This window comes from Lemur catta, chromosome 4 (assembly GCF_020740605.2).
Source record: "Lemur catta isolate mLemCat1 chromosome 4, mLemCat1.pri, whole genome shotgun sequence".
Classification (NCBI taxonomy): domain Eukaryota; kingdom Metazoa; phylum Chordata; class Mammalia; order Primates; family Lemuridae; genus Lemur; species Lemur catta.
In genome coordinates this window covers 52,834,323-52,978,501 of record NC_059131.1, presented here as the reverse complement: position 1 = coordinate 52,978,501, position 144,179 = coordinate 52,834,323, and the positions used below count along the sequence as shown (strand labels likewise).

Sequence of the window (144,179 nt, the reverse complement as noted above, 5' to 3'; positions counted from 1 at the left end):
AAAGTAGGGTCGCAAAAACATGTTTGTACATCCATGTTCACAGTAGCCTTATTCCCAATAGCTAAAACACAGAAGTAGACCAAATATCCATCAATGGGTGAATGAATAAACAAGATGTGGTGTGAACACACACACACACACACACACACACACACACACACACAATCTAGTGGGCTTCAAAAAGTCAATGGAAAATGGAATTAAAAGATAAAAATTTATAATATAAATTTTATTTTTCAACATGAGCACCATTAAGTTCAAGACACTTTTGGAAGTGGTGACACCAGCCCTTTAGTTCATCTCTAAGAACTGAGGGTCCTGGGAATTATTTAACCATGTCAATACAGTCTTTTTAACATAATTAACTGGAGAAAATAATAGGTGATAGTTGCACAACATTGTGAATACACTAATGCCACTGAATTGTACATTTAAAATGGTTAAAATGATAAATTTCAAGTTATGTATCTTTTATATACAGTCATGCATCACTTAATGACAGGGCTACATTCTGAGAAATGCATTATTAAGCAATTTTTTGTGCAAATATCATAGAGTGTACTTACGCAAACCTAGATGGTATCGACTACTACACACCTAGGCTGTATGGTATAGTCCATTGCTCCCAGGCTACAAACCTGTACAGCATGTTACAGGTAATTGTAACACAATGGTGAGTATTTGCATATCTAAATATAGAAAAGGTACAGTAAAAATATATAGTATTGTAATATTATAGGACCATCATCGTATATGTGGCCCATCTTTGATCAAAACGTCATTATGCAGCATATAACTGTATATCTCTCCTATGGAATAGCTCAGATCCCCTTAGCAAGGTATCCACCAAGGCTTATCTGATATTGGACAATCTCCAATTGTCCATATTGGAAAGGATGCTGCCTGGGATTTAGACTTTTAGTACATTTTGCCATTATTAGGCTATGTGACTTTAGGCAAATCATATAACCTCTCTGGGGCTCTTTTTCTTCATTTACAAAACAAATGAGTTTGGCACTGGGAAACCACTGCCAGGTTCCAACACTTCATGTAGTATCTTCCTCTGGCCCATTTTCCTCCATGGTCACTTTCTCCTGTCATTTGCCCCAAACTCCTGTCATTTGAAAAAATGTCACAGCACTTTCACATCTCTGAGTCTCATGTCCCCTCAGAGATGGAACAGGGCAGTGGCAAAGAGCGTGGGAGATGGAGTCCGCTGCCTCCTTTCTACCCAGTTCTGCACAAATGAGCTGTATGAGCTTGGGCAGCATGGTAACCAAAACCTAGCTTTCCTGATTTGTGAATTGGGGACAATAATAGCTTCTACTTCATAATACTGGTGTGAGGATTAAATAAAACAAAGCAAATAAAGTGCTTAGCACAATGCCTGGCACTTAGCAGTTACCTGAGAAATGCCAGCTATTACCATCACTCTGAGATTCTTTCCCTATCTTGCTCCATGAGATTCTAATCAACCTTTGAAAGCTTGCTCATATACCATTTCTTCCAGGAAGCATTCCTTAATCCCCCCAGTGATTTTCATGTCTTCTCTACCTGTTGGTACCTCTCTTTAAATGCACTTTTGTGCACCAATTTGCTTTCAGTCTTGCAATGTTCCCTGAGAAGGGGTTATGTCTTATTCATTTTATTATCTGGAGTATTAGTTGAACCTACTGAATCCTGGATCCTACTTCAAACTAAGGGAAGGGGCCTAGAAATCCATATGTTTCACTAGCACACCAGGTGATTCTTATTATCAAATGACTTTGGGAATCTAGGGGCCTAGAACAGAGATTGGCACAAGATAGACAAATGTTGAATTGTCATTCCCTGTAGCCTATGTCTTCTTAGTTATATTTATCTCTACTCAAAACTCAAAAACAAAACATAGAATGGATTAATTATCTAATGCTGCATAAGAAATTGCCCCAAATCAGTCCAGGCATGGTGGCTTACTCCTATAATCCTAGCACTCTGGGAGGCCGAGGCAGGAGGATCGCTTGAGGTCAGGAGTTGGAGACCAGCCTGAGTGGTCTTTTCTACTAAAAATAGAAAAACCTAGCCAGACATGGTGGCACATGCCTATAGTCCCAGCTACTCGGGAGGCTGAGGAAGGAGGATTGCTTGAGGCCAGGAGTCTGAGGTTGCTTTGAGCTAGGCTGACCTCACAGCACTCTAACCCAGGTGACAGAGCAAGACTCTGTCTCAAAAAAAAAAAAAGGAAAAGAAAACCCAAGAGATTACCCCAAAACATAGCATCTTAAAACAAACAAATTATCTCACAGATTCTGAGGGGCAAGAATCTGGGAGTGGCTGAGTTGATTGATTCCAGCCTCATCTGGAATCTGTCATGAGATTGGAGTCAAGCTGTCAGCCAGGGCTGCAGTCTCATCTGAGTGCTCAACTGAGGGAGGATGCACCTCAAAGCTCACCTGTGAGGTTGTGGGCAGGCCTGTTTTTCACTGGGGACTTTAGTTCCTCATCACGTGGGAATGGCTATAAGCTTCCTGAGTGCCTTCCCAACAAGGCAGCTAACCTCCCCTCCTTCTGCTATATGCTATTCATCACAAAATAGACCCTGGTACAATGTGGAAGGGGAACCACAACAGTGTGTGAGTACCACCAAGAGGCAGGGATCACTGGGGACTAACGGGGAGGCCATCTTCTGGCTACCACACAGAACTTAGAATTTTCCTTTTCCCCTTCAAAGCCCTGGCAGGATATGGTAGTTGAGACTAACAGTGAGGTTAGCACAGTGAAGACGTTTTTGACATTTAGAGTAGGGAGGTGGTGGTAACTTCTTGAGGGTATAATTGGGGCAATTTGTGGGCCTAGGCCCTTCTTTTGGAAATTAAATAATGGAAATAGCTGCCATCTGGTAGGCTCTATGCACTGCAGGTCCTGCTGGGGACTCCTCTGAAGAGTCTGGGTGCCTGTATGCCATTTGCTGCTCCCCCTCCCACCTCTCCAGCCGAGAAGCAGGCATCCATCTGAGGCCCTGTGAGAAGCCCATCCAAGGGGAATTTTAATAGTCTATCTCTGTAACAGAGTTAAACCAGGGCTAACTTGGCTTAACGCAAAATCTGGAACTCAAAAAGTTAAAAAAAAAAAAAAAAGAAAAGAAAGAAAGGAAAAGAATTAAAAACAAAATCTAGAGCTCCATTGATTTTTTTTCTCCCAAATTTGTTGCCCTAAGGAGTCTAAGAGCCCAGAAATTTTGCCTCCCACACAAGGGTCAGAGGTACCCTGCCTCATCCTGCCCACAAAGAGATTGATGCTGTCAGAGAATTTGCCATCCCAGGGAGTCTTGGCCATCAGGGTTGAAAGAACCTGCTTGGGAAATACTTCCTTTGGAGATGTCCGGTACTCTAAATAATATCCGCTACTTTAGATTTTTTTTCTTTCCTATTCCACTTATAGGAATCATCCCAAAGTCCCTTTGAATTCTCATTTCTTCATCATTTTATCCTATAATTATGTCCCTTGGGTTCAGACATAGAAGTTTTTTTAATACCTTAAGGTTTTTTTATTTTCAGCTATGCATCTCCTATGAAACTCTAATGCCACATAGAAACCCAGCTCAAGGAGGGCCTTAGAGGTCGTTCAGTGAGCACTCACATTGAGAAAGGAGCTCACAGGGGAAAGCTACCAGCCCAATGTACCAGCCAATTTCAGAGCTCGTATAAGAATCCAAGTCTCCTGACTTACAGCCCAGCCCTCTGTCTGATTCTCTGGCAGGCCACACTCACAGTGCACATCTACCTGTCCTCAATTTGTCCTTCTTTCCATGATCCTTGGCTCCAAGGTCCAGCCACAATTTCTCCTGTCTGACAAGTTTACTAAATCAGCGTATTTTCTGCTTTCATCAGATTTGTTTTCTCAGCACACACTTTCATCTAGTGCCATGAAAAAAAAATCAAGGATTCCTGGAAGATGTCAGAGCTGGCTGAGAACCACCCTTCCTCCTTTTCCAAACACCTCTCCAGCACTTGAGCCAGCAATGCCTGACTGACCTCCCAGAGCCCCCTCAGCAGAGCAGCTGGACTATTCTCCCCCACTGTTCTCCATGTCCCCAAATCCCACTGGAGGAGATGTGAAGGATGATTCAGATAGGTACAGGGCCATGCCCCCATTCCCGACAGGAGCCCAAACACCTGAGAAATGTTAACTCTTTCATTAATTTCATAGGCTAATTCTGCCCCAAGTAAATTCTTAATGGGATTATTTTGAAGGGTGGCAGAACTATTCGTATGTTTACCTGGAAGAATAAACAGGGAATAGCATACAAGAATTTTTTGAAAAAGAAGCAGAGAGAGGAAATTTTCCCTTTTAATGTCAAAAGATAATGAATGTTGAAGAAGACAATGAGAAGATAGTTTGAGGATGAGATGTACCCACTGTTGAGATCTGGATGTGCCTGGGTGTGAAGTCTGATAACTCAGTGGAAATGCAATTCTGGAATATTTCGCATGGGGACAGTGGAAAGGACAGGTGAAAGGCAGAGCCCATACCTAGTACCTGCCTCAGATTCTGGTCTTTCTGACTTAAGCCCCATGGCGACAGGGCTACAGGCGGTGGGACTCTGGGAGAGAAGAAAACACAGCACTTCTCTCCATGTTAGAGAAACCTGGCCTGGTTTCCATGCAGTTAGGGCCACATGAAATGCCACAGTGCCCTGGGACCTTGCAGTCACAGCTTCTGAAGGTGGGAGGAGGATGTTTTCCACAGACTTGGTGCAATCTTAGGGAAAGTAGTGCAGGCAGGCAGGTCCCCAAAAGTCTTTATAGGAGGATGTGTTAAGGGGTTGGACAAGAGGGGAAGAATGTCAAAGGATTATTCAAAAACCTGAAAATAAGCCCCTCAGACTCCCTCCCAGAGAGAAGAGGCTAGGAATTTCTGCACTGTGTAGATGGAAGCAGGAGTCAGTTATTTCTTTTTGTGGCCCATGGTATGCACAGGCTGGGAAATCCTGGTGAAACTGGAGTTACATGAGAATTCATCACAAATGTAGCACCTACATCACAGAGCATAACACTTAATGATAGCAATTTGGTGATTCGTATCCATTGTGTTATTAATAATATTTCCTACTATTACTATCATTCTTTGATCCAGATAGTCCACGTTTAGTTTCTTCTAAGGAAAAAAATTAAAGAAATATTCATATATAACAAAAAAGTTAGGAAAACCCCAAATAATTCAAAATTGGGTTATGTATTATATTAGTTTCCTAGGGCTGCCGTAACAACTGGGTGGCCTTAAAAGAACAAAAATTTATTTTCTCATAGTTCTGGAAGCTAAAGTCTAAAATCAAGGTATCCACACATGAATGCTCCCTCTGCAATTCCAGATAGAATCCTTCCTTGTCTCTTCCTACCTTCTGCTGGTGGCCATCAGCGAGTGGCGTTCTTTGGTTTGCAGCCATAATATTCCGGTCTCTGCCTCTGTTGCCACATGGTGCTCTCCCTGTGTGTCTGTTGTCCTATGGCCTTTTCCTCTTATAAAGACACTGGTCATGTTGGATTAGGACCCCCTCTAAAGATCTCATCTTAACCTGAATATATCTGCAAACACCCAATTGCCAAATTCACAGGTACTGGGGATTAGGATTTCAATATACCTTTTGATGGAAGGCAATTTAACCTAAACTAAGTATATTATGACACATATATGTATGCTGGAACACTCTATAGCTATCAAAAATGGTGCTGTGAAATGAATCTATGTTGTTAGACCTGAGGATAGAAAAATAGTGGTTACTCTTGGGGGAGGAAGACAACTGGAAAGAGCCATTTACAGGACCTTTGGGGTGCTAGTAATATTCTGTTTCTTGGTGGCTTGTGACATGGATATGTTCAGTTGGTAAAAATCCATCTGGCTGTTTACTTATAAAATGTGCACTTTTCCGAAAGTACAGCATATTTCAAGGGAAAGTTGAATAGGGCATGGTGCTGTAGAAGCATATTGACTGACTTGGAAAGAGAGTTAAGATATATAACTGGATGGAAAACATCAGGCTGCAAACTCATCTTGTAATATGATTTGGAGGATATGGATATATATGTACATCCGTAGAAGGAAATGTCTGGAGAGACAAAGCAAACTACTAACATTCAATTCAGAGTGGAAAGAACACGCAAGTGTTTTCCCCTTCCTTTCAATTATCTGCATTTTCTGATTGTAAAAATGAGCCTATACTATTCTTGTAGTGCTTTCAAGTTCATAAATGAGAAAAGGGTGAAGTAATCAATAACAATGAATAGAAGACTCAACTATTAGGGAAACTCATTTATTTAGATTTTTATCTCACAATATATTCCAAAATACTACATGGAAGGATTAAAGAATTAAATGCAAAAAGTTAAAAACTGAAAGAAAACATTGATAAAAATTTATCTGATTTCATAGTGGTGGAGGCTTTACTATGCTAACAAAAAAAGCAATAGATGATATTCCAAAGAAAAAGATTGATAGATATTTTTGCATTAAAATTTGAACATTTGGAAGTCAGAAAAAAAATCATTAACAAAACTAAAAGATAAATTTTAAACCAGGAAAAATGTTTATGATGAATATAGCAAACAAAAGGTCAAGATCCTTAATATGAAGTACTTTTACATTTTAAAAAGGAAAAAAAACTAGTATCTCAAAAGATAATGGGAAAAATACACAAATAGCCAATTAACAAAAAAGAAATACAAATAACAATAAAAATGCATTTTAAAATGCTCATCCTCACCAGTAATCAAAGAAATTCCATCTAAAAACAGTACCATTGTCTATCAAATTAGCAAGGAACATAAACTGTAAAACTGGAAATTGGATTAGTAACTTAATTTAAGAATTCAAATAAACACTGTAGCTTTGTAAGCATCTGGAGCTTTCTCAGATTCTTCAGCCTTTACTGCATTCTGCCAGAATTGCATTGTAATAAATATAGGTTGATTCAGTTGATTTCACAGAACCATCTTCCCCTCTCCTGATTTTAGGTCTGCCTGATATTTGTTTGAGCTGCTGCCAGGAGAACAGCCAGAGGCAGCAGGCCAAGAAGATGACATCATGCTAAGTAAAGTCAAGTGTCAGAGTTCTGTGCTGACCAACTGCACTTGTAAAGAGAAATGCACAGGGGAAGGTTGAACTCAAATTACACCTAGGAAATTTTAGTTTAAAATGTGTAATTAATCTTTTGCATGGCTTATTCAATAAGTTAGAATGTTCAGATGCTTTTCAAGTTGTGTGTGTGTGTGTGTGTGTGTGTCCTGGGGGGATGGGGCAGGAAGTGACATATATGGCAAAGCCAAAAGCTAGGTTATAGCAGTACAGTTGACCTAATGAAACCACTTGTGATGTTAATTAACTAGTAATTAAGTGCACTGGGAAAATTAGAGGACTTGGAGTATTGAGACAAAAAGACTAAGACTTTCTATAAAGTAGGTGAAGTAGAATGGAAGCCACCACTTAGTAAGAAAGGGTTGAAAAGAGTTTAATTTGCTAAGACAGTATTCCACTTTGTATGGAAGTACCTTGTCTTTGACTCCTCGGCCTTTTCACCAGTTTTTTCCCTGTTGATGACATCATCATCCAAGCTCAGGTGTGTCCAGAGCTCCTGCTCACCTGAGCCCTCTCCCTCTCTCTGTCCTTCTCTCTCTCTCTCTCTCTTTCCACATCAAATACTATCTTCAGGAACAAGGATATGTATACATATGTACATACATGTATAATGTTTAGGCATAGCACATGAAGTATGTATTTTCAGTGTCTTTAAGTTTTGTCTGTAGTTGAAAAAGTAATGTGTATTGTAAAAAAAAAAAACTCAAACCATACAAAGTATAGAAAACAAAAATTCTCAGATTTACTATTATCCCTAATTCTATTATTAATAGTTTGGTATAGATATTTTCCTAAATACAGAATGTCTTAAAACAATCTTATACAGAATTCATTAATGGGATATTGGCATATTGTTAAAATATATTTTAACCAATCCAGAGGATATGCTGTAAGTCACAAATGTTCAATATACCCACCTCAGTGCTAGAATATTTGTTGAACATTCCAACGGTGTATGTGGTTGTTAGAATACTCTGTGTATATGTATCAAAGAAATCAGGAAGAAGATGAAACAATCCATGCTTTGGGAAGAGTCCAAGATCATATTATTTTCCCTGGTAATATTGTCTGTGGACATCCACAAGGACAAGACAGTGGTCATGTAGGAAATGTGTGGCCTTGGGTCTGCAGGAGGAAAGCTCTTGGGCTATGTGGGAGAGGCTGTATGGAAGAAACAGTGGTGGAAGTGAACTGCCCTGGCCTTAGAGAGGAGAGATGGTTCATGGCCAGACCTTCCTCCTCTTTCCTGACTGAGAAGAGCCTTGGCAGTGTGTTGGAGCCCCAGGCTCTAGGCAGTAGCCTCAGTTTCACATCTAGCCAGAAAAGCAGCCAGAACTGGTCCTTTGCACAAGATACAGAGAAAAAATGCATTCGGGTATTAGAGAGAACAGAGAAGAGAGGCTTCTGGTGAGCGTCTCTGGGTTTCATGGTTTAAGCAGTGACAGCCACAGAGCCCAGCTACACATCCTGGAGGAACCAGGGCATGTAGCAGAGGTGAAGTCCTCCAGCCTCAAGGGGTTGCATCTGAGTTCTGACTTCCTTAGCTACACAAAAGCAAACAGAACAGGGCCTGGCATACAGAAATGTATTGGGGAATCCTGTTGTATTTATTTTTTCTGGGAGGATATTGTAAAAACAAGAAACAAATTCTCATAAAAGGTTTACTTATACACTCAGTAGCATTTACTGTGAATAGTAAAAGCGATGTGACCTTATTTTGTATTCCAGTCTAATGAAGTGAACAAATCAGGGAGATTTTATATATATATTAATATACATGATAAGAAATTGTGGTATATCCAAACAATGGAACACAATTCAGCAACTGAAAAGGAAGAAGTACGTCAATTATATATGTAATGGCATAGAAAGTATGTCACATTGATAAGCAAGGAGAGCAAACTGCAGAACAGAAGGTATGTTTTTGTTTAATAAAAATATGTACCATATATATATATATACACACACACACATATAAAATCTCAGCCCCCACATGCCCTGTGCCAAGCTGATAGCCTTTCCACTCAGTGGAAGGGGCATCTTTTTCTGGTTTGCACAAAGGCACACTAAGCTCTAGCAGTGGTCCATTGGATCAGTCCTTCACCTTTAAAGTCCTTGCTTTATCAATTCAGAATGCAGTTGATGGTTATTTACATGCAATTTTACACTCCACCATTCTACGTTCAGTTGGGTGACGAGGATCCAGAATGGGGCTGGAAGCCTGGAGAACTGGGTGCACGTTTCTACCTTGCTGTGATCTGTGTGATGGTGTGCAGCTTGCTCACCTTCTCTGGAAGTCAGGGTTGGCATAATCTCTAAGGTCCCTTGCAGCTCTAAAGTTACATGATTCCTTGTGACATCAGGTTAGAGATGTCTTCTATACTGCCAAATTTATTCCAGATCAGTGAGGTGACTTCTCTGGGCTTTCACCACTGAATGAGTGGCCTAGGAGAAGCCAGATAGCCCACCTTTGGCACTGCTGACCACACTCTCACTGGAACTGGTCACCTTTTCTCCCTCATCCTTTAGACTTTGGTGCATGTCCCTGAAGATGTACTTTGGTTGCTACAGAATCCCATTCTGCTTCACCTCCTGAAACTTCTGGTGGTAGTGCTCAAGCCTCTTTTGTACTTGAAAGATGGTTTAGGCAGATTCCTGGTTCTTCCTGTCAAAGACTTGTTTGATATGGCTGGCTTGCTACTTGCTTGCACTGTTGGCAAGCTTCAAGTACCTGTCAAGGCCGTCATCTGGGCTGTTTGTACAATTTCTGTCTGTTCTGTAATCTTCAGGATCTTCTGCTGCAGGGCAGCAGCAGCCTCTGTGCACTGAGTGCCTGGTGTTCCACCCACAGAGTTCGTGTGGATGCTGCCATCAGTGTTAGAGGCTGCTGCACTAGAGCTCTGGACAAGAATGCCTACTTCCAACCATTCCCTCCACTCTGCAGTTCCCCCCTCTCCTGTTGACATGTAGCAATGGCACAAGCTATTTCTACTGCAGCTGTGCTGGTAGGAGCATTAGTCATAGAGGAAGACCTAGGCTGGCTTGACTGACAACTGCAGTCTCCTGGCCAGATTACTCATTGACTTGGGGACTTTCCTTTGGGGACTCTGGCTTGCCCTGCCTGCTATAACAACTTGCCCTCTCTTCCTCTTGGGTGGTATCTGGATTTGCAATGGGGATTGACTCAGAGCTTGGGGTAGGTGGGAACACCCTTAATCTCAGTACATGTGGCCTAGATTTCCACATCCATTTCAAGCCCTGGATCTGCCTGAATTTGCTACAGATCGTGTGGAGATACTGATGACCTCCCAGGCTACAGCTAGAAGAGTTGCTTCAAGCCTTGGCAGTTCTCCAGATCATTGTGGATCATTCTAAATGGTGTGTTTTCTGATTCTGTCTGCTTTCTGGCTTCTGCATCTGCAAAATAGAAAATGTGGCATTTTCTACTTTGAAAACTTATCAATTTCTAGACAATATTTTCCTCTTATCTCTCTTCTCCTCATTAATGACAGGTTGCAACCAAACCATCCTTCCCTGACACAAGACACTGTACCAATTGTCTATCCCCTCCACCCTCCCCCATCACACCCTTTGGTTCTTTATTACACAGTGTATCTTTGATGCTGTCACCATAAAACCTTTCACTTTAACTCAATGGAACAATAGGTGCTCTTCTACTAATGTCTTAGCTCTGTGATTGTGTGACTGGATTATACTTGAAGTCAGTAACAGGAAACAACAAGCCACACACACTAATTGTAAAATTCTTTGGGTCTGTTTTTGATTCTGTGCTACTGATGTGGTAAAGCAGCAGAAAATGAACTGAAAATAGATTTGGCTCTGGCTCTGGCTCTGCCACTAACTATCTGTGTAACCTTGAAAATGCTACTTTACCTTTCTGGATCTCCATTTTCTCACTCATTCAAAAAAAAAAAAATGCCATTTGAGAACCATCCATGTGCCAGGTGCTGTTAATCATAGGTAAAGAAGACATGGTCCAGCCCCTGTTGGTAGGGAAGACAAACAGAAAGAAAAGTAAGAAAGGAAAGAAAAGGAAGGAAGGAGGGAAGGAGGGAAGGAAAGAGGGAAGGAGGGAAGGAAAGAGGGAAGGAGGGAAGGAAGGAAGACAAGGAAGGGAAAGGAGGAAGAAATAAGGGGAGAAAAAGGAAAAAAGATAGAAAAGGAAAAGAAGAAAAGAAGGCTAGAAGAAGCAAGTAAATATATAATTATAAATTTTAATATAAAATAAGTGTTTTTCAAGTGTTTTTTAGCCATAGAGACATTTGTTCAAGGCAAATCTAATGTGCCCCCACTGATCTGCAAAGCACTGTGTGGCCCATGCTGTGGATCTCCACCGCTCTCTCCCAGGCCCCTTGCTCATCCACTCCTGCTACTGTGGTCTTATCATTCCTCCTGAATCATGCTCAACTCAGAGTCTTGGCGCTTGCTGCTACCTCTGCTTGGAACATTTCCGCCTATATCCTCAAATGGCCTGACCTTCACTTCATTTATATCTGATTAAATGTCATCTCAGAGGGGACATCTCTGGTAACCCTGTCTAAAATAATTTTCTTTCTCCAAGTGTCCTCCTACCTTGTTCTGCTTCATTTTTGTTTTTTCTTAGCATTTACTTCCACTTGAAATGATATGCTTTGTCATTTGTTTATTCTCTGTCTCATGAATATAAATTCCATGACAAAGACTCCATTAATTTCTATGTTTATAGCTCCTATTACCGGGCCTGACACATAGTAGGAGCTCAATTAATATTTGTTAAATGAACATTGGGGGAGGGGTCATTAATGGGGAACTGGTTTTATTGAAGCATTGGTGTAGGAAGCTAAGTCCTATGTCATCCCTTCCCCTCCCATGCAGCCCTTGAGGACGCTTCCAGGTCTAACACTGTAGGGGTCCACAAATTATTTCATCAGAAAAGAGGTCTTAAATGTTAAACTTAATTCTTTATTCATTTTCTAAATTCCAAAAACATGAACTTTGTTCTAAGAGCTATGCTAACTGCTTGGATTGAAGGACACAAGTAACATTATCCATTCAGTCTTGGAGTTTATGGTCTAGCTATAAAAATAGATTAATCACAATTAATGTGATTACAGAGGAGCTGGGGCACACAGAAGATAGAGTAACTGCCTGCAGGACATCTTCAATTCCTCTGCCATAAAAGGGATATTTACTTCTAAGCTCCAAAATTTATTATAAGAATAAAATGAGAAAATGGATATGCAATTGCCTGAAATACTGAAGAACATCTTCAAATGTCCAGTGTGGGTATGGTTATTCAAGAGTAAATAAGATATCAGCAAAAATGGCAGAGTAGGGAACTCTGAAGTTTTGCCCCTTCCTGAAAGCAATAAAAAAAAAAAAACTGTCAGAAACTACCAGAACTTTTTGTAACTCTGGAAATTAACCAAAAACACAGCAACATAAGGAGCACTTATTCAAGAAAAATTACATAAAAACAATGAGGTTTGTGATGTTTCAATTTACCCTACTGCAAGCCCTGCCCCTCAGATCAGCAGCAACCTTGAAAATAATAGCCCATATTCCCAGTACCAGCGGGAGCAAAATGGGCCTCATTCACACACACATACACACACACACACACACACACACACACAAATTGTGTTATTTAATCTATTTGTTGGCTCCCTGGAAGATTGCTTGAAAGGCTTACCTGTTTCTTACTTAACTCAACATTAAATTTTCCTCTAAGCACTGTTTTTACTGCATCCAATAAATTTTTATAGATTGTATTTTTTTCTTGTTCAGTTTCTTTTTTTCTTTCAGTACTTTGAATATGTCTTCCCACTTCCTTTTGGCCTCCATAGTTTCTGGTGAGAAATCAGCTGTTAATCTTATGAGTAGCCCTTGTACATAGGTCACTTCTCTATTGCTGCTAAAGCATCTACCCATGGAAGCATTTGTCAAAAAACATTTATAGGCAAATGTTTGCTATTGCCAACTGAGGCAATGGATAAAAATTGGGAAAACAATAGACTAAATACAAAACTTGAAAAGATAGACTGAGGAATGAGGAGATTTGAAACCCCCCAAAATATTCCTGGGACTCTAGAAATACACATGCTTGCTCAGAGCTGTGCACATTCTCAGGAAAGATCTGAAAAGGCTCTACACTCCTAATACTTACTGGCCATGAGACTCTGCACAAGAAGAAAGTGAAGCCCAAGGTAATGTTGTAAGTGGTTGCGCTAAGTGTTGAAGGCATGCCTCAAAACACACATAGAGTCCCATGGCAAGGAAAGGAAGAATTTTTGATTTCAGGTATTTAAGGAAATCTTTGTCTAATCTAAGCTAATAGAACAGAAACTTCAGTTGCCATATATGACAAAGAAAACAGACTTTACAGAATTAGTTCAGAAAAGTCACACACACATAAAAAAAAACCCACAAAAAACAAAGACCAAAATTGCGGCAAGCAGCAAAAACAAATCCTCAGGAGAGAAGATAATCTTATTTCCAGAGTTGCCACATTATATCCAAAATATACACTTTTCAACAAAAAAATTACAAGGCATGCAAAGAAATAAGAAATTGTGTTCCATACACAGGGGAAATAAAACAATCAATAGAAACTATCCATGAGGATTTCCAGACATTGTACTTACTAGACTAAGATTTTTTAATCAGCTATTTAAAATATGTTCAAAGAGCTAAAAGAAATCAGAAGAACAATATCTCATTAAATAGAGAATATTCTGGAACTTAAATTAAAAATTCACTACAGTGCTTCAACAGCACATTCAAGAGAAACCAAACAAATTAGTGAGCTTGAAAAATGTTCAGTTGAGATTATTCAGTCTGAGGAAGAAAAGTAAAAATAAATAAAGAAAAATAAACAGAGCCTAAGAGATCTATGAGACACTATCAAGCACCAACATATACATAACCTAAGTTCTAGAGGAGAGAAGTGAGAGGAAAGAATAGAAAAAAAATTGAATAAATGATGGTCATAAACTTTTAAAATTTGATTCTAAAAACTAAAATAAAATAAACATTTACATCTAAGAAGCTCAGTGAACTCCAAGTAGGATGAACTCAAAGAGATTTACATGCAGACACATTATAATCAAACTGTTGAAAGGCAAAGATAGAGAGAAAAATCTTGAAAGCAACAACAGAGAAGTGACCTATGTACAAGAGCTGCTCATAAGATTAACAGCTGATTTCTCACCAGAAACTATGGAGGCCAAAAGGCAGTAGGAAGACATATTCAAAGTGCTGAAAGAAAACACAAGAAACTGAACAACAGCAAAAAAATACAAGATATAAAAATTTATTAGATGTCGTGAAAACAGTGCTTAGAAATTTATAGTGGAAAAAACCTATATTAAAAAGTAATAAAGATCTCAAATCAATATCTTAACCTTTCAGCTTAAGACACTAGGAAAGAAGTGCAAACTAAACTCAAAGCAAGAAAAAAATAAAGATTATAATGGTGGTAAACAAAGTAAAGAATAGAAAAATAATACAGGGAATCAATGAAATAAAAATTTGTTTATTTGAAAATAGCAACAACATTGACAAACCTTTAGCAAGACTGATGAAGAAAAAAAGAGAGAAGACTTAAATTACTAAAATCAGGAATGAAAGAGGGTACATTACCACTGACCTTACAGAAAGAAAAAGGATTATAAGGGGATTTATGAAAAAATGTGTCTAACAAATTGAATAACTTACATGAAATGAATAAATTCCTAGAAACACACAAATTACTACAACTGACCCTAGAAGAAAAAGAACATTTGAATAGATATACAAGTATAGAGATTGATTTAGTAATCAATAAAACTTCCATCAAAGAAAAACCCAGAGCCAGATGGCTTTACTGATGAATTCTGCCAAAAGTTTAAAAAAGAATGAACACCAATCCTTCTCAAACCCTTTCAAAAATATGCAAGAAGAGTAAAAACTTCCTAACTCATTCTATGAGGCCAATATTACACTGTTACAAAAGCAAGATAAAGATATCACAAGAAAACCATAGACGAATATTCCTTATGAATATAATAGCAAAACTCTTCAACAAAGTACTAGCAAACTGAATCCAGCAGCACCTAAAAAGGATTTTACACCACAATCCAGTGGGATTTATACCTAGAATGGTGGCTTAATATATGAAAATCAATCAATAAAATGTATACCACATTAACAGAATAAAAGGCAAAAACCACATGATCATCTCAATTGATGCAGAAAGAATTGACAAAATCCAACATTATTTCATGATAAAAACACTCAACAAACTTGGAATGGAGAGGACTTCCTCAACCTTTTAAAGGACCTTTATGAAATACTCAAAGCTAGATCATATTTAATGGTGAAAGACTAAAAGTTTTCATGCTAAGATCAGGAACAAGACAAAGATATCTTCCACTCAACATAGCACTAGAGATTCTCACCACTTCTATTCAACATAGCAGTAGAGATTCTAGCCAGAATAATTAGGAAATTTAAAAAACATTAAATGCATCCAGACTAGAAAGGAAGAAGTACAGCTATCTTAATTTTCAGATGACATGATCTTATGAAAACTCTATGAAATCACACAGAAAAACCTGTTGGTGAGCTCAGCAAAGTTGCAGTATACACAATCAATATACAAAAATCAGTTGAATTTCTATATACTAGCAAGGAAGGATTCTAAAATTAAATTAAGAAACAATGCCATTTACAATAGCATCAAAAAGAATAAAATACTTGGGAGTAAATTTAACCAAGGCAGTGTAAGATGTACACCAAAAACTATAAAAAATTGTTGAAAAAAATTAAAGAAGACCTAAGTAAGGGGAAAGATATCCCACATTTATGACTGGAAGACTTAATATTGTTAAGATGACAAAACTCCCCAAAACAATTTATAGATTCGATGCAATCCTTATCAAATTCCAGCTGCCTTATTTCAGAAATGAATTACTGGATCCTAAAGTGCAAGGGACTCTGCATATCTTGAAAAGGAGAATAAAGTTAGAAGACACACACTTGCTGCTTTCCACACTTACTATAAAGCCACCATAATCAAGACTGTGTGAAACTGGCATAAGGATAGCAAAGAGATCAATGGAATGGAATTGTAAGCTCAAAACTAAACCTACACCTGTGGTCAATTGATTTTTGTTAAGGATTCCAAGACTATTCAATGAGGAAGAATAGTCTTTTCAATAAATGATGCTAGGATAATTAGACATCCACATACAAAAGGATTAAGTTGGACTCTTCATATCATGTATAAAAATTAACTTAAAATGGGTCAAAGATCTAAATGTAAAAGCTAAAACTTTAAAAATCCTAGAAGGAAACATAGGTGTAAATCTTCGTGAGTTTGTATTAGGCAGTGTTTTCTTAGATATAACATCAAAAGCACAAGAAATCCAAGAAAAAATAGATATATTGGACTTTATCAAAATAAAAGCTTTGTGCATCAAAGGACGCTGTCAAGAAAATGAAAAGACAACTCGCAGAATGGGAGAAAACATTTGCAAATGATATATCTAATAAAGGTCTAGTATCCAAAATATATAAAGAATTCTTCAACAACAAAATGACAAATAATCCAATTTAAAAATGCACAATTGATTTGAATAGACATTTCTCTCAAGATATACAAATGGCCAATAAGCACATTTAAAAATGCTTTACACCATTAGTCACCAATGAGATACCACTTCAACACACACTAGGATAGCTTTAATAATAAGAATAACAATAATAAAACAGACAATGACAACTGTTGGTGAGGATATGCAGAAATCAAAATCTTCATAATGCATTGCTGTTGAGAATGTAAAATGGTGCAGCCACTATGGAAAACAGTTTGGCAGTTCCTCAACAAGTTAAACATAGAGTTATATGATCCAGGAATACCTATATATACATATATAATATATTTATTATACATTTATATACCCCCAAGAGAATTAAAAATATATGTACACTCATAAATTTGTACATGAATGTTCATAACATTATTCATAATAGCCAAAAACATCAAAATGTCCATCAACTAATGATAAATGGATAAAACAAAATGTGGTATATTCATACAATGGAATATTATTTGGCAGTGAAAACAAACAAAATGCTGCTACATGCTACAGAATGGACAAACCTTGAAAACACTGTAAGTGAAAGAAGCCAGACACAAAAGACCACTATTGTATGATTCCTTTTTCATTAAATATCCAGAATAGGTAAATCCATAGAGATAAAAAAGCAGAACGGTGGTTGCCAGGGGCTGGGAGAAAGGAAGAATGGGGAGTGCTTGCTGGAGGTTTAGATGAGGGTGTGAGGATCGTGCCCTGTCTTAATCACTAAGACAGCTACAAAAAAAATTACCTTAGACTGGATGGCTTAAATGACAGACATTTATTTCTCACAGTTCTGGAGGTTGGCAAGTCCAAGGTAGAAGTGCCAGCAGACTTGGTGTCTGGTGAGCGAGGCCCTCTTCCTGGCTCGCAGATGGCTTTCTCCTTGTGGTGTCCTTATGTAGTGGAAAAAGAGATCATCTCTCATGTCTCTTCTTATAAGGGCACTAATCCCATTCATGAGGACTCCACCCTCAATACCTAATTACCTCCCAAAGGCCCCAACTCCAAATACCACCACACTGAGAATTAGGGCTTCCATATATGAATTTTGGGGGGGAATGAAACATTCAGTTTATAGCAGGCCCTCACGATGGTATTGGTGTCCCTATGAGAGGAGGAAGAAACTGGAGTTTGTTCTCTCTTCACCATGTGAGGACACAGCACTGATGGGGTTCAGGACAGCCTACCCTAAAATATGACTGCAGGAGACGAGAAAATGCACCTTTGGCATAAGGATTATTTTGAACTGGTTATTTTGAGAAATTGCAGACACAGAAGAAGTTCTGAAAAGTTATCCTTTGGTAAGAGAAATTTACATCTATAAAGGAAATCTCTGTTTGTAAGGGTATCTCCTTTTCTGCATCAGGAAGAGGATGACTAATCACTAGAGACTCTTTATGAATGGAGAAGGCATGAACTTTTTAACTCTGAGTAGCAAACCTCACCCTTGTTATGGTACTTTTTTGGGTCATCTCCTATTAACCAGGCCTTTCCCCACACCTTTCTTTATTTCAGAGAATGGTGGTATTTAAGTCTGAAGTCTAAGACAACTCTTTGAGATCTACTCTAGAGATTTACTCATCACTCTGGGTCAACTCCGAGTATACAGGAGGTATATATAAATTATTAAACTTCTGTTGGGAGTCCCAGCTAAGAACTCATGAAGGGTAGAGGAGAAAATTATTTTTTCTCCCCTACAGCAAGAAGGCAGCCATCTGCAAGCCAGGAAGAGGGCCTTCAGCAAGAATTCAACAACACCAGCACCCTGATCTTAGATTCCACAACTTCCAGAACTGTGAGAAATAAATGTCATATAAGCCACCCAGTCTATGGTATTTTGTTATAGCAGCCTGAGATGACTAAGACACTGTTTAATGGGTATAGGGTTTTCTTTTGGGATGATGAAAATATTTTGAAACTTGATATAATTGGTGGGTACACAACATTGTGAATGTACTAAATGCCACTGAATTGTTTATTTTAAAGTGATTATTTTTTTCTTACGTGGATTATATCTCAATTTTAAAATTGCAAATAAACCAGATTAAACAGAAGTCTTTACAGTTTTACAGAATCTCACATAATTTGAAAAATTGGTTTGTTCAAAATTAAAACTAGCTGGGCATGGTGGCACATGCCTGTAGTCCCAGCTACTAGAGAGGCTGAGGCAGCAGGATTGCTTGAGCCCAGGAGTTTGAGGTTGCTGTGAGCTAGGCTGATGCCACAGCACTCTAGCCCGGGCAAAAGAGTGAGACTCTGTTTCAAAAGAAAGAAAGAAACATTAAAAAATTAAATTAAATTAAATTAAAACTGAGCCTATGCCACGAGGAAACAGAAGTCTAGGGATACCTTTTATTAAACTCTGCTAGTCCAGACTATTGATTATGTTGCTGCTGTTTTAGCAACTAATTATTCCCAAACACCGTACCTACCATCTTCATGGGTCTTTATCGTCCTGCTTCTTCTGTGAAAAAGAAGGGTTTCTGTCTTCAGTAAATACAGTTGTCCCTCTGTGTCCATAGGAGGTTGGTTCCAGGATTCCCACAGATACCAAAATCTACAGATGCTCAAGTCCCTTATATAAATTGGTATAGCATTAATATTTGCATATAATCTATGCATATCCTCCTGCATACTTTAAATAATCTCTAAATTACTTATAATACCTAATAGAATGTAAATGCTACACAAATAGTTGTATTGTTTAAGGAATAATGACAAGAAAAAAAGTTTGTACATGTTTAGTACGGACGCAACTAAACTTTTTCTCTGACTATTTTCAATCTGAGGTTGGTCAAATCCCCATATGCCGGAACTCATGAATATGGAGGGCTGAATTTATTTGCATTCCCAGGAACTATAATAGTAATTGCTTCAAGGAAGATAGGAATGGTGCTAGGGCCCTTTGACTGTGGGCCAAATTCCATTCAACTCAATTCAAGTATATTCAAGTATCTCTTCTCAGCTAAAGAAGAAATTAGCAACATGTTAAGCCAGTTGTTATTTCCTCCGTTGTAGTCTTAATTCTAGGAAAATGAACATTTAGGTTCTATCACACATGCCAAATGCTGTCCAGGGCCTGGGGTAAGGGTTTTGGTTACAGGGCATGGCCGGACTGACCAGCATTTTCACGAGGCACCAAGGCCTGCTCAGTGGAACCTTTGTGGAAAGGGATGACACCCAGTTCAAAGTTCAGCAGCTTGAATAATAAGCAGAAAAAGCTTTTTAATGGATTAAAAAAAAAACCTGAAGTCTTAATCATCTAGTGTCACACCCTCAGCCCCATAGACTTTTCAGATCTTAAAAAGAGTCAACATTAAATGGGACTCATCGTGCCAGGAGCATGCATGGTCAAAATTTACCTACGCAAAGTGGCTTTTCCTGAGGTGTACAAGTTGTTTATGGATATGGAGGAAATGACTGACTACCAGCAGGGAGAATCCAGGTTCTTCTGCAGAGTTCTCTTCCTTCAGGATCCAGTTGCTCTCTGGGTCCAGATGCCATTCCCTGCCAAGGACAGGAGCAAATGTTCATTTAACACCTGCCATGTGCCAGCACCATACATATGTCATTCATTTAATCCTTACAACAACTTCATGAGTGTGAACCAAAATAAAATCTTAAGCCACTCAGCTGACTGAATGGACACCTTCTTGGCCAAGGGGACCCCAAAAAACCCTAAAAGCTGAGCTGCTGGCTATGAGAAGGGATGTGAGACATGCCTCATCATGCCCCCTCCCTTTTTGGAGATGTTATTTGTAACAGTGCGATGCTAAATCATTAACAAACCTAAGGCTATACAAGACAAAGCTTAAACCACACCTGTAGGCCATCAATTTATTTAACAGATCACTTGAGTTTTGGTAAATGTCTGGTGGTTTGTCTCTGATTAACATACATCCTTATCTTAGGTTAAAACACTCCAAGCCTTTAGACAAAGCTTCATTTCTTTAACCAATGACAAATCAAAGAATATTTAACCCCACCTGTAACATGTAAGCTCCCTGCCTTTGAGATGTCCTGCCTTTTCCGGCCAAACCAATGTATGCCCTATGCATGTTGACTTAGGATCTTACGTGTAATTCCCGTCTCCATGAATGTATGGAACCAAACTGTAACCCAGCTACAGGGGGCACATTTTCTCAGGACCTCTTGAGGCCACGTGCTCCACGCCTGCCACACACACACACACACACACACACACACACACACACACACACATTCAGCTCAGAATAAACCTCTTTAAATTGTTTTACAGAGTTTGAGTCTTTGTCCATTAACATAAGGTGGGTCCTATCTCTAGCTCCATTTTACACTTAAAAAGGAGAGAGAAAGGGAGAGTAATGTTCCGTAGTCGCATGGGTAGTAAATGGCAGAGCCAGAATCCCAATTCATGTTTCTAGAACTGGAAACTTATGCCCTTCCGTTTTGGTGAGCTAAATGAAGCAGGGATTTGAAGACTAGGATGAGAAACGGGACTGGACATGGCCTCCCAACCCACAGGTTTGTTCTGGGGACCTGTTGGGATCAGGACATCATTCCAAAATATGACTGTAGGAGACCAAATATGCTACCCCAAAATATACTTCTTTGGCATATTTCAAGCCAGTTATTCTGAGAAAGTGCAGACACAGGAGTAACTCTGAAAAGCTGCCCTTTCATAGAAGAAATTTACATCTATAAAGGAAATCTACATTAGTAAAAGTATGTGTATCAGGAAGAGCACTGCTCAGAGACAACTTTTATTACCTGAGTGCAGGAAATGCCATTCCCAAATATGCCACTTTGGTCTGCTGATTACTTCAAACTGAGGGCACTTGGGGAACAGCAAATGCAAGGAGGGACTGTCTCTAAGCTCCCCTTATCTGCCTGAAGATGCGTCCTCCAGGGGGAGCTCAGCTGTCATGAATCCCCACCTCGGGAACCTCATGGACCAGAGAAGATTGGTTCACATCACAGCAGAAGAGAATGGGAGCCGACACCAGAGAGACTCTGTCACAGGCTGTCACCTATTCTTCTGAGGGCCAATTCATCTTTCCCAAAACTCATTTATTCTCCTCTAAGTTGTCCACATCCTCTCTACCCTTTGAAGAGGGTATATGAGCTTCTAGATCTCATGGATTAGGGGTATTCATTTTTCTTTCATATGATACCCCTGTGCACTTAATAAATTTGCATAACTTTCCGCCTGTTAATCTGTGGTATATCCATTTAATTCATAGCTCAGCCAAAGAACCTAGAAGGGTGAGAGAAACCATCTTTCACTTCCCTACAGGACTAAGAGGCTTCCTGAGGGTTTATTTTGTTACCTCTATAAGCATGACTTTTAATAAGAGTTGTACATCAGAATAACCTGAGGAACACTTTCATTATACACATGCCTGGAATTCACCACCTAGAAGGTCTGGTTAGATAAAGAATAAAATGTGTTAAGCTTTTCTTTAATTTCTATAAAAGACATTAAATAAAAGTAGCAAGGATTAATTAAGCTCAAAAGAAATGTACTGAATAAAAAAGATAGACATTAATGAATTTAGGGCTAAGTTATTAACTCTTAAAGATATTACAGAATTTCAGTAGGATGGTATTTTGATTTTTTGCTTGTAATCCCTTCAATCAGGAATCGTCTGAGTCTCCATCAACAGCTATATTCAGAGATGTTCTTTTTCCTGCCTAAATTCAATTCAGTCACTCTTTTATATGCCTGCCCTTTGAAAGGCTGCATTTTTTTAAAAGTCACATCAAAAAGAAAAGGTTAAATTCAACAAAAAATTTAACAAACACTTATTGACTATTTGATATATGCAAAGCCCATGCTAGGCAATGCAGGTTTTGAAAGAATAAAAGGGGAGACAGAGGTGAGGAGGGCATTTTAGGAAAAGGAAATAGCTTATCCAACACTACACAAAAGCAAAGTGATTGTTCAGAAGACTTCTGCTAAATTTTGATTATTATAAATGTGATCAATTATTTAATCAATGTATAAATGTATCTTGTAAAAAAAAACCACACAAGCTTCATTCAAGCTTAGTGTCTATGACTAGATTGTATATTTGTTAACAATTCTTTGTTTACACTTGTCTGTAAGAAGAGTATACTTTCCTAACTCCGCTATCTCACCCTTTCTCAGCTGACTTTGGGCTTGGTCATATGACTCATTTTGGCCAATGGAAAGTGAGTGAACATACTCTCTGTGACCACTCGCATGGTTTGGCCTCACCTTCTGAGCTCCTGCCTTCCACTTGAGAACATGTCTCAGAAGTAAAGCTCCTTCAGTCTTGGTCGCAAAATGAGGAGACACAGAGAGCAGACCTGGATCTTTCCCATATGCTGGAACCAAATCCAGTACAGCCCAGCAGCATTAAACAGAGTCACAGCCACAGATCCATGACTGAAAAATGAATGTTTGGCTTATGATACTGAGTTTGGGTGTTGTTAGTAATGCACCACTATTGCAGTAAAAGCTAACAAAGGTAGCCTGTAATAGTTTACAAAGATTAGAATAATAAAATCCTGCAGTATCTAGAAACCTAGAGAGTCTAGCTTAAGTGCTTGTATTTGTTTGCTAGGGCTATTGTAAATAAGTACCACAAACTGAGTGGCTTAAACAACAGAAATTTGTTATTTATTTATGTATTTGTTTGTTTGTTTGTTTGGAGATAGGGTCTCCCTCTGTTACCCAGGCTGGAATGCAGTGGCAAGGTCATAGCTCACTGTAGCCTCAAACTCCTGGGCTCAAGCCATCCTTCTGCCTCAGCCTCCCAAGTAGGTAGGAAGCCAGGACCACAGGCATGCACCACAATGTCAGGCTAATTTTTTTTTTTTTAATTTTTTTGTAGAGATGGGGTCTTTTTGTGTTTCCCAGGCTGTTCTAAAACTCCTGGCCTCAAGCAATTCCCTCCACCTCAGCCTCCCAAAGTTCTGGGATTGCAGGCATGAGCCACTGAGCCCAACCATCAACAGAAATTTATTATCTCACAGTTCCGGAGGGTAGACATCCAAGATCAAGGTACCATTAGAATCCATTATATGCTGAAATAAAAAAAAAAAAAAGAAATGATTCCTTCTGACCGCTGTGAGGAAGAACCTATTCCATACCACTCCCTTAGCTTTTGGTAGTTTGCTGACAATTCTTTGGTGTTCTTTGGTTTGTAGGATCTCTGCCTTCATCTTCAATGGTATTCTGCCTGTGTATGTCTGCCTCCAAATTTACCTTTTTTTATAAGGACACCAGTCATATCGGATTAGGGGCCCATCCTACTCCAGGATGACCTCATCTTAACAGATTACATCTGCAACAACTCTATTTCTAAATAAGGTCACATTCTGAGGTACTAGAGGTCAAGACTTCGGCACATGAATTTGGGGGTGGAGGAGGGGGATACAATTCAACTTGTAACAGTGCTTTTTACACTTTTGCCCTTCAAACCTGGGGAAGAGTACAGACAAACTTCACTATGGCTTACCTTCCGCACCTGGGGCCACGCACCCATATTGTTATGTTTCTCACTTTGGAGGGATTGGGTTGTTCATGGCATGGTATGAGTTTGAGACTTAGTTCCATAAAGCTTATAAGTCCTGCACCCAGAATGAGAATTCAGGTATCCTGCTATTTTATTCTGCCACTTTATGGGTCAGTGATTCAGGGAGGCAGATGAGCACGCAGAATAAGGTAATGAACCAGTTAGTGTTAGGGAAATAAAAAACTATTTAACAATCATACACATTCTAATCAGCCATAAACCTCATCCACCATTACCAAGGCAATGTTTCAAAGACATAAAGTCTCTGAAGGAAATGAGCAGAGCAGTGGTAGAAGATAAATTTAGTTATCAAAAAAGGATATAAATACGGTTGCAGAGGAGGTTTTTTTAATGTAGAAGTAAATTTTATAAACTTGATGAAATGTAATTTTGTGGAAATTACAAAAATTGTGTCGAGGTAGAAGTCACAATAATCACAGAGAAATGAAAAAGTAATTCAAGGTCTCCAATAAAAGATACCAAACCTAGATTTATGCAAAAATTCTATTGTACTATCGAGGAACAGATGATGAAAATCTTCCCAAATAGTCACCCGTCAACTATGAACAAAAATTAAAAACTCTTAGTGAATATTAACAAAATTGGATATAGCAGGAGAATCATGACCAGGATATATTACAGGAGTATAAACATGATTTGACATTAGGAATCTATTAATGTAGCTCATCACATTAGTAGCCAAATGGGGAAGCAGCATAAGTACTAGATGCTAAAAAATTTGATACATTCAAAATCATTTTTTTTTGTTTTTAAAATTCTTTAAAAGCTATAGACAGAGGTAAACCTACTTAACTAGAACCCATTGTAATGAAGAAAGCAGACATAGCAATAAAACTGCATGTCATGTATTCTAAATTTTAACATCTCAGCAAAGAATTACTTAATATTTCATTCTCCTGGACCAACTTTATGATACTTTTGTAGGTTTTTAATGTTTTATTCCCCTGGAAAAGATGTTGTGGTATCTTTCAAAATACTTTCCTGGATAAATATCATGTGTGTTATCAAGGCCTTTTTTAAATGAGTCTTTTGAAGTTCTTTAAGTTACTACACAAGTGCCACTTTCACCTTCCTTTTTTGAGTGTCATGGGTCTCATGACATCATGAGGCCCCCTACCTTACTTGCTAACCATGAGATAATTTTTGAAGGGCCACTTAGGTTGAGCTATTTTTATCTTAAAGTGACCCTATGATTTTGATGTGTAAAGGACTGAATTATTATTTTTTCCCTTCATTCTTTCCTCTGTATAATACATTAAATAAAGAACAAAAGTTTTATTTGTAAAATTCTAACTCTTTGGTCTTTTATTCTATAATAATAGTAAGCCCCATGCTTTATGGTGAAACTTTAGAAGAAATCCCATTAAAATCAGAAACAAGATAAGGATATTGGCTGTTACTTCTATTATTCAACACTGTCCTGGGAGTCCTCAAAAATTTAATGCAACAAGAAGGAGAAATGAAGTGCAAATATTGGAAAGGAATAAACAAAACTGCCATTGTTTGCAGATGATATCATTGTCTAACCAGAAAATCTCTCAGAATATATTGAAATGCATATTAAAACTATTAAGACAGTTTATTAAATTGGCCCAATAAAAGATCAGCACAGGAAAATTAAGTTATTTTCTTATTCATAGAAATAGCAGAAAGCTAATTAGAAAATGTATTCCATTAACAAAGGAAAAATAATGATAAAGTACTTAAAAATAAAACTAATAAGAAATGTGCAAGACAAATTAAGAAAACCATAATGTTAATGGCATAAAAGAAGAACCGAATAGATGAAGGAGCTCATATGTTTCTGGATGAAATTGAATCTTGTAATTATGTTAAAATTCCCCAAATTAAATTATAAATTTAATGCATTCCCATTAAAAATCTGAATAGAATTTCTTATTGAATCTGACAACCTGATTCTAGTGTTCACTTGCAAAAAGCCATGACAAGTTTGAAGAAGAATAAGAAGGGTTGGGAAAGGCATGATCGCTGCCTCTAAGTCTTCATGCCCTTGTGTAATCTCCTCCCTTTGAGCATGGTCTGGCCCTAGTGTCTCATTTCTAATGAATACACATGTCAAAAAGTGGTTTGTCCCTTCTGAGATGAGGTAACAAAAAGACATGCTCTCTCACTCTCCTGCTCTCTCATTTGATCTAGATCCAGAAAACTGTCATGCTGTGGGCTGCCCTATGGAAAGGCCCATGTGGTGAGGATCTGAAGCCTGCCACCAGCCATGGCAGTGATCCTGCCCAAGTTGAGCCTTAGATGATCTCAGCCCCATATGATATCTTGATTGCAGTCTTGTGAGAGCTCTTAAGCCAGAGGCCCTCTGCTAAGCTATGCCCAGGTTCCTGACCCATAGAAACTGAGAGACAATAAATGTGTATTGTATTAAGCTGTTAACTTTGGTTAACTTTTATGCAGCAGTCAATAATTAATGCACCCAAATAGATTCAATTCCTTTAAACACCTACCACCCTCTCGAACCTCATTCAGCCTTCATTGCTGCCCAAGAAATTAAAACAAAGAAGACATATGAGTCACAGGGCTTTGCATATTCAAGATCCCATGAGAGTTACGCTCCCCAGGGGTCCTACTTTTACTCCCAGGTGGCCATGTTGAGGAATTTTATATGCAAAAGCAAGTGAGTTCACTGAATAAATGGCCTGAAGCATGTCTTAGCCTCACAGGCAATGATTAGCTTCCTGTGCCCAACAGCTACTTGGGGTTAGGCTTGTAGGCTTGTAGGCCAATCAGCCTTGTAGGCTCAGCAACCTGATTTTGTGGCCAAACAAAGCCTGATCCATTTCTTAGGGTTAGACTCATATTAGTCAAGCACGTGACTTGGAGAATAAAACCAACATCTGCATTTACAAACTTAAAAAGAGAAGTCCAGCTCTCATGGAGTCTTGAATACATAGATTGCTAAGACTCATCTGTTCTCTCTGTGTAAGTTTTTTAGGCAGCAATGGAAGTTGAATAAAGTTGATGGGTTGGTTGAAGGAATGAATGTTTACAATTATGTATTAATTATTGATTGCTGCATAAAAATTATCCAAGCTTACTAGCTTAAAACAATAACTTTAAAACTCTGAAGTGCTTCAGAACCTAAAATGCTTACCGCAGGACCTGGCAGCTCTCAACAAACAGCAACTCTCATCATCATCCATCATCTGTGTTCTCACCAGTGCTTAGGTACAAAAGGAAGAAGCATGGAGTCTTGGACAGCATGTGAGCCTTGGAATCAGACAAATCTAGGCCCAGATTCCTATCATGCCATTTATTAGCTGTATTTTCAACTTCCTCTGCAGGCAGGGGAGGCATTGGAAATCACCTAGAGAAATTCAAGTATCACAAACTAATAAGAAAAGTATACTTTCAGGGATCACTTGCACAGGTCATTACTAGAGAAGTTTTTGTGCACTGTGCAGAGCACCAGGAACTGCAAGGAGGAGGCACAGCATCTCTCCTGAGCTCGAAGCTGGCTCTTGGTGTCACTTCGCTGCAACTGCGATTTGCCATTGATGCTCTTTCTTCTCTTCCTCGGGAAGAGTAAGAGGGAGAAGATGCAGACTGAGTGAGAAAAAAACAAAAAAGAAACTTAACATTATCTACCTTTAACAAGGTTGGGTGGCAAAAACACTTTAGAACCAGAGATTGCAAACGCAAATACCTGCCTGGAAGGCAACGTAAATAGGTGAAGCTGTAAGAGGCACATAAAACTAGACTTGAGGGATATCTAACATCCTTCATGTCTTCCTGTAAGAGTAGCAGTTGGTGTTGGTGTTTATGCCAGCTACTTGGTAAACCATCCAGTTGTGCCATGGCCCATGCTGTGGCATGTAAGATGCTCTAAGCAACTTAGGGAAGTCAGTGATAATTGTCCACTATGGGGGCCACCGTGACGTCACTGACCACATGCAAACAAGAAGATACACATCTGCTGGAAAAGTATCAGAGCTACTAACAAGAATGAGAAGTTATTTTAAGAATACTGTGCCCAATTTGCCGTGTCCAGCTATAGAAGGTGCATTTACTTATTAATCCATGATGTATGACTTTTCATTTAGATCAAATGACAATGCTTCTAAGTTAATTAAACTCTGCTTTAATTCAATGTTTTTTGGTGTATGCAAACAAATGGAAGCAATAGTTATTAAGGTATTGGCATCATTCATAAAAGAAACATTTTATATAAACATTTTATATTGGTGTCCTCAAGGGATCCCAACTGAAAGTCAGTTGAGCTTATTCCAATAAAGGAATAAAGGTTTGATTTTTTTTTTCAACATTCAGAATTATAGTAAAGCTTCTGGAAATTTATCCTAGTGAAGGAAAATATTTGACATTATTGTCAATGCTATTATAAGTTCAAGTTCAACATTGAAAATAAAATTACGTGCGTGTGTGTGTGTGTGTGTGTGTGTTTGTTGATAATCTGAATTTTAATGAATCTCAGTATTATGGTAATAACAATGTTCTTATTAAATTATTATAAGAAACTTATGGAGCAGAAATATACAAAATTAGTTTTATTGCACATAAATTCATAATTATACTCAAAAGTACAGTATTCTAAGAACCAAATAGAAGCAGCAGTTGTCAACATTTATAAGTATTGTATGTATACACACAGAATTACATAAGTACAAAATTTTTAAATTGAGTGTATTATTAAATTAAAAAAAAAAACCTTTAGGTTGGTAGCAGCTGCTTTTCCTCTTTGTTTTCTGTTATCAGATTTTAGAAATGTTTGTGCCTTTGAAGAACTACTTTGTAAATCAATGTGTCCAGTTTTCCCAGCACCATTTATTGAAAAATCTATCCTTTCCCCTTTGAATTGTCTTGACACCATTGTTGAAAATTATTTTACCATATACATAAGAACTTACTTCTGAGCTCTCTAGTCTATTTCATTGTTCTGTATGTCTATCTTTATGTCAGTACCACACTTTTGATTATAGTAGCTTTGTAATAAGTTTTGAAATCAGGAAGAGTGACACCTCCAACTTAGTTCTTTTTCAAGATTGTTTTGGCTATTTGAAATCTTTGAGATTCTATATGAATTTTAGGATAGATTTTTCTACTTCTGCAAAAAAAAAAAAAAACACTGTTGGGGGATTGTATTAAATCTGTAGATCCCTTTGGCTAGTATTGACATCTTAATGATATTAAGTCTTCCAATTTATGAACACAGAGCATCTTCCCATTTATTTTTCTCCTCTTTACTTTTCTCAGCAATGTTTATAGTTTTCAGTGTGTAAGTTGTTTGCTTCCTTGTTCAAGTTTATTCCTAAGTATTTGATTCTTTTTGATGCTATTATAAATGGAATTGTTTTCTTAATTTCATTTCTGTATACTAACAATAAACAATTTGAAAATGAAATTAAGAAAACAGTACCCCAAAATGGGTATTTTACTCTTGTTGGATGGATATTCTGTATATGTCTGTTAGTTACAATTGGTGTACAGTGTTGTTCATGTTCTCTATTTGTTTATTGATCTTTTATCAGATTATTCTATTCATTACTGAATGTAGGGTATTGAATCTCCTACTGCTATTGTCGATCTGTCTACTTCTCTCTTTAATTCCTTCAATGTTTGTTTCATATATTTAGGAGCTCTGATGTTTGGTGCATATATATTTATAATTGTTATATCTTCTTGGTGAATTAATATTTTATCATTATATGATATCCTTTTATGTCTCCTATAATTGCCTTTGATTTTGTCTGGTATTAGTATAGTCATTCTTGTACTCTTTTGGTTACCATTTGGATGGAATATCTTTTTCCATCTGTTTACTTTCAACCTGTACGTGTCCTCAAATCTAAAATGAGTGTCTTATAGACAGCATATAATTGGATCCTGCTTTTTTTTTTTTCTATTCAGCCAATCTATATATTTTGATTGGGGAGTTTAACCCACTTACATTTGATGTAATTATGCATTAAGGGAAGACCTTACTATTGCCATTTTATTAATTATTTTCTGTATGTCTTATAGCTTTTTAGTCCTTCACATAAGAATCTTTTGATGGAAATCCTATTTACATTTGGATTATCTACTATCCCATATTGAAATGGAATGAAAGTGAGTAGGCCTATGAGTTTTACAGCACTTGAAATTCTTTATTGAAAGGCTTCAAAGACTTATAGAGACAACCTATGTTTCATAAGTCTGTTGTATAAAAACATTTGGTAAGAAAAAACTCTAAATAGAGGTAAAAAATAGTGCCTCTGAAAATATTTGGTTTATATTGTTTCATTTTAATCCAAAATAAAATAGATTTGGAAGTAGCTTCTATTTAGAAGAATTTGCTTGAAGCTTACTGGGTATATCAGCATCTATAGTATTTTCTCCATTAGCAAGATTATGTTCTTCAGAGAAGAGATAAATGAAGGCATAAACAATTTCAAATTGAATAACCATAAATGGCTACTTTAAAAAAGACTTCAGGTAATTTTATGGAAAAATTAAAAATAAGACCATATTAAAAAAATACATTCCTCAGTAAAATACTAGTATCACAGAAAAAGAGACAAATATGGCTAAGAAACTGATTATAGTATAACAATATATACTAAGAATAAATATTCTGCTTATGTTATTTTTTAATACTTAAAAAACTTATAATGGAATTTTAAATTTTGATTAATTATACACACATGTATTTAAGCTTTTAAAAAGACTTTATTTTGAAAAGTAATTTGAATAAAACTATTTTGCAGGTCTACTGATAAAAGCAATTTGTTGGTTAATTTAAAAAATGTTTTAATTTAAAAACAATTTTAATGTTCACTTTCACTTGTAGACGTCTCCCAGGTGGCACTAAATTATATGGTCTCCCTTGCTATACGTAACATATATGGACATCCTGAACCCCTGAATATAGGCTTATAAAGCTTTTAGGCTTGCCCTTACTTGTCCTTTAACTCAGAAATCTGGAAGCTTTTTATTTATACAGATGAGGCTGCCTCTTATAGCCAGCTGAGTTATTGGAAGTTGCATCCTCCACTAACATGAGAGGATGAGAAATCCCAAGGTAGGTACCAATCAGACAAAGAAAGAATCCCAGCATGTTCTGGACTAGACAAACTGATCCTGATAAGAAAGTAAAATTTTCTCCCAAGAAACTGGTTCTCTTTGGAGGCTTTGAGAAAAGTATGCTGAGATTTAAAGGAAGAGAGCAATCTGCAAAGCCCACATAGCAGAGGAAAGAGAGATCATTGAGAGGACTTTGGATACATAAGAAAATAACAGCATCAGTTACATGTGCTTGCTGGGCACATTAAATACGTATTTTTGCACTTACTGGACACACTGTTGCTTCATCCTTTCAACACTTCTACGAGATGTGTATGGTATCCCCATTTTCCAGATGAAAACCTAAAGCTCCCCCCGGTCTGGGAGCTCTTTGCTGCTGCACCACCCCATCTCCCCAGGTAGAGGGCAGTAGAGAGTACATAAGAAAAGGAACGAGAAAAGGTAAAGAAAGGCATGAAAATCCAGGCTAAAGCTTGAGAAAACTATGTGTTCATATAAGCCAGCATGAACAAAGACCTTAAAAAACTATGAAAAATCTAGCTGTTCAAAATAAATAGGATTTGGACACACTTGAGAGCAATGGTCTGCTAGAGCCCTGATTAATTCTACCAGAAACCAATATGCCCTCTTTTGGATGACGCATACGCGGACAGCCAACACTGGGGATTAATTACAGAATAGCTTCAACTACCAGCCACCCTCTAGAAGTCCGCTGTGAAGTGGAAAGTAGAAATAACACAGGTAATCAGATCCATGGGTTGCCAGAAATGATGCAAACATATTATTCTCCCCAAATTAAAACACTCTATTCATGTCCTGAGCTCAAAAATTCATTTCTCGGTAAAGGTCAAGAAAAGCAAACACTGCTTGAATTTAGTTATTAAGCCAGCTGTCAGTCACTGGCAGTGACACAGGCAGGAAGACATCTCAAGGCAGGAAATCGGCTGCAATTAGCATGCCAGGGTCCTTGCATCTTTAATCAGGAGCTCCTCTTTCAGAAATACTTTACCTATCACTAAAAGAATGATGCCAGGTTGGCGTCTATTTTATTCCTTCACTGTATCTTGTTCTTTTAAATAGCAAATCGAGCCAACAAGACCTTAGTTTGCTAAGATTTGAGGGATTTCAGTAGGACTGATAATTGTTTTAATCTGTCATTAATTGTCCGCATTCTAAAGTAGTGCCCTGAAGCAAGATCAAAGCATGAGATGAAATGGGATCTCATGACAAGTCATTTGTTTTTAAGTTTAGGCATGAGAAGGGCTGGTCCAGACAGGAGAACTGGTTCTATCACACCCTGAACCCACCACTCCCAACTAGGCACAGCTTCAAAAGGTAAAAGGGGCCTGTGGGGAGCAATCGAGGTTGGTAGATTGGAAGGGAGTACTTGACCCACTGATAGAGAGAGAGGAAGAGACCTAAATCACCTGCTGCCCCTTCTGGAACTACCACTGCAACTAATTTTTCCTCTGTAACTTTGGTGAATTCACTTAATCTCTCTAATCTTCCATTTACCAACTGCAAAACGGGAATAGGATACTCAAAAAGGGAGTTACTAGTGATGGTCTGAAGGTGGTGGTAGTTATGAGTGACTTTTATGTTCTTTCTGCTTGTCTGTTTTCTCTGATTTTTCTCTGATAGGCCTAAATAAAATGTTAGGCCCATTACAAAATTTAAATATTCTTTAATTTTTATAAATTCAGGTTTCCTTAAGATTGAGGTACATCCTGGCTACTGATGAACATTCCTCTGTATTTTTGGATGGTCCTTTCCGTGTGGGATCATGACGGAGAGACAGTCCATCGTTGACTCACGTTACAGCCAGCCTTCTCCTACAGTCTGTGCTGCTTCTCAGTACATTCTAAAGCTTCTTCTGGCAACGAAATTAAATGATAATGATACCTTCATTACCTTCATCCAATACCTATTCTCCAGTGATCATGATGAAACAGGAATACTGTCTGAGGCTAATGTCTGCCCAGGAGTTCATGAGCAATGTAGAAAGTTCAGGAATATTAGCTAACCCATCATCAATTTAAGAGACTACTTAAAAGGCATGATTAATTACATTTTCAATAGCTTTTAATTTTTTTTCAGGATGATGACAGCCATTGAGAAGAAATGACTTTTTAAATTAGATTGAACTAGGTTAACATGCTGTAACTTTAAAAATGGAAAACAAAGATCCAAATGCATACTTAACGTCAAAAATGGTCTTATTTTTAAGTTTGGTATCTCTCTCTCATACACATGTCAGCATATCTGTTAATATTATAATTACACATATTTCATTAATATGCATGCAAGGTCTTCATTATTCCCATTTGAAGTTTTTTTAACTTTTCCTAATTTGGGTGCTATTAATGGTTGTTTATAAAAATGTTTATGTTTTTCATGTATAGATTCATCATTCAGCTTATATGGATTTGGATTCTGTTGGCTATAGTGTAACTTACTTTCTCTTTCAGAGTATTCATTTTCTCAAAGAGATGAGACTTCAATGCAGCAGAACAAACATGTGGAATCCGCCAGGTATACCGCACTGGGCTAAGAACTATGTGAGAAAAAGAGAACACAGCCCTCACCCTTAAGAAAACTAGAACCTCAGTGATGCTTCTAGCATGACGACCCCTTCCCTGCTGGGACAGGGCCCTCAGCAAGAAATAAGGGGTCCCCAAAGAGCTCTGACGCCTCTTCTCCTCCTTCAGGACACCACAAGCCTCAGCTGCCCATAGACCAATCTAAGTCAGAGGCTGCGACTAGAGCTACGTAACCTCGATCAGGATTTATCCTACCATGCCATCATCCCTGTTTGTTTCGGTCACAACCAGAATCCAAGGTGCCAGGTCATTCATTCCTTACCTAGGATCTTATACCTCTGTGTTCAACAGGTATGTAAATCTGACCCAGCTTCTCACTCCGTCCCGATTTTAAACTCTTGCCCTTTGTGACTCACAGCCTGCCATCTGCAAACCCCCTAAATGCTCACCTCTTTCTGAACCTTCCCATGAGCTGCCCCTACACCACCTGGCTCCTGCCTACTTCTACTAAAGAGAGCCCTCTCTTACCCCTCCTCTCCTCTTTGCTCATTTTACCTAAGCACTCTGTTTTCCTGATGTTTCTGGAACTTCCCAAGATCCTTTCTGCCATAGCTTTTGTAATTGTTACCTCTGTTTGGCTTACTCTTGCCCCAGACCCTCACCTGGCCACTGCCTTGCTTCACACAGGTGTGTACTCACATATCGCTCATTCCTCGGGGAGGAGTTCCCTGACCACTGATCTAAAATAGCCTCCAGCACTCACACCCACCGCAGGCTCCCACTCCAATACTCTCTCTCTGTCTTTTCCTACACCTATCATAGTCTCTATTTTGTTGGCTTTTTCCTGTTATCCTACTACACTGTAAGATCCATTTGGGAAAGGACATTGTCTTATTCATCTCTGCATCTTCAGTGCCAAGAACAATGTCTGCTATAGTTCTAGCTACTAACAAATGAGTGGAAATGGGAGTTTTGACCTGCTCTGTTTCCAACTTGAGCTAATTCACCCCTCGTTAGGCAACCTGGTGGATCCCCGCTCCCAGAGGTCATCATACTGATGCCAAACTTAGTGTGGATACCCAATGGGCATAGCACACTACAGCCCAGGACTCCTGGACTCAAGCCATCCTCCCGCATCAGCCTCCTGAGTAGCTGGGACTGCAGGCCCGCACCACTGCGCCCAGCCAGGTAAACATTTTTGGCAAGGGTGGAGCTGGCTCCTTCTAGGGGTGAACTCTGGCCAAGGTTATCTGTGATCTATCCCCCACTGGGACCTGGCTGCATCCTCCTCTTTTCCACTTACCCCCATTGAGTCCTAGATCTGATTGGGGCTTGGAAGCTGAGTCTGGTGGCCTCATATATTCACTGCCTCTTGCATGTAAATTGAAGTTCACCCCTTTCTGTCTCCTTGGTATGCCGAAGGCATACGTTATAGATAATTCTATATTCTCTGTACCAATGAAAACTATACTTTTTCTCAATAAGATGTATTATTATTTAAAAACTTATGGACTCTGTAAATTTTGCAACTGTTTCCCCCTTGTTTGGGAAGCCTGAGAGCTGGCTTTGCCCCTGTGTGGAACAGTGACCTGCCCTTTTCTGTGCCTTCTTGTGAATTAACTTCATCCCTGGCTTCAGCTTTCTATCCTGTCTTTGTGTTGCACGTTCTTCGTCTATTTATTTTTCATCCCATGTATTTCTGCAAGCTGCCTTGAGTCCTTAATGGCATGAGGCCACATGCAAATTCGCAGACGCCTGCGAAGAGCAGCAGGGTGTGTGTGGGCGAAGGAGGGCGCTGGCACGTGTTGACATATTTGCCTATCTTGGAAGCTCAGGCATCAGAGCTGAAGGGCAGGAGGCACGGCACCACACTGGGAGACGAAATGCCATTTCCTTTGGCATTTAATGGTAAATTGCATCACATTTCACTGTACTATAGCCGTTGTTGTAGAGGATGGAAGTATTTTGGATTTTTGAAATTAAGGCGAATGGGAGAAATGATGTAAATCACCTTTTCTGCTAGAGGCTGCGGTTTTGAGTTGTTGTACTCTGGCTGGAACTCCCAGCGTTAGCCCATTGCTGCCGGGCCCCACCTAATCACTTGCTCTTCCTGAGGGGGAAGGTAGAGTTCTGTCAGAATTGTGATCTTTCCCTGAACTCATTTAAAGTTGAGAGCAGGGGAAAAGAAGAAATAAAGTATCAGACACTTGCAATTAGTATTTAGAAGAACTATATCTCAAGCAAGGAGGAGCTAGTGGTGTCTTTTACAGCTGTGTAGTTTCAGTTGACTCCCAAATTCAGCTCTAGGTATTATCAGGCTGTGGCAGGTGACGAAAGAAGACGCGGCAAGAGCTGGCACCTGCTCACAGAGAGCACTGACCTTGTCTTCTCCGGTCATTTGTCTGCACTGCTTGAGAACTGCATTTCTGCCTCCTGCCTTTGAGCTATTAGGAAGGAAGGAAGGAAGGAAGGAAGGAAGGAAGGAAGGAAGGAAGGAAGGAAGGAAGGAAGGGAGGGAGGGAGGGAGGGAGGAAGGGAGGGAAAGAAATCCAACCTTGGTGTTCTGAGTCTGGACTTCTTGTCCAAGAGGTTAGCACTTACGTCTGTGGCAAGGTTGAAAACACAAGTTGCCAGGAGGCAGAAAGACAAGTACCCACCCTCTCACAAATGCAAGTTTAGATCCAGGTGTAGAACAAACCAAGTCATGTGACGTTGTGGAGCAGATTCACACACTAGAAGAGAAGCTCCTGGGTGGCCAAGATTTGTCACCTCTGTGCTTCCTCGAACACAGCTTGGCACTTAGTGGGAACTCAATTGACATATATTTATTGAACGAATAAATGAATGCCTGGAGTCACATAGGCCAACACAACTTTACAGCATCGGTATTTAATGGCTACAGATCACAAAAGCTCCACGCTGGAAATGAGTGAATAAATTGAACAGGCTCAGGTTGAGCTGTCCCCTATTGCAAAGAGCTCCCAAACCTCACTTGTTTGCTGTCCTTCCTTCACAGCATTGGGAGCCACACAGTGACTTAGAAGACCTTGTAAGAGTGGGAGAGGTCCTGCTCCTTCCAGCCGCCACGAAGACATGCGGCTCCTAAGTATTCAGTGTACACCCCACCCCAGTGACCAGGACAAAGGTCGAGTTGTCTCTCTCCACCTCCACCCCTTCCCTGAGAGTGTGTCCGTGGCTTCTCCTCTGCAAAGTTACCACCGACCTTGTCTTCGGCCCTGTTTCTCCTGAATGCAGCTGGTGTGGGAAGTGCGTTCCATGTCCCCAGGAAGGGCCTGACTTGCCGCTGGCCCAGCCTGTCCCACCCAGGCCTCCTGGGAACTGTCAAGGACAACCTGAGGAAAGGCCAAGACCCTCCTCCACCTGCCTTGGGGCCCTTGCTCTGCTTCCCAGCTTTGGAGTTCAGTTCCTTCGTTACCTACAATGCAACCTAAAACTTCACTCCCAGCTGCTCTGGCTTAAAGTTATACTTAAATCTCTAATAATAAGCTGAGTATAGTTGGTGCAGTGCTTTGCACACTAAAGTCTGAAGATCTGAAGAACGTTTTTTCTGTAGTCCCTACACATACATAAGGTCAGGAAGCATTGACATAGCTGCTGTACAACAGAATAAACTCTGGAACTCCTTCCTTGGGAAAATGCCAGAAGTTCATGTTACCGTGTTATGTCTGATGTTTTAAAAGACAAGCATTAACTTTTCAACCTTTCTTCCTCAGTCTGCCTCCTTACTTGCCAACTTTTGGAGAAAGAACAGGAAAAGAAAGATTTAATTAAGGACAAAAGTGTCCTTAATTAAATGTCCTTAATTAAATGACAACTGTGGTGTTGATTATATAGCTTAACACATTGACTGCCACTCTAGAAAAAACATTTTTTTTCCTTGGGGCCATGGTGTTTTATCATGAAAATAGAATAAAAACTTCAAAAACAAAATCATCCTTTCTAATTTAGTACAGAGTTTATTGAAAAATGAAATTTATTGACTTCTATTCATTTAATCCACATTTTTAGAATTAATTTGCCAATATCAATTATAACAATAAGAACATCAACAAGTAAGATTTTCACAAACCAACTGCAGGGTTTTGCCCAGGTTTTGCTTCATGAGGCCCCGGGCTCAAAATCAGCGTGAGTTAAATACAACTCATATGGCAGTTAATGTGTCAATCATAATTTACACCTTAGTGTAATAATTAAAAGTTGTTTCATTTTTTGTTTTGCTGCATGCAACAGACATCAAGCCTGGTTAGATTAAGGAATATATAAAAAGACCCCGGAGTAGTTCCATCAAAGGAAGGGTTGACCAGCCAAGGGACCAAGACAGCTCCAAAGCCTCAGTGATGAGGGTTTAGGGACCCACTCTCAAGAGTGCTACACCGTAGTGCCCCACCGTAGTGCCTCCCCACCCCATCCACTGTTCTGGCTTCTTGTCTCTGTCCTTATTTGGTGCAGATTTCCTGGACAGAGCACTTGATCACTGGATAAGATCAGGGCTCTTAGCCTGGCTGGGATCAGGGCTCACCCTGGACCAGTTGCTGAGGCCAGAAAGGCATTGCGCTGTTCTCAGTGCAAATCAGCGAGCAGGGCAGCCTCCCCAGGGTCTCCGCCAAGGAAAGTTTAAAAGTTCTCTAAAGTGAATCAAGGGTAGCTATCCTCAGCGTGAGGATATGTTGAGTGAAGATGCAAAGAATTTCATTAACTCCTCACTGTCATTCCAATAGGATTGATATCTCTATTTTGTTAAAATAAAGTTTCTTAGATGAGATGCTGATGATTTTTATTAATTTAGGGGGACAATAGGCAGTTTGAAAATAGGGTGCCAGTTTGAAAAATAAGTTTGGGGGAAACAAACATGTATCTTTGGTTAGGGAATGTTTACATAGATATCCAGACTGCCAATTCCAGACAGTTTTTTATTTCACAGACCAGTAAACCTGCTAAGTCATGAAAGGGCCTTCTCTTGTTAAGTGGCATGGTTAATACTTAGGCGTGCATGATTAACGCCATATTGAGATGTCAACCATTAATCAGAAACAGCAAGTGCTATATCTAAGAAGAAAACAACAAGCAGATTGATCTGTGGATATTGATTAGACCTACCAAGCAACACGATCTTCTTTTCTGTCAATTAGCACTTACCTATCAACAGTGTGAAGGAACGGAAATTTCTCCAGCGTAGTAATCAAGGGTTCTGAGTGCATAGTTTGCTTAGTCTCAGTTTTGGAACAGCAAATTTCTCTTTCAAAACTAAAAGGATGAATCCCAATGATATACTTTCAGTAAGCTAGCTTATTGATTAGGGAATATTCTGGACTTCCTGCTTAAACACTGGGGTGTGAGTGGAGGTTTTTGGAGTCATATTTAGCTCAAGTTCTTCAACTGGAGTTTTCCCATGCAGTGATCAGTACCAGAGGTGAAAATCTCCTGGCTTTTCACCTTTCTGTGCTGTATAATAACATAGAACAGAAACATTCCTGGGTGTTAACCTGCAGACCTAAAGATTCCAACACAGTGGAAGAGTCCAAGCACTAAGACTTCTAGGAGGACCCAGATCATTCAGCATTTTTGGTGGATGCTGAGTATCACAGAATGTCAGGAGATGCCCAGAAGAAGCTGAGAAGATGCAGCACTGAGCTGGTTCATCCTATTTTACTTTATAACATTCCTCCATCTGCAGCTTCCACAAACTCCCCACCAACATTGCCCTAGACGGTTACGTTGGTAAGTGCCTAGAATTTGGAGGATACTGGGGAAAATTCAGCCATCAGATTTGGACTAGGGCATTCATTGCTTAACACCCATGGCATGGGGTATGCCTTGAATCCATAAACTCTCTTAAGATTCTACCAATTAAGCAGTGTTTCATTTTAATTTATGTTTTGGCAAAACTCCAGGGATCACGGGCTTGGGAGGATTAGTGCTGGTAACCAAAATAGTTTTCATGGACAGAAATGTTATTTATGGCATCAGAAATAACACAAGGATTGTCTACCAGGTCTCCGAGGGCTTCATCTTGAGATCATGCTGTCTCTTTCACTGCCAGCCTCAATTAGTGCCTCCAGCAATATTTCATTTTTTGGACCCAAGTGGTACTTGAATACATTCTTGTTATAAGATCCAGATGATACATCAGAGTGTAGATTGAATTTGACAGCCCACCCCTCCTCTCCTCCTTCCCCACCTCCATTCCCATTCTCACAGGTAAGTACTATAAGTTACCTGCATTCCCTCCTGGTCAGTTTTCTGTTCACATGTAAATAAATATACATAAATAGTTCTTCTTCTTCTTCTTCTTTTTCTTTTTTTTTTTTTGGTAAATGGATTTATACTGAGATCATTATTCAATCATTTCCTTTTTTCAAAAAACAGCATTTCTTAGAGATGTTTCCATATTAGTACATAAGTCAGCCTCATCCTTCTTATTGATGGCATAAAATTCCATAGTATAGATGCCACATAATTTATTTAGCCACTTTCCTGTGATGGAAAGTTTGATTGTTTCCTTTGGTTTTTTTTTTTTTTCTTTCTTCTCTTATTACAGATAGAGCTGGACTTCCTGGTATATTCGTCTGTATACCAGGACACAAATGTTTCTATAGGACAGTGTCCTAAAAAAGGAACAACTGAGTTAAAGGGCATGCACTTTAAATATTGATAACTATGGCTAAATTGCCTTCCAGAAAGTCCTGACCAATGATACTGTCTTCCTATCACTGAAAATTATATATAATAAATATTTCAGATTTGAAAGCTTGTTGGTCAAGAACTATTTATCTCCTCAGTTTAATTTGTATGTATGGTTACTAGAGGAGTTAAACATGTTTTCACGTATGCATTGACCAACTGTTTATCTTCTATGTATTGTTCTTCTATGAAAAGAGAAAAATTTTCTCTTGTCCATTTTTCTTTTACATTGTTTGTAGGAGATATTTGTATGTATATATTACACATGCTGCAAATATTTTCTCCCAGTCTGTTGCTGTCTTAAAATAAAAGTTGCTTGATTTTTATAAGTGAAATATGTCAATTTTTTTTCCTTATAGATTATGAGATGTAGGTTTTACTTAAAAGGGCTTTCTTCAACATTAGGTTAGGGAATATTTTACATTGTGTTCCCATATTTTAATTTTTTCCCATGTTTGCTTTTTAATTCAACTGAATTTTACTTTTCAGAATCTGGGGCAAATAGTATAATTTCATTATTTTTCAGACTGTCCCAGTTGGTTTAAAATTGCACTTTTATCATAAATTAAATCCACATATATGAATTTAATTCTGTTTTATTCAACTTTTTTTTCTGCACCAGTGCCACTTCTGTAAAAAGCATATATAGACCTATTGTTTTGACACAGACATTTCGACAGGGTAGGTAAGTCTCCCCATTGTTCTTGTTCAAAAATTATTGATTTGCCTAGCGCATTTTTCTTTAAAATAAAATTTAGGCTCAGATTGTAAAACTTTATATGTAAATAATCCATTCGGAATTTTGAGTGAGACTGCATTCCATTTACATATTAATTTGGGGAGTGCGTATATCTTTCCACATGCATTTTTCTATCTAGAAATAGGGTGTGTGTGCATCTCCATTTATGTCAGTGTCTCATGTCTTTTAAAGTTTTAATGTTTTAATTATATAGGTTTATTAAATTGTTTACACTTGTGTTAGGTTTATCACTAGGCATTTTGGTTTTTGTTGATCTTCTAAATAAGATCTTTACTCATTACATTTCTCTAACTATTTACTGCAGATGTCCAGGGAAGCTGGTAATTTTTGGTGATCTTGTATTTTGTCATTTTTTTTTAAGAAAAATCTTTTTAGTTTTAATATTTTTTCAGTTGATATTCTTGTGTTTCCTAAATAGCTAAACATGTTGCATAGAGTACCAGGGTTTCCCCCCCCCATTCAATACAGAATTTCTTTTAATTTCTATTACTCAAGGAAGGATATCCAGAAGAACACAAAATATTAACAGTAGAGGTGATAGTGGACATCCTTGTCTTGTTTTCACTGGGTACACTTCTAATGTTTCCCTATGAATTCAGAAGTCTGCTGAGTTTCTAGTAAGTACTCATCAAGTAAAAGCAGTTTCATTCTACTCCTGGCTAAACATGAGTTTTCTTTTTATTAGTTTATTTTTTTAAAGTGGAAGAATTTTGAATTATTAGTGCCTTTTTTGGCCTCTCATGAGATCATGATAAATTGTTCTTTCTTTAATTTGTTAACATGATGAATTGCATCAATAGATTTATAGACACTGAACTACCTTTGCCCTGTCAGCAGAAATACTGCTAGGTCAGGATATTTTAAGGCATTGCTGGAGTCAACTAATTATTTAGGATTTGTATATCTATGTTCAAATTCAGGTTAGTTTGAAAGTTTTAAATGCTTTCTTTGGCTGATTTGAAGAATTAGAAAGTTTCCACGTTTTCCATATTCTATATTAATTCTTATAATGGGGAAATTATTTGTTGAATAAGGGTTGATAGAATTCACTTATAATACCCAATATTTAGTACCATACAAACAGTAGAACTTTGAATATTTTCCCTTTCTCTGTGGCTATTGATATATTCAGACTGTTTTATATCTTTTAAAGTACACTTTGGTAAATTATATTTTTCTAGAAAAATCATACATTCATCTAGATTTACAAATTTATTGACATGAAGTTGTACATATTCCCTTATAAAATTTTAAAACATCCATATTTATAGTTCTAACCCTTCTCATTTTTTAAGTTTGTCTTTTTTATACAGTTATTTATTAGTCATTACAAAGACTTTCTTTTCTTATTGATCGTCCATTGCTTTTTTGTCTTTTATCTCAAGATTCTATTTTATTTTGTCCTACTTCCCTTGGGTATATTTTGCTGCTTTTATCTAGCTTTTTGAGTATAATAGTTTATTTATTTTTAATCTTTTTTTCCATAATATACACATTTAAGACTAAATATTATTCTCCTTCAAGTACATATTACTTGCTATATAACATAATGCTCTCACTGTTGTTTCTTTTTGTTTTCTTTTTTCTTTCTTTCTTTCTTTTTTTTTTTTTTTGAGACAGAGTCTCACTCTGTTGCCTGGGCTAGAGTGCCATGGGGTCAGCCTTGCTCACAGCAACCTCAAACTCCTGGGCTCAAGTGATCCTCTTGCCTCAGCCTCCCGAGTAGCTGGGACTATAGGCATGTGCCACCATACCTGGCTAATTTTTTCTATTTTTAGTAGAGATGGGGTCTCACTCTTGCTCAGGCTGGTCTTGAACTTCGGAGCTCAAGCAATCCTCCCACCTCAGCCTCCCAGCGTGCTAGGATTACAGGCGTGAGCCACCGTGCCTGGTCTTACTTCCTTCATAATGTTCACTCTACTTTTAGCTTCTGTGACACAGAAAGCTCCTGACATTCCTCTATTCCCTGTAATTCTTTTAAAGAATCTTCTTTATTTTCCTGCTGTTTAAATGATGACACCCAAAATCTTGTCCTCAACTCTTTTTTTGTCCTAGGTTTTTTAAAAAAATTAATTTTTTAATTGACAAAAATTATATATACATAACATGTACAACATGATGCCTTGAAATATATATGCAATGTGGAATGGCTAAGTCAAGCTAGTTAACACAGGTATTACCTCACAATGCCCAGGTTTGATTACTTAGAGGTCCATGAAAAAACATGAAAAGAGTGGAAAGTGGAGAAACAATATCACTCACTCCTTTAGCAATTGTGGTGGACATTACTAGTGTTCACTCTGTCTGGCTCTCATCTTTTGGGGCACCCATAAAACTGTACTTTCCAGGCCCCTTTTAGCAGAGAAGGCCATGTGACTACTTCTGGCCAATGGGCTGCAAGTAGGAGTGATAAGTGTCACTTCATCCTAAAACCTTTAATTACCAGGGTATGATCCTCTACTTTCTCTATTCACCCTGCAGTCATGATTAAGAAGGTCTCATGTTCCATATGGTGCAACTACAAGGAGGTGGAGCCTCTAAAAGTCTGGAATGCTGAGTTGCCATACGGAAGAGAGATCCTGGAGAGTCACACAACACAGAAAATCTTGGCATTAGAAAACTTTCCTTGTGTTAAGGCACTGAAATTGTGGGGTTTCCTCACATAACTAGTCTAACTGAGCGGTATAGTGATCTACCTCAGTGATTCTCAAAATTTTGAGTCTCAGGACTCTTTTCACTCTTAAAAATTGAGAATCACAAATAACTTTTGTTTATGAGTGTCATATCCATAAACTATATTGGAAATTACAATTGATAAATTTTAAAAATATTTATTTACTAATTCACTTAAAAATAACAAGAAACTCATTACACATTAACACAAATATTATAGTTTAAGAAAAATAATTTTTTTTAATTTGGTGACATAGGTGGCACTGTTTTACATTTTTGCAAATCCCTTTCATGTCTGTCTTAGTAGAAGACAGCTGGATTCTCTTATCTGCTCTCAGATGTTGTTTTGCTTGAAGTGTATGGTGAAAATCAGGCTTTGCACAGATGTGTAGTTGGGGAAACAAAAGAGTATTTTAATAGGATTTTCAGACAATTGTAGAAATTATTCTTGATATGTCACCAAAATAGACAAATGGCAGTTTCTGACAGGTTAGTTGCAATATGGAATCTGAAACCATCTTAGTGAACTTTATAGACCCTGTTACATTAAGCTCCATTGGTCTATCTTATACTTTGAGTGAATCTTTTACCCATATGTAATTTTATAACATCATGCACTGATCATATGGAAAATATTAGTTTACTGAGTTTTGCAGATCTTCCAAATACTGACACATTTTATTATATCATATCACCTCCAATATCATCAGAACAGTTTTTAGAGTTTCGAAAAGCTATCAAGCTTATGGTGATGGATACAAATTTTCCAAAGTTCTGTTTTTTGCTTAAAAGCTCAAGTTTCAGCATTACGACAAATACTGTCAGTTGTTTTCCCTGAGAAAAAGGCTCATTTAGTTCATTTTTGAGGAAATGTCTGCCAAATACTCAAATTTGAATAACCATACTATGTTTGCCAGTATTCTTCCAAGTAAAAATGTTGTTCCATGAAAACGTCTGCTACTTCATCTTGTGACTCTATCACACAAAGGCAAGACAGAGACTGTATGATGTTCAATATACAGCAAGAAGGTGTATTTACATTATACTCTAGCATTCCCATCTCTGGCTAGTCCCATTCTATCCATTATGTTATTTGAATGCTTGACTCATTGCTTTGTAAAGTCTTTGACCGTAGATACCATGTCATTTTCTTTCTTGTATCTTTCATAGTAAACCGTAATCATTGTTACTGAAAGAATAAATATCCTATTGTCCCAAATAGATTATAAGCACATTGAAAACAGCGACTTTGTTGTTATTCTTTGAATTGTCAGCACCTAAAACAAGGTCTTGAGCAGAACAGAGCACAACTATGGTTGTTTATGATAATGAAGTTTATTATGTACATTATATTAGGATGACCAACAATCTCAGCAATAATTATTCTTTATCACTTTACTTTCAATATGTATCGCAAAGGTGCGGCTTTGTAGACGAGGTTTGCCAATTGGCAGGAAAAGGCCCCTCCCACCACCACACACGCTATTACAGACTCCTAGCCAACAAAGAGAACTTCCTAAGACTGGGGTGGTCTCACAGAACAGTGCTGGAGAATGCAGCATGTTGGTGTGAACTTTCCCCCTCCATGGGGTGTGTTGATGACACTGAACTCTGCACAGAGTAGTTGCGTAGTAGTTACCATCCAATTATTCTCAGCTTTACATCACCATTTTGGAAGAATTATGATCACAATCTATCTTCTTTCATTACAGTGAATGTTTACTACCACTAGGATCTTCTAGATCTAGAAACAAACTCAGTATTAACAAAGCCATCTTCAGCCTGAGGGAAAAAGCAGAGTCAGTGCCCAGGTGTCCCTGAAAAATCTTCACATCTCCAGCTTCCCAAGGTCCCAGAAAACCCACCTCTCCTCGGAACTTCAACCAAAAATATTTGCTTTTAATATTAAGCGCATAGCTGAGAAATTTGTATGTGATCATTTTTACTATGACAAAGGAGGCTGAGAATATAGTTTAAATTCCATGAACACCATGATAGGGAAAATTGGCTTTTATCCACTGTTTATGAAAGCACTTAATTAAAGAATCAAGTTTTTGTTAATATTGCTCTGGAGACCACTGACAGCCTAATGTCATCAGTTTTCTCTCTCTTTTGAAAATTATAGGTATAAACAGTCCAATTACAAGTGGCAAATTTTTATTACACTATGGTCAATTAAGTTATATATTTGTTTATACAAAACTTATACTCAAATGTGTCTTTAGGATGATTATTAAAGTTGCACCAAACTATCCTTAAAAAGCAGCTACCATGAACTATCACATTATTCTACTACCAAGAATATCTTTTGATATTAAATGTTTTTTTCTTTCTAAAAGACTGGTATTACCCTTTGCATTTTTATAGCAGCTTTATTGAGATATATAACTTACATGCCATAAAATTCAAGTGTACAATTCATTAGTTTTTGGTATATTTACAGAGTTGTGCAACTATTACCATTATCTAATTTTAGAACATTTTTATCACTCAAAAGGAAACCTTATACTCATTAGCGGTCACTCCCTTTCCCAATCCCTGACAACCAACTAATCTACTTTCTGTTTCTATGCATTTCTATTTTAGACATTTCATATAAATGAGTTCATACAATATGTGTCTGGCTTATTCTACTTAGCATAATGTTTTCAAGGTTCATACATGCTGTAGTATGTATCAGTACTTCATTCCTTTTTATGGCCAAGTAATATTCCATTGCTCAGAGATACCATATTTTGTTTATCTATTTATCAGTTGATGGATATTTGAGTATTGCCACTTTTGGTTACTAAATAATGCTTTTGTGGACATTGCACACAGTTTTTACGTGAACATGTTTTCAATTCCTTTGGGTATATGATGAGGTATAGATTAAAGAACACTTTAAAGATTAAGTTGGTACCAGGATGAGAATAAGTTCAAAGATTTTATTCACAGGTTTCTTAGCCCCTAAGACTAAAGAGACATTAGAAGGGGAAAATGAGTTCCCAAATAACAATAAGAGATAAAATCAGAATAATAAGTAATTGCCTAGAGAAATATTTATCTTGTCCTTGGCTTCAGTTTGATTTTAATATCGTGTAATTACTTGGAGAGATATTAAAAACAGTAAGAAAACAATATTATAAATCTGTCTTGCTCTTTTAAGATATAAATTTTTAGCTTTCCTTAGAGTAGAAAATATTAGTGTTTAACAAGGATTATTTTGGTTTAGTGATTTATAATTTCAATAATATATCTTCTACTCTTATGTACACATACTCAACTGCCATTAAAGATTACAATATAAGAATTCTAAGTCACTGAAAATGAAGCAGTATACTTTAAGCATTATGGGGGTTAAAGTAGTTTAAGAATGGAAACACAGAGAAACTTCATAAAACTGGAGAATAAGTAATTTCTTTTTAATATAAGAGGCCAGAATCTTGAACTTTCAACTGGCAGACAACTTGCTACTTTCATCAGAGGTCAAAAAAACTAACGTCATTTGAGAAAATTATGTTATTTCTATGCTCTTAATGTAAAGACAGCACATTGTGAGTTAAAATAATCAGGTAGGACTTCAGTTTGAAAAAAATGTCAAATTCTTTGAGTTGTTCTACCTTTAAACTCAGACATACAGTAAATTACAGATGAAAGACACAAAATAATATTCCCTGCATGGTGAACATTTCTCTCCTATAGCCTACTTGAATCTATTTTCAGTATCTATTTGCTACTAATCTCCCCAAGTTTCAAAGGATAAAAGTAGTAAAGGAAACTGCAAAGTGCACATCTAGGGTACTAGAAAAAAATAGCCATTATGTGATGGCTATCATTTTTAAAAGCCTGGTCTGCCTGAAGAATTGCTTCAATAGCAAGGAAAGAGGCATGTTTTCCCACCTATCATGTAATTTGCCTGGTTATACTTGCATAGAACTCTATAAAGACATAATCTGTGGAAAAAAGAAAAAAGACCAAAGTTTTATGCAACCTATGGCTTTTACTTTTTATTTATAATATACAAAGTACATGAAAAATATCAATTATTACTCTTTAACTTCTCTGTCTTCTTCCTATATCCAGAGGCTTTAAATAGGAAAGAAAAGGCAAAGCAACAAAACAAATTCCATTTACTACATGGAAGGCTGATGTTTCCATGTCTCATTTACAAAGCATCAATAGTAAAAGCCATAACTATCAAAAGAAGGAAAATAATTCATTTGTGTACCTCCTTGGTTCCTGAATCTTTTCCCAGAAACAAAAAGTAAATGTGAGCCATATATTATTGCAGAAAAGAGTTACTTTTTTCTTTTCATAAACTTTTTTGCCTCTTTCAAAAGCTCTTCCACATCTTCCTTCTCTTGGTCTTCCTTTTCTGGTTCCCAGTCAGAATCTTCATCTGTTGGCTCATATTCTTCCTCATCATCTAGGAAGCTGTCACTCAGGTCATACTCATTGGGGTGCCCAACATTGTCATTATCTTCATCTAAAACACTTCTCACTGAAAAACAGAAGATTGGTACATAACACATCAATCACCACTCAACCTGGGATTAGAGACGTCTCACTATAAAATGTCTTCCTGCATGAAGAAGAATGAATTTTATTAATACATAGCTTACCATTACAAATTTCTGGAAAGGGCATTAAAATGACATTTATTATTTATTCTAAATTTTCCTACCATGAGGCTCCTGAGACTAAAATGAACCATAAGATTCATGATAGTGGTTCCTTAATAATATCATAATCATATTCATGATCCCCTATCTTCTCATGTGGTAGAATGTATTTTGTCCCAGTTATTCACTGCCCCTCCTGTGATATGATTATACGTCCCCACCCCACTGATCTGGCCAAAGAAATGTAAGTAGAAATAGCATGTGCCACTTCCAAAAAGAAGCTTTCTGTGGTTCCGCTATTGCCATTTCCCCTCTGCAACAAGAAGAGCATGTCCCAGATAGGGACTGATCCTTCAGCCTGAATTCCAGGATGAGGACACACAAGGGACAGGGCCACAGCCAATTCACAACTGCAACAGGAAGGAGAAATACACTTATGGTAAGGCACTGAAACTTAGGATTGTTTATTAGCACAGAAAACCTAAGAAAAGCTCATTGACATAAAGATATGAGTTTAGGTACTTCAGAAAGTATAGTTTTATAAGTCTAAGATATTCTTACAGGTCATGTTTCAATAAGACCAGGATTGCAATGGTAACACTGTTAGAATTTACAGATCTCTAAATATTATAATACAGGAATTCATCTGTCTCTAAATTCATTTCTTCCCTCATCCCACTCTGTTTTATATTCTTTCCATAGTGAGCAACAGAGCTTGGCTTAAAATAAGGTAGTGAGAGACTCCAGGACAATGTGGAACATTTAAAAAACAACCAGAAAGACTTTATCTGGAAGTCTTCTGAATGGTAGAGGACAATACCTGATGAATGACAAACGTATAGGTTAAAAATATTGTCTGTACTTTTGTATATGCTCTGGTTAACATCTTTCTAAAATGTTCACATGTAAATATAGTTTAAATGAAAATCAAGGAATTTGATGCAGAAAAAAATGATAAAAATGACAAAGAAAGTAATATATCTGTCCTTTTAACTCCTATAATCCAATATATTCATATTTTTCTTAGTATCATTACTACTCATTCCAGAGAATATTTGAGATAGCTTATAATAATAATGATTTAATAATAAAATACTAATAAAAGTAGAAACTAAGAACAGAAAAAATAGAATATATGTATGTCAACTTTGATTTTTAACATAATTATTATAAATTGAGCATCAAATTTCTGTTTCTTGGTAGTCAAGCCTAAAAAGCCTACATAATAACTAGTACAATTCTCATAAAGCAGGAAGCACACCAGTTCCTTCAGGGAAATCTTGCATTACATTTGTCTGTATATATATCTTATCTCCTGCAAATCACAAGAGCATGTTTTATGTCTAGCTAATCTCAATTCCTCATATTTTTTTAATGATGAAATGCATTTAAGAAACATTTGGAGTGTAGTTTGCAGGGAACAGAGTGAGAAGGAAAGAACATCAATATCCCTATTCTTGACTATTTTCCTCTTAGAAGTACCTCATCTACATAACCTTTTTTACAAGACATGAATGCACATTACCACAAAGCGTGTGCCAATGATATCTCAATAAATAGCTTCCTTTCTGATTCAGAAGTTATGTTAACAAGATTTATAAGAAAAATGGAAATAAAGCTGAAATAACTTCAGGTTCTCCTCTCAGCTCGTTGGCTGTTCCTTCTCAGCCTTTGCTGGATCTTCCTCATCTTCCGCATCTCTAGATGTTGGAGTGCCCATGTTTTGGGCTAGGACCTCTTCTCCAACTCACTCCTTAGATAATTCTATCCAGTCTTATATCCTACATTCCCAAATTTATATCATAAGCCCTGACCATTGCCCCGAATTCCACATTCAGTAATCTGAGTGCTTACGTATTATCCCAACTTGGATGACTTACAGGCATCTGGGGCATAACATTTCCAGAACATAACTCTTGAGTTGGTTTGGGAATCTGGTCATTCTCTTCTCAGTTTTGAATATATGAGTTCTCCAACCATCCAACCTTCTAGTTGTTTTAGCAAGAACTCTTGAAGTCACCTTTGAATATACCTTTCTGGAAACCCAACATCCAATATGTCAAGCTACCCTATTGGCTCTACCTGCCAGGTGTAATATATTTACCACTTCTCATCACATGCACTCTAACACTCTAACGCTGTGGTACAAATATTATCATCTTCTTCCTAGTTACAATATCCTCCTAACTGGTTTCCTTGCTTCCATTCTATTCTCCACAAAGAATCCAGAAAACTTTGCAATAGCTTTCTGTCTCACTCTGAATAAAATCTAAAGTCCTTACTTGTAGGTTGGCTTCCCAGACCCTACACAAATGGCCCACTGCTAGCTTTTCTGATCTCCTCTCATTGCCACCCTCTGCTTACTGTCTTTGTTCCAATTCTGTCCATTCTTTGCTGCTCCTAGAACACTCCAAGCATGATCCTCACCAGGGCTTTTGAACTCAGGGTTCCCACCTCCTGGCATATTCTTCCTCAGATGATCACCTGGCTTGCTTCCTCCTTCAGGCCTTTGCTCTAATGTCAATCATCAGAGAGTGCTGCTTTTGCTATTCCATCTGAAATGGCACCTCCACCCCTCACACACCCCTGCTGTTCTGTCCTCTTACACAGCCTTGTTTTTCTTCTTAGCAGCTGTCATCACATGACATCACATAATTGTTTATATGTGCACTGTCCACCTTTGTAAAATACTACAAGAGCAAGGCTTTGTTTCTATTGTATCCTAGCTCCTACAAGAGTGCTTACCATGTAGAAGGCACTTAATAAATATATTTGTTGAATGTATCAATGGATGAATAAATGAACCATTTGCAAATCAACTACTGAATGTCTTTTTTTTTTATTTCAGCTTATTATGGGGGTACAAAAGTTCAGGTTATATATATTGTCCATGTCTCCCCATCCCCCCGAGTCTGAGCTTCAAGCGTGTCCATTCCCTAGACAGTGCTTTTTAGCCTACACTTTTGATCACTAGCCTATGCAGTATTCAATATAATCAATTGCATAAAAGATTTTTATTTGAATCTGCTAAATGAGACGACTTTAAGCCTCAATGACACCTGGAAATCTTAGCAACTTATTGAATAGGCTCATTTTAATCAGAAGAATCTCATTTGTTTCCTCAAAAAATTGTTTATATCCGTCATCATTTACAATTGAGATTTACTTTTATACATTCATGTTCTTTTAACAGGAAGTCCAGAATCTAACAAAACCATCTGTAACAGAACTCAAAGTAAAACTGGCAGTCAAATTTTATCCATTTTATTTCAAATGAACAGGAACTTTAACTGTGTTTTAAGTGAAAGCAACTGAAGAGCCAAAGTCATGACAGGAGTGCAAAGTCAGCTCTAGAATTCAGCTGTGTCCTTTGTTAGTGGTGTTGTATTGATCTTTCTTAACAAGGTTTTAAATGCTGACATGATTAGCTTTGTGGGAACAATTAATTAATAGATTCTCTTGTAGCAAATTAAATTAATGACTTTAAATATTATACAACACAAATGCTACCTAGGTGATAGTTTCCTTTTTTTTTTTAATTGCTAGCAGACTCTGAAGGTATTTTTAGAGAAATTTCTGTTTCTGCCTTTCAGTGTACCTGGGTCAAGGGAGAAATGAAACTTTATTTACTTGGAAAATGCTCTGAAGCAGTGAACTTGTTGATCTCAATTATTACATGAGTTTCTGAATTGTGGGAAAAAAATCTCAAAAGCAGGGTTCTGGAATAAATATGACTAGCACCTAACCCAATTAATCTCCAAAGGCCTTCCCCCACCCTAATTCAGATTGTTCACCACCACCAGCTTCATTCTGGTAAAATACTTGCTTACCATTATTTGCCAAAATGCCTACATCTTTGGTCTGGTCTTTGAGAGCTTCCATAATCTGGCCTTAATACACCCTTTTAGTATCATCCACAGTAACTACAGAGACTCTCCACATCAGTTAAACTGATCCACTTGCCAACTCCAACCACAGCATCTCTACCTTCATGTTCTCCATTGATCTATTATTTACTTTGTCTGGGACGTGCCATACCCAGCCACCACAAAGGTAAGAAACAAAAATGACTGAAATCCTACCACCTTAAAGACCAATTTAACTTAAAATTCATACATCAAATCTACCATGATAATCCCTAGCAGAAAGTGCTCCTGCCCTTCCTTCTGAGATTTTAGAACATCTCACCACAAGCAGGTAGAGCCAGAGCTGGTTCTCATAACCACGGTTGTGAACTGGTTCTCCTATCTCTGGAACTTTGGTCTCATGGAAGACATACAATAAGCGAATAAATGAGTGTGTGAGTAAATGAGTCAATACATAAATGAGATTAAGATTTTGGGGTAATTAGGTCAGCTTTAAGGATTTGAGGTATAAGAAAAACAAGTAAGTTAGAATTCTATGTTAGAGATCTCTAAATTAGGATATATTGATATAATGATACTTTAACATTTAATATTTGAAACACTCCAGACCCTCAATTTATAGATTTTATAAGGGGAGGAGATGTTCTGACTATATTGCCACATAACAATTCTTGAAGGTACATTAAAAATATAAGGCTAAACCTATAGCCTTAAACGTATTGCTTTAAAATATCTATACTTTTTTTTAAAGAAAAACTTATTTCCAATAAAATAAAGTTTTTCCTTTAAAAAGTTAATTGTCTTAAAAATATGTTCTTCATTCTGAAAATACTTCAATAATAATTTCAGGAAACTTCAAAGAAACCAGATATTTTAAACTATGCTATAGGATGCACATTAATAGTTTTAGATAAATAGTTCCTATTTCTATAAAGTTATACAAATGTGTTAAATGCCTTTTCACAGGGCAATGCTATAATTTGTCAATAACATGTTTTTAATCAAATATTATTACTTTATTGCTGGAAAGGAAGCTACTTTAACTACCATGAATACTACATCATTAGATATAGTCCCAGTAAAGAAAGGATAACATACTGTTTTAGCTCAGTGAGTGTTTTTATGTCTGGAGTACTAAAGTGTGTTTCAGTAAGAAATAGTGAATAGAATTCCCTTATAGTGAAATTATTTACATAATTTGATTGCAAGCCCGCTGTATGTATGCACATACAAGTGTAAATAAGCACAGCCTTGAGAGTATGCATTTTACTCTCCCACTCTGTGGGCAGAAATATTCTGTGCTGAATTGACCTCTGTATATAAAAGTGATATGAAAAAGTCAGATTTTGTTAAAGCGGAAAAATATTTGAGTTCAGAAGCAGGGGAAACAGAGGGTAAAACAAGTTGATGTAAATAGGACAGATGGACATTTGAGGGTTGCTTCTCTGGTGTCTGTCCCCTTCCACTTCCTTCCTCAAAACTTTAGTTTCTATTGGAGATCCCTGTGGTGTTAAAGGTGACTCTACCCTGGTTTCAGGGGTGGTACAAACTGATCAGTGGCCATAGTGGTTGGTACGAGGGTAAGAATGTGATCTAGGTCAGTAAAAAGAGTGAACATTATGATTTTTCCTAGGAATCATGAAAGTAAAAGTTGTTCATCTCTCTCTCTCTCCTTAGATGTAAACAGGGGTGCTTATTGTCCCAGCTGAATATGGATATACATAGTCCCTCATCGGGAGAAGAGCCAGCCTTAGGTCGATAAAGACCCTCTCTAAAGACAGAATGATGGAAGGAAATTAGGTCCTTGGAGACATTATTGACATTATCAATGAGCCAAAACAATAAATCTTGTCTAAATCCAGCCCCAACTCTGGACTTTTTAGTTACAGAAGTCAATTATCATTTAGGCCAGTTTGAGATATTGTTTTCAGGTACTTGAAAACAAAAGAATCCTAACAGATACAAGAAGAAATATATACTGTGGACAGTGACTGGGGAAAACATTTGCTATATAAAAGTTCATAGTTGTTTTCTTTTAATCTAAAAAAATAATTAAAATCAGCAATTAAACAAATTCACAGAAGCAGAGATGAAAAAAATCTCATAATAACTGGAAACTGTATCTAGGTTTAACAGGAAAATCATTCAAAGCTTTCATTTTGAGTTTGCTGAAGTAAAATTACTTACCTGGAAGTGCACTATGCCTATATTCTATCTTGTGCTGGGGATTCTTTCTGGAAAAAAAAAAAAAAAAGGAAAGCAAAAATAAGACCCAGTTTTCCAATTACTAAAAATTGATAAGACTATTTAAACTAAACTAGAACACTGACTTACAAATAAAAATTAGGACCTAATAGGCTTCTTATGGAAAGAATTTGCTTTCTAATTACAATATTTACTGAAGGAGGCACATTTCTAGATGCAAAGGCAAGAAAAGTAAACAAGACAAAGTTCTTACCTCAAGAACTTACACTCTAGACAGGATAAGATGAAATATAATATTGTGTTTCTAAAATATATATCAAATACACAAAAATATAATGTAAAAGTATGTATAAAATATATGACACAAATATCAAATATGTATATGTCTCTGTGTATGTATGTTTAGTGTTCAAAAAGATACTTCTAAGACTCTTCTTGAAGTGAAAGAAAAAAAGCATTTAAATAATTTCTTTCCAAAGAACATTAATCATTTGTTATGAGAAAACAGGAAAGTCAATTTCATTGAGAAATTCATATAACATATTCTGAAGTCAAACAGAAACTATTATTTGGGTCAGGGGTGGTGGGTGAACACCTGTAATCTCAGCAATTTGGAAGGCCCAGGCAGGAGGATTGCTTGAGCCCAGGAGTTCAAGGCTGCAGTGAGCTATGATCTGGTCACTGCCCTCCAGCCTGGGTGACAGAGTGAGACCATGTCTCAAATAAAAACAAATAAACAAAAACAAAAAACAAAACCCTACTATTTGAAGACCTATTTTTGATTATATGTACTTATGATCCCTTCTATTATTTTATTAAACAAATATTTGGGCACCCTATATATATAAAACAGACTGTTCCAGCAGCAAAAATTCAAAGCAAATAGATTCATCATGATCCAATTGATTGGCACCTCTCTCTTAGGGGACTGACAAAGCAGGGCTGGGGTACACGGACAATAGACACGTGCTGAGCTGTACAACTTTTTAATATCCTGTGTCAGAAGTAATTATTTTTACATGATAAAGGTTCATCTGTTTATTCATTCAGCAAGTATTGGCTAAATGTTGTACTCCATTTTGTCTCTATGCAGGCACTGAGAATAAAATATTTAACAAGATACACATTCTTGCCCCTAAGGAGACAGAGTCTGGGGGTGGTGGCAAGACAGACATTAGATAAGCATTTTCTTCACTGAGAAATAAGAACCTCTGTGAAGATGGGAAATACTCCTTATACTGTTTTTCAGAACACAGGAACTAAGTCAAGCTTTGGGCTGCCTTTTTCTCAGGCTAAATAACCCTTGTTCTTTGTTTTTTGGGTTTTTTTTTTCTTTTCAATTGGACAAATAAAACAATTTTTAAGAAACTATATAACTTATTTATAAATTTACGATTTTCTATAAGTCCTCCCATTCAACTTTACATTTCCACATCTATTCCAATGGGGAAAAATGGCCAAAGTCTCTGGAAGTAAATCTCCAGCCTAGAACCTAGTCCATGAATCACAGAATGTAAATATATACTCAGGATGATCTCAGAGTGGCTATTCTACCTCCTCCAGGTGGCAGATGAGCAATGTGAGCCTAAGGAGGTGAAGTTCTTGCCCAAGGTCTGTGCTTTCCAACTTGGGTAATGACCATATTAAGACAGAGGTCCAGGTAAACTTATGGACTGAATTTTAAAAACATTTCTAAAATAATCAGGTTATTAAATGTTTCATTTACAAATTCTTTTAAGGGATTAGTGTAAAAACTCTGACTTCTCTTTTTTATCATTTAAAAAAGTGTACACTTTGTGTTTAAAATATTTCATAATAAAAATTTAACTTTAAAAATATTGTATTTTTCTCATCTCTGTGCCTTTGACACTGTTGTAATATTGGTGAACAAAGTAAAATAAATAATTTCTAATCATACAGAACCATCTGCTTTATAAATATTTCTGTGTTTTGTTTCTAGCATTGCGTAATATTTTGCATTCACTCCAAATATTTTATCTTCATCATAATTTGTTGGACAATGAGAATTATAAATTCATAAAATTAGTTGATAAAACCAAGAAAAATATGTCAGCTGATTTTTTTCCTACTCTCTTCCAGCTTGAGAGGCTGCTTTCACCAGTCGTAACTCACCGGGAGGCAAGAGCAGAAGGTACTAACCAGGGAAGCCCATGAGAGAGCTTTTTATTACACTTCTTTTGAGACAACAAATTGTTTCTTCTGGGGAAGTTCACTGAAGAAACAATGTTTCTCAAATTCCAGCTATACCAAATATAATGAATTTCACCTCTGTTGGAGAGATTTTATCAAGGTTGATGGTTAAATGTGACTTTGGGACTAGGGGAACAGACAAATTTTAACTAATCTTTGAAGAATTTTTTCTGGGTGAGTATGGTTGGGGGAGGATACTGTGTAGACCAAATGAATTCATTTTAGAGTCAGTGCACCCAAGTTTCAATTCCAGTTTGGCTCCTTCCTGGTTGAAAGACCTTGGGCAAGACTTGTCCATCTCATTATCCATTATCTGTAAAATGGGGATGGTATAATGTCCACTTCCTAGGGCTGAGATAGGATCACATGAAATAACGCAACGTGAAAGCATTTGATAAGCTTTAAAGTAGCAAACAAATATAAATTATGGTGGCTGTTTTTGTTACATGATGGGACATACATCTGTGATCAATTTTATGTCCTTATAGTCAACTTGCCATGTTCCCAAGCCCCTATATTTTTATTTAGTTCATAGGAGCTTGTTGTTTTAAACAAGAAAATAAAATTTCCATCTATTGCCTTGTTCTGTGACTTATATGACACACCCAGGAAAGCTTAACATTAATGAAATGGCCCGCATTATAAAGCACCCAGTAATGCCCTTCATTATTCTTCTCAGGCCTGCCTTTATTCATTTTTCTCCCCCTTGACATTTTCTGTCCCCTACGGAATAATCTGGACATCAATCTTGTTTAAGCACAGTTTCCTTCTCGTACAAAGTAAGAGTCCAGCTTGGAAGTCCAGTAACTTATTTCCAAAGTACTTCTTGGCCCGATGAGGCAGTAATTGTCATGTAATGACTGTCTCCCAGGAATTATGTTTTACACAACCATCTGAGAAGGAAGCTCTCACCTCCTCTCACCAACACCAGTTTGTTTCCTTTTCATTTCTGTTAAATAGTACGTAGAAAATAGAAGGTCTCATAGGTCTTATAGAAATATTTTCTTTATTTTTCCGTCATGTTCTATTGCCCAGGTTCTTTGTGTTCTCCAACTTCATCTCCTACCCTTGACTTCCTCTCACTATGCTCTAGCAACGCCAGACTACTCATAGGCAGACACGCAGAGAGTGCATTGCTCATCTTGATGCCTTTGCTACAGCCGCCCTGGCTTTCTCCACCTCGTTGACATTTGTGGCCACCATGTCTACTCCAGAAAGACTTCCACAGCTGGAAAAAGATTTCTTTTCTTTTTCATCCTTTTACATTTTAATTGTCATTATGTGTTTGCCTCTCCTACCATTTATAAGTTCATCAAGGAACTCAGACTCCTCCAGCAACTAACATAATCTCAGCACACAGGAGGTTCTCAGATGTTTGTTGAAAGAGAATTAAATTGAAATGAACTTAGATGCTAAGCTTTGTGGAGATAAAGGTTGTGTCCTCTTCTGTTTATTACTGAAAACCAATTCCTATAACAGTTCCCAGAACATGGTAGTCAGTAAATATTTGTAGAAAGGATAAACGAAAGTACAAAGAAAAAAGAAAAAGAAAAATAGAGTGTTATTGCTGAGAGCTGTGGTAACCATGGAATCTATTTTCCAAGATAGATTTTAACTAATGTTACTTTCAATAGTTTCAACTGAAAACCCCAGAATTTTGTAACACTATCCAAAAGAACTTTCTGTGATGAGGGAAATTTTCTGTATCTGTATTGTCCAGTACAGTAGCCACTAACTTCATGTGGCTTTTGAGCACTTGAAATGTGGGTAATATAGCTGAAGAACTGAATTTTAAATTTTATTCCATTTTAGTTCATTTACATTGAAATGTCAACAGCTACATGTGGCTAGTGACTACCATATGGGATGACAGAGTTTTCAAAACCCAAGAAAAGGAAGATCCTTCCTCCCCAGCCAAGATTAATTTAAAATTAACCCCACCCAAACAAACAAAACACCCTCTCTTTTACGGACTGACCCTAAAAAAAGTAAAAAAAATTCTCTAGGTAGAAATACTATTATTGAAAGTATAAGGGTAGTGAGTAAAATCAGAAAGACCCAATTAGAATCCTGGCTCATCCACCTCCCCACATGCTGTCTACGCTTCAGTTTCCCCAGTTGGAAGAGGTGGGTAACAACAGCCCCTAGACTCATATGAAGCTGTTGTGAGGATTCACGAGATAATGTACAAGTCCTTAGTCTGTGGGCTTAGTAGATGTTAAGTGAATAATGTTCGCCATTGATCCACTCATTATTAGCTCAAGAAATAGTCACAGATTCCTTATTACATGCCAGGTCTTGTGTTAGGTGTCAGTGACATTCCTTATTGCTAATACCCTTCTTTTTTGTAACTTTTCCTATAATGTGAGCATTCAACACAGTGCCAGAGTGCAACTGCACAATTAATTAGGGTCGTAACTCAACAGCCTTGAAAAATGGAATAAAGATTATATACAAGATTGTGTACTTATGGTGATTAACCCAAATTTGACCTTTTGATGGAAAAGAAATTCAAACTTGAAAAAAATAAACTGGACAACTTAGGTGTGATGAAAAGAGCTGTAAATGATCACAGCTGTGGTGGTGATTTGTGGGAAGCTCTTTCCTACTGAACATGCTGGTGCAGGTCACTGACTTGTTAAATTCAGTCTTATTAAGGTACAATTAATGCTGGGCATCAGGGAAGGGGGAAACAAGGAGGACATTAATATCAAATATATTCTTCACCTTTGATCTAGAAAAAGATTATTAGTCATTTGAGATTTTTTTAGTAACTTTTTATTTTGAAAAAATTTCAAATCTACTAAAAACAGGCAAGAATAGCACACTGAAGTTGCATATACCGGCATCAAGATTTTTCAAGTGTTAACACTCAACACTGGTGTCTTATTATTACCTGTCCATCTATAGTCATTTAAGATTTAAAGGCTTTTTTCCCTTCATTTTAATATATGTTTGCTTCAGGTACCAAGCAGTTCTACCTTTTCCCACTTTGCCCACAATAGGTAAGTAGGATTATTGAAAAGTTAAATATGGTCTTAGTTGTTTGCTAATAGTGCCTCCTTCAAAAGCTGCTTTAGAAACCCAAGTAACTAAATGTCAGGTTTTAAAAACAGGCACAGAAATGGAACCAAAGGAGTCAACAGAGACTCAAGTACAGTTTATATACCAAATACCAGTTAAAAGACTGCTGACATCAGTTGTCAGGCTAGAATGATTAAAAAGGAGAATAACTTCTTAAAAAGAGAAAGTGAAGACACAGTATTAGAAAGTGGAGGGTAAAGTACTGGTTCAACTTTAAAGTTTCAGAAGGTGGTTCCTCATTCTCTATTATCTTGGAACATCCACAGTTGCGCTCACATACACCATCTATATACTCTAACCTTGCATACCACCTAGGAAAGTCATTTCAGAATAAATGAATAAGAAAAAAGTTTTACATTTGCATATTCCAAAAAGGAAGAACAAAAAATATATTGTGAAATTTTATATTTAAAAATGGGAACAATTTTTCAGCCCCATGTGCAGATTGTGATCTGTCTTCAAAAGGGAAAGTTGTTTCTTTGAGACTTTGCTAATAGTTTCCATTCTTTCCTAGGAGAACTTGCTATTTTCACAAAAAGACTACAATGCAGACCAAAAGAAACTAGTTGAGCTGGTGTTTTTTCACATTTAATTTAGATACAAAACCTCCAATTTAGAACAAAAGAATTAATATCAATAAAATTTTGCTAGCTATTTAATTGAAAATGAAGGAAAAAATATTCTCTGTGCCAAGCTCAATAGTTTCCTATTTTTGGTATTTTCAAATATACTTTATTCTTTTTGATGATAAACATAATGCACAGAATAGATGGACATTAATAAGAAAATGAACCCAAACAGAAAATTTAGTATATTACATGCAAAAGCACATACTCAAAAAAAAATTAGATATGTTTGGTTTATATAACAATTCAAATGGTAAATTAAGCATTCTGGATGCTAAATTCTTAACATTATTCTCTCTTTCAAGGTCCTTCATGATCTCAGTTTTAACCTTTATTTGCAGCCTTATCTTTTGTTTCTATTCTAGGGGAGTAGTTTTTGGTTCTGCCTCATTGACAGGCACTTGCTCATAGCTTTTTTGCCAAGCGTATTCTTCTAACTCTGCACTGCCTAAGTTCAAATCATACCACCTTCATTAAAGCAACTCTAATAATCACCAGGAAATAGCTCCAGAATATATTGACCTATTCAACATTTGGTATCTACCACATAATTTCTTGTACTGTCTTCTAAATTTTCAACACACACAAACACTCACACTTGCACGTGTGTGTGTATGATCTTTGTTTTTTCTCATGTGAGCTGCTGGAGGTCATGAGATTTTTCTTACACTTCTTAATATCTTTCATAGCACTTACAAGAGTGCCTTTCACAAGTCAATTATATTTCTCATAGATCAATCTATCTACAAGAATATCATCAACTTTTTTCCTTCAAAAGTTTTTTTAAATTAAGCTTTCACATGAATTTTCAAAGTGATGTAATATTTTATATTTTTCTATTTTGAAACAGATTTACTGTTTAATTAACAAATAAAAATTATATATATTTATGGTGTACAACATGATGTTTTGAAATACATATACGTTGCGGAATGGCTAAATCAAACTAATTAACATATGTACTACCTCACACACCATTTTTGCAGTGAGAACACTTAAAATCTACTCTCTTAAATTTTCAGGTACACAATACATTGTAATTAATACATACACTGTTATGTATGTATATATGATACATTGCTATATATGATACATTGTTATCAATACCTACATTGTTATGTTTGTGTATATGAGATACATTGTTATTAACTATAGTAACCATGTTACACAATGGATCTCTTGAACTTATTCCTTCTAAATGAAATTATTTATCTGTTGACCAACATCTCCCCAACTGACCTTCACCACAGCCTCTGGTAACCACCAGAGACTTCTGAGTTAGACTTCCCATCATGAGTGTGCAAACATTCACTTTTCTGTATATCCTTGCCAACACTTATTTTTTATCTTTTTTATAATAGCCATTCTAATAGGTGTGTGGTTTTAATTTGCATTTCCTTGATGATTAGTGATGTTGAGCATTTTTTATATACCTGTTGGCCATATGTATGTGGTTTTTAAGAATCTACTGAAGTCCTTTGCCTTTTTAAAATCAGGTTATTTGTTTTCTTGATATCAAGTTGAGTTTCTTATATATTTTGGATATTAATCCCTTATCAGATGTATGCTTAGCATATATTTCCTCCCATTCCGTAGGTTGTTTCTTCACTCTGTTGTTTCCTTGGCTGTGCAGAAGCTTTTTAGTTCTATGTAATCTCATTTGTCTATTTTCACTTTTGTTATACATTTGGGATCATATCCAAAAAAAAAGTCATTGACAAGACCAATGTCATGGAGCTTCTCCCCTTTGTTTTCTTCTAGTACTTTATAGTTTCAGGTTTTACATTTAAAGCTTTTATCCATCTTTAGTTTATTTTTGTATATGGTGTGAGATAAGGGTCTAAATTCATTCTTTTGCGTGTGGATATCCAGTTTTCCCAACACTAATTATTAAAGAGACTGTCATTTCCCCATTGTGTGTTCTTGGCATCTTTGTCAAAAATCAATTTGGTGAAAATGTGTGAATTTATTTCTGGGCTCTCTATTATGTTCCATTGGTCTATGTGTCTGTTTTTATGCTAGTATCATGTTGTTTTGATTATTACAGCTTTGTAGTATATTTTAAAGTCAGGTAGTGTGATACCTACAGCTTAGTTCATTTTGCTCAAGATTGCTTTGATTATTCAGGGTCTTTTGTAGTTCCATACAAATTTTAGGATTGTTTTTTCTATTTCTGGGAAAAAATGTCACTAGAATTTTGATAAAGAATGCATTGCATCAACAATTTGCCTTGGATAGTAAGGACATTTTATAATATTAATTTTTCTAATCCATGCATATAGGACATCTTTTATTTGTGTCTTCTTCAATTTCTTTCATCAGCGTTTTATAGTTTTCAATGTACAGGTCTTTTACCTCCTTGTTTAAATTTATTCCTAAGTAATCACTCTCTCTCTCTATTTTTTTTTTTTTTTCGTAGGTATTGTAAATGAGATTGCTTTCCTGATTTCTTTTTTGGATAGTTCACCATTAGTGTATATAAACATACTGATTTTTATATGTTGATTTTATATCCTACAACTTTATTGAATTCATTTATTAGTTCTAACAGTTTTTTAGTGGAGTTTTTAAGGTTTTCTATATATAAGATCATGTCATCTGCTATATTTTTTCTACTTAATAAGAAAAAAAGATACTTGTTTTTGCTATCATTATTATTTCTTAAGAAAATGATTCTTGAAAAAAGCTTGAAAGAATCATTTGCAATACAAATCAGAAGTTTAAAATTCTCATTGGTTGGAGTGCAAAAAACAGTTTTTAATATTTCTGGACTAAAAATGAACTTTCTTGAGTTAATGCTAATACTTTTTTTTTTCTTTTAGTAAACCCTAATTCTGATGTTTTTCAGAAATCCACCCTTTGAAAGGCAGTTTTTCTATTGGATATATTCCAGAGAATGCCTATTTCTCAACAGGTTGAAATGACTGCCAATGTGCTGAAATTGCTTTGTACTCACACCTATAAAGTTAATAATCAAAGTACTCATTGAATCATTTTACATATACTCAAAACTAAAATATGTTAGAATTTCCTGCCATTAACAATTCATATTACTTCCCCAGGAAACAATGAAAATCTGACACTCATATTAATCAGGCTCCACTACAATCAAGTTCCTCGGATATAGATGGCTCAGCATTGTAAGATACTTAGCTTTAGTCAATCAATCACTCAGGTCAAGTAGGAACACCAAGAGTTCTTCACAAATGCTTAAAAGATATAGAAACCACTGTGTCTTAGACCTGCTCTCATCTGGCTTTTTAAACTTTAGATCACTAGCATTATGTTGTAGAGGGGCTCAGGTTTCGGGATCAGAAGAGCTGAGCCTGAATTCAAACTACACAGTTTATTGGTTGTGTGACTTAGGGGAAGTCCTCTGAACCAAGTCACTTTCCTCATCTGAAAAGCAGATAACATTGATTAACTCACATACGGTTGTTCCAAGGGTTAGGTGAAGTAATGTGTATAAACACCTGTATGTCATTAAGCATTTTACAGATATCAGCTATTTCAATAGACAAAAATCAATTTCACTTTAAGGTATCCAACAATGGCTAGCAATCCTATATGCCAGTAAAAGTAACTGTCAACTAATATTAAATGGCTGAATTTTTCCTTTAATAAGATATACACTTCTGGTTAAATATTCCCCCAGTCACATTTCAGACACTTATATAATATTTTCTAACATTTGGCTTTGCATATTCCATTGTCAAAAATCAGTTATTTCATAACAAAGCAAAATGCCTTTTTAATATATCCGTAAGTCAAGGCTAAGTGGCAACTCTGTACAGCTCTTTGGGGGCATATGAACATTTTAAATAACTTTCAAGAGCAATGCCAAATTCAACCCAGATATTTTTCCAAAAAATGAATGGAATTACTTAATCAAAGTTCATTCATAAATGATTTATATCAACCTCTTTCACAAATGGCATTTTCTGTAACTCAACAGGTCTCAAAATCCTTGCTGGTTTTTTTTTTTTTCATTGTTGTTAATTATTAACAGTAATCTTTTATTTCTAAACAGAAAGCTATACAACCATAACCACATCAGGTTTTTATAAGCTGTTATATTTTAAAATAGATATTTTCTAAAACATTAGTCTTATTTTAGTGAGGTAAGTGCGCAAATAACAAAAAGTTTAGGAAATAGTATATTTTAATACTGCAAGAAACATGGTATTTTATAAATTTTCCCATTATGGCACTTATAAATCTTTGTAATTATAGTGAACCAATGGGAAGTTTGACCCTTTCTAGTATTTCCTGACGATGATCCTATAAATAATGATTAAATAGCAATGATTAAAATAGATCCTGTTGCTATCCATTACATTTATACCATCTGTCAACAAAAATTCACTGAATACCTACTATGTGCCACGTACTGTTCAAGTTTCCAGAGACACAATCAGTAGTAAACAAGCAGACAGTTGCTGCTTTCATGGGGTTTATATGCTGGTGGGTAAGACAGAAAAACAAATACATATTTATAATTTCAGGAAGTGATTACTATGAAGAAAAAATAAAGAGCGACTGAGCATGGAGATATGGGGTAGGTATTTAGGTAAAGAGGCCAGAGAAGGCATTTCTGAGGAGGTGTAGCACATACATATTTGAAGGAAGAACACTCCAGGTGGAGGAAACAGTAAATGTCTTTACATTTGCTAAGGTCCAGAAATGGAAACAAGCTGGAGTATTAGGTAAAACACATGAAGACCAGTTTAACTCAAGGGGAACGAGTAAGAAGTAAAATAGTAAGAAAGGAAGTCTGAGAAGAACACATAAGCCATGGTAAAGTTTGTTATGGGAAGCCTTTGGAAAGTTTTGAGTAAGAAAACAACATGGCATGTCTCATTTTTAAAGAATTACTCTGGTTGCTACGTGGAGTGTGAACTACAGGAGGGCAAGAGAGAAAACAGGCATATCAGTTAGGAAGCTATGGCAATACTCCAGGCAAGAGATGATGGTGGTTGTGACTAAAGGTGGTAAAGAGTAGAGGGAGAGGACCTAAGAAGTGCTCAAGGTTTCTAATATATTTTAAAGGTTGAAATGGCAGGAACTGCTGATAGATTAAATGAGTGAAGGAAAGAGAAGAATCAAGGGTGCCTCTTGGTTGTGGGACTGAACACTGTGTGAACAGTAGAATCATTTACAGAGGGGGGAACACTTGGGAAAGAGTTGTTTTCATGATAAAAATCAAGAGTTCTGTTTCGAATGTAAAAATTTTGTACTGCCTATTATGCAACCAAATGGGGACATTTAAACATATGGATCCGGAACCATTCAATTAAATTAGCTCACCTAGGAAATAAGAACAGAATAGAGAAGGGAAGAGATCTGAGAACTGAGCCGTGAGGCTCTATAATATTTACAAGAAGAGAAGAAGAGGAAACAGCAAAGGCGGCTAAGGAAGAGTAGTCAGGAACATAACTGAGCTGACTTTATGAATATAAATATATTTATCTCTGCTCTGGATTTCTTCATGTTGAATGGAGGCTCCCAGAGTACAAGCAATCCAACCTCTGTATTTTCCATGTTTTCATGAGGAACTGAAACCCAGGAAAACCAAATAACTTATGCAAAGTTATGCTACAGAACTGGCATGACCATAACTAGAACCTAAGTCTGCTGCGTTAAAAACCCTTTATCTCTCCACCTAAAGATTAACAAGACAGTGGTAGCAAGAACAGAATAATAATTTTTATTTGTACTTACTTCCAAAGATTTGGTAACTTAATACCATGATTTTAAATGAACCTAAAGAACTGTTTTACATCAGCTCCTAGTATAGTGAGTAGTACATTTTATTACAGAAGCTCAATATTTATTCAGCAAATAATGGACATCCTATGTTTGTGTTTTATCAAAACAAAATAACTTATTTTTCATTTTTGAAATTCACACTTATTTTAAAACTTGAAGCAAAAACATGAATCCCATATTATCCAAAATCTAGGTCTCAAAATGTACGAGAAAAAGAATGAAAAAATAGTCTTTATTAAACAATGAAAAAGTAAACCAACATAGAATAGGAAGTACTCAATTTGTTAATTGATAATCACAACAATTTATTATTATGTATGCCAAAAAACTCTGACAATTATTATATATGTGTAATTAATACTAAATATAACAAATGAAAACAAATTCATTATTATGAAAACAAATGTATATTCAAACAAATGAAATAAAAACAAAACCACCAAAGACAATCCATTATATTTTATCAAGGCTACATGAATATAACTGATGTTGTTACTGCAATTTCCAAATGAAGTTTAAAAAAATTATAGCCAAGTCTTACGAAAACTGTGTAGCAAGTGATTAATATTTAGTCTAAGATACGTTCCTCCAAGATCATAGCCTTACATATAATTTTAAAATTTTAAGTATGGAAAATGATGATAGGTTACTTTCTCAATAAGCAGAATATATAAAAATGGATTAAGGTGCTACCAACTTTGACTATTCTTAACTATAAATAAAGTGACGGCTGATTCTGGAAATCTCAACTACCTGACAATTAGAGTCTCCTTATGAAGACCTATAAATTTTTGCCTTAAATAATATTACCTGTATTTCCACTAAACACACGTTATTATTTTTTATTAAGTGATTTCTAAATATCATTATCTTGTAGTTTGAAGTGTACATCTCCATCTACACTCAGCCCTCATAGTCGGGTTCAGCATCAGCAGCTTCAACCAACTGCAGACTGAAAATGTTGTCTATGATGACTGAGTTTGTACTGGGCATGTACACTTTTTTTGTCATTTCTCCTAAACAATACAGTATAACAAGTATTTACATAGCATTTACATTGTATTAGGTATTATATGGAATCAAAGGATGACTTAAAGTATACAGGAGTATTTGTGTAGGTTATATGCAAATACTACACCATTTTATATAAGGGACTTGAACATCCACAGATTTGGGTATCTGCTGGTGTCCTGGAACCAATCCCCTAGAGATACCAAAGGAAGACTACACTTTCTGTCAATTAAGATAATACTACAATAACTTGGGATATTTTTCAAAAATAACAGAGGGACTAGCAAAAACTTTACATCATAGCTATAAACCTGGATCAGAGAATAACAAAAAATAATTAATTTACTTACTATCAAATATATGTTTTGAAAAAATAAATTGTGCTGTGGGAAAACATTGTGTTCTTTTGCACGATAGAGGCCATGTTGCAGATTCAATATTACATTTCAAGCACTTATAGTTGATAATTGGCTTCCTTATGTCATCCCTCTTAGAATATATTATAATTTAAAAAAAAAAATTGGGCACTAGCTTCTGAAAACCAACATTTTCATTTGCATGACACATGATTGCCTAAGGTTTTATAATCCAAGGCAATGTATATGAGTTTGACTTTACATTAATACACTAAGTTGGATGAAAATAGATTCCATTCATTTTAGTGTGCATATATTCTCAGTTTACTGCTTAATTTAATGTGTAAGAACAGGAGTAACGCACTGCATAAAATCCTATTACTCACCAGAGGAAGTGAATGAGTCAGAGGCAGGGACAGCAATCACTGGGGAATGCTGGACACTAAATATCTAATGCTCTAATTCGGACAAGTACCTTAAGCTAATCAAATCCATTAGACTGAATGAGTCTTCTGACAAACAGCAGCGTACAGCACACACACACAAATAAATTAAAAAAGCAGGATACTTAAAATGACAGCATCAACTAGTTCTTTCAAATTCTCATTTTTTCAAGTTAATTTTGTTAAATTAAAAAGTGTAAAAAGTGTAAGTCACACAAAATGTTAACAATACCTATAGTCTAGAAATAAGTAAAATTTAATGATAACATATCCTTTACTAAACACCAACCTTCTATATTAGATGAGCTGTGGAAACCTTTATTTTTACTACAATATGCATTTACCTATGTGACCCACATCTCCTCTTCCCTATTTTACTCATGGGATGGAATGGCTGATCATGAAATATATCCAATTATATACAATTTCATGCTTACATATTTGTTCTACAGTGATAAAACTTTGACCTTGTATGACAACATTTGGAAATACATATCATATAAATGTATAAAATTAAGATTATTTAACAGGGTATACAACCCTAAGATAGCTTAGATATATCAAAAAGAAAAACTGACTTGCATATTGGGATTAAAAGGTAAGACTGAGAAGCAAAAATTAAAATTAAAAAATCAAGTTAGCATTCACTTGAAAGCATAATTGTTTTTACTTGAGACTAATTCTTAACCTGTTTTGTGAAGGCAAATTTCTCAGATAAAAAAAGCAAACATATGTCATAGCTCATAACTTTCATCCTCCTTCTAAATGTGTCCTCCATCATGGAAAACAGGCTTATCACAACTCTGCTTTTGGAATATATATTTTTCTAAATATAATTATTTGTTACCAATTTTGACAGCTTGTTTTATGATCTGTGAAACTTCAATATTCTTCTTCTGTGACAATAGGAAAACTCTAGCATGCATATACATAAAAACATGCCTTAAAGCAAATGAAATTAGAACATTTTATCATTTTGATACACAAGGCTTATTTTCTAGCAATAAATAGTAAATGGCTAATAAAAATAACATTCTCACAAATCAAGATTGTTAAAGAATAAATGGATCATAATATAACACTTGTTTAGTTTTAGCAATGATATGAAATAAGTCTATTAGATGTATGTTTTGCCTAATAATGATAATGTGACAAGAGAGGGTATGGGTATGTAAATATATATCATGGCTTCTGCAACTAGGATTTCTATTATATTGTTGACCTGGAAAATTCATAATTTCTTCAATCAAAATACCTTGTGGACTGCTCTTCTCTGGACTGGCCTTCTCTGGACTGCTGCCTGCCCTAACCTCTTTTAGAGACATTGATGACATGAACACAGCAATTTTTGACACCATTATTCTTAGCAAGGATTTGTATTTTCTTCTTATTCTTCTCAACAATAGGTATATTTGGATTTTGCTTTTGAGAAGGATGGATATAGGATATCATGGTGGAATAATACTTTTATTTTAACAACTAGAAAAAAACCTGACAGATTGTAAAAATTATTTATATGACAGAATTGTGGGAGCAGTAAGAATTTTAGATTACCTAAAATTCCAAAGATGAAAAAGCCTTTCCTATGTGAGCTGACAATCAGTGGCAGTTTTTTTCACTGAAGGCATTTACCAATTCTTGGTGTGGGTTAAGGATAAGATTTGAACAAAGTGGAGGAACTTTATTTGAAGAGAAACTAGTAGAGCTTTTCATGCTTTCATGGGGTTGGCATGATAGTTTATAAACTAAAGGAGCCCTAAATACAAAGCTTATTTTTCCCAAGAAATATTTGTTGAGTTTCTGGGAGGTATAAGAGGCTGAAAGTCTTGGTGAACCTCAAAAAAGCAGCATGATATCTCCCACTCATGTAGTGTTTCAGAGACAAAGTCCCACTGGAGGGAAGGAATCTGTAATAAATACATAACCAGTCTCCCCTCAAGAAACGTGCCAAAATTTAAGATGCATGGGTGGCAGGATGGGCTGAGCGCAAAATCTCCAAAGAGAAGTTTCAGAGCTAAGAAGACAGAGACCTGCCTCTCACACAAAAGTCTAGAAAAGCCACACCAAAGGAATAAGAACAAATCAAAGACGCACTGCGTTTTAGTAAAACTCTAAACTAGCTATCATCTATCTAAATCTCTGACTAGACAGAGATGACTATCCCCTATCTGCCAAGCAGAGGGGGGTACCCTTACTCGTGGAAGATAACATCTAAAATTCCAATAGTTATTTTAATAAATAATGTTAGGATTGCAATAAAAGGTTGCTGGACACAACAAAAATATGGCCAAAAATCAAGAGAAAAAAACAACATAAGAAGCAAAACCAGAAATATTGGTTAGCAAATAAAAACTTTATAATAACTAAGACTGATATGTTAAAGAAAAGAGCATTAAAAGGGGCGGAATGAATGAAAAGATGGATAGTTTGATCAAGATGAGAATTTATTAAAAAAAATTAAGTGAACATCTTAGAATTGGAAAATACAGTACCTGAAATTAAGAACCCTTTGGATGAGTTTAACAGCAGGCTAGACACAAGAGAAGAGAGGATTAGTAAACTCCAAGACAAGTCAATAGCAAATATCCAATCTGAAGCACAGACAGAAAAAAAAAAAAATGGAAGGAACAAAATAAGCAAAAGAGACATGTGGGACATGGTCAAAAGGTTTAATACATGTTCCATTGGCATGCAAGGAGGGGAAAGATAGATGAGGTACTAGCCAAGCAATCTCCCAATATTAATAAAAGACATCAACCTGAGAAAAAGCTCAGTGAACCTGAAATAGGGTGAATACCAAAAACAACAACAACAAAAAACCTAGGTACATGTTAAGCTGTCAAAAACAGTATTTCCCCAATTACTAATGACACTAAGTACTTGTTCTTAACTTTTTCCACCACTTCAATTTCCTTTTGGGCAAAAAGCCTGTACGTGTCACTAAGCAATAGCGATTTGGAAAATCTTTTCATGTGTTCTGGATATACGCTAACTATCAGTTATGCGAGTTGTAATTTTTTTTCCCTACTCTATGGTTGTTTTCACTGTCTTAATTGTTGTATACTGATGGATTCTTTTTAAATCTTAATTTTTTTTTTTTTTGAGACACAGTCTCACTCTGTTGCCCAGGCTAGAGTGCCGTGGCATCAGCCTAGCTCACAGCAACCTCAGACTCCTGGGCTCAAGCGATCCTCCTGCCTCAGCCTCCCGAGTCACTGGGACTACAGGCATGCGCCACCATGCCCAGCTCACTTTTTCTGTATATATTTTTAGTTTTCCATATAATTTCTTTCTATTTTTAGTAGAGACAGGGTCTCACTCTTGCTCAGGCTGGTCTCGAACTCCTGACCTTGAGCGATCCACTGGCCTCGGCCTCAAATCTTAATTTTAATGTAGTCAAATAAATAAATGTTTTCCATTTTAGTTATTGCTTGTTTTAGAAAATAATTCCTGCTCTGGATAACAATAATTTTCTTTCTTGTATTATTCTTTCTGGGTTTGGTATCAAGGTTATGATGGCCTCATAAATGAGTTGGGAAATATACCCTCTTTTACTTCTTTGGAATAGTTTGTGTAAAAATTCAGTATTTTCTCTTTAAATGTTTGTTACAACTTGCCATTAAAACCAAACAGATCTATAACTCCTTTGGTAGAAGATTTTGAATTATGTATTCGATTTCTTTCCTCTTACAGGATTATTCCATTTTCTATTTTTTCTTTTATCTGTTTCTTAAAGTTGAATTTTTCTAGGAATTTATTCATTTCTTCTAAATTTTCAAATTTATTGGTAAAGTTGATCATAATAGCCTCTTATTATCTGCAGGATGTTCTGCTGGAATGGAACACTTACTTTTCAAATGATAAGGCATAAGCCTTTGATTTTTCTTTCTGGTCTCAGAAGTTTATTTTGCCTTCTTAATGAAAACCCACAATCATAGAAATAGCAACAACTTCAAGGAGCTCAGTAGATTCAATAATCTGTATTCAAAATTATCTAAGAAAGATGGCTGTCTGGAATTAGAGCTCTTTAAAGCTGAAATCATTACTTCTTTCTTTGGTAGTTTGGCATTTCAAGTTCACTAATTCATTAAGCAAAGTTGCAAGATACAAGAGTAAGAGTCCTTGCTGTCAAGATACTTGGCTGCTTGGAGGGGGAGACACTCTGGTAAAGAAACAACCTCATGAGGTAAGTTCTACTTTGTGCATGATACAGACAGGACCAGATGCTATGCAAGCAGAGAGGAGAGGTACTCATACTCTTCTTTTAGGATTGAATTTTATGTGTTGGCAAGAATAGGGGAGAGTAGGAGCTGAGGAAGTAGAGGGAGGCAGAGCTAACATTCCAGATGGATTTATACGTCACACTTAGGAGTCTGAATAGAGTGTATGTTGGGGTAGCATCAACAACTTTTAAATGATCTGATTTGCATTTCAGAAAGTTAAAAAAAAAATTCAGGTATTTATAATATTTATAATCTCAACCATTTAGAATTACCTAGAAGAAACATAATCCTACCAATTAACAAAACAAAAACCTGTTATCTATGGAAGTTTAAAAACTAAAAGTATAAGGCTTGAGAAGAGAAGCTGCCTGTTTCTCCTAGATAAATAACAGAAATTAGGGAGAAAAAAAGTGGGGCCAAACATCTCTGTTTACATACCTATAACAAGATGCTCCATAGGGACATTCAGGCCGGTCCCCAGTCTCATCTTGACCCATGATTTGTATACCTCCATAATCGCTATCACCAGGGTGGCTGAAGTGTTGAAAATGGACTGGATTCTTCCTATGAAGGTAACAAATATACTGTCAGAAAAAATAATTAATAGAATATTCTGGATTTTTAGTGGATATAGCAGAAAACCAAGCAATACGCATCTGATTATTCCAGAACATGAATCAACATGCTACACTGACAAGATAAATGGAGATGACATCAACGTGCTATGTTGATGAGATAAAGTTGATGACATCTAGTCAATATAGAGCTCTCATGGTAACAGAATACATTTCTGGTGTCATGTGACAGGTTGTGAATATCAATGGACAATTTGCAAACATTACTAAATATAGGACACATGTATATAATTATATAATATAAATATCATAAACATACATAGCCTTTAAAAACTTTTAATAAAGTGAATACATCTATGCCCCCTCTACTAAGATAAAAAACAAAATTACCAACATTCAAGAAATTCCCCACATGTCCCCTTCCAATCATTAAACCCATTTTATTACCCAATAGTAACTACCCTGCCTTCTAAAAGTGTTTCTCAAACTTTTTGGTCTCAAGACTCTTTTGCACTCTTAAAAATGATTAAAACCCCAGAGAGCTTTTGTTTATGTAGTTTATTTGCCCTATTAGAAAATTCAAATGAGAAATTAAAAACATACAGTTTTGGATTTAAATATAACAATAATAAACCCTTTACATATTATCATAAATAACATCTTAACACAACTCTTCCAAGAAAAAAATTCATAGAGATGTTGTTTTCATACTGTGGAAATTTCTCTAATGTCTGGCTTAGTAGACGGCATCTGGCTTCGCTTCTCATATCTGCATCTGTATTCAGTCATTAACAATAACACACATGATGTGATCCCAAGAAACTCTACTGTACTCTTGTGAGTGAAAGAAAGACAGTGAAAAAGGCACACACAAACAACTCTTAGTATAATGATGAAAATAGTTTCAATCTAACAGATTTCCCAGAAGTGTTCTGAGGACTACCAAGAGTCTCCAGATCACACTTTAAGAAGTGATAGTATATTTATAAAACAACAGATCAGTGTTGTTCTGTTTTTTAACTTAAATGGAAATATATACTAGTTGTACTTCTTTGAATTTGCCTTTTTATGTTTGTATGATTAATTGATGTTGTTGTTTCATGTAGTAGTAGCACATTTATATTACTATATAATATTCCATTTTATGAAGCTAATACAATTTATTTATCCATTTATTATTGATGAACTTTTGGGTTCATTCCAGCCATTGACTTTTTTATAAATAATAATACAATGAGCATTCTACTATAAGCCTTTTGGTGCAAATATATATGTCTTTTCCTGAGAATATGGTTAGGAGTGTTCATAGGGTATGTATATGCTCAGGTTTGATAAATACTGCCAAATTTCCAAAATGATTTTATAGACTTTCACTCCCACTAGCAGGTTATTAGAAATCCAGTTTTTCAACCACCTCACCAATATCTGGTGTTGTCAATTTTTTTAAATGTAGTAGTATTTATTGGCAAACTATGGACAGCAGGCCAAATCTGGCCCACTGCCTTTTAAAAAAATTTTTTTAAATTGTGGTAAAAAATGTATAACATAAAATTTACCATCTTAAAAATTTCTAAATGTACAGTTCAGTAGTGTTAAGTATATTCACATTGTTGTGCAACCATTCCCCAGAATTTTTTCATCTTGCAAAACTGAAACTCTATACCCTTTAAACAACAACTTCCCAACCTTTCCTTCCCCTCCCTTGGTATCCACCATTCTAATTTCTGTATCTTCTCCCACCCTGGTAACTGCCATTTTAATTTCTGTTTCTATGAATCGGACTGCTCTAGACACTTTCTACAAGTGGAATTACACAGTATTTGTCTTTTTGTGACTGGTTTATTTATTTTTTTAGACTGGTTTCTTTTTTGTATTTTATTTATTTCAGAATATTATGGGGGTACAAACATTTAATTTACATATATTGCCTTTGCATTACCGGAGTAACAGCTGCAAACATGCCCATTCCCCCAGACAGTGCACACCACACCTATTAGGTGTGAATATACCCATCCTCTCCTCCCCCCTCCCCAACACCTGATGAATGTTTCTTCCATATGTACATATAAGTGTTGATCAATTAGTACCAATTTGATGGTGAGTACATGTGGTGCTTGTTTTTCCATTCTTGTGATACTTCACTTAGTAGAATGGGCTCCAGCTCTATCCAGGATAATACAAGAGGTGCCAGATCACCATTGTTTTTTGTGGCTGAGTAGTACTCCATGGTATACATATACCACATTTTATTAATCCACTCATGTATTGATGGGCACTTGGATTGTTTCCACATCTTTGCAATTGTGGACTGTGCTGCTATAAACAACATTCAAGTGCAGATGTCTTTATTATAGAATGTCTTTTTTTCCTTTGGGTAGATGCCCAGTAGTGGGATTGCTGGATCAAATGGTAGTTCTACTTTCAGTTCTTTGAGGTATCTCCATATTACTTTTCATAGAGGTTGTACTAGTTTGCAGTCCCACCAGCAGTGTATGAGTGTTCCTATCTCTCTACATCCACTCAGGAAAATCAGTAAGAAAAAAAATCAAACAACCCCATTAAAAAGTGGGCAAAGGACATGAACAGAAACTTTTTCAAAAGAAGATAGACTAATGGCCAAGAAACGCATGAAAAAATGCTCAACATCTCTAATCATCAAGGAAATGCAAATCTAAACCACAATAAGATATCACTTAACTCCAGTGAGAATGGCTTTTATCAAAAAGTCCCAAAACAACAAATATAGTTCATTTCACTTAGCTTAATGTCCTCAAAATTCATCTATGTTGGAGCATGTGTCAGAATGCCCCTGCCCTTTTAAGGTTGAAGAATATCCCATTGTATGCATATACCACATTATGTTTACCCATTCAAAATAAAGTAACTATAAGCTAAGATCGATTAAAACTAACATGAATCATTATCAAATGAGTAAATTCATTATGATCTTGATAAAGCTTTCAACCATCTTTAACAAAAACAAATCACAGTTGTAAATACTGTTATGGACTGAACTGTTCCTCCCCACCACCCCACAAATTCCTAATTCCTATGTTGAAGCCCTAATTCCCAGTGTGACTGTATTAGGAGACAGGGCCTTTAAAGAGATAATTAAGGTTAAATGAGGTCATAAGGGTGAGCCCCTAATCCAATATGACTGGTATCCCTATAAGATGAGAAAAAGACATTGGGAAGGTATGCATACCAAGAAAAGGGTATGTGGGCTATAGTGAGAAAGAGGCCATTTGGAAGCCAAGGAGAGTGGTCTCAGGAGAAACCAAACTTGCCAACACCTTAATCTAAGACTTCCAGCCTCCAGAAAATACATGAGAAAATACATGGTTAAGCCACCACCTAGACTGTGGTATTCTGTGATGGCAGCTCTAGTAAACTAACACAAATATTACACAGGATTTTTCAAAATCCAAAGTAATAGTAAGTTTATATACTTCTATTCTACAGGTTTTTACATTATACTCAAATGTGAAATTAAGCCATTGCAAATAGACAAAATTGTGTATAAATGCATAAATTAGAATTATTGAAACAGAAAAATACAGTTATTCAAGTGCTAAAATGGCAATGCATTTTAAAGAGAAATAATAAGAATGCGAAATTAACAGCATATGTGATATAAATACCTTATTGCACAGAAGACAACAAACTACTGGAATGCATTAGGAAGATATTTGGTTTCAAAAGTTGGAATGCAAGGAAATACTTCTGAAATAGGGCTGCATAATTAAAAACAGGATACTATAAACATTATGTAAATATAGCCTAAACCTAAGAGATTATAATTTGAATTCACAAAATATAAAACTAGAAAATATAGTATGAGGTAATTAAATGAAGTAAGTATAGGATCAACCAATCAATTCAGAAAATATATATTCAGTTGTTTTAAAATGTACCATGGTGATTCAAAGCACCATTAGAAAAACATAAAGAAAAATGCCCAAATATAAGACATATAAATACAACCTAAAATTATTTTAATAGTTATACTGTACACAACAATGATGTATGAAACCATCTCTCTAATATCTAATAAGAGATTAAATAAACAGGTATTTGGGTCTGAGAGATTCAATTTTCAAGTCTGGATTCTCCAGTATTCAGATCCTTACATTAGTCAGAATGTCTACATATAAAACATTTAATTTCCGACTGTATCATAGAAGCCTCTGGCAGTAGTTGCTAGAATGCATACTGAGAAAGTACAAACCAATAGAAACATGTTAAAGCTCCTAACTTTTATTTAGGCCAAAGGGGTTTATTAGGTTTTTAATATACTGTAGCATATATCTACATAGCTACATGCTATTGAAATAATGAAATTATAAGATACCCATAATTTTATTTTACCTGTAGCAGTTGGCCCCATACATGCAGGATGTCCTTTTGACCTGGTTTTCTTCAGAACCTTGTGGAACTGAATCAGTTGACTTTGCATGCAAAGTTTCAGACTTGGAGGGATCAGAGCTAGACTCAGGATGAGATCCTTGAGCCTCATCCTGGAATGACTTGCCTTGGGCACCTGAACAACTCTCAGAACAGCTCACTGCTTCATCTTCTTTATTTGGTGTGCCTTTAGTGATGGTTTTATGTTTGGAAACCTTACCAAGTTCCTCTATTGGAATTTCATTTCTCCGTGTATTGGTCTTCATATTATTCATTTCTGTGTTACTTAATATAATGGAAGAAAATGATTGTGGCATTTCCTATAAAACAAATATGAAAAAATCAGAAATAAATGAAACATTTTTAAATGAAATGTATAAATTTGAATGCAGAAACATGAAACTAACTATAGGATCTATGCAATATGTAAATTTTTAAAACAAAGATTCATATGTTAAAGTTACTAAAAATACCACTTTTCTGTGTCTCTAGTTTAATAACTACCAGTTTTCAGTTATTAGAAAATAAATTTACTGTTGCATTAAACCTTTACTGTAATGTCAAACATTCAGTGGAAAATAAACTGAAAAATACAAATGAACCATAAGAAGACATACACTTTCATTTGAACATAATTTTTCCCCAAAACAACTCTTAAATGTCACTCACTGTTCAACAATGTGTCATGCTTTTAACATGCTTTTAACATGCACTGCCCTTATAATTTCTTATAAGTTACTGCAGTACTTTATTTCTACACTCTAAATATGACTGTGATTTTCTATAGCTCAATGACAAAATTGTTCTGCCCTCATGGAAAAATTTGCATGAAGTTATGTTATGAACAACTCAGAAAAAAAAAATGATTCCTTTGAAATGGTCTGAAGAAAACCTAACTCCAGTGAGAATGGCCTTTATCCAAAAGTCCCAAAACAACAAATGCTGGTGTACATGTAGAGAGACTGGAACACCCTTACACTGCTGGTGGGACTGCAAAGTAGTACAACCCCCATGGAAAATAATTTGGAAATACCTCAAAGAGCTAAAATTAGAAATACCATTTGATCCAGCAATCCCACTACTAGGCATCTACCCAATGGAACAAAAGACATTCTTTAATAAAGATATCTGCACTTGAACGTTTATGGCAGCACAATTCACTATTGCAAATATGTGGAAACAACCCAAGTGCCCTTCAATCCATGAGTGGATTAATAAAATGTGGTATATGTATACTATGGAATACTACTCAATTACAAAAAACAATGGTGATCCATTGCCGATATAAGCACCTCTTATATTATCCTGGCTAGAGCTTGAGCCCATCCTTCAAAACGAGGTATCACAAGAATGGAAAAATAAGCAACACATATACTCGCCATCAAATTGGTACCAACTGATCGACACTAAGGTGCTCACATGGTAGTAATATTCACTGGGTGTAGGGAGGGTAGGGGTGGGTAAACTCACAACTAATGGATGCGGTGAACATTGTATGGGGAAGGGCATGCCTCTAGCCCTGGCCTGGGTGAGACAAAGTCATTACTTGTAACCAAAATGTTTGTACCCCCACAATATACTGAAATTAAAAAAAAAAAGTCTCAGTTTAACCAAACTAAAGGTGTTTTGAATCAAGTAAATATTCTCATTAGCACTGCAGAACTTTTCTAATTTGTGCTTACCACCAGCACAAAGAGTAAGCTTAGTCTTATCCTGTTAAAAATGACCTCTTAATACTTCCTGTGGAGTAGAAATATTGCTCAGATAAACCCCAGTCCTCCTGGTAACCATTTCTAGAATTTGATGACAACATATCAGATACATATTAATGTTCACCCCCATTTACAACTAAGGACTCATGTATGCTGGCTGCCATCAGTTGGTTTTGGTAACACTTAATATCTGACAGCTTAAATTTCTTAAGAAGATATTACTGGCATGACTTTTTTTGGGCTAATTACTTAAGTGTTTTGATATATTTTCCTTTTTTTTTTTTAAGAAACATGGTATATAACTTTAAAATCCTATCCAAACTGACTAATGGCCTTGCAAAAGGAACCTAGGTCTTATTATGGTTCTTGCACAGTAACAGATAACCTATGGGAAAAGCAATCATTTGGCTATCTCTTGTAGCTGAGCCTCTGCTAGTGGCATTCATGCCATATCCTTCTAAAATATACACTCTTTGCTCCCAAGCTGCTCACCTACACCCCAATCTTATCCCTTTCCACTACAAGACCAACTGGTACATGTCAGTGACTGGAATGCTGGGGTGGGAATCCGGCAATACTGACCCATCTCCTTACTTGGCAGTCCCCTACCAGGTCAGCCCTCCCCTATGTTCCTTGTTCAGGTAGCAATGGGATAGGACAGCAAATCCACTGGCTAAGAAGATGTCCAATAAAATGCTAGTGTTTTGCTCCTGTTGGTATTTCCAAACTTTACAAGTAATTCTCTAAGAGCACCACTCTTCTCTTGATTTTAGAAAGGAAGGAAATAACTTCCCACAAACACTGCATTCCTCTAAACTTTAACCTTCTGTACAAAGTCTGGGAGTGAGATGGCAAATACTTCTCACATCTTTCAATAAGCCCTACAGGGAAAGGGCTGGTCCTCACTGCTGGGGCTCCTTTCAAATATGAAATACTTAGTACTTTTGTCCCCAGCTTTGGGCCTCAGCAGCAGTTTTGGGACAACAGGGAAACAATCCCACTCAATACCCTATCACATTCATTACATAAAAAAGGCCAGGCACAGTGGCTCATGACTGTAGTTCCAACTGGTTTAGGTGGCTGAGGCAGGAGGATCACTTAAGGCAGGGGTTTAAGACCAACCTAGGCAACAGGCAAGACCCTATCGCTACAAAAATTAAAAAAATAAAAATTAGCCAGGCATGGTGGCATGTGCCTGTCGTCCCAGCTACTCAGGAGGCTGAGGTGGGAGGATGGTTTGAGTCCAGGACTTCAAGGTTACAGTGAGCTCTGATGGGATCACTGCACTCCAGCCTGGGCGACAAAGCAAGGCCCTATCTCTAAAAAAGAAAAAAAGAGGCTGCAGTGGCTTATACCTGTAATCCTAGCACTTTGGGAGGTCCAGGCAGGAGGATCACTTGAGGCCAGGAGTTTGAGACCAGCCTGAGCAACATAGCGAGACCTCGTCTCTACAAAAAATAGAAAAATACACCTGTAGTCCAAGCTACTCAGGAAGTGGAAGTAGAAGGATTGCTTCAGCCCAAGAGTTTGAGGTTGCAGTGAGCTATGATGATGCCACTGCACTCTAGCCTGGGCAACAGAGCGAGACTCGTTTCCAAAAAAAAAAAAAAAAAGATACAACTAGGGAAGTGGTTAAATATTCTTACTATGTAACACTATGAGACATTGAAATAATAATTACATATATAAGGATGTTTTTAACTAAACAGGAATGTACTATGATGTCATTTAACTTTTTAAAAATTCCTTATATAGCTATACGTACATTTATTTGTGTAAATCCGAATAAAAAGGTTTAGAAGGATATAAACCAAAATATTAGTAAGGCAATAGAAGGATGAGGCAAATCAAGGCTGTCACTCTTTACTTCACATGCTTCTGAATATTCTATTTTTGACAACAATCATGTATCATTTTGCCATTTTAAAAATAAAAAGACAAAAAATGAAATATAAAAAATGAAATGTATAGCATCATATTTCAACTCCCTCTATTTCCATGAAGGTTCAGAGACAGATTTGTTTTATTAGAAAAAAATTTAAATCCTCATAAGGAGTACATTTAATATGTTAATTTATTCCAAAAGAGAAAGGAATGTTAAAGTCACAACTATCAATACTATGGATCAGTTGTTCTCAAATATATTTTAAGAGGCACAAATGCTAGAATTCTTAATGCTTTTTATGGAACTCCATGAAATATTGATATATAGTAGACCCTTGGCATTCAAGAATTTAACATTCATGGTTTCAATTATTTATAAATGACCCCAAAACATCCATTACATGCAGTAATTTGTAAGTTTGCTGAGACATAAATTTGTACTGTGCCAATTACAATGTTCATGAGCTACAGCAAATCACTGAACTGGCAAGTGAGGGAACAGGAAAAATGGAAGGTGCTCTGTGCTTGGAAGAAGTAGGAGAGAGACAGAGAGCTCCATAATTCCTAAGCATCCCACGGTGTTTATTTCTTAGATTAGATAAAAATGTGAAGGATTAAGTATGGAGGCCAGATCCCCTACAATGTAAAAATACATATTAGAGACCTCAGGGACCTAGAAGCAGGGAGCCGGTGGAAGGTGACCTTGGTGCTTGAAGGAGGTGGGAATTAAGTCTATAAAACAGCCCATTAACTTGCTCAACTAGCCCTTCTCCTGCCCCTCAACCATCTGAAGTTTTATAATATACTACAAGGAACAAGAAATAACTTCCACCTAATACAAGTCCAATGAAGTAATTTGTTGTTGTGTCCACAATGCTACTGGCAAGACTGTCTCTGCTGACCAATTACCTTAAAAATCCTGCATTAATACCATTAAGCACTCACATGCTAAAAACTAAAAAATCCTAACTTCAAGCCCCAATTGCATGTCTGAGCTTCAAACTCTTATATTCAACTACTAGCTAAAACATTTCTTCCTCAATATTCTATGCACCTAAAACTCAAAGCGTCAAAACTGAAATTCTGCCCTTGTATTCTCTACCATAGTTTCTACCAACACAATTCATCCATTCATCCTAGCCAGTTATTTGGAAATCACTCCTTCTTCCCCTCTCTCCTCAGATTCAAGCAACAAGGATTACAATGTTGCTTCCTAAATGTTTTTATAATCCAATGCCTTCTTACCATCCTTCAAGTCCCTGCCATAGCTCAGATGCTCTTTATCTCTTGACTGCATTAAAGCCACAATCTCCTCCCTCATCTCCCTGTCTTTCATCTTGTTCTCTTTCAGTCTCTCCTCCAGGGAGCTTCCAGGATTATCCCTGTGGCTGAAAACATTTCAAGTTTATCCCTCTACAAACTGGTCCCACTGCTGTCTTCACCCTCATCTCACACTGCCACCTACCTGGGACCTGGTAACTTGCTCTGACCAAAAAAATTCAGCAGTACTGACACCATACCAGTTCTAGTCCTCCACCTTAAAAAATCTGGCAGCTTCTACTTTCACCCTCTTGGGATCCAGCTGTCAGGTAAATATGCTCAGTCTAGACTACTTGATGGTAAGTAGAGGCAGGGAGGCCTAACTGGCCCTCAGCCCTTCCACCAACCCTTGCCAGGGCAACATTCAGGTGAATGAAGCCATCCTGGATGCTCCAGCCTCAGCTGAGCTCCCAGCTCAATGGAGCCCAACTGACACCAAATATATGTCATAAAAAAATTGCCCAACTGAGCCCAGTCAACCCAGGGAATTATAAAAAATAATAAATCAGGCCAGGTGTGGTAGCTCACACTTATAATCTAGGAGGCTGAGGTGGTAGGACCCCTTGAGCTCAGGAGTTTGAGACCAGCTTGAGCAAGAGCGAGACCCTGTCTCTACTATAAATAGAAAAATTAGCCAGGCATGGTGGCACATGCCTGTATTCCCAACTACTCAGGAGGCTGAGGCAGGAAGATCACTTGAACCCAGATGTTTGAGGTTACTGTGAGCTAGGCTAACACCACGACACTCTGGCCTGGGTGACAGTGAGACTCTGTCAAAAAAAAAAAAAAAAAGAAGAAGAAGAAGAAAAAATCATTGTTGTATTAAGCCTAAGCCACTAAGTATTGGGGTAACTTGTTTCATGGCAACAGACAGCTGATACACTTTACAAAACTATTTTGCTTGTTTCAATTAGGCTTCCTTCTGTCATTTACCACAGAGTTCTCATTACATGACGTAAAGCAAATACCATGGTCTTAGGCTGCTATAACAGAATATCACAAACTGGGCAATTTATAAAGAATCAAAATTTATCCTCTCACAGTTCTGGGCCCTGGAAAGTCCAAGATCAAGACACCAGCATCTGGTGTGGGCCTTCTTACTACATCCTTACCTGGGGGAAGGTGGAAGGGCAGGAGAGAATGAATGTTGTGTCCTCACATGGCAGAAGAGTGAGAGAGGGTGAACCCACTCTGGCAAGGCCCTCTTTTATTTGTAGAGATAGAGTCTCGCTATGTTACCCAGGCTGGCCTCCACCTCCTGGGCACAAGTGATCCTCCCACCTCAGCCTCCACCCCCAGTAGCTGGGACTACAGGTGTGCCATTGCACTCAGCTCCTGCAAGCCCTTTGTAAAGCAGCAAAAATCTATTCATGAGGGTGGCGTCCTCATGACCTAAACAGCTGCCCATTAGGCCTCATCCTCTCAATACTGTTGTATTGGGGATTAAGTTTCAATGTGAATTTTTGGAAGGGACAAAAGCATTCAAACCATAGCAACCATACTTTTCATTAAATTAATCAATTCGAGCACCCTCATTTTTACTCCTAGGTTAGACAGTTATAAAACTGGTAAGGAGTTATAGAAAGACATACAGGAACTGATGAAAAGAGCAAATGTCTTCATGAAGACAAGTTACTAGAGTCACAAAACTCTTATACACAGTCTAATGTGTATGGTAGAAAAAATCCATCGTACTCAAAATAAAAAGACCTATATTTGAGGCCAAGGTTCTAGCAATGTGACCTTGAGACTCAGTCTGCTCTGAATGATGGTAGCTCTCAACTTTGAGGGTACATTAAAACTGAGAGAGTTTACTTAAGACACCACTGACGCCCAGGCCCCACAGACCAAATGAATCATAACTGCAGGAACAGGGCCCAGTTGGGAGAAGGTGATTTCTGTCCTTTCTTTCCACTGCTATTCTTACTCTTCCCTAAAAGAATGTAATTCATTCTTTCCAAGTAAATTGACCCAACTCTACTCTATAGGCCTGGCCAAACTGTTTTTCAGTTCTTTGTCATTGGCAACCTCTTACCATGAGACTAGACGGGTGAACCAGCCTCTTGTTTTCTTTCTGACCTGCTCTGCACTGTAGCCACCCCTTCAAGACCAGCTGTTCATCAGTGTTAGAACTGAAACTGGGCAGGGATGAAGGGTGAGCTTTGTAAAGGCCCTGCTGGGGTTTTCAGTTTAAGGCATGTTCTCCGGCCCTGCTGTATCAGAGAGCTCTGCATAAAGGATTATGAAACTTTGAGCCTCCTTTCTTTTGTGCTAGGAAACGTAAATCTCCCACAGAAGCCACAAGGGAAAAAAGAACAATTGGCCAAGTAGAGCTCAGGCATTTCTGGGACCTGGCTGTAATGCTTCCCTGATGTCATCAAAATGTCAGTAATACCTTGAATATCTTGAATCTACTGCTCCTCTCTACAACATATCAATTAAAAAGATGTTTCTCAAAGCTTTTCTTGTGATTATCAAACTTTATGGGTTGGAATAAACAAAGTAAAACATGTATACTATAGATTTTCTTCTGAACAAAATAAGTTCTCTTCTCGAAAAAAAGGGAAAGTCAATTTCTACGTTCATAGTTCAGAGAGTAGAGTGTATGAAGGCTCAAAGTTTATATAAAACAAGTTTTATTTTAATAAGTTTTTAATGGCCAATATACATGAGCCAGAAAACATTTTATTTTCATTTATTAAACCTGACTCCATAATTAAGCAAAAAAAAAAATTGAGTCTACAGTGACTAGACTGAACTTCTCTAGGTGAAAGAAAGGCTCCAGTGAGAAACTATTTCCTCTCTCTGGGAGAGGAGGCAGGAGCAGGAGAGTATATAAAAGGATGGACCTCTAGGGTAGTTGCTAGCATTTCAATCATTTCAGTACACACTCTTCTAAGATCAAGCCTTTGGCTTTCCCTAAGACTAAAAAGACAGGGATCCACAGAGCTCAGCCACTGGTCTACAAAGATCATGAAAACTGTCATCTTAAGCCAAAGCTCTCCAGAGAAGAAGAATGCCTAAACTTTCTGCCCGGGGGGCCATCTCTATCTTTCTCTTTTTAAATGCTTCCAATAAATAGTCATTGTTTTCTTTAAGTACCCAGTGTTACATAATGCATAATTCAGCCAGACCATTCTAGTGAGTTAGCAAAAACTGAAAGAGGTCTATAAATACTGTAAGTTAGCCCAGAAGTGATCCTGCAACAAGGTGTAAAGAACTACTCCATGATTTGTTTTTCTCTCCACACTTAGCAAGAAAAAGGGAGTTACATGCAGTCTGAGGATGACCAGTGAAATAGGAGAAGCCAGATTTTCAGAATGGAGGTACCACATTATGACCAGAGTCAAGTGGCCTCCACTTTTTTTTCCAGTCTGAAAATTTCTAAATGTAATATCTTTGTTTTCTACAACACAAATACTATATTAAAAATTAGTTTCAGCAAGTCAAAAAAAATTGGGGCTAGTTATCATCTTCATAGACTCAACAATAAAAAGAGTTTTGGTTTCTCCTTACTATATACCACATATAATTAATTCCTAACTAAAACACATGACAAAGAAAATAAACAATCAAATAGTGAATTTTTAAAAATCACCTTGGATGAAAGGACAGACTCTTCCTGATTAGCATTTTTGGACTTTTTTCCTGTGTCTTGTTCTGCTGATGTACCTTCTGAACTTCCTGATGAAATTAATCGCTTTCTTCCTTGCTGTATTATATTTGCTTGGGTTTTATCTTTGCAAATTCCTTCTTTTCCACTTCCCTGGATTACATTATTATCTTAAACACACACAAGCAAACACGTACACATAAAGAAAAAGAAGAAGAAAATTATCTTCTGTATGTTCAAATGTCAATAATCCATATCCGGCCCCCAAAAAAGGGGAAAAAAAGATAAAAGGGCAAGTAAAATTAAAGTGCCCTTTATAGTAATTCCAACTTGAAAATACTTATTTTCAAATCTCAGAAAGTATTACACAGCACAGTGGCCAAGAGCTCCAGCCCTGGAGTCTGCCTGGCCAAGATGCTAATGTGGGCTCCATGCCTTAACTGTTTCACCTCACCTTTCTCAACTTTGGTTTACCATCTGGAAAACAGGAATTATAATAATAATTCATGGAGTTAGTAGGAACAGTAAATGAAGTAAGACATGTAAACTCTGCAGCAAAGTACTTTATACATGGTAGTTAAATATTTTTTAATTATAACATTGAACTTCTCAAACAGAAAGTTTGACACATAGTTATCCAATCAAATTTACATACACTTATTGAGCCCCTAATGACCACAGTGAGGAATTCAAGTTAAGTTATCTTAAATACAGAAAAGAACTCAAAAGAACCCAAAAGGGAGAGTGACCACTACAGACTTTGCCAATGAAGAAAATAAGTCACAATAACAATGGACATTGTATCCCATAGAATACTCAAAGTTTAATACAGTTAGCAAATCTAAGTCAGTATCATATTTTGTTAAATTCATGAATCATTTAATCAGAAAAGAAGAAAGATCAACTTGTTTTAAGAGGAACATATTCACGGCTAATTGTCCTTCTCCTCTACTTTAGAATGATAGCTTCATGAAGGCAGAAACCTTGTGCCTTGTTCACTGTAGCCCTTTGTGTCTCTAGCACCTGGAACTGTGTCTAGCACAAAACTGGTGCTCACTAAAGATTTCTGACTAAACGAATTATGAACATAAACAAAATTTATCCAAAGAGTACCTTAAGAGCTGCAACAGAAGTATGTAAAGCAATCTGTAGTCATTATTCTAATGTTTTAAAGCAGGGGTTAGCAAATTTTTTCTGTAAAAAGCCAGAGAGTAAATAGCTGAAGCTCTGTGGGCCATATAATATCTGTCACAACTACCCAACTCTGCCTCTGTAGCATGAAAACAACCACAGATAATACATACATGGATGACCATGGCTGTGTTCCAATAAAACTTTATTTACAAAAATCCAGCCCATAGGCTGTAGTTTGCTTAGTCCAGTTCTAAAGCGCATTTGAGTAGCCTGAAATAATATTCCTTCTTTAAGTTCAGAAAAGAAATGTCCATGGAATACTGTCCATATTATCAAACAGGAATATCAATTGAACCAATATAATAATAATGTATTTATCAAAGGAAACTTACAAATAAACTATTCTAATAACTAAACTTGGCCTAAATTACTTAAATATTCATCATGAATCTAAATTAGGAAGCATTTCACATCATTTTTAGAAACTATCAAAAATAGTACTTAACAGGACTTGGTATAACAAATGACCAAATAGTACTTAACAGGACTTAATAGTACAACAAATGACCAAATACTACAAGTTATGAATTAATCAAACCAAGTGACATAATGAGCTAATATATTGCTTACTATGCTAAGAACTATGAAATGTAAATTAAATAAGACACAGCTTCTGCTCAAATTGTAGTTTACCACATTCCAGGTGCCAGACATGTACATAAAATTCTAAAATTATATATATGTATTTATAATATTCAGTTCTTCAAAATTCCAAATTCTCTACCACAAACATTTCCTCTAGGCAGCAGAGGTGATTTCTTTTTGTTTGGGAAAAAGCCATTTTCATATTATTAAAATGGCCTTCACAAAGAGTGTACAAAATAAGTAGCTTAATTGGCTCACAACAATCTTCATATCTGGTATAGCCAGTATTTTTCTAAATCCAGGATAGGTACAGTTAAATAACAGGAATATAAAAGAAATTAACTATTAATACAAATTAGTTTTTATTTAACTATCAGTAATGGCACTTATATGAACTGTTATACTATTACTATATGAATGATGCTGAATTATATGCATACATATCATTAAAAATACATCCATCCAATCTTATTCACCACAGAAACCACTCCTAACAGCAATATTAACAATGTGATGTGTATCCTTCTCAACTTTTTCCTAAGTTTAAGCAAATATATTTACAAATAAATATATGTAAACACATACAGGACTAAACATACGAATGCTTTTACGTCCGTGGAATAAATATCTAGAATTGTAATTTCTGGATCAAAGTGTATTGTATAACTTATGTGCATATATGGTAGTAACATTCATTGGGTGTTGGGCAGGTGCAGGGGGAGGGGATGGGTATATTCACACCTAATGGGTGCGGTGCACACCATCTGGGGGATAGACATGCTTGAAGCTCTGACTCGGGCAGGGCAAAGGCAATATATGTAAACCTGAACATTTGTACCCCTGTAACATGCTGAAATAAAAAATAATAATAATAAAATTTAAAAAGTGTGCTGTATATTTAACAACATAGGAGATATTAGTAAATGACTTTAAAAAGCTATACTAATTTATATTTCCACCAAGAATGTTTGAAAATACCCATTTCTACCATCACTGGATATTATGAATTGCTTTAATTTTGATGAGTTAATGAATCAAAAAATGGTAACTCGTTGTTTCAATTTACATTTTCCTATTAGACAATAAAGGCATATATTTATGGACTATTTGTATTTATTCTTTTGTATGGCATGTATAATGCCCAAAATTTCTACTGAGTTTTATCTTTTTTGTTACTAAACAGACAATTTTTAAAAACCTTCTTTCTTTTGTAAATGTGGCAGATAATATATCTCAGTATATTGTTTGCCAGTCTGTTATTTGCCTCTGACTTTATTTATAACATCTTTTTCATACAAATATTTTTAAATTTTTATTTAGATAAATCTGACAGTTTTTCCCTCAAGGGTCTAGGCTCCCTATCATCTTAAGAAGCCTACAAAAGTAATAAAAATTATTTTTCTTGTATTTCCTTCAAATGCCTTAATAGTTTTAATTTTATATTAAGATTGTTAATTCAATAGAAATTTATTTCTGAACATGGTATGAAGTAGTGCTCTAGTATTATTTTCTTTCAAATGGAGAACCAAATTTTCCAACATCATTTATTGAATAACATATCTTTTCTACATTAGCTTGAACTGATAATTTTTTATAAATTAAATGTATACATTTTGATCTGTTTCTGGGTCTTCCATTCTTTTTTTCACTGGTCTAACTTACCTATTCCTATGCCAGAACTATTAACTACTAAAAGTAGGTACCAAGCCCAGATTGCGAGGTAGGAGAGTTTCATGAAGAAATATGTTTTTTATGTCATTCAAATTGTCTCTGAGCATATATAAAAAAACCTCTCAATTCATCTTCTACAAAGCTGGCATAGCTCTAACATTAAAATCTTACACAGATGGCATACATGGAGAAAAGTACTGACTAACCATACGTATAAATATAGATAGAAATGTCCTAAACCAAATATTAGCAAATCTAATCTAACAGAGTATAAAAATAATAATCTACCATGATAAAGTTAAACTTATTCCAAGAATACAAGCATGGTACAATATTAGGATATCTACCAACATCAATCATTAATTACATTAACACATGAATATACAGAACTATTTCTATACCAAAAAATTTTCAAATAATTTAACAGTTCTTCGTAGAAAAAAAAAAGTAAAAATAAAAGGAAACATCCTAAACATGATATGGCTATTTATCAGAATCTAATGCTAGATTAAATGCTAAAATACTAATAGAATTTCTTTTCTGTTCTTTTTTTTTTTTTGAGACAGAGTCTCACTGTGTTGCCCCGGGCTAGAGAGTGCCGTGACATCAGCCTAGCTCACGGCAACCTCAAACTCTTGGGCTCAAGTAAGCCTCCGAGTAGCTGGGTAGCCGGGACTACAGGCATGCGCCACCATGCCTGGCTAATTTTTTCTATGTATTTTTAGTTGTCCAGTTAATTTCTTTCTATTTTTTAGTAGAGATGGGGTCTTGGTCTTGCCAAGGCTGGTCTTGAACTCCTCAGCTCAAACGATCCGCCCGCCTTGGCCTCCCAGAGTGCTAGGATTACAGGCGTGAGTCACCGTGCTTGGCCCTAAGAAAATTTCTATTAAAAAACAGGAATAAGACACAGATGCCAATTTTATCCATTTTCATTGAAAATTTATAGGGTCCAGTTAATAAGACAAGAAAAGAAAAAAAAGCAATAGATCAGAAAAACCAAAATTATCATAATTCTGTAGATAATATTGTACAGCCAGAAAATATAAGAGATTCAAAAACTATTAGAATTAATTAGATAATTTGGCAAGATTGCTGGAAGCAAAGTACATAGAATAACTAGTGCTTTAAGTAAACTTAAAATGTGAATTTTGAACTGTACTCCAACTAAAACAATGTTAGCTCAGTATTTATAAACTGCATTGAATTGCCATGTTGAAAATATTCCAAGTACAAAATTAAATGCAAACCAAATGGTTCAGGGGACTACTTCAATGTGCATCAACATTTGCAACATTTTATGACTCCATGTTGGAGGGTTAGAAGATGGGGGAAGTGTACCATGACAACAATGAAAAAATAAAAACTCCTTTTTCAGCCTACCAAGAGTGTCATAACTTAAGAGTGATGACTAGTACACTAGTCCTGATACCTGGAAGGCTGAGAGAACAGAGATAATTGGAGATCAAGAAAGAGGAGGCTCAGAAAGGCTTTGCCTAAATATATTCACTTCTCAATCACTAAGGACATGGAAAAACCTTCAGCCCAGGTCTGAGAAATTCATGATAACATCCAAGAGCTAGTACCTGGGACATAGAAAATAAAATAAACTAGAACTATATTAGCTGAAAAACAGAAAGAATAGCCTGATCACAGCAAAATTCACCTACATATATGGATTAAACCAAGAGTTAAATTGAAAGAAGATTCAGGAGAGAATGTAAAACCATGTCAAACAAGGCAAACAAACAAAAACAGGACATATTAAGAGTAAATCTGGGTGACTGTACAATGATATGGCTTAAAACATGAGCTTTAAAGTCCAACAGAGCTAAGTCTCAATTACAGTTCTGGAATTCATCATATGATCTTGGATAAGTCATTTAACATCAATTAATATGATTTGTCCTTGTCCTAATAATTCAAAAGGTTCCAAAATATCAAGTTGGTGTCAGATAATATAAGTAAGTATCAATCACCACAAATATAGTACTAAAGCTACAAAATACTTTAAAAAGTTACCTATATCTAAATGAGCCTAAAATACATCCTAGAAATTGAATTTTTCAAATCTCTAGCATTGGCCTATTGACCTGGGTCATTTATTACTTAAACAAATAAATAAAACAATTTTTAAAAAAACTATACAGCAGAAAATTTTTCATTATTTTAACTTTTAATTAGCAGGATTCTAGTGTACTAAACTGTCCTATACTTCTAAATGTTTCTGTCTTTAAAGGAATTAAATAACCGACAGTCTTGCTCATATAAGTACTTCTCCTGAAGTCTAAGTTTATAAAAAGATGTATCTGGATCCAAAGACTTCTCTATCTTCTTTTGAAGTGTTAGCATTGTAAGTACACTGTATACTATGTAATATTCCTGTACAGACCAAGGTCAAATAACTCGCATTTGTATTTTCAAGATAAGGTGCCCAAAAAAGTGCTTCAGATTTTATGTGAGACATCAATCAAGTGAAAGCAAATGTATTTGAAGCAAAATATATTTTGGACTACTATAAGCAGGTGGTGGCACAGAGGCGGTACAGTACAAAACAACTGTAAAAGAAAAGGACTTGTCTGCAGGGAAACATTTCACATTGATCCAGTTTTTGGTCAAGTAAAGTTATTCTTTCTGTTATCAGAGAAATTGTTCTTCTGATGCAAAGAGCCTTCCCCTCCCTACTACCATCCCCCATTTCCTTCCTGCAAATTGAGGATCACCACACTTAATGAGAGATGTTATTGATAAAAATATATTACACATGAAATAATTGTCAGAGAGAAGGGTAGATTGAAAACCACTGTACTAGAAAAAAACTCTTACCAGGAAACTCTAACCACATCCCCCCAACACATAATCTATAGCTTACTTTTACCATGAGAATAGTCTGATTCTACTATAATCTAAATTATCATTAAATAAGGTATATTGTGTGTATAACATGTTTGATCAAAAACTTTAGAAGACTTCTATAACTTCTATGCAGATTATGAGAAGCACTAAGGGTAGTTACATTTCAACTAAAATATATATTCAGTTGTGCTGTTAATTTATAAAAGAAAATGTACAGGATAAAATGGCAGAATAGCTTAATTGAACTAATCATCTCAAATAAAATCATGATAAATTCAGGATAAAATACTAAAAAACAACTATTTGAAGGCACTGGAAAGTGACCAAAAAGACAGAGCTGGAGAAGAATCTAACCTTGAAAAACTGACTACAACCTATGAAGTTTATGAATTTGCAGCTTTTCTCCTGAGGCATTCCTCAATTCATAGGTGGCAGAAACCTGCAGCCCTACTACTAGCTTGAATGGTCAGAGGACAGAGAGTGAGGTTAGTAGAACAGACAGAAGGTTATAGATAAAATCCTGAAAGGAAGGTAGCCTCAGAAGGGGCAAGAAACAAACCCTACATATAAAATTGACCCCAATTCTGGCTGACTGCTAAACTGCATGTGTAAGGGGGAAATCCACACAAAAAAGCAGCAGCTGGAAAGTGAAAACTAAGTAGAGATAGCAGCTGCTGCCCACAAGAGAAGAAAAAGAGTTTATGAATCCAGCCAAATCAATTACCAATTAGAACAAATACATTTCTTCAGAGGAATATAAAATCAAGAGCTTCTATATTATTCAAAACATCCAATACATAGGAAATGTGATCCATGTATTTTTAAAAAGCAACCAATAGAAACTAAACCTGAGATGACCAAAAAGTTGCACCCTGACACAGACTTTAATGCAGCTATTATAAATATGCTCAAGGATTTATAGGAATACATATGTGTGTATACACACACACACACACAATTACTGAATAAATGGGGAATCTCATCAGAGGAACAGAAACTATTAATATACAAAAAAGAACTAAATAGAAATTCCTAAACTGAAAAGTACAATGACTAAAATGAAAATTTGCTAGATAGGCTTAACAGCAAATTAGAGATGGCAGAAAAAAAGAATCAGTAAACCTGAAGGATTATCAACAGAAATTATCCAACCTGAAGAACAGAGAAAACTAACAGACTTAACAGATTACTGGGACAATATCAGGCAGTATAATATATATGCAATTAGAAATCTACAAAAAGAGGAGAAAGAAAATGGGAAAGAAAAATATTTGAAAAAATGGCAAAAAATTTCCAAATCTGGTGAATGACAGTCAAGAAGCTAAATGAATCTCAAGAAAGATTAATACAAAATAGACCACACCTATTACATATTAGTCAAATGACTTAAATCCAAAGATAAAAATCTTCCAGCAAAGAAAACTTTAGGCTCATATGGCTTCATCAGGAAATTCTGTCAAACATGTAAAAAAGAAATACCAACATTTCATAAATTCCACTATGGATCAATGTCTGTATCCCCTCAAAATGCATATGTTGAAACCCTAATCCCCAATGTGGCTGGCGTTTGGAGATGGTACCTGGGGGATAATTAGGTCATCAGGGTGGAGGCTTTATGAATGGGATTAGTGACCTTAAAAGGGGATAAGACCAGAGCTCTCTCTCTCCACATGTGAGACACAGAGAAAAGGCAGCTGTCTACAAGCCAGGAAGAAGGCCTTCACCAAAATACAACCATGCTAGCACCCTGATCTTCAACTTCTAGCCTTCAGAACTATGACAAAATAAATGTTTATCATTTAAGCCTCCTAGTCTATGACATTCTGTTAAAACAGCCTGAACTTAAGCAAACTCTTTCAGAAAATAGATGAAAGAGTAATACTTCCCAACTCATTAGATCAGCATAACCTTTATATCAAAACCTGTCAAAGATACTACAAGAAAAGAAAATTATAGATCGATATCACTAAGAACATAGATAAAATCCTTAACAAATCAATCTAAGGAATATATGAAAATAGATAATACATCATTTTCAAATGGTCTTATCCAACAATGAAAGGTTGATTTAATATTCAAAAATCAATTGACATAACCACTACGTAAGTGGAATAAAGAATAAAAACCATATGATCATCTTATTTGATATAGAAAAAGCATTCAACAACCTTCAACACCCATCAAGATAAAAACTCTGAGAAAATTAGAAATAGAAGGCAACTTCTTTAATCTGAAAAAGGGAATCCATGAAAAACCTACAAGTAATATCAAATTTAATGAAAAAATGCTACTTTTCCCTGAATATCAGAATTAAACATGTCGACTACCACCAATTCTTTTCAACACTGTACTGGATTTCCTGGACAATGCAATTAAGAGGGGACAAAAACAAAGAAAGAAAAGAAAAGAATTCTGCACACCATCAGAATAGCTAAAACTTATATATGTACTTTTCCTTTTAGTTTATTTTTGAAACTTTTCACAAATAAAATTAAAAAGACAATGTTCAGATTTGGGAAGGTTTCGTATTTTTCTAGTCAGTTTTTGTAATACTATGCAGAAAAACCTTTAAAAAGCACTTTAGTACCAAAGTTCTATTTGTTCCATTTCTAACATTGTATCTCTAGACCTATTACTAATACTTTCAAAAAAGTAATACTACATGGCAGAACTGATACGATTTTAAACTATTTATATAGGTATCTGACCAACTTTTATATTAATATATGTATGTGTGTTATAGATACCCATCATTTCCTTGCTGACCATACTCTCCCAGAAAACCTGGACCTGGGGGATGTGGTTCAAAGTGGTCCAAACAGATTCTTTTATCTAGAACTTAGAGTAGAAAGTCAAAGTATACCAGTGATTGGCAGGCAGTCAAGGCTTAAGGAGAGGAGAATTTGGCCAATGTCAGAAATCAGGCAAGACAAACCCATATGATATGTCACAGGTGAACAGAAATGACCATCCCTTGCAGCGAAAAGTGAGAAACAGAAGATAGGTCATGTGTCCACAGAAGAGAAGAAGAGACAGCCTGTCTCACATGAAACCTGATTATAAGTCCTATGCTTCGATTTGGAGAGTCACCCTGACTAACATCACAAATCTCCCTTTAATTAAACTGAGTACATTTCTGTTATTTCCCAATAAAGAAGTTGCTTAAATAAGATTTTTTTTTTTTTTTGAGACAGAGTCTCACTGTGTTGCCCGAGCTAGAGTGAGTGCTGTGGCGTCAGCCTAGCTCACAGCAACCTCAAACTCCTGGGCTTAAGCAATCCTTCTGCCTCAGCCTCCCGAGTAGCTGGGACTACAGGCATGTGCCACCACGCCCAGCTAATTTTTTCCATATATATTTTTAGTTGGCCAGATAATTTCTTTCTATTTTTAGTAGAGACGGGGTCTCGCTCTTGCTCAGGCTGGTCTCAAACTCTGACCTTGAGCGATCCACCCATCTCGGCCTCCCAGAGTGCTAGGATTACAGGTGTGAGCCACCGCGCCCGGCCTAAGATTTTAAAAATCTTGAAACAAGACATAAATCCTTGTGATATCTACCATGACAATGAGCTGCATCAGGACACAGGTCACATATTCTTTGAATCCCCCAGCACATAACATTGTGCATCTGACACTCTTTTATTTAATTAAGTTAATTTTCAACACTCTTACTGTGCCAGCCTTTTATCTTAGACATGTTGCCAACATGTTTGTTTGAAAATCTATATTAATGTAGGTCTAGCATATAACAGTATTTGTCTAATGGAAAAAAAATTATTAGGGTGGTATTTGATAAACAGCATAAAATAATATCTTATATTTTAAATTAGACTTCATGTACATACCTAAAAAAATTTTAGGCTAAGCTATGCCCTTACACAACCACTATTCTATAGATATAGATTATAATGTTTGTTTAGAAAAACTTTCAAAGTCTGTTTAATGTTTTCTTGAAAGTGACCATTAGCAGAAACAAAAACCTACCTCCACTGATGACTGGTGCTGAAAGGTTCTGATCACTTAAATTTTCTACTAACATCCAAGCAGGAAGGATTCTTTTCCTCTGGGCAAGATCTGGCTGCTGCTTACTGAAGTCTCTACATTCACCTAGAAAAGACTAAAAAGGTATCTATATATTAATTACTAAAAAGAATCATGCATCCTTAATGAATTTGTAAAATTATTTACTTTACAGAAAACTACCATTAAAATATCCATCTGCAACTATGAACTGAGTTAATCAAATTTCTTACAAAGAAATTCATTAACTCTATTAGTGGAAGTGTTGGACTAGGGTGATATTCTCTAGAACTTAACTTAAAAACAGCAAAAGCAGATCAGTGCTAGCAATATTGTCATTTCTCCCCTTGAAATAACTTAGAGAACATGCATGCTCTCGATGGATGAAAACCTAAATTTCTCACCACACTCTCTATGGCAGTAGTGTGGGTCTCCGTTATTTCTGTGCTTCTTTCCAGCTGTGAGGCACCAGTTGTCTCATCAGGTAAATTAATCACAGGGGATTTTGGTGTTTCATTAAGTATGTCATCCTCATCAAGCATTTGACTGTTTCTATAAAACAAAATAGAAATTTTTTTTCTAATCACTTAAATTTAACATGCTTCTGCTGCCAACCATGTCACTGTAAATGGGATTCTTCTGAGTCCATTTGACTGATTAGTTGTGCTCCTTTTCTCAGACTTGGCAGAAACAAAAAAGCAGATTATATTATACTAGGATAAAATATATAGACTAGAACATGTTCTTCATCTTCTGCCTATGATATTGCCATTAAAATACATTAATCTCTATAAATCATGGGCTTGGGAACCACAATTATTTATGAGCTGTGTGGCAGCCATCTCTCTCAAGGCTTAAAAGCGATTTACTTATTTAATATTTGGTCAGATAGTCCATGAAAATTTAGATCACAATCCAACATCCTAAGAGATAATGTAAACTGCAAGGGCATCACTTAAGCTAGTTAGGCTCTTGGAGAAAAAAATAAATAAAATCCTGAGTTTAAGTTTATACATAGCTGCTAGCAGAGTTCTGGCCAGCATAGCCACCTATGAAATATCCCAAACTTATAGTACAACTCCAAGGTAAATGTTCTGGAACAGGAACATCCATGGTCACATGTGGAACATACTAGCAGAACCAATTACCTCATACTCTCTGCAATGTGCAGAAGATCATCCAAAGTTGGATCATTATTACTTATGTTTGAATAGAGATGATCCAACACATTTATCTTTTTGAAAATCTGAAAATCTAGATGAAATACTACTCAGAATAAAAAGGAATGAACTACTGATATTTGTGCAACAACACAGATGAATTTCAAAGGGAGTTAGCTAAGTGAAAGAAGCCAGATACGAGGGTACGATTCCATTTATGAGACATCCTAAAAGGGTAAAGCTACAGCAACAGAAATCAGATCAGTGGTTGCCAGGGACTGGGGGTGGAATGAAGGGATTTTCTATGAAGAGGCATAAGGGAACATTTTGGGGAAATGGAAATGTTCTATATATCATTGTGGTGGCACTTAAAACGTGCCAAAGTGCATTGAATTGTACATTTAAAAGGGATGAATTATACTGTCTGTAAATTATTCCTCCTTAAACATGAATTTTATAAAATTGAAGATATAATATTTTAGAAATGTGTCTGGCTGAGAAAAGTCTAAATAATGGCTTGTTTTATTTGTTTGTTTTAGTATTTCAATAACCTCTTCAAAGGCAGACTTGAAATTCAATGGCAGGAAGCAGCCAAAAGAGAAAGCTTACTTAAACTAAATTACTATGCAGCACCACATTTTTTGTTCAATAAATATTTTTTGAACATCTTTTAAACACAATGCCTTACCATCTGTCAGGTACTGTGCCAGGCACTGGGGATATAGACTTGAAAACATGATTGCCCTATCTTAGAAAGCTCATTCCACTACAATATCCAGATCCATCTAACTCATAAAATAAATTATGATTTTTTTCTCAAATTTTCTTAACATTGAATTTGAAAAATATTAAGAAACATTCAAGAGTAGTGCACTAACTTTTCGTAACTTACAGTATTAGGAATTAAGCAATTTTGTCAATTCCATTTCTAGTTTATTTTCTATTCTGGCATAAGTTTGAGACTAATACATACACATTCTATAGTCCCTAGGTAATTTTTTATTAATATTTACCAAAAATAAATGTAATAATAAAAAAATCAATCCCAGAACAAAATTCTATTTAATGTTTAGTTCAAAAGAAATCAAAGTATAAATTATTCTATTACACCATTATTTAAATATCAAATACTGTCACTGTGATACAGATATGTTTTTATTTTATCTTCAAATACCTCTGAGTAATCAACTAGCACAGGATTCATAATGCATTATTACCAGAATTTGTTAAATAAAAAAATCAAAGCTTGAAAATTTATCTAAATACAGTATAATAAAAATAGTTATTATTTTTATAATAGCTTTATTAAAAACTAATTCACATAACCATAAAATTCATCCTGTTCAAGTGTACTATAGTGGTTTTTAGTATATTAACAGAATTGTACAACTATCACTAATATCTAATTTTAGAACATATTCATCACCTCAGAAAGCAATCCCATATGCACTGGCAGTCCCTTCTCATTCCCTCTTCCTCCAGCCCCTGGCAACCACTACCCTACCTTCTGTATCTAAGGATTTACATTTTCTAGATATTTCATATAAATGAAATCATACAATATGGGCCTTTTACATCTGGTTTCATTCACTTATCACATTTCAAGACTCATCCATGTCGTAGCGTATATCAGTATTTCATTCTTTTTTATGGCTGAATAATATTCTGTATGAATACACCACATTTGTTTATCCATGCAACAGTTACTAGACATGTGGGTTGTTTCACTTTGGGGCTATTATGAATAATGCTACTGTGACCATCCATGTACAAGTTTTTATGTGGATGTATGTTTTCAATTCTTTGGGTTATAGACCTAGGAATGGAATTGCTGGGCCATACAGTAATTTTAATTTTGAGGAACTGCCAGAATATGTTCCAAGGAGACTGTATCATTTTACAACCCCACCACAATGTACAAAGAGTTCCAGTTTCTCCACATCCTCACCAACACTTGCTATTATCTTTTTGATTATGGCCATCCTAGTAGATATGTGATTTTGATTTACATTTCCCTGTGACTAACGATGTAGAACATCTTTTCATGTTCTTATGCCCATTTGTCATCTTCTTTGGAGAAATGTCTATTCAAATCAGTTGTGCTTTTTAAATTGAGTTGTTTGCCTTCACATTGTTGAGTTATAATAATTCTTTAGATATTCTGGAAATAAGTCTGTATGATTGTGTCCACCTACTTCTACAGGTCTAGTTTACCCATTCTATAATTTAAAATCTAACAAAGCCAAATGACCTCCTAAGGACTAACTCAAAAAACTAGTGTATGAATTTTAACCATACCTCAGATAACAGTATGTTTATTCTAATACCTCATTTCCTCAGTTTTTCTATTCTATATTTTCTGCTATTTTATAAGAAAGAGGAGTTATATAAATATATTTTAAGTCAGAAATTAATACCTTAATAAAATTTAAAAAGCCAAAAAAAATGAAGAAAATGTACTCAATTTCAAATTAACTATCTTGGTTACTGTTAGATGGGAAATACATTTCAAATAAAATGGTAAAAGACACCATATATGGGAGCAATCACTACTGAGGAATAATAAGTTTCCAAAGTCAAATATTTTCTAGAAAAACACACACACACATGCATTTGTGATGGCTAAGGAATTAGATTATAAAAATCATCACTTACTCTCATTTCATCAGACAATCTTACCTTAAGGTACGTTCCATGTCCATTTCAGAGTGTGTAGACAAAACACGGAAAATGTATTTGTCAACTAACAAAGAAAAACTATCTCCAGGATTCAACCAGCGCCATTGATTTGTCTTCAGTGGTAAAAGCTGGCTCTTCTCAGAAGACTGATAAAAACATGGATTTGTGTGTATCTATCAAATAAAGAAAGAATATAGTACAGTAATGTTATATCTCAAAATTATGATAAAATACAACTAAATATGAATTTTGGTATCAAAACAAGTTAAGTTTAATAAACCTGGCACTTATATAAGTACCATAATTATTTTTCATATATAAAAGAGGAAAAAAGTTGTAATATACCTTCCATTTCTTCAGGAATCAAAGATAAAAACAGAGTTATCAATTACCTAGTTAAAAGATTTCTTCTATTTGCTTAATAGAGACAACCGGACATTGGAAAGAGAAACATTAAAAATAATTCTCAGTATAGAAGCTGAATCCCCCATCTTTTATATCCAAAATGCACTAACCCCCTGATAATGACTAGGTTCTTTGCCACTTATTTTCTCCTAATAATTTACTACAATTAAAAAATAAGACACTATGGAGATATGGTTTGAATGTGTCCCCCAAACATTCATGTGTTAGAAACTTAATCCCCAATTCAACAGTGTTGAGAGGTGGGACATATAAGAGGTGATGGGGCCATAAGGGATTGGTTCTCATAAATAGATTAATGTTATTATGAAAGTAGGTTCATTATCTCGGGAGTGGGTTTGTTATCTTAAGAATGGGTTTGTTATAAATGCAGTTTCAGCCATCTCTTGCACACCCTCTTACATGTGCTCTCTCATCATGTGATGACTTCTGTCATGTTATGATGCAGCAGGAAGGCCCTCACCAGATATGGCTCCCTGATCTTAGACTTCCCAGCTTCCAGAACCGTTAGCCAAATAAATGTCCGTTCATTATAAATTACCCAATTTCAGGCAATCTGTTACAGCAGCACAAAACCAACTAAGACATATAAGAAAGAAGAGTACTTTTTCCTCAGCTGAAATCATTTAATATTTAAATTATAGGTGGTTAAACATTGGGCAGTTAGCAAATCCAGCCACAAAGAAAGGGAACCGATGACTGTGGTCCATGATCATCTTTCCCTTTTCCTAAAACTGTCCATACAAGAGATCCCAGAACTAAAAGCAAAAATTACATGCTAAGAAAGTCTAATGTTTGATCCTTCAACTTAAACCTAAACATATACTACTTATCGAATAAGTTAAAAAATCAAACTATATGTACTCCAACTAAAATGGTACATGTACTAGAAGTCCAAAAGGTAATTTTTAAAAAGTTATAAAGTAGACAAAAGTCTAGCAAAAAGGGAGAAGACATACACATAAAAAAATCTGAAATGAAAACAATGACATAGTTACATAAAAAACAAAACATTTGAAAAATAACAGAATACTGTGAATACTTTATACCAATACATTTGTAAATATGGCCAGAATTGACAATTAACTAATAACACCAAACTGACTTTTTTTTAAAAAAATATGGTTATGTGTATGTATATGTGGTTTATTTGAAAGTACTTAATTATAAAAGGAGATCAGATTGGACCTATATTTCAAAATGCAATCAATAATTTAAAACCTTTCCAACTCTTCCCAAAACCAGACCTAAGTGGATTTAAAGATCTTTCTGAATATCCAACCTCTTCTTGTGACCAGAAAAAGATGGAAAGATCCCCAGTTCCTTCAATGAGACAAGTTTAACTTTGATTCTAACAGTAGACAAGGACAGACAAAAATAATAGCAAACCCAAACCCACAGTGATTTAAACAATATAAGCTACCTATATGAGAGACATATTATTGTTGTGTGCCTTTCTTTTAACATATCCTTGGGATTATAAATGCAAACTTAGGTGTGCTATAACTTTAGAAGTGGTGCAAAGGATGCACTATCCCTGATGAAATGGAACTAAAATACAAATCAATTTTCTATAGCTTTCTCTTAGAGTTATTAAATATTAAAGTAAGATTGATGTGTACCCAAAAAAGGTACCTTTATTTTCAGTGGTGTTTTTTTTTCAATTTGGAAAGCTTTTTTCAAAAAAAAATCAGTTGAGGAGAGGCTAAAGGCTATTATAGTATTTTCCAGATATTTTCCAAGTACATTCATAATTTCATGTGAATAAAAACAATAGCAACTCAGAAATTCTGTGAAACAGAAAAGAACACAACAAACTCAAAGGTATATATTTTGAGGATCAATACCAAACAAAAAGAAATCTAGAATTTATATGTAGCTATAGAGTTACTGTCCCAATCATCCAAGAACCAAAATGAGTAAGATTTTATTAAAATGAAATAAAAGCACTGGCAGCTATGAATCCACCCTGAGGATATAACCAATCACTGGCAACACAGTCATTTATATAGAACATCATCAGTTCGCCTTTATAATGCCTTTTCTCCCTGCTGATACCAGACTGTAGATTAAGTTTAAATGACACATAAAAAAGCTAACATCATCTCCTCATGAGCTAGCATTATCTCCTCATGTACTATTTCCAAGAACTGCTGAAGAGCTAGAGCATTTTTTAAAGGAGAAATATTAGAGGGGAAAAAAGGCAGAAATTCATGCAATTCAAAAGTATAAATTAGTAATTGCCCTAACTGCATTCAACTACCATTGTCAAAGCTATCTTTTTATTTGGTGGTAGGTTTGATTTCCAAATTAAAGGAAAGCAGAAAACATTTATTCACTTAAACATAATTTGGAGTATACAGCATACAGAAAGGAACATCATAACAAAACATTTGCTATATTCATTTATATAATATTATAAAGTTTTCTTAACTAAAATTTCTCTCTCAACATTTTATTATAGTTGTATATATAACTTGCTTTATCAGATCAAAGAATTTGTGACAAATCAGGGAACAGATGATAAATGATATTTAACACACATTTAGCACATATTTAAGATAAAATGAATGAAATAGAAGTCACCTGTCAATCTCATTCTCATTTTCAAGATCTTAAAACTTCCATTAACAATTAAAGTCAGTTTTAGAACTTCTCTAAATTTCTCTAAGTTGTATCTTTTATCTACAATAAGTAGTTGAACAAATAAATCTATTTCAAGAGAGAACAGGCATTTTATTGAAACTATATTAATATTTTAATAAATAAGAAATCAAGCATTACATAGATCAAAAGACATATACATACACACACACACACACACACACACATATATATATATATATATATATATATATATATATAGCCAAGACCAAGATGCAGCTTTCCTTCAAGTAGCATAATATAAACATAATTCTTGGGATAAAATTCAAAATTCAATTACTTTTCTAAAATAATAATCAAATTCTAGTACTATAGTTGTACATTTCCTTAAAAATAAATACGCTTTTTCAGGTCTTCCAGTGTTTGGTAATTTGGCATTACAGAAGTAACTGCAGTATATTGTCTTATCCTTTATACCTTCATGTCGTAAATGTGTCGTAATAATTTTTTAAAGACATAATAGTACATGTAAGGCATTATGTGTGGCCTCACCACTCCATTTAAGAACACGAATTTTACCATTTCCTTCAAGGTCCCTTGTGAACCTTTCCCTATCCTATTCTCTTTTCAATTCCCTCAAGGTAATAATTATCTTGATTTTTGTTTATCGCTCCTTGCTTTTCTCTATAATTGTACTACTTTTGTTTATGACCCTAAATATATTGCTTATTTTGTAGGACTTCAAATTTTATATAAATGTATTCATAGTATATATATTTTTCCAATGCCTGATTTTATCATTCGATATTATGTTCTAAATTTTAATCCATGTTTTTCATGTTTTCACTCTAATTTATTTACCTTGACTGCTGTGGTATATTTAAATATATTACAGTATATTTATCAGTTCTACTGTTCACGGAAATTTATGTTGCTTCTAGTATTTTTGCTATACAGTTTTGCTATACAATATTGCTATGCAGTTTCTTTCATCTACCTCTTAGTGCACATGTGTGTAAGGAGCTTGTAGTGAACACGTCTTCATCTTGAAGAAATGATGTTGACCTATTTTCCAAGGTGGCTGTACCACCTAAGCTCCCACCTGCAGTTTATAACCATTCCAGTTGTTCTATATCCTCACCAATATTGTAAATTGCTAGACTTTTTCATTTTTGCCAATCTGTTGGGTATCAAATGGTATCTCATTGTGGTTTCACTTGCATTTCTCCACTTAATAAGGAGGTTTAGCAGCTTTTCATGTTTATTAGACAGTCAGGTTTCTACTTTTGTAATATGCAACTCAAGTCTTCACCCATTTTTCTGTTGGATTATTTACCTTTTTCTCATGGATTAAAGGCATTTGTTATATAGTCTGGATATCACTGCTCTGTCAATAACATGTGTTTTAAATATTTTGTACCTGTTGTATTTTTCATTTTCACTACAGTGTCTTGACAAACGAAGCTTCCTAATTTTAATGTAATTGGCATTTTTCAATCTTTCTTTTATGGTTTCTGTACATTATATTCTATTTAAAAACCCTTCTCAATTCTAGAGTCAAAAGGGTTTTTTTCCTTTATTTTAACAGTTTCATAGTTTAGACTTTCACATTTAATCCACCTGGAATAGATTTTTGGGTATGGTTTGCAGTAAAGGTCTAATTTTTTTCCAAACACATAACAAACTGTCCCAGTACCATTTATTAATAAAAAGTCCTCTTCCCCACTGATATGCAACACCTGCCTTGGCCCAAATCAAATTTCTATATACATAAGTCTGAATCGAAAGTTGTTTTCAGTTCTAAAATTTTATTCAACTGAAAGCACTAAAACTTCTTATTAAGATAAATCATCAATTAGTTTTAACTTCAAAAAGTTTTTTTTTTTAAACAAGAGAACACCAAATGACAAGAGAATCCTCACGTGGGAAACATAATATAATGAAGAAAAATTACTGCACAGGGTTCAAAGAATCTGAGTTCTAATTCTCATTCTACAACTTGCTGACTATGCAAGATTAGACATTATCCAGAAGGCCATGACATTCTAAATTGTCAAAAAAAAAGTGTACCAAGAAAAGGGTACAAAATATTTACCTTTCTCCCATGTATAAAAGTCACATTTACTAGACGGTTTGTAAAATTATACTAAATAATATTTCAAAGATAAATATAACAGAGGCATAATTTAAATACACTTTATCATTCCAAATTTTATAATTGTATCTATAATCTTATGAGGAATTTTTGTTCTAGCTTCTAATATCACATTTACTACAGTTTGGTGTACAAAAGACACTTGTTAATGTTAGACACAATTGTTTTATGATCTGAGTTCTGTCTAATTAAAGATCCAGAAAGAGGAAGAGTATTTTCAAAAAGGAACTTTCTTTTCACTGAACATTACTAAAATCCCACATGGAAATTTGGCCCACTACATACTGGATAAAATTTAACTCAATGAGAGCATTTTTCATTAATAAAATCACCTTTAGTTTAGGCATATTTATTTTATATTACTAGTACACTTCTCAGTAGCCACAGAAGTACAAAATCTATCTGAATACTTTTCATCCAAGGATATACACAACTCCAACTAAGCACATTTATTAAGCTAATTTGGAAAACATTCTAGTTTTTAAGTATAAATGTCCTTGATTAACACTGAGAAAAAATGCAAATAAGTTTAAAATATTCATGCATTAGTAAATATGATGTTTTTCTAACGGCCTATTTTTTATATATAAAAATTTAATGCCATGTGAATTTTGTTATAAGGCCTTCTTCTTAGCATTGAGTAAATAAAGTGTATGAAGAGAAAACCTGATATTTATTCAGTTGTTCACAATTCAGTTGATTAACTTGCTCACAAATAAATGTGCTGATTTCTTAAAATGGATCATTTCACTATTTACAAATATTCTGCTACTATAAATTTTTCAGATATCACTTGGAGCAAAAGCAAAGCTGCAAAAACAATAAGAGTTACAGGAATTAATCCAGTTGCATTTATAAGTGGAGTAAAAAGTATTATTCATTATTTTCTGTGATATCCGCATACATAGTTATCAGCAGGATTTGAATATTAACAATACAAATCCACAAATGTCTATAAACCTACTCAGGAGCTGAAATTCTCTGCTCTGGTATTTAAAAAAAAACAAACTAGAAATTCAATCATCAAAGACTAGTTAAATGATATACCTATCAAAAAATAAGTACTATGAGTTCCTCTTTTCATTAACGTGAATTAAAGAGGAGTGAATCTAAATCTTATAGAAAGTCTGATCTTTCACTTGAGGAACCAGGTGTATTAATAGCCATAATTGCTATTTTGCAAAAAGTAAATCTAAACTATTAATAATAATACATTCTTATCAGAAAAGGTGGATAAGAATTTAGAGATCCCTATATTCTTTCCCTTAATGTGTTTAGTAACAACAGCAAAAACCTTTTTTATTTTAGGCCATGGTAGTTCATTAGAATGGTGTTAGAAATTCACTACTAGAAAATAACATACTTTTGTCAAAATCCATGATGTCGCCAGGCCTAGAAATGCTACCTATAGTCCCCACCATAACATATACTCATGCATTCCACAAATATTAATTATCTACTATGTGCTAGGCATCATGTTAAACACTAGGGATACAAAGATTTGTCAGAGTTCCTCTACTCAAGTTTATCATGCAGTAAGTCTCATCTAAGAAGAATAAGAAAGTTGGAAAGGATCCAGAGATGAATAACTTAATGATAAATACAAGGGTTCCCACAGGAGTGCTGACTACAGATATTAACACTAAGACAATGTAGAGTAAGAATGAGACACAAACCTTTTTAAAAATTATTTATTCAAGGTTAAGGCAGAGTGAATTCAGCTTAGTCAAAAAATTTCCCAGTACAATTAAAAAGATGCTTTTCAAATCTAGGAATAATTTAACATAGGGTAACAAAAGGAAGTACTCTCTGTGTAAAGAAAAGAACATGACAGGCAGCTGTACATAAAAGATGAAAATACAAATCGATTTAAAAATGTTATAAATTTATGAATTTAATTCCATAATGATAAGTTTACCACCACACCATCTAGTCTAAAATAAATGGACCCTCACACACACATTTCATTCTCCTATACAATAGATTCTGCAAATGAAAGGGAGTAATTACAGACTATATTCCTGGAAACTAGCTGTCCCTGCAAATCATCAGTAATTCTGCATCAGTAAACTATGAAGCACACAATTCAAAAAGTCTAGCCCTCAACATAAATTTTCAAATTAAAATTATTTTTAAAACTCTAAAGTTGAACAAGGTCTAAATTTTAGAAATATTCAACTCCACATACAGAGATATATAAATTTGTAAAAATACAATCCTATAACATTTCAGCAACTGTGCTCCTTACCCCACCTCAACCAACCAACCATTACATAATTATGGGCTTTCTTATGGGGTCTTATTTGGAACATCTAGTTATAAACAAAATCATAATATATACGTAAACTAGCATTCATCTTTCATTAAAATTGCAACTAATGGCCAGAAATGGTGGCTCATGCCTATAATCTCAACACTTTGGGATTACAGGGTCCCAAGCAAGGTGGGGGGATCACTTGAGGCCAGGAGCTCAAGACCAGCCAGGGCAAAATAGCAAGACCCCATCTCTACAAAAATTTTTTTTAAATTAGGCAAGTGTGGTGGTACATGCCTGTAGTTTCACCTACTCAGGAGGCTGAAATGGGAGAATTGCTTGGCTTTAGCCAAGGAGTTTGAGTATGCTAGGATCATACCACTGCACCTCAGCCTAGGCAACAGAGTGAGACCCTGTCTCTAAAAAAAAAATAAAAAATTCTGACTGTGTAAATGTAGCATTGTCCCATGAGAAGATGCAGCTTTAATAGTTTAGATCTTTGCCTCCTAATTATCTTCTGGCAATGAGAAGGATATACTCTGACATTAATTCCCTATTTCCATAACCTGAGAAAATAAGCACCTCCAATCAGGAACCCAAAGGGTGAGAGATATGCAGTTAAAATAAATCATTAATAACATATTTACCGGTTTGATTCGAAGCTGACCACCCACCACCTCAAGAATGGCATGTCTTCTGGATACTCTCTTGTCTGTTATCTACAGAGGAAAAAAAAATTTAAATTTCAAGCATAACCACCTCCTTAAAAAACAACAAAACAAACAAGCAAACAAAGCCCTTAGCAATGTTTCTGAAATCAGCAGGCTATTTATTAAATGTATCATTCATTCAACAACTGTATATTGAAATAATTGTCTTCCTTTAACAGATAATGAAACTCAGAGATTCAGAGACCTGCCCAAAGTCATGGAAGAGTAAATGACAGAGCCAAGACTCAAGCTTAGGATCTAATAGATCCCAAAACCTTACATAATAGTTTCCATTCATAACAGACATCTACTGGGGATTTTTACCAATAATATTCAAAAAATGAGAGAATATCTACATCTTAAGTACTTATCATGAAACATTTCAAATACAAGAAATATACAGTATGTTATAATGATGAAGGTCCTAAAAGGAGGTAGTCTGGTAAATATAAACAGTCTGACTATACAGGCTTTGAGGTCAGGCAGGCCCAGATCAGGCAGAACTGCACATTTATGCTCTGAGGCCATCAGTAGCAGTTAAGAGATCAGGAAGGCAGGAGAGGGAATAGTGAAAACCAAATATTTACAGTGAAGAAGAAATTAGCATTTTTTAAATATTTGCTTCCTGTTTTAAGCCAATGGTGTTCTATATATGCTCGCAATCTTTGCTGCATTCCAAAGTTCAAAAATTATTTGTACTTTAAACACTGAAAATGCTAATCAACCCTTCCTCTTTTCACTGTAAACACAATAGCTAATATTACCTTTTTTATTTGCAGCTTATACATAATGAAAGCATGTTAGGCACCAATTTCACTTAACACCATAATTACCTCACCCATCTCTTGGTTACCTTAGTATCTAACATTTGAATTCTGTCATTATCCACATCAGGACTAAAATTATCAGGAAAAACAGACCATGGTAACACATAAATTCAATTAAATCCATTAGTTCCGCAAAAATGTGAAACTGCCAGGAATCAGTACTCATTTTTTTTAACCAGATAGCAGTTACACACATAGGGCTGTGACTATGTACAAATAGTAACATCAAGCATCAGAATGAGTACCACATAAGTGAATTTTTCACAAACTAAAGTTAATTTTTAGAACATTTGCTAAAATAAAATATATTAAAGATAGTTCATTTAAAATACGTCTATTATTTAAATGATACTATACTATATCTTATACTACTATACTATACTATATACTACTATATATATACACACACATTATATATATAATACTATTATAAAATACAATGGCTACTTCAGAGAAGTAAATATAAACTAATAATCTTTTCTATCAGAAAAAGGGTAGAAATTTAAAGATTCCTTTATTTTTCCCAGAATGTACCTTAACAATGGCAGGTATCTGATAACTCAGTTTATCATTTGCATAGAACTTTCATTTAAACGTTAAGACTCACCGTAACACTGTCACAGCTATTATTCATACTTTACATATTTAAAAATAAAAATAGAAAGCCTAGAGAATTCAAGTAACTTGGTGCTATAGTTTGGATGTTTATCCCCCAAATCTCTTGTTAAAATTTGATCCCTTATGCTGGAGATGGGGCCTAAAGGGAGGCATTTGGGTAACGGGGGGTAGATCCCTCACGAATAGATTAATCATGCCTTCCCTGGGTAGGAGGGTGAGTGAGTTCTCACTCTCATTAGTCCCACCAGAGCTGGTTGTTAAACAGACCTGGCACCTCCTCTCTCTCTCTCTCTCTCTCTCTCTCTCTCACTTCCTCTCTCACCATGTCATCTCTGCAGCTCTCCTTTGCTGCAACCTGAGGCTTTCGCCAGATGCCCAATCTTCCAGCCAGCAGAATTGTGAGCCACATAAACTTTTTTTTCTGTATAAATTACCCAGTCTCAGTTATTCCTTTACAGCAACACAAAACAGACTAAGACACTTGAGCAGGTCATTCTTCAGGTAGGCAGTACTCCAAATCCACTCTTATTTATAAAAATAGATAACACACATGAGAAAAACACTCATGCATGACTTCACCTACATGTGATCATTCAAAAATAATTTCAAGAAGTTCAAATTATTCTGTGGCCAGGAGTAAGAAGTTCCTATTTCTAACTTGCATATCAAAATCTCATTGTTACCTCAATAATACAAACCAATTTTCTAACAAACAGAGTAATAAGCTGTCAAATATAAAACCATGATGTATGATAGTTACTATAACAGTCCAGTTTAGGTTTCTTTCTTTCCTTTTTTAAACTATATTTTTGCAGGAAGCAGTAATGGACTTTTCCTATCTCCCATCTTTCTTTGGAGTAGGCTTCACTGACAGTACAAAGACAAAGATATTTAAAGGAATACAAAAGTATAATGTGACCCCTAGTGGACAAATGATTTCATGACAGTGTACTTTCATTATAAACTGCAAATCTCTAGAATACAAAAAAAAGTGCTTTAAAGCATCTTTGAAATTAACATCATTCAGACATTTAGTTATAAGGCCCCTTTAAACCAAACCTCTAAATAGAACAAGCTGCATGATAATCATTTATGCTTTCTCAATGGGAATCTTAAAAGTTTAATAAATTATCATTAAAATATTTTAATTTCAGGATAGGGGTATGGAGGAGGGGTGAGGAAGAGGTAACATATAGATTATCCTAAAGATCCAAAGACCTGCTTTATTTAACAGCCTATCACTGCCCCTTGTGCAGAGTGAATATCCAATACATTCTTATTAAATTAATTAATATGTGAGGGTTGGAATTTTCAGCCCCACCTCCCAACCTCCAGGGAGGGAAGAAGAGCCGAAGGTTAAGTTGATCACCAATGGCCAATGGTTTAATCAATCATGACTATGTAATGATGCCTCCATAAGAACCCAAAAGGGTCAAGGTTAGGAGAGCTTTCAAATAACTGAACACGCAGAGGTTCCTGGAGGTTGGCACAACTGGGGAGGGCACAGAAGCTCTGCACCCCTTCCCATATCTCATCCTGTGCATCTCATCTGTATTCTTTGTAACATTCCTTATAATAAACCAGCAAGTATAGGTATTTCCCTGAGTTCTGTGAGCTGCTCTAACAAATTAATCAAACCCAAAGAGGGGGCCATAGGATCCCTGACTTATAGCAGGTCAGTCAGAAGCACAGGTAAAACAACCTGGGGCTTGCAGTTGGCATCAGAAGTGGGAGGAAGTCTTGGGGACTGAGCCCTTAACTTGGGGGATCTGAAGCTGTCTCCAGGTAGATAATTTCAGAAGTGAATTGAGTTAGAGGACACCCACTCTACTACAGAACTGATTGCTTGCTTATTGGTGGGGAGAAATCCCACACATTTTGTCACAGAAGTCTTCTCTGTTAATTGCTGTATTTTTTTTCCACTCAGAATATATACATGAAAAGTGATTCATTACGCATCTATTACAGTGGCCAAAATCCACAACAGTGATAACAACAAATTCTGACAAGGTGGCCAGCAACAAGAATTCTCATTCATTGCTGGTGGGAATGCAAATAGTACAGCCACTTTGGAAGACAGTTTGGCATTTTCTTACAAAACTAAACACTTTTAATATACAATCCAGCAACTGTGCTCCTTAGTATTTACCCAAATGAGTTGAAAACTCATATCCACCCAAAACTTGCACATGAATGTTTATAGCAGCATTATCCATAATTGCCAAAAATCAGAAGCAACCAAGATGGCCTTTGGTAGGTAAATGGATAAACTGTAGTTCATCCAGACAATGGAATATTACTCATCACCAAAAAGAAATGAGCTATCACGCCATGAAAAGGCATGAAGGAACTTTAAATGCATATTAATAAGTGAAATCTGACAAGGCTACATACTACATGATTCCAACTCTATAGCATTCTGTAAAAGGCAAAACTATGGAGATGGTAAAAAGTTTATGGCTGCCAGGGGTTCGGTGGAGGGAGGGATAAATAGACTCAGGAGATTTTTAGGGCAGTGGAACTATTCTGTATGATGCTGCAATAATGGATATCTGTTATTATACATTTGTCAAAACCCATTGAATGTACAATACCAAGAGTTAACCCTAGTGTAAACTATGGAGTTTGGGTGATAATGATGTGTCAGTGTGGATTCATCAATTGTGACAAACATACCACCACATTGGTGTCGGACGTTGATAGGAGGGAAGGTTGTGCATGTGTGAGGGCAGGGGATATATGGGAATACTCTGTACTTTCTACAGTATTTCTGTAAACCTAAAACTGCTCAATAAAATTTATTTTAAAAAACTAATATACAAAAAAGCAGTATTTGTAAAAGTTAAATGGGATCATTGATGTAATGTGATTATCCTACAAGATTCATCAGTACTTACCCAACTATCCAATATACCATACACTTGGAACTTTAGAGCCTTAAACCATACATTCATTTAGCCTGAAGGGCCCTTCCCTACCTCCCACCCACTCTCCATCTATCAAAATTCTAACTGTCCTGACACTTCAAAGTCTAGCTTGATATGCCACCAAGTTCAAGAAGCTTTTCCTGATCCCTCATCTTCACTGTGGGTTCCTTCATATATCGCCCTGTACCATGTAACATCATTCCTTTTGGCTCATGGTATTGAAACAAAAGTTTTCATTCAATGTGACCTTTTAAAAATCAGGGATTATATCTAAAAATCCATATTTCCTACTGCTCTGGAAAAAATATCATACCGTTACAAGATGGGAACAGGAGCAAGTAGCAGGAACTGCTTTGGAGATCCCTCTCCTTGTGGCCTTCCCAAACTGAGGCAGAATTATTGTCATTTATCATTATCCTTGTGTTGTTCTTTTACTCCCTCCCACTTCACTCACTCAAAGTGCCTGCCTGGTTCCAGTGTCCCCATTTGAGGTTCTAACCCTGTTTAGTTACTTGCTTATACGTCTCTCACACCTATTTAACTATATGTTTCTTGAGAGCAAGGGCTTGCTTCTCCTTCACCTTCCCTTCTTCTATACTCCCTCCCATCCAACCATAGTATACGAGGGCTGTCCAGAAAGTATCCAGCCACTGGTAATATAATTTCTCACGTTACATGGCTGGATACTTTCCGGACGGCCCTTGTGCATTTATCAACCATTTTCCGAATTTGGTAAATTATCAATCAACAAAATAGGAAAAATGTTAATATCCAATTCATTATGAATGTTGCTCTTTAAGCTGAAGCAACTGGTAACACTGCTTCTTTACTATGTTTAAATTCACTTCAAAACTTGGTGATATCCTTTTTCACATCTAAGTAAGTCACAATTAAGCTTTTTTTGAGGGCAAAGTGAATGAGAGGCTAAAATGTAGAAGTTGAAGGAAGATATCATGTGTTGAGGGCCTACTATGTGCCAGGCATTGGTACTAGGCGAAATAATTAAAGGAGGGAAGGGCAAACCTAGAAATAAAAGAGGTGGCTGGGAAGAAACAGTGTTGGACCAAGTAGGAAAAGCATGCCAGGACAGCCAGTAGGATTCCGCAACAAGAAGTTACAGTACAGGGTTGCCAGGTCATAGAGTGGATACTTTGTGTAAATGTTGTGGAACACTTACAATATTCTTGGAAGTGATGAACTGATGCCACCTGAAGAGTCTATACTGAAGCCCATGACCTTCCCTGTCCCCTAACCAGGGCCACTTATCTTTTTAAGCAAATCAGTCGATTCAATTACATCTGCATTGAGAATGTCTCAGTAAATACCTGATGCTATCCTATTCCTTGGAGGAAAATAGATCATAAAGAAATGTGTCTCAAAAATCTCTGCTGTCAAAACAGATTTAAGACAAATTTGAAATCGGAAACAGATTTCATTTAAGAGTATAATCAGCTTTAATTAAAGCAAAACCATGAAGTGAATAATTTGGCCTAACAGTACTCTGTTGCTTGAGATGCTGTACTGCAAAATTTTTTGTTTTGTTTTGTTTTGTTTTTGAGACAGAGTCTTGCTCTGTCACTCCAGCTAGAGTGCAGTGGCATCATCATAGCTCACTGCAACCTCAAACTCCTGGGCTCAGGTGATCCTCCTGTCTCAGCCTCCTGAGTAGCTGGGACTACAGGCGCGCGCCACCACACCCCGCTAATTTTTTTCCATTTTTAGTAGAGATGGAGTCTCACTCTTGCTAAGGCTGGTCTCGAACTCCTGAGCTCAAGCAATCCTCCCGCCTTGGCCTCCCAGAGTGCTAGGATTACAGGTGTGAGCCACCATGCCTGGCCTACAAAACCTTTTTAAATTAAATTTTTTATTCAAGATAATTGTAGATTTATATATAGTTGAAAGATATTATACAAAAAGATCTCTTGTGCCATTTACCCAGTTTCCCCCAATGGTAACATCTTACAAAATTACAGTACAATATATCAAACAAGGATACTGATATTGATACAGTCTAGATACAGAATATTTCCATCATCACAAGAATCCCTCACGTTCATGTTGCAATTTTATAGCCATATCCAATTCCCTTATGCTTCCTGCCCATTTCTTTAACCCTTGGCAACCACTAACCTATTCTCCATTTTTATAATTTTGGCATTTCAATAATGTTATATAAATGGAATCATATAATATGTAACCTTTGGGACTGGTTACTGTTATCCAGGATAGTTCTCCGGAGCTTCATCCTGTTATAAAACCTTTTAATTGATGCCAATCATAAAACAGAATTAAAACCTAGTAAACAAAGACCTGGGGTTCTCTGATGACTCACATGAAAGTATAGGACACAAGAAAGATTAAATTTCACTATGCTCTGCTCTAAGTGGCAGTTTTCCTCTCTGCTGTGTTCTCCTACCACTGTAAAGATATAAAGACATTTGCATTGTCAAATTATTAATATTACCAAGACTGGTTTACACATTAGAATTACAAACCTTTATCCTTGTGTAGCCATTAAAGTTTGTGAAACTTGTCTCAGAATAACATAGCCAGTTAAGTAAGAGAGTTCAAAAATCATTCTTATTAATATTAACCATTTCAGATATATACAAATTTACAGTGAACTTCCTGAGTTTTCCCACTTACAACTAAGTCTTTGCTCTCTCACATTACAAAAAAAAATATATATATACTGAATGGAATTGCTGTTGTTTAAAACATTAGCCCTTATATTGTGTTTTAACCACTGCAGAGAAGAAACAAGTGCATCTGTCAGCTTCAAAATCTAACAAGCCACAAAGTGGTTTGTTTGTTCTTCAAATTTTTCCTTCAATGCATTTAGGATGTCATTCATAACCACTCTGATATCTGCCAAACTTGGCAACAGAATCTCATCAGTGAATACTTATTTAAAAAGTAAAAGCAAAATCCTGACCAGGTAGTTGACCAACTTTCTATTCCTTACCATTTTAAAAAACAGAAACCAAATAGGCTCATCTCACATTAGCAAGCCTAAAACACAAAGAACAAGCTACAAACATTGAAAGGGTCTGCAACCTATCACATGTTTATAAAACACAGGCCCAAAATTCGCTTGTCTTTTAACCAGACCCACAGTACTCTACTGGTGACACAATTTCTTAAGCAAGTCAAAAAGTCCTTAGTTACCAGATATACAATTACTAGATGAAGCACATATTCTATTAATAATAGTTTCTAACCTACATATTTAAAAGAAAAAAGAAAATAAAACCTCCCAGGCAGTTATTTCAAATGTTTGCATAAACTAATAAACTATGGAGAAAAGTAACAAGATATTATGTAAACATTTAAATAATCACTTCCCCAGTAAAAAAATAAACAGCACGTGAACTTCTACTTTCCCAATAACCTTACTACACATACATGTATATATACATACACCCAACCCTTTAGAATCTACTTCCACAGGACAACCTTAAATTACCATTCCTTTTCCTGCTCCCAGAAGGCTCCTAAGGCTAATACCATTGATCCCATTTAAACACTGGATGTTAACCGGGATAACAGTCCACACTCCTTACGCCTTGTGTTAGCTCACTGACATGAGTCTGTTACTCCAGTCCCAAGGGAAACTTCTACAGGGGCCCATGTCTTATTCATCTTTGTATGCCCCACAGGGCTAGGATCTGCAAACTGTCCTGCACAAAATGGGCACTAAACAAGAAACGCTGAATGTTAAGAAGAAAAAAAAATAGATGCATTTAGGAAGAGATCCATAGGATTCAGGCATGCAATATGCAAATTTTCTAACTCCTGAACCTCCCAGAGTAGAGAATATTTAGTTTAGTGGCAACAATGAGTCCACAAGCTTTTGTGTAACCTCTAAGAAAACAGATCTGTGGCTCAATTTTTTCACCTGAACAATGAGGTTAATAAAAACACCTGGTTCATAGGGTTCTGAAAGGATTAAAGAAGTTGATAAACATAAAGTCTCCTTACATCAATGAATGGAAGACCACAGACACGACTTAAGGGGTAACTACTAATATGACTAAAAGAGCGTATTACAATAAAAGTAAGGCTCACACAGCCCCGCAAAGGAGGCCAGAGTTTAAAAGAAATTAGCCTAGAGGAGAGAAGTTCACTGGCTGGCACACTTTTTCTGTAAAGGGCCGGACAGTACTGTAAATGTTTTAGGCTTTAAACGAGACGCAGTTTCCTGGACCCTTGGAGTAACTATTCTGACTGAAAAGCTAATAGGTTTTTTGTTTGTTTACATTTTACATTTTAAAATTTAAGAATCATTGTTAGTTCATGAATCCATACAAAATCAGGCTGGATTTGGCCTCTGGGTCCTAGTTTGCCAACCCCTAAATAAGATGACGACGAGAATACAGTGTTTTTTAAAGGCAACATAAAGAAATGGTTGTGAGTTGATTAAAGTTGACTGAGAAACGTGCTGCCTCAAACTTCTAAAATCCAGACAGGCCGGACTGCGTGGTGGGGAATCAGCCCAGGGCCTCAGGAGTCAGCAACGACCTCCCTGTGGCTCTCGGGGTCCGCCGAGCCCCCTCCCACACTTACTCCTAGCAGCGGCCCGCGGCCGATCACGGTCTCCCCGGGCGCCAGGGCCACCCGGGGGCCCCCGTCCTGCGGCTGCAGCTCGAAGCCCCCGAACATCGCGGGCGAAGAACTGCGCGGGAGACGGCAGCCGTTTCCGCCTTCCACAGACACGCGTGGAGCTTGCCCAGGCCCCGGGAAAAACACGGGGGAAGCGGACAGCGAGGACTCCTCTCGGCAGTGCCCAGTCCTGGCCCCCGGAGAACCGCCCCTCTACCCAGCCCAGTGACGCAGTCGGGGATTCCCCCATCACGCCGCCTCAAAGTTATTGTTTAAACCCCTCCCCGACCCCATCTCCCCGCCCACCCTCTTTGGGGGACGCCGGACCTTGTAGTCCCTGGCGCCTTCCTTCCCCTCCTTTCCCGAGCGGAGCTGCCCAGGAGAAACTACCGATCCCAGAAGGCAGTGCGCCCCTGCGGCTGCGCGAGTGCGCGTCAGCAAGGCGGGGCTAGAGTTTCTGTGGGGCGGGGAAGAACTGTGCGCAAGGATTCGAATTTCGAAGGATTTAAATAGCGAAAGGAAAAGCCATCGCGGCCGGCCCACTAGGTAGGAGGGTCTTCCCTTTCCGCAGGTGTCGTTGTCAGCGTCCGCTAGCTCGCGGGCGCGCCCTGGGCGCAAGCACAGCCTCCACTCAGCAGCCTGGAGCCGCGGTGACAGTCAGTGCTGACGGTTGTCATTGTTGTTTACTTGTCACTGCCTCGTGTCCTAGGGACTAAAGCATCTGCAGCCTGAGTGGGGCAAACTAGGAGGGTGGTTCAGACGGGACGCGGGGTAGGTACCCGCGATCTGCGGGCTCCAGACGGGGTGGGGTCTCCCCGTCCCCCTCACGGCTTTGCCTCCCGATTGATCCCTCTCTCCCAGTAACAGTTGAAAGGGGGACGAGCTCTTACCTGACTGGAGAGTAATTCAGCACAACTCGATTCATAAAGGAGAAAGGGCAGAAGAGGGGTAGTTTTCAGGCACCCAGACAAAACTGGACTTAGAAGCAAGATTCCTAGTGAAATTCTAAGAACCTCCCCAGGATATCTCCTGTTAAATTCAAAAGCCTTCATTTGCCTCCTGTGGAATTCCTGTAACGGGATGAAGAATTTTATTCCACCAGTGAGATCCTGGGAGAAGTAGCAAACATTGAATACACTGTCACATTCTCCTAATAACATAGTGGTTTGGCTTTGGTTTGTTTTTTATCGACGGTGGGAGGAGCCAATGTATGTGGGGAAAACTTGCTCTTGACTTCGTACTTTTGTTTTTACTAGTTTACTTTCTTACTTCCCCAAACCCTCAAGAGGAAATCCTCTGTTGAACATAAGCATTACAATGCAAACCACCACAGCTCATTTGGATCAAAAGCAACCTAATGAATGGGAGCCACCATGGTCTTGGCAAATCCAGAAACATATGGCTGGGTAGCACATCTAGAAAAGGGAATTGTTATTAGCTGAGTAAAAGAAGTATTTACTTGAATCTGTTTAAGGTATCTCCATAATGCTTTCCACAGGGGTTGCACTAGTTTGCAGTCCCACCAGCAGTGTATGAGTGTTCCTGTCTCTCCGCATCCACGCCAACATGTGTTGTTTTGGGACTTTTTGATAAAGGCCATTCTCACTGGAGTTAAGTGATATCTCATTGTGGTTTTCATTTGCATTTCCCTGATAATTAGGGATGTTGAGAATTTTTTCATATGTTTGTTAGCCATTCTTATATCTTCTTTTGAAAAATTTCTATTCATGTCCTTTGCCCACTTTTTGATAGGGTTGTTTGATTTTTTCTTGTTGATTTTCCTGAGTTCTAAATAGATTCTTGTTATCAGTCTTTTATCTGATGTGTAGTATGCGAAAAATTTTTCCCATTCTGTAGGCTGTCTGTTTATTTTCGTGACTGTTTCTTTGGCTGTGCAGAAGCTTTTTAATTTAATCAGGTCCCATTCGTTTATTTTTGTTGTTGCTGATTGCCTTAGGGGTTTTCTTCATAAATTGTTTGCCTAGACCAATGTCTGTGAGAGTCTTTCCTACATTTTCTTCTAGAATTCTAATAGTTTCCCACCTAAGATTTAAGTCTGTTATCCACCGTGATTTGATTTTTGTGAGAGGTGAAAGCTGTGGGTCCTGTTTTAGTCTTCTACATGTGGCTATCCAGTTTTCCCAGCACCATTTATTAAATAAGGAATCTTTTCCCCAGAGTATGTTTTTGTCTGCTTTGTCAAAGATTAGATGGCTATATAAGGATGGTTTTATATTTGGATTTTCTGTTCTGTTCCATTGGTTTGTGTCCCTGCACTTGTCCCAATACCAAGCAGTTTTAATAATCACAGCTTTGTAGTATAGTTTGAAGTCTGGCAAATTAATACCTCCCATTTTGTTTTTGTTGCTTAAAATTGCTTTTGCTAAACCGGGTCTTCTCTGGTTCCACACAAAGCGTAAAATTATTCTTTCTATATCTGTGAAAAATGATGTTGGTAATTTAATAGGGATTGCATTGAATCTGTAGATAACTTTGGGCAGTATAGTCATTTTAACAATGTTGATTCTTCTGACCCATGAGCATGGTATGGTTTTCCACCTATTTACATGTTCTGCGATTTCCTTCCTCAGTGTTTCGTAGTTCTCGCTATAGAGGTCCTTTACCTCCTTAGTTAAATATATTCCTAGGTATTTTATTTTCTTTGTTGCTATTTTGAAGAGTATTGAGTCCTTAATTTGGTTCCCCATTTGACTGTTATTGGCATATGTGAATGCCTCTGATTTGTGTGTATTGATACTTTACTGAATTCATTGATCAATTCCAGGAGTCTCTTGGTTGAATCCTTGGGGTTTTCTATATATAACATCATATCATCAGCAAAGAGTGAGAGTTTGATCTCTTCTTTCCCTATTTGGTTTCCGTTGATTCTGCTCTCTTGCCTGATAGCTGTCGCAAGGACTTCCAATACTATGTTGAAAAGTAATGGGAACAGTGGGCAGCCTTGTCTGGTTCCAGTTCGAGGTGGGAATGCTTTCAGTTTTTTTCCCATTCAGTATGATGTTGGCTGTGGGTTTGTCATATATGGCTCGTATCATTTTTAGATAGGCCCCGTCTATGCCTATTTTGTTAAGTGCTCTTATCATAAAAGCGTATTGAATTTTGTCAAATGCTTTTTCTGTATCTATTGAGAGGATCATATCATCTTTATTTTTGCTTCTATTTATGTGGTGAATTACATTTATAGATTTGCGTATGTTAAACCATCCCTGCATCTCTGGGATGAAGCCCACTTGGTTGTGATGGATTATTTTTTTGATAAGCACTTGGATTCGATTTGCTAGGATTTTATTGAGAATTTTTGCATCTGTATTCGTAAGGGATATTGGTTTGTAGCTTTCTTTTTTTGTTGCATCCTTTCCTGGTTTTGGTATCAAAATTATGTTGGCTTGGTAAAATGTGTTGGGGAGAATTCCATCCTTCTCGATATTTGAGAATAGTTTATGTAGGATGGGCACCAGTTCTTCTTTGTAGGTATGGTAAAATTCAGGTGTGAACCCATCTGGTCCAGGGCTTTTGTTTTTGGGAAGGCTTTTTATTGCTGTTTCGATTTCAGATCTAGATATTGGTCTATTCAGGAATTCTATTTCTTCCTGGTTGAGCCTGGGAAGGATGAGTGTTTCTAAAAATTTGTCCATTTCCTCCTCATTTTCCAATTTGTGTGCATAAAGATTTTTGTAAAATTCATAGATGACGTCATGTATCTCTGTGGCATCGGTCGTGATTTCTCCTTTCATGTTCCTGATGGAGGTTATTAGAGTTTTTTCTTTTCTGCTCTTGGTTAGCCTAGCCAGAGGTGTGTGAATCTTGTTTATGTTTTCAAAGAACCAACTTTTTGATTTATTAATCTCCCTTATGGTTGGTTTGTTGTCCTTTTCATTCAGTTCTGATTTGATCTTAATAATTTCTCTCCTTCTGCTGGGTTTGGGGTCGGTCTGTTCTTCCTTCTCCAGCTCTTTGACTCTATTCATTAGATTGTCTATTTGTAAGTTTTCTGTCTTTTTGATATAGGCATTTATGGAAATAAATTTTCCTCTCAGGACTGCTTTAGCTGTGTCCCACAGATTTTGATAAGTTGTGTCTCCATTGTCGTTTAATTCAAAGAATCTTTTGATTTCTGTCTTGATTTCTTCATTTATAAAATAATTGTTCAGGAAAAGGTTATTTAGCTTCCATGACTTTGAGTAGGAATGAGAATTTCTGTTAGGGTTCATTATTACTTTTATTCCACTGTGATCTGAGAAGATGCATGGTATAATTTCTATTTTTTTAAATTTTTTAAGACATGCTTTATGTCCTAGGATATGGTCAGTCTTGGAGAATGTCCCATGGGCTGATGAGAAGAAAGTATATTCAGTGGATTTTGGGTAGAATGTCCTGTAGATGTCAGTCAGGCCCATTTGTTCTAGCATTCTGTTTAAGTCCTTTGTTTCTTTGTTTATTTTTTGTTTGGAGGATCTGTCCTGTACTGTCAGTGGTGTGTTAAAGTCTCCGACTATCAAAGTCCTGTTATCTATCATTTTGTTCAAATCAAGTAGAGTTTGCTTTATGAATCTGGGTGCACACCATTCGATCCAGCAATCCCATTATTGGGCATCTACCCAGAAGAACAAAAGTCATTCTATAACAAAGACACCTGTACCTGAATGTTTATAGCAGCACAATTCACAATTGCAAAGATGTGGAAACAACCCAAATGCCCATCAATCCACGAATGGATTAGTAAACTGTGGTATATGTATACCATGGAGTATTACTCAGCTATAAGAAATAACGGTGATACGACATCTCTTTGGTTCTCCTGGAGAGAATTGGAACCCATTATATTAAGTGAAGTATCCAAAGAATGGAAAAACAAGCATCACATGTACTCACCAGAAAATTGGTTTCCCTGATCATCACCTAAATGCACATCGGGGAAGGATACCAATTGGATATCAGACTGAGACGGACGGGGGGTGGGGGGAGGGGATGGGTGTACGCCTACATGATGAGTGCGTTGTGCACCGTCTGGGGAATAGTTATGCTTGAAGGTGCTGACTCAGGGAGGTGGGGGATGGGGGGAGGGGATGGAGGTATGACTACATGATGAGTGCCAGGCACACTGTGTGGAGAATGGACATGCTTGAGGCTCTGACTCAGGGGGGTGGGCAGGACGTGGACAATGTATATAACCTGAACTTATGTACCCCCATGATGAGCTGAAATAAAAAAAAATAAAAATAAAAAAAATCATATATATATATATATATATATATACATATATATATATATAAAAGTATTTAGCTGTATCTTAAACTCCTCCTGTACAGCCAACCCCTGTTATAAAAGGAAGTGCAAAATGGAATAAAGTGATTTTAAGTAAATATGAGATGTCTTTATATGTAAAAGTAGCTCAAGGGTGGTGATGTACCCAGCCATGCTTTCCACTGATTTTGAAAGCCCACACAATTTACCTTAGGTAAATTAACTGAAACTGGGCTTTAAATCTTGGGTCACATGCCATACTTAGCTGAGTTATAATCATTGTTTATAGTTGTTACTAACTGTTGCTTGATGGCCTTTGTGACTGTTATCCGTGGCTCAAAATTAACTATGCATGTAGGATAACTTCAAGGGGCCATTTCTAAAACACTAATCTTATAATCGAATTTAGTATTTGAGACTTTGTGTCATAACCCATATCTTATCCTCTTGTCTATTTCAGGTAGTGTTTGTGTCAAATGTGAGCACCTACCCCTTAAGTACAAGTAGATAAACAATTTTTATGTAAACAATTAAAAGTCCAGCAGCTTTATGATTAAGTCACAAATTGCAGATGAAGCACTTAAGGACAAGGCTTCAGTTCCTGCAGATAACAAGCATTCAGAAGTTTAATAGGATTGACTCATACACATTTTCAAAAGTACTTTCAATAAATACTTGAATGTGTTCACACAGTAGTCATTGCTACTACTAAACTCAATAAATATGGTCTGATATAGAGAATCATTTCTCTTTTTAGATAATGTTCTTTGGGGGGAAAACCCCAAAATGCTTAGAAACAAATCCATTTGCTAACAACATTTAAAAAGAAGAGAAATACCATGTGTTGAGCACCTCCCATGTACAATTCAGGTGTAGCAGAGCTAGACGTTTTATACATCAGCCCTGTTAATCCTTGTAAGAAAGGAGCAGCATTGGCTCATTTTACAGATTAAGAAACTAAAGTCAAATAAGTTAAAGTTCTTTAAATCATACCTCAAAAATATTTGACTCAGTAGGATTTATTGCCTGATTTGAAAAAACTGAGTATGTTTAAACTTTGCCTTTTAGATTACATATGAGGATAATTTACTAAAACATCAAGTTATGCAGAAAAACTCCAAGAAGAACAATAATTCAAGAGTTTCTGACATAGAATTCAACTCTGTGGATGCTAAGAGGAAAAAAAACGAGAGTCAAAACAACTTTGTTGAAATGCTGCCTCTAGAAGTCACTTTACGAATTTTCAGTCTGCTAGACATTCAGAGTTTGTGCAGGGCTTCATTGACATGCACGAGCTGGAATAATGTAATAAAAAACAGTGACTCCTCCTTATGGAAACCTCAGTGCTTGACTGTAAGAGCTGTGTGCCCAAGAGAAATAGATGACGATCTAGAAAGCGGTTATTCCTGGAGGGTAAGTTTAATCTTTGCTGTCTGCAGTGTTTCTGATGGTGCTGTGATAGCAGATTTGAGCCAATTCTAACTTCTGCTTGGAGGGGATAGGATTGCATATGCAGAAGAACCTGCAGAGCATGTTGACTGTTGGAAATAAAGTTCAGTTATTAGTCTTTTCCTGCTAACCATGCTGTTTCCACACTATCATTCATCCTTTTGCGTTTTTAAAATTCTAAATTCAGGAACTTTCCTCTTAAGAAATTGACTACTTCTTTTCACTGCACTTTGTCCACGATCCTCAGTGAACTCCGTGGCTCACTCTGTATACATACACATATACATACGCACACAAATTTATTAATATATGTGTATATCAATGTAAATACTTAATCTTCTTTTTAGCCCTATCAATCATCTTCTCTAGTTTTAAACAAACTCACTAACCAACCACCCACTACAATCTTTTTTAATGAGGATGATTTACCTCTTTCAGGTAACACTGGAGAGGAATTACTGGAAGAGTAAAGTGAAACATGAATGGCTAAGTGGCAGATACAGCAACATACGTTCTCCCACTAGCCTACCAGAAAAAATTATGTACCCAATGGATGCAGATACATGGGGAGAAATTTTAGAAGCAGAACTGGAAAGATAAGCAGAAAAATCACAAACAGTAACTTTTGTGATTTTGAGCACCTCCCATGTGCAATTGAAACAGTAACTCAAATGATACAATTCAATCCAGCAATCCCACTACTGGCATCTACCCAAAGGAAAAGAGGTCATTTTACAAAGAAAGCACCTGGACCCGAATGTTTATCGCAGCACGATTCACAATTGCAAATATATGGAATCAACCTAAGTGCCCATCAACTAAGGAGTAGATAAGTAAATGTGGTATATAGACACCATGGAGTAACACTCACGCATAAAAAGGAATGAAATAAAGTCTTTTGCAGCAACTTGGATGAAACTAGAGACCATAATTCTAAATGACGTATCTCTGGAATGGAACAACAGTTACCGCATGTTCTCACTTATAAGTGGGAGCTACACAAAGGGTATATATGGTCATAAAGTGGTGTAATGGATATTGAAAACTAAGAAGGGGGTAGGTTGGGAGCCACTTAGGGATAAAAATCTACCTCTGGGGATGCCATGTACTATTCTGGTGACAGATACACTAAGAGCCCAGTCTTTGCTATTATATGATTCTTTCATATAACAAAAAACACTTGTACCCCCCCTAAATCTATTGAAGTAAAAATAATCTGGCCAATTTTGTTTTGAACCTAAAACTACTCTAAAAATAAAGTTTGTTAAATAAATAAATAAGTAAAACTCAAATGACTCTTAGGTTGCAAAAGGTATATCTTCATTCATTTTTTGTTGTTCACCTTTTACATGTTTAACATCTAAAAGAAAATAAAGTAGAAAATATTATAAAAGTAAAGCTTTATTTTTATTTTGTACTTTATTAAAATATATTTTTCTGGTTTTATTGTAATGTGGAAAATAATGAAATGTTATTTTATAAGAAATAATATACTGATAATGTCGTTTCAACTGTATTGTTTCTTGTATTTGTGTTAGTATATTGCAGTACTTTAAATGATGGATTTTGATTGGTATTTTTAGCTTAATAATTTAAAAATTCAGGAAGCCACTTGAAGAAACTAACTTAAAGATTCACTAGGTAACAGACAACTACAAGCATAGGAAGACTAGCTAAGTGAAATTAATAACAATGAGTTTAAATGAATAATAAATTTGCGTTTCAATAACTTTAAAATTTCTGTTTCAGTGGAATCAGATTGAATTGCCAATTGTGAAACTATTTTAAAATGTGTTAAACCTGTGGTTTAGTTTAAAATTCATCTGACTTTTAGGGCTAAATCTTGTCAAATTAAGATTCCCATTACTTTCCTACAAACCTGGGATTGCTCTCAGGGGCAGAAAATTTGTGAAAAGTTTCCAGAACTCTTAACTACCCTCAGAACTGCCACATTATTCATCTTGGTAAAACTTTCCTCGGACACCCTTATGGCACCATCTAGTGTACTGTTCACACATACAAAGACAAAGGACGTTCAACTCTTTTTGTTTGTTTTCTCCATTAAAAGAAAAAAAAAACCTATTATTCAAGAACCCTTAATACTTGACTTAATTCAAGTTTATGACTTTTGAGGAAACTTTATTTTAACATTTGTTTCTCTTTTTCGTAAAAGTAGATGATATAGTACTCACTGTACTAGATTGTTTATTCTGAATCTGTGGTCAGCATCATAGTAAAAAGTGTCTATAAAACTTTTTCTTCTTGAAGTCTGCTCTATAGCATGAAAAACAAGAATCTGAGAAACCAGTATTTAACAAATAGGCAAATATTAGAAAGATGCCCCACTGTATACAAACTCCCTTTATTGAATCAAGCAGTTGATAATTGATTGTCTCCTACTATTTCCTTAGAGTTGGAAGAGGCCCTGAAAATCAGGCAGCCCAGTCTCCGGGACTATTTGGTAAATTCCTCTATATTAACACTGGGCCGTTAGTCATCCAGCCCAAGCTCAAATACTGTGCTTCTAGTGATAGGATCTTTATTATGTCATAAGAGTCCTATTGTATTCTAGGATTGCTCTGATTATTAGAAATTCTTCATCTCTGAACTGAAGACCACCTCTTTGTAACATTTGCCTACCAGTCCTGGTTCCACCCTCTAGAACTAGACTGATTCAGATCTGTATGATTGCCGTTCAAATATGTACAGACTGCTAGTCTGTGTCTTTCTACATCTTCTCTCCAATTCCTCTACTAATCAAAGAGTATTATTTCTAGATTCAACACCATTCTCTTCTGTCCATGCCCTCTTAACAAAAAGAAAGTATCCTACTAATTTTATTTCATAAGAGATGATATAAAAGTGCTTTGAAATTTTGGAAGTAAAGGGAAAATTAAAACTATAAGCATTTTACTGACTAGCATCTGTGTACAATAGCATGTTTTTATTTGTTTTTGTAATGGATGTGTATTATTTTTGTCTAACCCCCTTACTGTGTATCATCTTCATCTGTTAATAGAGGTCATCCTAATTAGGGAAAATCGCCCTTCTCACTTCTTCCCCATATGGGCTTTGTACATTATCTCCTCTTTCCCAGCCTCTGTGTTTAGTCCTGGGATGCAAACATGACTCAAACCACCCTCTTGAAGAGCAGGAAGAGAGAAGCCCTCTCTTCTTTGGTGATGAAACTGTTCCCTACCACACAAAGAAAACAAGTCCTCAGATAGACAATGTGGAGCCAACTGGAGAGAGAAACAGTTGCAGAGAGAGGCCTGATTGTATTCAAGACCCTGGCTCCAGCCATTCCCAGTCTGCTCACCTAAACTAATTCAAATTGAGTGTCCGGCCTCACACTAGGAACCCTGCCTGATATGGTTCTTGAAGCTGGGATTACTACGATAATCTCTTAACTAGTGTTCCTCACTCCAGTTCCTTCCTCTTACTTTCAGCAATGTAATCTTTCTAAAACTCCCAAATTAGGATTGTCACCCCTAACTTAAATTTCTCACTACATTCAGGTAGAAATCAAAGTTCCCTTGTAAAGCCCATAGGTCCTTTAATGATGTGGTCTTCCTACCTCTCTAGCCTCTTCTCTCACAACTGTGCCATGCTATAACTCACCAGGGACCACCTTCATGGAAGACAATCCTTCCATGGATAGGGAGGGGGGATCCTGGGATAACCCAAGCACACCACATGCATTGTGCAGTCTAACCTCTCTGCCAATGGCAATCTGCACTTGGAGCTGCTGCTCCCCAGCACCAGCACCACCACCCCAGCTCCCCCACCCCAGATCATCAGGCACCAGACTTTCTTTAGGAGAGCACAACCTAGATCCCTGGCATGTGCAGTCCACAGAAGGGCTCACATTCCCATGAGAATCCAATGCTAACATTTGTTGTTTGGGGACTTTTTGATAAAAGCCATTCTCACTGGAGTTAAGTGATATCTCATTGTGGTTTTGATTTGTCGCATTTCCCTGATGGTTAGAGATGTTGAGCATTTTTACGTATGTTAGTTGGTGATTAGTCTACCTTCTTTTGAAAAGTTTCTGTTTGTATCTTTTGCCCACTTTTTTTTTTTTTTTTTTTTGAGACAGAGTCTCACTTTGCTGCTCAGGCTAGAGTGAATGCCATGGTATCAGCCTAGCTCACAGCAACCTCAGACTCCTGGGCTTAAGTGATCCTACTGCCTCAGCCTCCCAAGTAGCTGGGACTACAGGCATGCGCCACCATGCCCGGCTAATTTTTTCTATATATATTTTTAGTTGGCCATATAATTTCTTTCTGTTTTTAATAGAGATGGGGTCTCGCTCTTGCTCAGGCTGGTCTCGAACTCCTGACCTTGAGCGATTCACCCGTCTCGGCCTCCCAGAGTGCTAGATTACAGGCGTGAGCCACCGTGCCCGGCCTTGCCCACTTTTTAATGGGGTCGTTAGATTTTTTCTTGCTGATTTGCTTGAGTTCTTTATAGATTCTAGTTATAAGCCCTTTATTGGATGTATAGCATGCAAATATTTTCTTCCATTCTGTAGGTTGTCCATTCACTCTAATGATTGTTTCCTTGGCTGTGCAGAAGCTTTTAAATTTGATCAGGTCCAATTTATTTATTTTTGTTGTTGCTGTGATTGCTTTGGGGCTCTTCATAAATTCTTTGCCTAGGCCAATATCTATAAGAGTTTTTCCAACATTTTCTTCTAGAATTCTTGTGGTTTCATGCCTCAGGTTTAAGTCTATTATTCATCATGAGTTGATGTTTGTGAGTGGTGAGAGGTGTGGATCCTGTTTCAGTCTTCTACATGTGGCTGTCCAATTTTCCCAGCACCCTTTATTGAATAGGGATTCTTTTCCATACACCCTCTGTGGAAAGCAGTATCAAGATACCTCAAAGAACTAAATTTTGGACAGCAGCCACTGCTATTGAAGGGCACCACTATGCACTGGCTTTAAAATGGGTATCGCTAAAGCCTATATGGACAGAGCAGGGGGCCCACTAAACCAAGAAAAATTGGGTGCTCTTCAAATATTAATAGAAGAACAGTTACAAGCAGGACATATAGAGAAGTCCACCAGTCTGTGGAACTCCCTTGTATTTGTTATTAAAAAGAAATCTGGCAAATGTTAACTAATTTAAGAAAGATCAATGCACTTATGCAACCACAGGGGACTTTTCATCCAGGACTTCCATCTCCAGCTATGATCCCTAAAGATTGGCATATTACAATAGTAGATGTAAAAGACTTTTTTTTTTGCAATTCCTTTACAAATACCTGATAGAGAAAAATTTGACTTTACCATACCTGCTTTAAACAATCAACAGCCAACTAAATGGTACGAATGGAAAGTCTTGCTTCAGGACATGCTTAGTAGCCTGACCTTGTGCCAACATTTTGTCAATCAGCCTTTGGAAATACTAAGAAACTGTTTTCTTCATAGTTATATTATTCATTATATGGATGACATTTTATTTGCATGTTCATCCAAACAAAAATTAGAACAACTGTACCAACAGGCCAGACAAATATTGCCTCAATTTGGTTTAATAGCTACTGAAGATAAAGTCCAACAGGATTATCCATTTACTTATCTAGAGTCTCTCATTGATAGAAATAAAATAGTTCCTCAAAAAGTTCAAATACGTATAGAAAAATTACAAACTTTAAATGATTTTCAAAAGTTACTAGGAGACATAAATTGGCTTAGACCTATGTTAGGAATTCCTACTTATGCTTTAAGTAACTTGTTTGATATACTACAATGTGACTCTGATCTTAATAGTCCTTGTAAGCTAACTCAGGCAGCTCAAGAGGAGTTGGCATGGGTTCAATCTCATATTCACAAAGCTTAATTTTCTAGAGTAAATCTTGAAAAAAGAGTAGACTTAATTGTTTATCCATCAGAACATTCTCCCTCTGCTACCTTAATTCAAGAAGAGGGTATAATTGAATGGATTTTTCTCCCACATAAACAACAAAAACATCTTATGACATATTTGGACAAAATTGGTCAAATTATATTTAAAGGCCATCAAAGACTAAAGCAACTAAGTGGCCAAGATCCTGAAAAAATTATTGTTCCTCTTACTAGTTCACAAATTCAAATGGCTTATCAACAAGTTCTGGATTGGCAATCAGGTATATCTGATTTTGTAGGAACAATTGAAAATCGCTATTCAAAAAACAAATTGTTCCAATTTCTAAAATTAACTCCATGGATACTACCTAAAATAGTAAAATCCATTCCTATACTTCATGCTCCTACTTTTTTTTACTGACGGCAGCAGCAATGGTCAAGCAGGTTATTCTGGTCTTTTAACTAAGGTGTGGACTACACCTTATACTTCAGCACAAAAAGTAGAATTGCAAGCTGTTACTCAGCTTTTACAAGCTATTACTTCACCTTTAAATATTGTTTCTGATTCACAGTATGTTGTACAAACAGTTCTAGCCTTGGAAACAGTTACTATTACAGAAACTGATGAAATTTCCAAGCTGCTTCAGCAACTTCAGTTGATTATACAGAATTGCCAGTTTCTACTTTTTATCACTCATATCAGATCTCATACTAACCTGCCAGGCCGATTAGTGGCTGAAAAAATAGATCAATTACTCATTGGTTTTGTTCAAGAGGCAACTCAGTTTCATCAATTAACTCATATTAATACTAAGGATTTAATTTAAAAATTTCACATAACAAATAATCAAGGCAAGCATATTGTTTCTCACTGTCCCACTTGCCAAACAATTAATCAGCCTAAATTTTCTGCAGGGGTTAATCCTCGAGGCCTCTCACCAAATGAATCATGGCAAATGGATGTTACACATATTCCTGAATTCGGCAAGTTAGGTGTTGCTTATGTTACAATAGACACTTATTCTGGTCTTATTATGGCTACGCTATCCCCTGGAGAAAATTTTAGACATATACTTTCACACTTATACTCTTGTTTTACATATATGGGAGTCCCAGCCACCATCAAAACCGACAATGGCCCTGCTTACGCTAGTCATTCTTTTACAACTTTCTACACTAAGTGGAACACTAACACATTACTGGCATTCCTTATAATCCTCAAGGACATGTATTATAGAATGTACTCATCAAACCTTAAAAAATATGTTATTTAAACAAAAAGGGAGAGGTATACAGTCCCCCAGAGATAGAATAAATCAAGCCTTATTTACTCTAAATTTATTGAATATTCATAAAGAAGACAATTTAACAGCAGTAGAGAAGCATTGGAGTGGGAGTTGACAACCAGGCTCTTTCCCTCACCAGCCTATCTGCTGGAAAGGTGATATAGAAAATAAATGGAGAGAAGCATGGACAAAGGTGCGGGTCGAGGTTTTGACAGATGACGGACAAACCATATGGATTCCAAGCAGAAGAATTAAGCCCAGAGTGGAAACCCACAGGGAAAAAGCAGAAAATGCCACCTCACATGGCCAAGGCCCTGGACAAGAGTTTTCAAAGGATGAAATTAAAGCACAAGAGACTCCAAGCCTGGATAACACGACAGGCACAGACCATAACATGGGGACAGCTGAAGAGGAACTACAAAGAAGCAGACAGGATATTGTATCAGACATCTGTACCTAAAACATCTGTAAACCTTTTTCTTGCTATGATCAGCGTGGTGAGCATGGTGGTAAGCGTGTCTGGTAACCAGACCTATCACTATTGGGCCTATATTCCTAACCCACCTTTAAATAAGATTGTCAATTGGGCTGACATGCCTTTCTTAGTATTTGTTAATGATTTTAATTGGCTACCAGGACCTTATGACTATCGTGGTCCAGTGCAACCCAATGAGGAGGGCACTAAAATTAATAGACATGAAGATGGGACAGAAGACCCTCCCATATGTATTGGTAGAGGTATTCATTGTTTAAAACCTGCTCCCCAAACCTGGCTAGTCATCAGCAATTCAACTGGCAATAAGACTAAAGCCTGGTTATTCCTTCTAACTATCTCTTCTTTGGGGCATTCTAAAATTGCACCCACAAATGTACCTATTTGTAAAGAGGTAGTAATTTCTCACCCTAAAACCTGAATACAATGAGAAAATTGAAGAACCCACATGGGATGCATTCTTACTGGGTCACCATCTTATGGTTATGTACTAGACTGGAGTCCCTATGGACATCCTGCCTCCTCTCACAATCTTAAAAAACTTTGTTGGAATAAAACTGCCCCCTTGATGTCTGTAAAAGACACTGACTTTAAAAGTCATATTACATGGCTCAATAACGGTATGAGCTCTCCAGCCCCTCACATTTTAGATGGCCCTATTCATGATCCATTGTGGAAATTATCAGCTGCTTTGCACCCCTTGCAGGCCTGGATTAGCACACACACATTAGATACAAGCAATAGCTGAGAGTGGACTTTTGATTTAAACTCTGCTAATTATATCCAAGCTTATGTTAAACTACCTTACTTATTCATGATTGGGCCTGCTGTATATAATGAACCTTCCTTCCTAGTGACTTGTAACAACTGTTCTTATTATATCTGTATTGACAATTCCATATAATTCAATCTTTATAAAGAAACACTTTATATTCTCAAAGCCAGAACAGGACTGTGGTGACCTGTTAAAATGAATAGAGTCTGGCAAGAAACCCCAGCAATGTTCCTTTTGGACAAACTACTTAACCACCTTCTTAAACGTACTGAAAGATTTGTTGGTCTCTTAACAGCAGCTATTTTAGAAATCATTGCTGTGACCACTTCTGCGGCCACTGCAGGAATAGCTTTGCACCAATGTGTACAGACCAATGAATTTATTCAAAAATGGCATCATGAATCAAATCAATTATTGTCTACCCAAAATCAAATTGGCAACAAATTAGCTACTCAAGTGGCTGACTTACAACAAGCAGTCACCTTACTGGGAGACCAGGTTATAAGCCTACAAAAGCAACTTAGACTCCCTTGTGATTGGAATATCACTCAATTTTGTGTTACACCTCATATATATAATCAAACTCGATTTCCTTGGGAAAACATTAAGAAACATCTACTTAATCAAGGAAATCTGACTGAAGAGATTAGAAACTTACAACAAAAAATATTAAGTACCTTCTTTCACAAACTTGATTTGCTCTCTGAGGCTGACATTATTAATGGCATCTCATCTGGTTTGGAGTCATCTGATCCACTTTCTCATCTTAAGATCTATGGGAGTTTCACTATAGTAATTTTTGGCATTATTTTAATCATTTGCTTGTGCTTACTTATAGTCTGGAGAAAACTCTGAAGAAGACAAGAATCCAGAGACCTATGCCTCACAGTGATGGCTGTCTAACTTCATCAATTTATTTCTAAAATAAAGAGGAGAGATGTTGCTCTATAAAGATGTCTCCTATAGAGACATATAAGATTTAAGGAGTTTTGCAGGGCTTTTTCCTGAACGAATATGTGAACATGTTAGTTCACATATCAAAAGCTGCCTCACCTCAGGAGGGCATCTCACCGGTCAGTGAACAGTTTTCCACGGTGACACTGTGTTTCAGACCTGTTGGCTTGCCAACAAAGCTTGGCATGGGGCCACAGGGGGAGAACTGATCAAAGAGTGCCCTCCTGACAGAGACAGACACCTGCGGCTAAAAGCAACTAGTCTAAGGGACAGTTCCTGCTTCATGCTGACTACCTGTTTCAATCAACAAAAACTAGATAAAGAAATATAGAGCCACTATATTTCTGTTTAGCATTTCTGCTAAGTGATAATTTTATCTTAGAACTTAGAAGTTTGTCTTAGAAAGATTTTATAACCATTTGCTCATGTAGATAGAGTTAATTAAGGGATCTCTAGAAGATTTTGGGGAGACTTTTAACCTAAAATGAACTACCTGTTATTATGTAAATCTGTTACCCCTGGCAATGGATCACTGTACCAATAAATACTGATGGGAAACTTCACTCATGGCCTCACAGCTCATGGGAATGCTGGAGGACTCCTGACTTCCCCACCTTTATAAAACTGTTCTTTATAAAAGCTGTACTTTCATCTCTGTGTATTCTTTTATTTCTATATTCTATTATTTTCTATTTTCTAATATTTCATTATCCCTTGCGACAACCCCACCAAAGGGACCCAATTTTTGCTGAGAGCATAGCTAACTCCCTGGACACTTATATGTTTATAGCAGTACAATTCACAATTACAAAGATGTGGAAACAACCCAAGTGCCCATCAATACATGAGTCAATTAAGAAAATGTGGTATATGCATACCATGGAGTACTACTGAGCTATAAAAAAAATGGTGAACTAATACCTCTTGTATTAATCTGAATGGAACTGGAGACCATTCTTCTAAGTGAAATATCATAAGAATGGAAAAACAAGCACCACATATACCCACCATTAAATTGGAACTAATCAATCAGCACCTATGTGCACATATGGAAACTAACATTCATTGGAAATCAAGCAGGTGGGAGGGGGAGGAGGGGATGGATAAAATCACACCCAAGGGGAACAGTGCACGCTATCTGGGGGATGGGCAAGGTACAAAAGCAATTTATGTAACCAAATTGTTTGTGTCCCCATAATATTCTGAAATAAATTTTAAAAAAAAAGAATCAGTGTGTTCTTGTCATGGCTCTGCCGTTTGATTTCTCTGAATCTCATTTCAGCAGCAACAAATGTGAAAGATTAAAGTGAACTTTTGTTTTATATTTAAAAGAAAATGAATCCAATGCCACCCCTGGTTTGACAGGAGGCAGAGCCCACACAGTGATGCCAGCGATGGGGAATGACGCAAACACAGATGAAGCCTCACTGGCCTGCCCACTGACCACCTCCTGCCCTGTGCCCAGCCCCCAGTATGGGTTGGGTATGTCAGCATAACTTTCAGTTCCATCATACCAAACTATTTGCAGTTCCTTGAACATGAAAATTCTCTCACTTCTCTGCCTCTGCATAGGTTGTTTCTTATACTTGGAATGTTCTTCCTTTCACCCACCATTAATTCTTTTCTTGGCAAATTCTTTTGTAAAACTCATAATCTTGGCCTGGAAATTATCCCTAACTACTACCATTCTGGATTAAATGATCCTCTTAAGGTTCCTGTAGTTCTTTGTGCATACCTCTCTCAAGGTTGTCATACTATGACAAATTGTCTATTTTGTTTGTCTGTCTGCCCCTTTAGACTATGAACTTCTTAATGGCAGGGACCATTTTTTATTTATTTTTGTTTCCTCAAAACCTAGCATATACTAGGTGCTATATAAAGATTTGTTAAATTATTTCTATAATTACTTATTGCAATCCTACCCAAAATATATAAAAATAGTTTACTATATTGTTACTGAATGACATTGTTTTAAAATGCAATGTTACCATCCCTAACATATATGGGATGCTTGATATTAATGCAAATATATGAATAATCATTCTAGTCCTCTCCAAAGCTGTAAAAGGAAAATAAGAAAGTAGAAAGTTTTTTAAATAAACACTTGAAAATAAACTTTTCCTCAAAAATACCACTTATTATTTTAAATTATTGTGTTATCCCAATCCATTTTAAGAATTAATATTGCCTTTGCAAGGTATATGGTTAAACATTTGGAGTTTAAGTGCTATTTTATTAAAATAATTCTTTATATAATAAGGTATAAGCTATGATCATAGTCTACACTGAAAGGAAACTTTTGGAACTTAATGATAAATTTTATGGTGTGGCCTTAGAATGAACTGTGCTTTTATCAGACCAGGCCATTAGCAGCTGAGAACGTGAGTGAGTGGGCAGCATGGAAGGAAGGAGTGCTCTCACTCATAGATAAAGTAATATGTTAAGTAGGCGCTATGTGTAAAAGAAGCAAGATTATTGGGAAAGAGTATTGAGGAACTTCTAGTATTTTAAAATTTTTAATTAGTCTAAGATCTGGTGTTTTTAAAAAACAAGTTTAGAAGCTTCTCTTTAGTTCCTTCTATTATAATATATGACTCAATCATAGACCAGGACTTAAACATCAGTAAAATCCATATGAATATAAACTTTAGACCTTGAGATACTTGCATATACATAAGCCTAATTTGACAGTTTAACATATTCCTGACCAATTTAATTTCATCTTTGCTTTGACTTCATGTCACATTTTCTTTTTAAGGCTTCAAATGCCCTATTAATATTAACAGAAACAAAATGAATAGTAATATCAGGAAATGGATTGGGAAGAATAATACAAAAGATGGAAGATCACACATTTTTATTTAAAGTGGAGCTGAAAGACCAAAAATATCAAATGGATGAAATTAGATCAACAATAGACAAAGTTGAACAAAGCCAACATTCATTGAGTGCCTACGTGGCACCCGGCAGTGTGCTATACGGTGGGTGCATTTATTCTGTCTCCATTTGATGGATGAGGGAGCTGAAAGAGAATGATCTGATTAATCTAGTTCACTATTTTGCCATCACTTCCCAGGACCTATAAAAGTATGAAATACAGAGTTGATGCTCAATAAATGTTTATTAAATGAATTTTAAAACCTAGAATGAATAACTCAGATGGAAGGGCCAAGAATGTTGCTCTAAGTTTTTATTTTGAAAAATGTCAAATCCAAAGAAAAGTAAAAATATGTGACAAACAACTCTTTTGTACGCCACTCACCTAGATATGTGAGTTAACATGTTTCTACATGTTTTATTTATGATATATTTTTGCTGAAACATTTAAAACAAAGTTGCAGACATTATGATACTTCACCCCTGGATACTTCTGCATACATCTCCTTAGAATAAATATACTCTCCTGTATACAGTATCATTATCATATCTAAAATGTTTTATGTTAATTCAATAATATGTAATTTATAATCCAAATTTAAATTCCTAATGGCCCCCAAAATATCTTTTATAGTTTTTTTCAAGATCCAAACAAGGTTTACATATACATCTGGTTTTTTATGTTTCTTTAATCTCTTTTCACTGGAACTATCCCCCTGCCTTTGGTTTTGTTTTTCAGGATATTGACTTTTCTTTAAGGATTGAGACTGGTTATCTTAGAGAATATTCTGTAATTGATTTGTCTGATTCTCTCTTCATGATTTGATTAAAGTAAAATATATTTGGCAATTATACTACAAGTGATGTAATACACTTCTCATTGCATCACATAAGAAGCACATAATGTCTGATTGTTCTGCTCAACAAGATGGTAAGTCTGATCATTTGGTTGAGGCGGTAATCACCAAATCTCTCCACATAAAGGGACATTTTTCTGTAAAGCCAATGTTTCTTTTTTAACAACCCATTTTTAGAGTACTCCTCTATGGCTAACTCTATGCTAAATGCTTTGTAAATATTATCTGACACACAGCTAGTTTTCTCCTCAAGACATTTGCCAAATTCTGAAGCTCTGCAGGACTGGAGGCCTAAGAAGCTAAGTAGAGAGACTCTGAGAAGGAAAGTGGAGTTTTTGCATAGTGTCATGCCACTGAGGACAAAATGATTAGGGTTGAGGACCCTGTAGAGGGAAGGGACCTGGTGAACAACCCAGGTTCTCAATTGAAATCTTTGGTGGGCTCCATACAAAGGAGCTCCAGCCTCAAATCAGCTGCATCCCTGATTTGATGAAGGTGAGCGAACTCTGCTGCCTAACAGAGGATAGGATGAATTCTCTCCAGCGGGTAACATCATCTGGACCTTCCATTGTTTTTCATATACAAAGTCTGCATTTGATTAAAAAATTATCAGGCATGCTAAAAGAAAGAACTAAGTGATTGAAAGTCACAAGAAAAAACAGACAATGGAACCAAAGTCACAGGGATTGAGTTAGTGGAGTTTGCAGACAAGGATTTTTAAGTGACTATGATTAAAAAGTCCAGGAAAATGGAGGAAAAGATGAAGGAAATAGATTAATATGGAGACTTTTACTAAAGCTAGAGAACTAAATGGAAATTCTAGAACTGAAAAATACAGTAACAGAAATTAAAACAGGCCAGTGAGAATGGCCTTTACCAAAAAGTCCCAAAACAACAAATGCTGGTGTAGATGTGGAGAGATTGGAACACTCTTACACTACTGGTGGGACTGCAAATTAGGACAACCCTCGTGGAAAGTAATTTGGAGATACCTCAAAGAGCTAAAAATAGAAATACCATTTGATCCAGCAATCCCACTACTAGGCATCTATCCAAAGGAAAAAAAGACATTCTACAATAAAGACATCTGCCAGCAGCACAATTCACAATTGCAAATATGTGGAAACAACCCAAGTGCCCATCAATACATGAGTGGATTAATAAAATGTGGCATATGTATACTGTGGAGTACTACTCAAGCACAAAAAACAATGGTGAACTAGCACCTCTTATATTATCCTGGATAGGGATTGAGCCCATCCTTCAAAGTGAGGTATCACAGGGATGGAAAAACAAGCACCATGTGTACTCACCATCAAGTTGGTATTAACTGATCAACACTAAGATGTTCACATGGTAGTAATACTTATTGGGTGCCGGTCAGGTGGGGGGTGGGGGTGGGAGTAAACCCACAACTAATGGAAGCATGGCATACTGTATGGGGGAAGGACATGCTTGTAGCCCTGGCTTGGGCAAAGCAAACGCATTACATGTAACAAAAATGTTTATACCCCTGTAATATCCTGAATTTAAAAAATAACAAAAGAAAGAAATTTAAACAATACATAGATTGAATAGCCAATTAGAACACTGCAAAAAAAAAAAAGTGTGCACTACTGGCAAAAAACAATAGAAAAATGCTAAAGCTGAATCACAATGAGAAAAAACAAATTTAAAAAGTGATTTAGGCCGGGCGCAGTGGCTCACGCCTGTAATTCTAGCCCTCTGGGAGGCCAAGGCGGGTGGATCGCTCGAGGTCAGGAGTTCGAGACCAGCCTGAGCAAGAGTGAGACCCCGTCTCTACTAAAAATAGAAATAAAAATTATCTGGCCAACTAAAAATATATATAGAAAAAATTAGCCCAGCATGGTGGCGCATGCCTGTAGTCCCAGCTACTCGGGAGGCTGAGGCAGTAGGATCGCTTAAGCCGAGGAGTCTGAGGTTGCTGTGAGCTAGGCTGACGCCACGGCACTCTAGCCCGGGCAACAAAGTGAGACTCTGTCTCAAAAAAAAAAAAAAAAAAAGTGATTTAGAGATTATGAGACAGAATTACAAAGGTTCAACATATTCATATTGGACTTTCAGAAAGGATGGAGAGAGAAAGGTAACCCTCAAGTTTCCCTCAGCTCAGTGGAACACAGGAGATCTGAAGAAGTCCCCATGCCCCATGAGAAGGCTGTAGAAGTAGCTGAGAAACAAGGCAAAGGGACCACAAAGCAGAAGCCATGGGATTGACAGCCTAAACCGGGAGCCAAACAGAGGATGCTGCAGAGTCTTTAGAGCAACAGTAGTAATAACAGCGAGATTTGAGGTGGGCTAGAGGCAGCCCTGGGAAGGCACCATCTCCTGAGTCCTGCTTGCCCTAGAAGAAAACAATGCAAATTGTGGTGACAAAGGGTGCAGTGAGGGGAGAGGCTACACCCAAAGAGCAAAGAGAGCTCTCAAGAAAGGCTATTAGGAATGGAAGACAGCATGCAGGCTGGAGGCTCGCCCCATGCCATGCTATTACTGCTCTACCTGGCTGCCAGGCAAAGGGAAGGGGGGTGGGGAAAGGGAGGAACTGCAAACAGGGTTGCCAGACTTAGCAAATAAAATTTAGTAGTTTCAGATAAACAACAAATCATGTTTCAGTATGAATATGTCCTAAATGTTGCAATGGACATACTTACACTAAAAAATTATTTGTCTTTTATCTGAAATTTAAATTTAACTGGGTGTCTTATATTTTTCCTGACAATCCTAACCCTGAAAGACTGAGTAAGTTGCTGAGCCTGAGTTAACGTGGAAACGACTGGATTTCATCGGTCATTTTCATGTATCTGTGGGTTCACATTTGCAGATTCAACCAACTATGGATGGAAAATATTTGGGGGTAAAAAACAAGAAAAAATAACAATATGACAACAAAAATAATACAAATAAAAACCAATACAATATAACAACTATTTGCATAGCACTTACATTATATTAGGTACTGTAGATAATCTAGAGAGGATTTACAGTTAAGGTAGGATGTGCATAGGTTATATGAAAATACTTTATACCATTTTGTAGAAGACTTGAGCATCGGCAGATTTTGGTGAATAACAACGGATGAATGTACTTTTAATGGGTAAGATTAAATTTTACAGGGTGTCCCATACCCCTCCCAACTCCACACTGCTCATAGAATGGAAAATAAGATTTGACCAAATGGTGACACTGTACAGTAATTCAGTCTCTTGTCAGGGCCACTCTACCTAAACACCCCACAGTGTGCCCCATTTCTACTCTGCTGTGTTCGGCACCCACTGTTTGTTATAGGGCTTCCTTCTCCCAGGCTCCAGGTGGAATGTAGAGCAGAAGTCTGTTCTGCCATGAAAGCTTCAAACATGTCTGGGAGTTTCCACACTAGAGGAAAGTAGACCTCCCAGGGCAACTCCTGTAACTCCCTTTACTCCTCTTAATTCTCTTCTTTCCAGCAACTGGCAAACATCTCAATCTCTTTTTGGGTGGGAATGCTGTACTGTACTTCAGTCAAATCCTATCTTTTGCCTCCTTCCTAGTTTTTGGTAGTTCATTTAAGTAACACTGTTCTAGATTATTTAAAGTGAATCATTTGGAATTAAGAAGGCCCTTTTCTTTTTCAACTGCCTGGATCTTTGCATTGGAAGCCTGACTGTGAAGACTTATGTTTCCTCTACGCTCTTTTGTTTGTTTGTTTTAAAAAAAAAGTCTTTTGAAATTCAAAGCTGAGCTCTGACTTTTTTATTCTTAGCTGTATCCACCCTCCCCACAAAATTCTGGATGCCTGCCTTCCTAGGTAGAGAGCTGCAGAGAAATAAGAATTGCTGAGGATGAAAAATGCAGTGGAAAGGATTACAACGATATCAACCCATTCTATTATTACCCTGCACAATAAAATAATGCTGGAAAAGAAAGAAAAAGAACTGCACAACAGCAGAAACTGAATGAGACTGAAGAAGGTAATGAAACAAAGCCAGGAATGCAAGTCAGGTTTCTGATCAAAGCTCGACATCTTTATATTCAGTTCTACCATAAATAAAACCTAATTTTTTAGTACACCCATTGTGCATTTTCCAGTGCCTCCTAGTCCTTTCCCAGTCTTGGCAGGATGGATGATAAGATAAAACTGGAGTTTTACAAACCACACCAATTATACTGTGCTATCATAAACATTAACTCGTCAAGAAAAAAATTTTTAATAATCGTTTTCTGAGTCTTGTTTTTCAGCAATGGGTCTTCTGAGCCCTGTGTGGGGAAAAAAACAGCTGCTGGTTTCCCAGTTTGCTCATTTTGATTTAGTTTTAATATGACAAAACGATTTAGTCTAATCAGCACACCGTGAAGGCCTAGCCTTTCTCAACTTATTGCTGTGGCTGTGTATTTTTGTGTCCTGATAAGCAGATTGAGCACAATTTTCTGTCTTTATTATCGTTGATTAGTAAAAAAAAAAAAAAAAATGGGACTATATTTTTACCGTTGTTTTTCCATGTGGGCCCTATTGTTTCATCAGTTCGGTTTCTTTTTTTCTCCCTTTGACTTCTTTCATTGTATATATTTTTAGTTTGCTTTTTCCCTAAATGGTTTATTTTGAAAATTTTCAATCTTGCAGAAAAGTTGAAAGAATAGTATAATGGTATAATCACCTGGATTAGCCAATTGTTAACTTTAGCCACATTTACTTTATCTCTATCTGTCTGTACCAGGCTTCTAAACCTTAGCACTATTGGCATTTGGGGCGGGATAATTCTTTGTTTGGGGGGCTGTCCTGTACATTGTAGCATGTTTAGCAGCATCCCTGGCCTTTATGCACTAGATGCCAGTAGCACCCCTCCCAAGTTGGGACAACCAAAAATGTCTCCAGACATTGTCAAATATCCCCTGGGGGGAAATCATGCTTCTTAAGAACCACTGATCTATACTACATTGAACACACACACATACACCCACACACATACACTCTCTCTCTCACTCTCTTTTGTTGAGCGGAAGGACTGAGAGTAGGTCTGCAGACTTCATAAGTTTTTACTCCTAAATATAGTAGCATATCTTTCTTAAGGACATGAATACATGCCTACATAACCATAACACCATAATCACATCTAAGAAATTTAACTTTCATACAATAATGTCATCTAATACCCAGCTCAGATTCAAATTTCCCTCCATTAACCACAGAAAAATGTGTTTTCAAGCTTCTGAATGTGTTACAATCTGAAAATGAGAAATATCTTAATTTTTTCTCAATGATTTATTATGCATGTTTTTAAACATTCACTAAAATTGAAACAACTTTCTTATTGTAGATTTAATTTGCATTTCTCTTGTCATAAACATATGAAGTTCATTTGTTTAAGAGCACTTATATTTTTTGGTGTGTGGGAATCTTTGTGTTTCTCAATTTGTGAGTGCTTTGTAAATTAGGGAGATTAGCTCTTTATCTATAATATATGTTGCAATTATATTTTCCCATATTGTCATTTGTCTTTTGACTTTGCCTGTGGTACTTTTTTTCACAAGGCTTCTTTTTATTAATTTCAAAATTACTGATCTTTTCTGCTATTGCATCTGGATGATGAACATAGTTTGAGAGGTTTTTCCCACAGCAAGATTATAAACAAATTCGCTTATGTTTTCTTCTAGTACATGTATGGCTCACTGTTTCCATTTGAGATTTTCCTGGAGTATGGTATATGTTAAAGGATCCAAAGTTATCTTTTTCAAATGGCTGTTCAGTTGTCTTAAAACCTTTTATTAATAAGTCTGTCCCGGTGATTTGAGATGCCACTTTATTCAAACAATACATTTTTTTTTTACTTGTTTCTATTTCTGAAGTTTCCATTATGTTCCAGGTCTATCCATCTATTCATACCACACTGTTTTAATTATAAAGGATTTATTGTGTATCAGTATTTAATAGGATTATCTCTTCATGGTCTTTTTTTCAGGTTTTCCTATTTATGCATACATGTTTATTTTTCCATGTGAACTTTGAAATCAGTTTGTCTAATTTCAGGAAAATACTTCTTGTAATTTTATTAGGGTAGTGTTAAATTAGGGATAATTTATATCTTTATAGTGCCAAGTTATCTTATCCAAGACCAAGAAATATTTCTATACGTTTTTCAGGAGTGTTAAACTTTTCCTGATATGGATTTTGCATGTTACTTCTCAAGTTTCTTTCCAAGTATTTTATTTTTTGTCATTATTGTAAATGGAGTGTTCTCTTCCTTTATCTTCTAACTGGTTATCATTTACACATAGACACATTTACACACACACAATTGATTTTTGTATGTTACTTTTGTAGCATGCAAACTTACTGAATTCTTTTGTTCATATTGGTGTTATCATTGATCCATTGGGTTTTCCAGATATATTGTCATATCACCTGCAAATGGAGAGAATTTTACTTCTTTTCCAATTCTTATGCCTCTATTTTTTTCTTTGAATGTGTACACTCTAGTATAGTGTTAAATACTAATAGTGTGGATCCACTAATAGATAATGGATATTTTTGCCTTGTTCATTACCCTAGTGAGAATGCTTCTAGTATTTCTCCACTACAATCTCTCTCTCCTGTCTTTCTCTGTGTCTCTCATTTCATTCATATATATATATACATATACATAGGTATATGTATATATATATATGAAAGTTAAGGGAATATCCATTGACTTCTATTTTATATAATACTTTTATTAGGACTGAGTATTGGATTTTATAAAGGAAATTTTTGGCATCTATGATTTAAGCTATACATTTCTCACCTGAGAATTTTTAAGAACTTTACAAATATCCTGTTATTACTCTACACTCCATAACAATAGCTTCTTAGGTTGATGCATGCTTGTTTTCTTAGATCCAGAGAACCAACAGTATTGAATGTCATATTTTACAACCTTGAAAAATTTTATGAACAGGCTGGCTTTCTTCCCCAAAACTGTCTTATAATAATATCTTCCATTAATTATCTTTTAGTTGGCCATTTATGTATTCACCAAACAGTGTTGAAAGGTAGTTTTCAATATTAATATTTTAAAGATACAAAAATGGAGAGTTATAGAAGTAAAGTTACTTGAACAAGATCAAAAAGCTTGTATGTGGAGGAGAGAGACCCTGACCCCAGGCCAGGCTCCAAAGCTCTTTCAGCCACATCACCCTTGAGATCTGGTACATGCTAA

General features: G+C 36.3%; 2 protein-coding genes and 1 non-coding gene across 4 annotated transcripts; 2 read left to right on the top strand and 1 right to left on the bottom strand.

The window, feature by feature from the left end:
- The first annotated feature begins 27,645 nt into the window (after positions 1–27,645).
- Positions 27,646–27,859, top strand: LOC123637521. The gene has a single exon (XR_006734896.1). It is a non-coding gene; the product is annotated as a small nucleolar RNA U3 (small nucleolar RNA).
- A 20,107-nt stretch (positions 27,860–47,966) lies between these two features.
- On the bottom strand, positions 47,967–117,424 carry APLF (aprataxin and PNKP like factor). Of its 2 annotated transcripts, XM_045549759.1 has the most exons (10): positions 117,149–117,420; positions 108,148–108,219; positions 100,065–100,237; positions 96,630–96,777; positions 96,190–96,322; positions 85,891–86,075; positions 77,341–77,696; positions 72,836–72,961; positions 54,657–54,703; positions 47,967–48,482 (listed from the first exon to the last, which is right to left on the bottom strand). In XM_045549759.1, exons 1-10 carry the CDS (start codon positions 117,242–117,244, stop codon positions 48,280–48,282), a joined length of 1,539 nt encoding a protein of 512 aa, XP_045405715.1. In that variant the 5' UTR covers positions 117,245–117,420; the 3' UTR covers positions 47,967–48,279. The 2 variants fall into 2 exon arrangements, with proteins under 2 accessions (XP_045405715.1, XP_045405716.1); XM_045549760.1 differs by lacking the exons at positions 47,967–48,482; positions 54,657–54,703 and adding an exon at positions 76,614–76,706 and having other exon boundaries at positions 117,149–117,424.
- A 235-nt stretch (positions 117,425–117,659) lies between these two features.
- Positions 117,660–124,645, top strand: FBXO48 (F-box protein 48). Its single transcript, XM_045548878.1, has 3 exons — positions 117,660–117,730; positions 123,518–123,862; positions 124,337–124,645. Exons 2-3 carry the CDS (start codon positions 123,554–123,556, stop codon positions 124,496–124,498), a joined length of 471 nt encoding a protein of 156 aa, XP_045404834.1. The 5' UTR covers positions 117,660–117,730; positions 123,518–123,553; the 3' UTR covers positions 124,499–124,645.
- The last annotated feature ends 19,534 nt before the right edge of the window (positions 124,646–144,179 follow it).

Excerpts from the sequence above, each read along its gene's own strand:
- APLF (XM_045549759.1), bottom strand. The coding sequence starts at position 117,244 with ATGTTCGGGGGCTTCGAGCTGCAGCCGCAGGACGGGGGCCCCCGGGTG. Across the intron at positions 96,323-96,629 it reads CTACTGCCATAGAGAGTGTG|TCTTTTCTAGGTGAATGTAG; the intron begins GTGAGAAATTTA and ends ATACCTTTTTAG. Across the intron at positions 48,483-54,656 it reads TAGGCATAGTGCACTTCCAG|TGAGAAGTGTTTTAGATGAA; the intron begins GTAAGTAATTTT and ends TCTGTTTTTCAG.
- FBXO48 (XM_045548878.1), top strand. The coding sequence starts at position 123,554 with ATGCAGAAAAACTCCAAGAAGAACAATAATTCAAGAGTTTCTGACATA. Across the intron at positions 123,863-124,336 it reads AAAGCGGTTATTCCTGGAGG|GTAACACTGGAGAGGAATTA; the intron begins GTAAGTTTAATC and ends TACCTCTTTCAG.